The sequence below is a fragment of the Pelecanus crispus genome, chromosome 7 (genome assembly GCF_030463565.1).
Source record: "Pelecanus crispus isolate bPelCri1 chromosome 7, bPelCri1.pri, whole genome shotgun sequence".
Lineage (NCBI taxonomy): Eukaryota > Metazoa > Chordata > Aves > Pelecaniformes > Pelecanidae > Pelecanus > Pelecanus crispus.
Genome location: NC_134649.1, coordinates 10,062,358 through 10,206,536, shown reverse-complemented (window position 1 = coordinate 10,206,536; position 144,179 = coordinate 10,062,358). Strand labels below are relative to the sequence as shown.

At 41.9% G+C, this 144,179-nt stretch overlaps 1 protein-coding gene across 1 annotated transcript; it reads right to left on the bottom strand.

The window, feature by feature from the left end:
• Positions 1–26,118: 26,118 nt before the first annotated feature.
• On the bottom strand, positions 26,119–105,279 carry ARNT2 (aryl hydrocarbon receptor nuclear translocator 2). The gene is made up of 18 exons (XM_075713751.1): positions 105,170–105,279; positions 97,975–98,022; positions 91,928–92,141; positions 89,542–89,755; positions 69,291–69,393; positions 67,208–67,273; positions 66,657–66,742; positions 57,621–57,697; positions 55,408–55,542; positions 54,442–54,516; positions 50,768–50,919; positions 43,460–43,532; positions 43,183–43,306; positions 38,165–38,264; positions 35,406–35,544; positions 31,457–31,622; positions 28,668–28,804; positions 26,119–26,217 (listed from the first exon to the last, which is right to left on the bottom strand). The coding sequence occupies exons 1-18, from the start codon at positions 105,277–105,279 to the stop codon at positions 26,119–26,121; spliced, it is 2,118 nt and encodes a 705-aa protein (XP_075569866.1).
• Between the last annotated feature and the right edge of the window lie 38,900 nt (positions 105,280–144,179).

The following is a 144,179-nucleotide window of genomic DNA, read 5'->3' as shown; positions in this document are numbered from 1 at the left end:
ACCACTTTTACTGCAGGAGATTTGGGTACCAGGTAAAAAGGCACTCATTATTTATTGGTGAAGTAGCAGTAACGAAATTCAATGACACTGAGGTGGAAGCTAAACCCAGAAACGAAATAATCCAAGCTACTTTGATAGCTGATTAATGTTAAGTATGCAATTCGATATGGGAAAATGAATGAAAAAGGAAACAGATGTAAACCAGATTAATAGTTATTTTGTATCTTCCTGCCAAACATATCTTATTAAGGGTCTGTTATTGCTGCTTTTAAACCTCTGCTAACCAAAATGTATCAGATAAGGAGAGCAATGACATTTTCCTTCAGGGGCTACAACCCTGAGGTTCTGCCAACCTAAGCTCATTGCGATAACCTGCCAGGATGCTAAATAGTTAATGAGGTAAAACCAACTACATTTATAAGAAAGAAAAACAGTAAAGGGCCAGTTCCTTTTGGTTGAAGTCTTGAGGTTTTAAAAATTAATGCCAAGGTACTGATAAACTACATGGTAATTTCCTGAGGAAAGATTAGAGGTTGTGCAGAAAATAACCCCCAAAGCATACGTTTGCCTGCCTTGGCTTTCATGTATTAACTGTATATACAATGACGGAATAATTGGAACAATCCTGTGACAGTCACAACTGGCTGAGCGCCATACTACAGCTAAGCACACATTCCTTATTTTCCCATGACCACGAGAATCTAGTATCTCACTACTTTCGCTTTATTCAATAATAAAAGGGAGTTTGGTGCTCATGTTTGTCAGCAGGTAATAAAGACTGAGTACTACAAATGTTACATAGGAGGTGATGCCTTGCAACCCTGCAGTGACCAGGCTGACAGATCTCCGTGCTCTGGTTATTAGAAGACGACTCCCCCTTCCCACAGGCTCCCAGTCTGATACACATCAGCAAGGCTTTCAGTGACCACACTAAATGCCAGAGCTGCATTCTAGACCGGGGGCCACTAGCTTCATATTGACACTGAAGTTATATTCGGTCGTGAAGGCACACTTGAATAGGTGGACCAAGAATGGCACATAGCTCGATGTATCTGCTGGCCCTCTTAGCCATCCCTTTTCATTCTCAACATAGCCATTACCGGCTTGCAGTAAAAGTATTGCAGAGTTAGAAAGCAGAGGAGGAAGGTCTGACAAGTTCAGGAAGACACTGAAAAACTTCCCATGTGAAACACACCATTTTCCTCTTCCTGCACTTTGGTTACTCAGGGGGAACAGAGGAAAAAAACCTTGTGGGCTGAGTCATTCACACTATACTAAGAAAAACACTTGCAACTGTACTCTAGGGAGTAGCATTACACTAGAATATGGAGGTACTAGGGTGAAGTGGGACTCCTTTGTTTTACAGTAAATGTGACTGCCTGAATTCTGTTGTTCATTTCCAAGCATCTTTGTGATTCAGCCTGGGAGGTGTCTATTTTCACAAATGGCTATTATTCTCTATATTTCAAAAGGGAATCTGGTTAAAGTACAAGGCACTTCTTTAGTTGTACTGAGACGGGATTGATTTTTTTTCTTACAGATATTTGATTCATTTTGGCTCTGAATTGATTATATGCTTAATCTGCTGCTTAACTTGACACAGTCCAGTGCTTCCATTGAGATGAATAAATTGTCCACATCCACTAATCATAGAATCATAGAATCACAGAATCGTTTAGGTTGGAAAAGACCTTTAAGATCATCCAGTCCAACCATTAACCTAACGTTACCAAGTCCACCACTAAACCAATTAAGGGTAGACTAGACTAAACCATGTCCCAAAGTGCCATGTCTACCTGTTTTTTGAACACTTCCAGGGATGGTGACTCCACCACCTCTCTGGGCAGCCTGTTCCAATGCTTGACTACCCTTTCCGTGAAGAAATTTTTCCTACTATCCAATCTAAACCTCCCCTGGTGCAGCTTGAGCCCATTTCCTCTTGTCCTATCGCTAACTACTTGGGAGAAGAGACCAACACCCACCTCACTACAACCTCCTTTCAGGTAGTTGTAGAGAGCGATAAGGTCTCCCCTCAGCCTCCTCTTCTCCAGGCTAAACAATCCCAGTTCCCTCAGCTGCTCCTCATAAGGCCTGTGCTCCAGATCCTTCACCAGCTTCGTTGCCCGCCTCTGAACACGCTCCAACACCTCAATGTCTTCCTTGTATTGAGGGGCCCAAAACTGGACACAGTATTCCAGGTGCGGCCTCACCAGCGCCGAGTACGGGGGACAATCACCTCCCTGCTCCTGCTGGCCACACTATTCCTGACACAAGCCAGGATGCTGTTGGCCTTCTTGGCCACCTGGGCACACTGCTGGCTCGTGTTCAGCCAGCTCTCAACCAGCACCCCCAGGTCCTTTTCAGCCAGGCAGCTTTCCAGCCACTCTTCCCCAAGCCTGTAGCGTTGCATGGGGTTGTTGTGCCTGAAGTGCAGGACCTGGCACTTGGCCTTGTTGAACCTCATACAGTTGGCCTCGGCCCATCGATCCGGCCTGTCCAGGTCCCTCTGCAGGGCCATCCTACCCTCGAGCAGATCGACACTCCCACCCAGTTTGGTGTCGTCTGCAAACTTACTGAGGGCACACTCGATCCCCTCGTCCAGATCGTTGATAAAGATATTAAATAAGGCTGGCCCCAAAACTGAGCCCTGGGGAACACCACTCGTGACCAGCCGCCAACTGGACTTAACTCCATTCACCACTGCTCTCTGGGCTCGGCCACCCAAACATTTTTTTACCCAGCAAAGAGTACGCCCGTCCAAGCCATGAGCTGCCAGCTTCCCAAGAAGAATGTTACGGGAGACTGTGCCAAAGGCTTTGCTAAAGTCCAGGCAGATGACATCCACAGCCTTTCCTTCACCCACCAGGCAGGTCACCATGTCATAAAAGGAGATCTAAGTTACTTTCCTGTTTTTCTGGACTGTGTCTTTTTAAAGCTGATCATTTAGCTTAATAAATACAACTCTAAGCATAATTTTAGCCTAGTCTAAAAAGAAAGTGGGTTTAAAGGGTAGATCCTGTGGCTTCTGTTGGTTTTTTTTTTTTTTTGTTTGTTTGGTTGTTTTGTTTTTTTTTTTTAAACAGAAAGCTTTCTGCCTCCCAGTTTGGGCCAAAAGGCAGTTTTTTGAGGGATGGAAATTCCACTATGTCACAGTTCAAATTTCAGCAGTGATGGCAACATTTTCAGTTTTGTTTGCAGTAATTTTTAACAGAACAATTATTTCTCCCTCTTGGATACATTTGTTTCTTGTAAGCGCTTGATGCAGTGCATCCATTTGGCAATAACCCCCTTGCTGGGGAGTTACAATCTGCTGGTTTTGTTTTCTGTCTGAAGCTTTTAAAACAGAGTAAGTTCTGAGTTATATTTATCTGAAGCAACTTACACATGGTTTGCACAGATGTTGAGTCACCAGACCCTCTTTTTCCTCACACCACTTCCCAGGCATTCCTCCTACAGAAGCCAGTCATAGTCTGGTGAAATAGAGGTGAAAATGGAGCTTCACGTGTCAGCAGAAAGGCTCCTCACTTAAGAGAGATTCAAGGCAAACTCCCACTGAAGCCCTGGTGTAGGCGATGCATGGTGACCCACTTCTCCAGCTTGGGAGGCTTGGCCGATCTTCACAGAAATCAGTGAAACCAGGTCAATTAACCACAGTGAAAGATCTGGGCAAAGGAACAAACAGGGTGGAAAAGGGGTGTAAGTGATAAAGGAGCTAAACATGGCTTGAGCTGAAGTGTTCAGGGACTGTAATTCACGTGGCAAGAGGATAAAGGTGAAGTTCAATGACAAGGTTCCCCTTGAGCCTCTTTTTTCCCTTTACGCACACTATTTACTGTGACCCAGTTACCCTTTTGGCTGTTGGCACTGGGAAAACACACAGTCCATTCTAACTTCACTGGACTGAAAGGAGGCTCGTGATTTACACTAACAAGGAAACTTGGCCCTTGGGGTTAGACGGTGGCTTAACAGCCCCCTTCCTCTTCCCAGCAGCAGATAGCTCGGCAGGAAAATGTTAAAACAATTGGCTGGGCTGGCAGATGTTCAGTCTGACTTCAGAGGATGAATGAAACCCTGGATCTGCAAATGTTGATAGTTTTCTGACTGAAAACCCTCCACTGACATACAGACAGATAGATTAAAAAATATGTATTTCTATAAACAAATGGAGACCACAGCACAGCCTTGATTTGCATAGGCACACTCAAAAGTTGTCACCGGCTTTGATGTGCGTTTCCTTCCCCAGCATCTCACGAGATGCGCAGTGCAGAGATCCAGCCTGTCCTCTACCATAAGGGAAGTTCTTGGGATCTCATTATGGCCTCTCAGTTCGGGGGTGTGGGGCATTGCCTGTCACGTCTTATTGCTTCAGCACTATGACAGGAACTGCATTGCTGAAATACAAAGATGATTGAAATGTTAATTGCTTCTAGGAGAATGTCAGCAGCAGCACTTGCCTGGCTGAAAGAAAAGCCCCAGGGCATTTACCTGAATCATAGAATCATAGAATCATAGAATCATAGAATCATCTAGGTTGGAAAAGACCTTTAAGATCATCCAGTCCAACCATTAACCTACACTACCAAGCCCACTCTAGACTAATCAAGGGTAGACCAGACTAAGCCATATCCCGAAGTGCCACATCTACCCGTTTTTTAAACGCCTCCAGGGATGGTGACTCCACCACCTCTCTGGGCAGCCTGTTCCAATGCCTGACCACCCTTTCCGTAAAGAAATTTTTCCTAATTTCCAGTCTAAACCTCCCCTGGCGCAGCTTAAGCCCATTTCCTCTTGTCCTATCGCTAGCTACTTGGGAGAAGAGACCAACACCCACCTCACTACAACCTCCTTTCAGGTAGTTGTAGAGAGCGATAAGGTCTCCCCTCAGCCTCCTCTTTTCCAGGCTAAACAACCCCAGTTCCCTCAGCCGCTCCTCATAAGACTTGTTCTCCAGACCCTTCACCAGCTTCGTTGCCCGCCTCTGAACACGCTCCAGCACCTCAATGTCTTTCTTGTAGTGAGGGGCCCAAAACTGGACACAGTATTCCAGGTGCGGCCTCACCAGCGCCGAGTACAGGGGGACAATCACCTCCCTGCTCCTGCTGGCCACAGCATTCCTGATACAAGCCAGGATGCTGTTGGCCTTCTTGGCCACCTGGGCACACTGCTGGCTCATGTTCAGCCGGCTATCTACTAACACCCCCAGGTCCTTTTCGGCCTGTCCTGAAGGCGGACAAGGATCCTCCTTACTCCAGGGTCAAAGCAGAGCAATTCCATTGATTTCAGCCAAGCTTGTGCTGTTTTCCCCTGGAAGAGAGCGAGCTCAGAATCTGTTCTCTATTCATTAGTACAGCCTGACATGGAGAAACTTACTTAGCAAGATGGGAAGTCAGCCATGAAGTAAACTGTTAATATAAGTAAGGAAGCAGTGACAGACATCAGAATTACTGCTGCTATGCTTATGTTTTGGGAGATGACAGAATCCCAGCAGATCATTAGCAGGGGGCAAATGCAGAAGTCCTTAGGCTAAATCTTGCCATTGCTCCCAGTAATTGCCTTTTAAGCAACTGGGAGGTTGTAGGTGAAAGGTCTTGTACAAGCAGAATGAACGTTTTGTGACAATAAATTTTTCTGACCATAAGTCAGAAAGAAGCATTGAGACCCTAAATATACACGGCTTTGCTAATACTAACAGAGCAGCGCAGTCTTTTAGAGGCTGCTTTCCTTAGTTTTGTTGTAGCTCGTGCAGCCAATGAACAGACCACACTAGCTTATTGCAAAGATATATTTTCTTTGCACACAGATGGTATTAGAAAACATCTCTGTATATAAAAACTGTAAATACACAATGAATTAGTTATCTGATACACAATGAATTCGTTTTCTGTGCAATATCCCCAACAGGAAGCAAAGCATGTGTAGTCACTAAAACCAATATTATTACTTGCTTAAACAGAGCAATGCATCCTGTTGTTGTGAAGGGTAAGCTTTGACTGGAAAGGACTGTTATTGCAGCTTCAAATCATTCAAAACACTTTTTTTTTAATTTAAAAAGAAGTAAGTTTTATCATCTAAGCAACAACTATTGGCATATTTCCTTACAGAAGGCACTGTTGTGTCCGGCTATTACTCAACCAGTAACATTAGAGACATTAAAGTTGCAGGAAACACAGTTCATCTTTTGCGTAGTTAGAAAGAAGTTGGCTTCAGAATTACCCTGGAAACTGGACTTGCTGCCGGGCAGAAAACCACAATTCACAGCGGAAAATAACAGTTGATATATGAATATCTACCTAAAGACTAATCAGCAAAACAAACAACATATGAGGAAGATGACCCATATGACGTTGTTTGGAGGAAATTAGTCACCAGTATCCTCTTGCTTCCTTTTGTTTTATAACGTTAAATCACTGCCCCTCCCCAATTTAGTTGAGAATAGGTTAATAGAATTTGCTGTGAATAAGAAATCAAGCTGCTTTCAGACAAGCCATATTTTGTTGACCACATGCTTGTTGACTTCCAAGGGTTGGCACTTCAGGCTAGCACTTAATTCCAGGTGTTACTGCCCATCATGCAGTGCTAAGGGTCCTAGCAAGCATCAGCACCAAGAAAAAAAGACACGAGAAACCGTGGGTAGAGACAGGATCAAGTTTGCTTTGTGCATGGTCCCAACATACCTTTTGTGGTTTCCTGCCATATTAATTGGGTCAATGAGCACACCTCTAAAAGTTTTCTTTCTTCCCACCACTGGTTTCATGGCATATCATTTAGGGAGGTGAACAGGCTAAATACTGCAGTGAGATAAACCTCTCTGGATCTGAAGTAACTGCACTGGCTCTATTTGACTTCCAGCTTAATTACACCAATGCTCAACCAAGAGCAATGGTCCTTCTCGTGCCAGCTGCGTGACTTACGAGCAATAGCTCTGAAAGAGTATGTTTTGTTCCTTCTCCATTGAGAAGCTATGCGAAAAAACTTTCTGGACACCAAGTACTACAGGATATGCATAACAAACAAACAAAAAAGGCCACGAGATGAGTCCAGGACCCACTGAAGTCAATGGAAGTTTTTGCTGTTTGTACCACGATGGCCAATGGTTCACCTGTCCCCAACCCACAGGCAAGACAGGACAGAGTGAATTTGGTGCTTGGGAGCTTTGGGGGTGGTGTGCCTTCTCCTTCAGGGCGGTTAACTGCTGTTTATTTTCAAAAAAACAGTGCATCTCTTAGTTGTCAATGCATGCTGCTCTGTGCGTGCGCTTAGCTCTGAGGCTGGCAGCCCCTTTGCTTCTTTGGTTTTAAATAGGCTCTAATCTCTAGCAAATTAGCTTGATTGCAGATGACCACTTTTATTAGTCAAAGATCTAACAAACACATTTTACTTGTGGCTTTCTGGAAAAAAAAGATCCAGATTCACCACTATTTCACACTAGGCTTCCCTAGACCAACAGCATTTACTAACACATAAACTTTGGGGACAACAGCCAGCTTTGATCTACGTCCACTACAGTGCAAAGGCATGTGGCTTACTGAACTGGAAACCACTGCCAAAACAGTCCGTTCGATGTGTAAACCAGAAGAAAGGTCAGCAATGCTGCGGAGCAGACAGGCACCAACACCAGTGACGTGTGTAGGAGCTGGAAAAAGCATCAACCTCCGCGGGTGAGTATGATGACAAGGCAGTCTGGTGCTTGGCTGCTTTGGCAGGTCTCATCCTTCACCCTGTACGCTGCCTTGGGCTACCCGTTATGGACACCCATTTCTGTGAGCAAAGAGCAACTCTGGCAGAAGCTTAGGGGTTGTCAACCTCTGGCTTTTGTTTTCATGCTTTTTGAAACGTAGCTGTTTCATTGAAATAAAGGAAACAAACAAACAGACAAAGAATCCTCAACCCAAACCCCAAAACACTGTTTTGAAGCTTTGAGAAAAATGCTATTTTCCTCCTGCCCCCCAGGAAATGACTCAGTACTGGAAACATACAACAAAAAAATAAATAGATCAGCTTAATTGTCTGTTAGTATAAAAATCAGTTAAATAAAACCCCAAACACGCCACGAGATCTGCAGCTGGCTTGGCTGAATGAGTCTCCTAGCAGTGGTCTTCCCTCGTCTTGCCTCTTTCTCCTTTGGCCTCCTACTCCACAGCTGTGTCTGCTCCACTCCCTCTCCTTCCAACTGCTACTTCTTCAAACAAATCAGTGCTACCAAGAGTCACAAAAAGGCCAAGCTCCAGCTCTTTCACCTCATCTCCCGGTGTCAGAAGCTCCCACAGAGCCTCCTCTCTGAGCTCGTCTCCTCTTTCCTCGGCCGTGGCCCCTGGGATCAGAGCCGCAGTCATGCCGGTCTTGCAGGAGTTCAGGACAGAGCCAGGGCTGCTGCCAGCAGACCTGTGGGGAACAGGATCTTCTCCCCTCTTGCCCTGAGGCCATGATGTGATTGTCCCAGCAGCGGGCTGTCTTAAGCAACTACTTACTGGTTGAACTCAGTGGATATATCCTTCAAACCCCATGACTTTTCACGTCCTGACAAACAATGCAAATATTTTCTGTGATCACTACCCACCCAACATTTTCAGCCTTGGCCGTCCATCAGCCACGACACAAGCCCAGGAGGGATCATACTGGTCCCTACAAATCTCTGTCCTTCAACACTGCGCTATGGCTGGCTGTGCAGGGAGATTTCTGTATTACTCATTTAGCCATCACTGCTCCGCACAGGGCCCTGGGGAAAGGGCTGCCTCACGCCTGAAAGGGAGCTTTGGGAACGGGCCGGATCCTTGAGAAGTTTGGCAGCTCCCCCAGCAGCTGTAGCTGCAGATCAGGGCAGCGCATGGTCAGGGGGTAATGAGCTCGTAGCAAAGCATGAGTGTGCATCTGGTGTGGATGACAGGCCTGACTTAATTTCCTTCCTCCTGGCTCCCTTGTCATGCTCTGCACGGCCATTTCGCCCAGGCCTGGCCGTTATCCAGTCGGTACCTAGTTTCCTCAGGGCAGAGCCACAGATAGCACTGGTTTCCCAAGGTGTGAGATAGCTAGTAATCACTCCAATGAGCCTTCATGAGCATATTTTCTCTCTCAGGAGCCACCAGGTCTCCCCAGTGGCATCTGGAGAACATCCAGAGCTGATGGAGCAGTGAACAGGCACTTCCCTGTTATACCTGCCTGAACTGGAGACTGCAACCAGTAAAACAGAGAGGAAGATTTCCATTCACTTGGCCCACAAGGCTCTCTTAAAAGCTGGAGATGGGAAACATTATCTGTTAGAGACTGATCAGTATTAGTGCTGTAGCAGCTCTGGAGGCTCCCACTGACATCCTGCTCCAGTTATTCTGGGGACAGCCACCAGATTTAAAACAGTCTTGGCCACAAAGTCTTTGCAATTGAACCCACCTACAACATGACTAAATAGGGCCTGCCCCACCAGCAGACCCACAGCTAAGAGGCTTGGTTCTTCCCATTTAGCCAGGCCCAGCAGGGATCACTGTATCTGTGCAATCTGCCCAGCCTCGCCCAAGTCCAGCATACCCATCCCTGACCATGGACAATGCTACTGCATCAGTACCTGGAAGGACAGCAGCAAAGCTGGAGGAAACGCAGCCACCTTCAACTGTCCTTTCCCTCCCCAATAGCTCCTCATCTGATTTATGGTTTTGATGCTTAACCACACCATCTTTAATAACTCCCACAGATAACAAAGCCAGACAGACACCAGGGCCGGGTGAGAGAGAAAGAGAACCTTAACTCAAGGTCACAGGGTGCAGGTCCACAGCACGGCCAAGGGCTGAACCCAGGCCATCTGAAACTCAATCTTGTGTCCAGTCAGCTAAGCAACACCACTTCTCATGCTTTACCAGCCTGTGAGGTTTTTACTTATGTATTTAGGAAATGGTTCATTTGATTTTTCAATAAATACCTGCTGCTGGTAATGATGACATTGCAAAGAGTTACTTGACTGTAGCTGAGCTCCTGGCAGCTTCCTCAAACAAAGTTTTAACATAATTTCACATTAAATCCAGGCATCTCCTCCAGTGACTCTGCTGGTAAGATACAAGGCAAAGAAAGAGAGTTTTGATTTAGGATCTATCAGATCTTCTCCCTCTTACATCTTTGATACCCCTCAAACCTGTACAGTGGTATACAAAATAGCGTTTGTTTTCCAGGAGAGGTTCAGTTGCATTTCATCTCTCCATCTAAAACAACATCTTAAGTTGCTACTTCATTTATGACAAAAATGGCAAAAAACTAGCTATACAGAAAAGCTTCATCAGATATCCATCAGTATCCATCATCAATAACCAATCCCACTTTTATTTCATTTCAAAGCCATTGGTACATGCTTGGCTTGGATGATACTAGGCTTGTGTTATATTTAGGAGGGATAAGGAGGAAGAAAATGGAGGAGAGAGAAACTGACCATTTATGGAATATTCCTGAAGTCTTTTCTTTATCTTTGTGTTTAAATGACAGGAAAAATGTTTTGTCACAGTAATTTTCTGAGGTCTCCAAATTGGAGTAAGAAGCTCTCAACCTCTGCAGACCTATCTATCTGTGAATGTAGTGCTGCTTCTTCTTGTTGAATGGGAAAGACTGAGTTAATTGCCAGGAAGTGGAAACTGTGCTATAATATCTTGGCGAAAGTGAATACGATGAAACGCTGCTTGCTCTGCTGGACTTGCAACGCTAATAACATACATGTGTCTACTGGACTATGTGCCATTTAGAAGTCTGCTGTAACTGGAGGACCTGTGTGGTGTTGGTGTGGATCAATCATTAATCAAAATCTGACAGCTGAGCCCAGGACGGTGCAGCGAGGCGAGTTGACTAGGACAGGCAGAGGAATACGCAGAGGCTCTCCCCACGACAAGTGCTGCCTGTGCTTACCCTCCCCTGCAGGCAGCATTAGCATGAGCCAGATCCAGAGCACACAGAGACCTGCGGCTGCCTGGATCTGACACCCTTCTCTGGTCTGAACCAGGACACCAGAGCAGAAATATCTGACCTTGGGATCAGTCAAGCACATGCATGAAGTGGCTGTAACAAAATACTTACCGGTCTCCCATTACTAAAGTTTATTCTTCGAAGTCTGCACTACTTGCAAAACCTGGAACTGGCTGGGTTTGTTCCTCTCTCGTTCCTCCCAGAAGGTATACGTGCAGTCAGCACTATTTAGCCATTCCCAGGAAGAGATGAGCTTTCCTGACAGGAAATCAGTGTTTCATCCCCACCCAAAAAAATCAGCAGGACTGGATGAAATCCGCAGTCTGAGGCCTGTATGGGAGCCCAGGGGCATGGTTAGTGAGCGTGGCTGCATGAGCCCTTCCAGTCCAAACGAAACATTCATGAAAAAAGACTTAAGCCTCTGAATTTCCGTACTTTCAGTGTGAAACAGAGGAAGCCCAGCCTGGTTTGGCTCCCCCGATCCCTTTCTTTCCCCTTGGCTTCCTGCCATTGTCTTTGGCAGAGGTGGGGTGGCTGCAGGAGCCCAGGGAAAGGGGGGCACTCTCTTCTCTTGCCCACCATACTGATTATTTGTAGCCCTTTCAGGTATTTTCCAGCCCATATACATTTTGCTCAAGTGTCTATATATGCGCAGACACACGCGTATACACTTATAAGTGTATACATACACATGCACCTACTTTAGACATATTCTTGCATATACACGCTCTCGTATGGTGACCTTGGTCCTTCTGAAAGTGTGTCAGACTAATTTCTGCCTCGCTCATATATTTCCATCAACAAATGTACAACTCCCACCTCTTTTCCTGCAAAATGATGATGCAGAAGGGTAGGATGGACATGTCATGGGAGTGTAGCCCGGCACTGCCTTACACACGGGCACCACAACACAAAAGCAGGGGGCAATGGATGGCCAAACTGGGCTTGTCTTTGGTGGTTGCGTAACACAGCTTGGCACAACTCAGCTCCCAGTTGCTGTCTCCATCCAGGAAGGGTCCTGAACACCTGCACAGCTTTTGCAACAGCGGGCCTTCAGGCCAGGCTCTCGGGCTTGTCGGGGCTTTGTTTAGTGCACCAGAACCCTGGGCGTCCTGAAGCAGCTTTCAACATCCTCCCTCCCCTCTGGGCAAATCCTGGAAGCAGCCCAGCCCCTGGAAGCTGCTTCACTTTGCGTCAGCAGTACCAGTCCGCTCCGCTGCCTGCACGCACTGTGTTTTGGTGTCACAAACACATGCCCTTCCCGGACTCCTCTATTGCTTGGGAGACCCTGGGTCCAGGAGCAGGTTCCTGTAACTGCAGATTTTCAGGCTGCTGAGGTCAACTTTTCTTCCCTTTCCTGTTCCTAGGTCAGCCCAGGGCATCTGGCTTTCATTAGTTTTTGGTGCTCTACTGTAGGAAGCAAATTCTAGTTTGAGAAGGATTTTTTTTTGTTTTTCACATCTTGCTTTGAAGAACCTAGTGTTTAAAAAAAGATGTTTTCTCATCCAATGTCATCACCAGTAACGCTGAAAGGCTGCTTTCAGCCTGCCGGAAACTGGCCTCAGGAAGACTTCAACACTTGCTAAAATCCTGCCCTGAGCTGGGGCCTCAACAAAAAACCTCCACTGCAGTCCCGTCAGCAAAATTCAGAGCCAGTCCATTGCCTCGGACAGTTTACGAGGCAGCTGGGTGCTCTTCCTCCAGCCTCAGCGTAACAGACCAGAGGAGCCTCACGTGAGGAAGCCAAGTCTGAGAGACCCACCAGCAACGGGCACCCAGTTGGGACAGGGCTAGTGAGCCGAATGGCATCTCCCGTGAACCTGGTACAGCTTCCCCAGCCCACCCGCTGCACGGCCACACCATGCGAGGCTTCATGCCTGAGTACAGCTTGTCTGGTGTAACACACAGGAGAGGCCCAGCCCTGCCCACCTGGGCGAGCTGAACAACCCTACCGACCCACCAAGGCCCCGTAAGAGGTTACATCCACTGCACCGCTAATGCTGGGGCCCAGCACAGCCAGGGTCAGACCCAAATCGCTGTACACGGGGCATATATCACACTGAGTGCATCCAGAGAGGCATTTTCTCACCCATCGGGTGGGATTACCCTCCTGGAGACAAATCCAGACTAGAAAAGGCTGGGGTTGGGAAAAGGGAGGGCAAGGAAGAAGGGGAAAATCATGGAAGTGATGGTCCCAGCAGGAAACCCAGATAAGAAATAAGCCATGAAAACCCTCTACCCATGATTTGTCTGTGAGAAATATCTGCTCTCAGCCGTGCCAACGTGGGCATTTTCTTTAGCATCCAACACTCAGACTTTCTTCCTGCCTGTACTAGGCATTCCTGCTTAATGAACACACCTGGAATTTCTGAACCATCTTTCATTTACTTCACTGGGACAGAGACTACCTTTTTATTTTTATTATCAACTACCTAATGTGATAGCATGAGCGGGGCTCACAGGCTCCAGCACAATCCCACTGAACAAAGAATAAAATAATACATTCTCAATAACCAGAGCCATAGCCTGAGCTGAGCCGGCCTGCTGCACCTTTTTGCAGTGCTCGGCTGATTACTCACTGCTGTCATTCAGACTCCAGCCCAAGACGACCTCTGTGGACCTTGAAGACCTTGTGGGGTGAGCTCGCTGCAAGTGACACGGAAGGTGAACGTTTCTCTTTCATGTTGTCACTACGCAGTCAGCAGCACAGGAACAGCGTGCTGGATCTCCAGCCCTGCGCAGGTGGAGCTCCCCGGGGAACCCGGCTCTGCATGTAACTGCTGGAGAGAACAACAAAAAATACTACCAATAAACACTGCAGAAACAACATGATACATGCCTTAGAGCAAAGCTGAGAGCTGAAACACGCTGTCACAGTCTGCTCCTGTGGATAAAGCTTTCTGCTGCGGTAGAGCAGAGTACGGAGCGGTGGGATCAGGGAAATGCTGTCACTTAGCAACTGCATTAACACCAGAACCTGAACGAAACAGTTTGGAAGTGAGAAATTTCACTATTTTTTGATGCAGCTGTGCCCACATGCTGGAACAAAGGGAAGTGATTTGAGTCCTGGAGCGCCTGTGCCACCTACACAGCCAAGAGAAAGGCCCTTGATGGTGAACTAGGAAGCCAGTACAACAGTGGCTTTTCTTTTAAGGTGTACATGAGTCCCACTGAAGCCTGAAACATTTTGTCAGAGAGGAATCAGCTCAAGCTAGTGCTGGGGCACTCTACTTACCCAAAACTGCCACTTCTGATCCTCTCTGAGTGGTAATAAATGGCAACCCATCCTCTGTTTTTTATAACAAAACCCAGCAAAAATTCATTGTATCGGATGTTGCTACAAGTGCATTTGGGAGGATGGGTCACATTGGTGTTAAATACATCACTTGTTCTTCTGTACCCTGCGATGCTCAGGCAGAAAAGAAGGATTTTAATAAAAGAATAAAGATCTCTTGTTGGGTGGTTGAATGTGTCCTACTCCGGACAAAGTTTTATTGTGCCGTAATGTAGGCAAAATGAGAAAACATAACACTGAACATTTAGGGTGCTCAGACCTCGTTATTTTTCAGGAGTTTTGGGACTCATTAATTGATAGCTTTGATTCTTACAGCAGCATATTTTCAAGCAGGGGAGAGGTGGTTGTTCGACAGCTGAGGAAACCTTGTCAGGTGAAGAAAGAGGTGCCTTCCTCATCTGCCATATCGGCATCAGCCCTTCCTTCCCCAAAACTAGCTCTCAGAAGCCAGGTTGGACAGTAGAGTGTGATAGAGGGGAAGAGGCTCACTGTTCAACAGGAAATGAACTTTATCGTGCCACCCATAGCCCCAAACATCAAAATTATGTGGGATTATTTTGGTTTTCCTCATTTCCCTATTTTTTGTTTGCAAAAATATCATTTTGGAGGAGGGATTTAGGATTTGTGCTTACAAATAAAATAGACTATAACTTGCATAATGAGAGCAGTTCAGTTTTATACGGTTGTCTCTTGACATGTTTACACAGCTGGTCAGATACCATTAAAACATATTTTCTCAGGAGGCAGTGTGGTCTAGTGGAACGAGCACGGGCCTAAGAGTCAGGAACTCCCACGTTGTAATTTTGGGTCACCAGTGATTTGCTTTGGTGCACAGAGTCATTTAACCCCTGTGTATGTCAGTGTCCCAAAAAGACACCTTCTCATCACAGCTTGATGTTGAGGATCAATGCGTTAATCCTGGGGCAGAAGAGGACTAGGTCCTGATGTGGCACCCAGGGTCGAAAACATCCAAATGAAGACTGTGGAGGGGCACGTTGGCTCTAACTTTCTTCTCTGTCTTCACCTCTCATGGGTTTGGGTTAGCCAGCCTCTGAATCAGAAATGATGCATCTGACGTGGTCTTGTGCAAGTCTTTCTGCTGCAAATTGAGATCATCCATAAGCACACTGCAACAGTTTGTCACTATTCCTAGCAGTAAAGGAACATAAGCCTTCTTGGTAAGACCACCACATCTTTGCAGATCCTTAGTGAAGTGAAAAAGTGAACAAGTAGCAGCGCTAACTTTCAGCCCAGGAACATTAATGATTAAAAAGCATCCATTTCCAAAAAGCTGATGAACATACCAAATATTACATCTGAACAGGAGCTTGTATAGCGATGGGATTGTAAATACCATGAAATGACTGGCTCTAGTTCTAGCTCAGACAGTTAAAAATCAAATAAAACCTAAATTCATATTGAACTAGGGCCTATACTGTGACACCATTTGAAATTGCAGCCTTCCTTCTTAGATTTCTTCAATTCAGGATACTTTTGCCATAGCATCAAGATTACTGAGCAGACTTCACATTTGACCTAGAAACTGCACGCACACCAGTCCATATCGCTTCTGGGTGATGATGATGGAAATAATCCTATAGGAAGGTATTTTAGCTGGTAGCTAAATTGTGATCTTACCCAATAAATATCCTCATTGTTTACTTCTTCCACTGTTGTTACGTCTGGTAACTGCCGTATTTACGTTTCACTCTGCTGTTAATAAGGGTTTTATTTGATGGAACATTGGAGATCATCCAGCAAAAAACCGTTCCAAATCAGGCAATAGCTATTAAGTTGCTTCACTCTGGTTCCTTTCTTCCCTCTCTTGGTTTCTCAGGGCCTGTAATAAAAAGGAAAAGTTGCTTGCAAAACGCAGGGACTGGCCTTGCTGATAGACTGTATCTCTGGGGTTTTGTCAGCAGCTTGAGAGGATTTTTGTCAACAACTTGAGTCATTTTAGAGAACAAATTTCTGCAAAGGAGGATGGGTGTGGGAGCAGCTAGGCAGCATAACATCTGACAGGCAGTGTGGTACAAAGCACTTCCTCAGGGCTTCTGGATATGGGGAAAGGATGTGTCAAGCTGTGAAGAAGACAGCGCTGGAGGTGGCCGCAGCCTGAGGAAGTCTTGCGGCCGTGTATGTTCAGTCCTGCGGCTGCTCTAACTTGCTGAGGAGGCCAGCTGGACTTTTTAACTGACTCAGGGTCAGTGACCACGCAAGGGTCTTGGTGCCTTCTCTGACTCTGTGGTTGTGCTGAGGGCTGGAGCTGACCCCACCAAATCCCAGGAACACTGGAAGTACAGGACCCACGGACCCACCTCTTCCACATCCCGGGGAAGCAGGGCTCTCCCCAGCTTGACACCTGGTCAGCCAAGGCTCTCTCCAGCCATGGATGGAGACAGCAGGACCCCTTGGCAGCCTGCTCCCATGCTGCACGAGCTCTCCGAGTGAAGTTTTTCCAAATGTCCAGACTGAGCCTCCTGAGCCACAGGCTATGTCTGCAAAGCCCGGCTGCGACCTGTGATTCAGGAATCAGACCTTCTCCTCCATTACTGCTGAGGAAACAGAGCATTTAGTGCATGTTCTCTTCATGAGAAACAACTGAAAGAAATGGAAAACTTCCCTGCCCCAAGAGAGATTGTTCTCTTCCGGATAGCAGACTTTAACAGCAAAGAAATTTGAGCCTTCAGGGTATCTTTAACCCAATTTTAGAACCTCCTGGAAGTAGGAGTTATTAATGGACTTGTTGCTGGAAGCTCAGCTCCGGTGTTTTAAATGGCTGTGAAACATACTCCTGATGGGAGAACAAGAGAAAACCAGGAATCTGTTATCTGATATTCCCACCTCTGCTAATGAAGTTCTCTTTTCAATGCTGAAGTCTTGGTTGGTTTTGAAACAGTCTTGTAAAATTGTCTTGACACCTTATTAGTACCAGTACAAAAGTCCACTCACCCACCCTTTACTGACACAGCGGTACAAGGGATAAAACAGGGATTTTACAAACCTGTCAAAGGAAGTCTGTTGCCTGAGCTCGGAGTGGGTGTGCCGTCTGCGATAAAGTGTCATGCATATCTATAGTGATCTATCAAATATTACCATTTACTGAATTAGGGCTTTTGTCTTTTAGTAGCCTTATTTATATAATTGACACTTGTTTCAGTGGGTTTGCTCCAGTATTTCATTACCAGATGATATATCCAGGTCAACCTTGGTAGGTTAGTGCAGAACCCCACTCCCTCAGCAGGATCTGAAAATTTAGGTCAATTCGCATAACTTTGATGAATCTTTAGAATTAAAATGATTAAAGCGACAACTTCCATTGACTCCCTGCTGAGGTCTCTGACCTTAAATCATGGAGGTCACAAAAATATGTTAAGAATCCAAATAAACTCCAATTCAGAGCCCCTTTAGATTGAGCACCTCCATACAGTGGGGGCATAAATATGACTTAAAGGAAGTGCACAACACTTTATAAGTTTCTCAACAATTAAAACTTTTCATAGGAATTTCATGAATTTCCATGCATACCTTTTTTTTTCTCAATCTCACCAACTGCATTATTTTAAAGACAATGAAAAAGATAAGCACTGCAAGTTAACAAAGTATCAGTTCTGCAAATTCTTCATTCATAAAGCTGTAACTGTCTAGTTTCAGGCTTGCACAGAATAAAATCAAGACATTTTTCAGTTAAAGGGTTTGATATTTTTCCATGCTGTATCAGGATAGATGCAAACATTCAGTGTCTGAGCTTCACGGGTACAATGACAAAGGCCCCTTCCTACGTCACTGAATAAATCATTGGGCAAGAACTTTCCCTGACTACACAAGACGACCACGATGACACATGTGCTTAGTATTAAAGGAAGAGGCTGTGATTAGTTGCTGCTGTGTAAAATCAATGTCCAAACCCAGATTTTCTTTTACTATAGCATATTTTGTTCTGTTTTGAAGAGCGCTGCAGGAGCTCTGGGGGGTTGAGCAGTCACATACCGGCGAGCACTGGGGAACAGGGAGGTGCAGGGAGCACTGCGAGTCCGTGTCTGCAAGCTGGTGCCAAAGGGACACTGCAAGGGGGGCCAGGAGCTATTTCATATAGGTACCTCTTTTATGAAGAAAGGATGCTCCATGCGCACTCATGCTTCCCACAGCAGACCACGCCGGGCCAAGCAGACTGCATCTTTCCCTCATATCCACAGACCAGCCCAGATTACCTCAAACAACCCTAAATTTTCACAGAGAGTACTCTGCGCTCTCTTGGTGGCTGGAGAAGGCAGCAGCAGGTAACGGAGGGAGGATGTGACGTACCCATCAAGAGTTCCTTTAAAAAGAAAATTAATTTAAGTCTTCAGTCACCGGCGTTGTACAGTGTTGCCTCCTGAACTACACGAACCAGGAACAAAGTCATGACATTTGTCTGAAAGGGTGTGATTTACACAAAGGAAGGAATCCCACAGCATTTACATCTCCTCTGTGACTCATGTTTTGGTATCCCTCGTCCTGGGCCTTCACACACATTTGGCCCAGGACAAGTTGAAATTGCATGCAACAAGGGAAATCAAAGGAGAGGAGGGCTGCTTCTGAGATAAATCCCACAGTACAAATTCCTTCGTTAAGTGGAAAGTATTATGATCCAGTCTTCACCTCCCACTACAGGCGCTGAAGAGAAGACAGCGTGGGTTGGGCGTACATGTGCCAGGGCAGCATTTTCTCTTGTGTGTTTACTTAGCAAAGTAAAGGTCTCAAAACTACAAAGAGAGGAGCAACTCAGGCCTTCAAAATCTTTGCTCCTCAGTGACAATGGGTCTATCTGGCCAGTAATTCCAGCGTTAAGTGGAAAATAACTATACTGTGATTTTATTTTGCAGACCAAAGCTGCCAGCCATCAGGGCCACAAACAGAACCGCTTTGGGCTCCAAGCAACGGGTCATTACTCACAGCAACCAGGGATGGGCAGCGACTGAGGGGGGAGGCTCTGTGAGCCACCCAAAACATCTTTTGGATGACAGGGTGCACCCAAGTAGTTCAACGCTGCAGTGCTTCTGTGCTTCAAGTCCTCTTGTTTTTAAAAACATTTCAAGTATTTAAAATGTCACCTTCTTAGCTAAGAAGAGGAACTTGCTATTTATAAGAGGCAGCAGCACGCTGAAGCGTTGGGTGGTTTAGTCTTCTCTACTAGGGTGCGCGTGTTGGGGCAGGTTTCCAAGCTGCAGTCGGGGCTTTCTTCTGTCCCTCAGACTTGTGCCTGCATATTTGTAATTACAGCAATGTGTGTACAGCTGTTACATTTTTGTCTGCAAAAGCCATGGTAATTGCACTTAAGCACTGCTGCATCTTCTATGCGTGAGCCTTGCGTTGACATTTTTTTCAACTAGGTCTCAAATGGCACATTTGTATATTAGTATTTAGTGCCAGTCTATAATTAGAATATAATTTTTTCCAGAGCTAATGAAAAGATGCCCTAGCAACCTCTGGATCTGATCCCAAATCCACTAATACTGTTCAAGTGATTCCATTGTATTTTATGTGGCACAGACCAAGAAGTTTGAAGAAAGATGCTGCCAAGTATTTCCAACCAGGAATATGCTGGAACTTGGTGAAAAAGGATAGAAGAATTCATCCTGTATCTGTCCCTGTTACATCCAACTTGGAGAGAAACTGGGAAAATTAAATGAGTAATACTTCCTGAACTATGATGGTATATTGATGGAAATGTGGCTAAGAAATACCTCCCATGGAAAAATTAAGAAAAATACATTTCTATCATCGTAATGAAGACTTAAGCTGTTACTATTAGTCATTAGTGCCAGTTTACAGAGCCAAAGACGGTTAAGCGTAGGGATACAGTGAGCCTCAACTGCATTTCTTTGCTGTGCACCAGCCTTTGTGTGTGGATTTCTACCATGGTGTCCTACCATGCCGAGCTGCAGCAACTATTCATCACCAAACAATTGGCTCCATTTCACATCCAGTATCTCCAAACCTAGATTCCACACAAAAAATGAATAGCTCCCGGTCCTTCCACACCCAGTCGTCGCCCTGGTACCCAAAAGTACATTTGATTTAGCACATGAGAGCACAGATTAATGACGATCAATCTAAAAGGAGTGCTAGGAGGGATCCTATAACAGCCCAACCACACCATACTCTGCTTGGCATCGGCGCAACACCCGTTCTGTGTGTGCCTTTCTGTTTGGATAACGTTCTTCAAAAGCAACTAAGAGCCTATTAAAATGCACCGAAAAAGCACCAAACAGCTGCCATGAGGAAGGTATGCTGCGTTTCCAAATGGGGTTCGTGGTCTGGGGCATATCCATTCATCAGAGATTTTCACAAGCGACTGAGGAAATGCCAAAAGAACATCACTTTGTTGAAAACCCAATTTTCACAGCACAACAGCGCGAATGGAACGTTTTCACTGACTAACCTCTCTCTTTGGGATAAGCACTTAGCGAGCAGAGCCCAACAGAGCAGGTAGGTCTGGTGGCTGCGTCTGATCAAGCGCATTCCAGTGCTCTGCTTTGACTGCGAGTTTCCCGTCGGGTCCCAGCAGAGCCCATGTCTGCTCTCCACAGGCAGAGCCCTGAAAGTGGAGTACGAGCTGTGAAAACACCACCTACCCCGTACCAGGAATGCACGCCTTAGACCACAGAGTCTTCAGCTCCAGCTGGGGTCCAGTCATCAGCTTTTTGGATTTATTAGCAAGGTAAATCCCACTTACTGACTATCAAGTCGACAAAGAAATACAGTATAAATACAATGAAGAACCACAGTGAAAGGCAAATGCACTTTACATAAGAAAGTCTGAAAAGGTCACCAGAATGTTTGTGGGAAGGATACAAGTATTTTTTATCTTTGAACAATCAGACCAAAAGGTGGACAAAGAAGCCACTGTGTTACCATCCCAGGGAGCGAATAAAAATTGCCACAGACTATGAATTAATTCTAAACCAATTGTGCTCTAATGAAACCCTCTACAATACAGATACTGATTCACACACCTCAGCGTCATCAGCAGAACAGGGCTGTTAATGAATGTTTTTCTGGAATTTCTTTTAAAAGTTGAGATCTCAAACTACCATTCCTCTCCCGCTCCCCCTGGACAGCCTTTACACAAGACAGATAAAAGGCGAACTTCCCGTCCATGACCACACAGCATAGGAGGAGATTTCAAAGACAAAGATCAATGCCTAATCTGATTTTTGGCACGGATCTTATTGTTCGGGGTTATTTCCTACTTGATGATTCCCAATAGCGTATCTTATTTATTTACAGAAAGACAGGAATTAACAACAGCTCATGACATTTTTATTTTAATGAAATTTAAAAAGGCAGTTATTAGTTATACATACACACAACTGATTCTGTACTTGTTAGTCATAAATATAGAACATTCAGAAGTACAAAATACACTTTATCCACAGCACAATTTCACATCAATATGAAGAGTTTAAACAGATAAGTAACCAAGTGCCTAACAATGACAGAAGCCCATTTTTGGAGTTGTTTTATTTTTCTTTTTTTTTCTTTTCTTTTTTTTTTTTTTTTAAAGACCATTAATCTACACAAAGTAATCAGTGCCCACAGTCATCAGTTCCATGAAATGCACTCTGGTTTAGAGTTGGAAAAGACTGACCTTTCACAGACAATTAGATGCCATCACCTTTTCTTTGCTCCAATAATAGAAACAAACCCAAGCCCACATTCTCCTCTTCTCACAGCTAACAACTGTGAAAAATGGGACTCTGGCAAAAATCACCTGAAGCCAAACTTGAGCACTGCCAGGAAAAGTGAAAATATCTGAACTAGAAATTAGTCCACTCGATACCTTGCAAACAAAGAGCAACAGCAGTATGACACTGATAAGGCATTAATGACAAAATGGCTGTATTATTCTCGAAAAAAGAGTACACCTATGTATAAAAATATATGTCATAGCAATTGGGTAAATCCAACACTATTTAACACTGTGCCAAAAGTAATTAAGAGTTAAAAAGGCAGTACTGCAAGAAGTATTTACAGTTTCATACTGTACTTCAAAAGAAAAAAAAGGCAACAAAGCTACAAATGGAACTATCTGGTTAAAGCATCACCGTAGGTACTGCCAGTAGCACTTGTAACAAGTAATGTGATGGAGTCCCTCTTGTTGAACAGGATTGCTTGTCTGAATAAATGAATGTAAGTATTTCAATATCTAAAATCTTCTCAGTCTACACGCCCACTCATTGAAATAACTCACCCAGATCATTACTATTTGCAGTTTCTTGCTCCATCAGTTTAAAAACCAAAAGATTCTGTTTCAAGAAACACTGTGCTTGCGACACAGTTTGATCAGAAATCACAGCTTTATTTCCAGCTTAAAAACCACAAAAGAAATGAGAAATTCACCACCTGTGAAATTCTGGAAACAGGCAGCCAAAGTGCCAGCAAAGCTACACCAACGGCACATAATAAAAACGTTAGCATTCCAAATGCACTTTATAACTTCAGCTATAGATAAGTAAGTTGCTTTAGTAACCAAACACGTGACAAAAAGATACAGCACAGCCACGCTACGCAGCTTTGTTGGCCACAAGACCTGGGACAAGGCTGTTTCAGAGGAGCAAGCTGCTGACACGATGGCAGCACATGGCGAGAGCAGCGCAGGATGCCCAGCGGCGGTAGCAAATGCCGAACTCGCTCATTTGCTTGGTCAGAAGCACGAAGCTGCCAAACTTCAAGCTCATTAAGCGCTCCCTCCTTGCTGGCTCGGGAATGGCGATGCGACGCCTCCCACTTGGGCGTGGGAAAGCGCTGCAGAAACGGGATGGCCGGGAACGGGAGGGGAGGTGAGGAAGGGTGGAAACGCCAAGAAGAAAGCCCTGGCTCGGGATGGCAGAACAGAAACGAGGGATGATAACGGCTCACAGGGAAAACCCAAACCTGGCACTATCCGGACTGCCCCTTAACAGAGTAGCCATCCCCCTTCCCAACCAGAAAGGCAGGAGGGGTCTACAAGGTGAGAAGCAGTCCATGCTCTGATGCCTCAGGCATACTGGCTTCAAAAAAAGGAATACCGTATTTAAAAAACAACAACAAAAAAGAGAGATGTGCTTGAAATTCTGCTGACAGTGCACTTCTAACTGCACAACCAAATTCTGTACACAAGAAGCTTTCTACAGTAGTATAAAAACCATGACACACTGAGGAAGTTATAACCACTGATATTAGGAGAAAGAAAATTACTTTAAAAACCTTATTTTTAGATTGAATTCAGGAACAAAAGTAAATTGTAAATATACTTTGAGCAGTTTGTTGGGTAAAATAAAACAAAGGAACAGCAGTTTTTCAATTCATTTTTCACTTTACGGAGAAATGTTTTTTAAAAATTTTAGAAGAACTGACGTTTACCATGTCAAGCGTCTTCTGTGCAGAGATATAAACGGCTCATCTGCTGCTCTCTCCCTTGTGATTAGCCCCTTCTAAAAGCACGCCCCGCTGTGCAGATGCTGCCCACCTTGCTCCAGCCGGCGCAGCATTCGGGCACCTTTTACAGATATCCATGAATTTCATTCTGGGACAGCAGAGCCTTGCCTATCTAATGCAATGAGCAGCCATTCGTCTGAGCAGCATGAGCAGAAAGGGAGAAGGCTCCAAGAGAATAACCATCCACGTATTTGAAAGAATAGTGCATAAGCACATGGCTTGCTCACCTAAGAAGGTATTTTCCTGATCTCTGGGAGAGAAGAGATACGAGGTTTTTTGTTTGTTCTCAGTGTGATTTTGGTGAGGCAAGTACAGACCAGGAGATCTGAGGCCTCTCCAGTACTCTATCTAGAGATATAAAAAAATTTCCTAAAAAAAGAGTCCCTAGCCCCACTTGCACATAGGGTAAGAGATTGGTCCCAGATTTAGCGAAATAGTAGGAAAGACTCTTCCTGGATACTGAAAACTACATGCTGTTCTCGGAGAAGGCTGCAAAAGCAAAGTCAGATGGGAACACCACCGTAAGGTTAACTGTTAAAGCCACGTCTCTGGGCTGTGTTCACAGCAGCCCAGCTGCCTGCGCTATTCAGCATGAAACCTGCATGCCCAGAGCAGGCTGCAGGACAGCGGCCTGCCTCCTTTTCAAGACATTATCCTGACAAGATGGACTGTAGTGGCATGCACGGTGCCTCCCGTTGGAGGTACCCCAGAATTCAAGAGGAGGTCCGAGAAGGCAGACCTTAGTGCTGTGAGGTCTAAGAATTGCTGTGGACATTGAGATACTCAATGGGGGCTGTGCCCTGGGGTTGCTGTTTCAAGGTCTGTGATGGCCCCTGAATACGCAAAGGCTGAGGAAAGCTGCCCCCTTCCTCCTCTGCAAAGGCTGGCCACCACCATCCAACCCCAAACGTTATGAACAACCTGCACGTGGGAACTCTGGGCTCCTTGGCCTTTGTGAGCATTCCTTCTCCTCCCATCCCAGAAGAAATGATCTAGATAAAAATGCTGACCTTACAACCCAACCTCTGTAACTTGTCATGCATATGAAATACTGAATAAAAAACTTTCTACCACATTTCTGATGAAGACGTATGGCAGATGACTCACCCAAGAGGAAGGCGATTAACTTACCTCTGCGGAAAAGCATATAGCATTCAGAATAGTCAAGAGTCCTCATCATACTTGGTAAGCTGAAAATCCCGTATTTAGCAGAATAGGGTTAAAAGGGTTTAACAGAAGTGATTGCTTGGGAATCCAAGCAAAAGTTCAAGTTATCACTGTGTACACAGTGGACAACAGTCCAACTGGTATCTATTACCAACTCACTCTAAAAAAATTATACACTACAAAACCATCTCACTGCTTGCAGCAAATGAGCTTGAATGATTTCCTAGTAACAGGCCACCACCTTGCACTGTTAAAATGTGAGGTTTCACAGTATAAAAAGTACTTCACAGAAAGGAAATGCAGCTAATATAGAAAATGCAATCTTGATGTGTTTACAGTCATTTTTTACGAGGCAGTATTTTTGGGAAAGCAAGACCAACAGAAATTAAAGCAGCCAGTAAGAAATGTATAGAGTTATAGGCCTCAATTCAGTGCAAAAACAGACTAATAGCTTATGTAAGTAAATGTTTGTTCTGAACAGAGAACCACCTGAATTAAAAGTAAGAAGACCTATGTGAAGTGATGGAGACTCCCACGATATCTAAATCCTCCACATATATCGTCAACCTTTTCAGTACACTCCAGAATGGACCCTTTGTAAAGGCAAAAGAAACCAATACAGGAAATCACTTCATACAGCACAAGATATACATAAAGTACCAAAATGTACACACATTCAAGTTTAAGTTAGAAAAGGCGGAGCTGAATCTTCTGGTCAGAGAGGCCTACATTATGTTGCTTAATCTCACATTTAAAGTGACCTAAAAACTACAAGAATCAAAGAAAACAGCATATTGTGTCTGCTTCCAGAAACTTAAGCTTAAAGCAAGGCATCGAAATTGAGCGGTAGGCACTGTAACAAGACATTACCTTACCTTTTCTCTGTTAGTCTTTGTTACTTCATTATCTATTTAAAAATTACCATTCAAAGGAAATATTAGGTATCATCCACATTCAAATATTTAAGACTCAGAGATTTTTTTTTTTTTTTAAATCAAGCAAAGTTTTTCATCTCTGAGGTAGATGACAATAAAATAAAAAAAAAAAAAAGGAGCTGTCAATGAATGCTAACAAGTGCTGGAGCTCCTCTGTCGGCACTGACGCACCCCAAGGAGGAGAGAGCAAGCCCTACACCACTATCTGAAACATGAGAAATGTGTCTTCTGGTTTAGTAGCTTCTACAGAAATGCAACACAGAAAAAGCAGAGCCAAAATTACACTGAAATGGCCTTGGAGAAGAACTTCCATTTCTGCTTTGCAAGCTACTCGGAAAATGGTGGAAACATGCCCAGGTCAGCAAAATCTTCAATGTTGTAATTGCCAGTACCCTGCGTCGGATCTCCCGGCATTGGCAGCATGTCCTGCACGATAAGGAAAAATCAAAGTGAAGTGTCACTTGCTAACATGTTATCCAGACACAAACTGTTTCCTGTTCATCTTTTCAGTGTAGAACCAGAAAAGGCCAAAGGTTAGATAAATAAGGTAAAAACCAAACCTCTGAAGGGTGCTGGGCTAAGGTTTATGTGCTACTTATGTTTTGCTGGAGCATTTCTGAGCAGGAGGTGGGACTTTAGCAGGGCAGAAGTTTTGGATTGCTCCTCTGGATAAGGCACATTTGAGCTGCCCCATACTCCTCCCAGGCTGAAACAGCTCCCCTTGGAATGGGTAGCTACATATGGAGAGAAGCAAACTCTCTGGTTTCACTATATGGGAAGTATTCAACATCTCTCACACTCCTGCATCCTACAGAAAGGAGCTCCTGCTGAATAAGCATGGGTTTGGGGAAGGTCTCACCTCCTCACCAGCACTCTGTGAACATATCACTGCTCTTCGTCCTCTGAGGAACGCTAAAAACTGGACATCCACCCCAACTAACAAGATGCCCAAGCAGCAGCCTTCATGCATGTACAAAGGCAAAGGAAATAGCAGGAACTTCTCAGGAGAAATGGGATTTCAGGGTAATTGCTCCCACGTGTCTTGAACCAAGTGAGGTCCCTGCAGGAGGCTTCAGAAAATACTCAGCCTTTCCTCTCAGCCAGAGACCAAAGCCATAGGGAAAAGATATCCCTTGCTGAGAAAACCAGAGTTTACACTTGCTTTTCCTGTCAGTCCTTACAATAACAAGCTCTTACTGGAAAGCCAAATTTTGCCAGGGAAGGCTCATTATCCTTACAATAAAACAAAACCTAAAGAGCAAATAAGAAAGCTCACAGGATCTGCTCTGTGAAGGAATAACTACAGAGAGCTGCTATGTACTGAGGAGTTACCCCAAAATAAAAAAGATTAAAATCCATCTGAGGTCTCTGTAGCATCCCTGTCGATGGTGGTGAAAGAGGCTGTGAACACAACTGGCAGTTTCTCAGCTGCCAGCGTCAGCCTTCATTTTCTGACCAAAACTTATTTTGTTTTCCCAAATTTCCCCCCAGCCAAGGGGAAGTTGTAGCTGCCCCCATCTGTTTAAATTTCCACCTCTGAAGGCATTTCTGCTGCTGGGGCCTCTGTGGCAAGGTCTCCTCAGGTACAGACCCACCAGGGTAGCTCCCCTCTCGAGTCTGCCTCTCTCCTTATGTCAAGCTAACCCAGGGCTGGCTTCAGGCACAAACAGTCCAAGCAACTTCTCAGAAGCCTTTGAACGGAGCTCATCCAAGTTTCTCATCACATCCAGCTATTATCTTAATTCCCTCCAAATGCACGGTCACCTCCAAGAGCTCTGCAGGTGAGCCCAGTTCTCCCTTGGCCCTCCTTCCCACTAATTTCATAAGACATTTGCTGGGACACAGCACTTGCCTGAGACACAAGCAAGATGCTGCTTGGAGCCCCCGTGCATCTGTGGGCCATCAAACCATGCTGCTATCGGCTCCACTGGAATTACCTTGAATAAGCTCTTGGGTTAAAGTACGTGCAAAGCGATTCAACTTTGCTAACAGAGAGAGATGCAACAGATTAATCTTGCCTAGGCCATGGGGTAAGAGTATGCAGGCGGGTAGTTATTCCAGATGTAGTGATGTGATTTGCTCCTGTATGAAGCAATGGTTCATTCACACAGAAGTGTTTTCAGGCTAACATCCCTTCTGCAGCGTTCCTGTGAGCAACTGAGCACGAGTCCCGTCTTGCAGGTGAATTTACTTTCTAAAAGATAATGAGGTGCCCCGCTTCTAAGCCTTGCTTGGGGCTTGAACTGTCTTTTCTGCATTTATGTGCATTGTTTTGTTGCAAACTGTCTTCTTGATCTAATTTAAAAACAAGTTATACAAGGACAGAGACCTTATTAGTTAACTTATAAAGTCCACCCCAGCTGTCGTGAAGGCCCAAAATTATACTTAATATTACAAAATTAGGTAGTTGAAGAGGATTCTTTACCAGCTATCTAATATCTGACTGAGTTTAACCTTGCAAAATTATTGACCACTATCTTCTATGCAGTATCAGACTCCTTTCCTGTTTGAACTATCAAAGAGAATTACACTGATGTCTAATTGGACTTGACTGGGATTTTAGAGGCCAGCACCAGATAAGAAAGACACTCTATCTGGGACTATTTCATGGCTTCCCTGCAAAACACGTAAGTATAGGGTGCAAAGAGAAGGGAAAACAGCATTTTACACCAGCAAAGACGCCGTTCTTCGGCAGAAAGCAAAACCATCTCAGTTGTAGCTAATGCCAGCTAATAGCAGTGCAAACCTATGGCAGCACACAGCGAGAGGTAATTGCTCGAAGCCCTGCTAGCACCCTGGTCATCGAGGGCCACGGTTCTTCAGCTCGGCAGTGAGAATTTGTCAGAGGAACTTTGGGCTCACTGAACTCTCCTCACCTGGAACACCTCGGTCTGACTGGGCTGCGGGTGCGAATGCTGGTCGCCGCTTTGCTGGTTGTGATGTTGGCTCTGCCACTGGGACCAGACTTCGGAAGGTCTCCCCTGGAACTGGCCGCTGCTCTGGCCACCTTCAGCTGGAGGAGGGAAGAAAGGGCAGAAGTCAGAGAGCAGCTCCTTCAAAATGCCTGCCTGCTTTTGAGGCTTCATCCATCAATGCCTGCGTTTGCAAATGAGTCTTAGAAAAAAAGACCTTAAGTGACACCCAGCCCCTGCAGGGTGGAAGCCGAAGGGACTTTCAGCCCTGATTGCAGGCTGGGGGCCAACCTGAGCGCAAAGCTCATTGCCGCGGCTGCACAGACATGGCAGGTGAATTGCTCACAGAAAAACGCACAGTGATACCATAAGCCAGGCACTGGAAGACGATTTTCAAGCATCCCACCACCACTTTTTAATCACTAATAAGGAATATTTGCCATTTCCCTTAAAAATCAAACTGTATCATCTGAATGCTCTTTCTCTTTAAAAGACTTAATTCTTGCAAAGCAGTGGGTGCGCAGTTACCTACTCATCTAATAAACATGTAAGCAGATGTAAGATTTTGTAAGTATATGTAAAAACAGTAAGATCAACAGTCAGCAGCCTTGCCTTATTAAATGCAGACATTGCTGTATTAAATGCAGAGTGTTGTTTGCTGGACTATCTTGTCCTCCAATATTACAGCTGCAAAATGATTTAACATGCAGCTTATAGGAAATTATTACCCTGTTCGTATAGTGATGGTTTCTTAAAAGTCTGAGGCCATTTAAGTTTCACAGAGTAACGCAAACAGCAAGGTTTTATGGTAAATACACTTAAAATGATGATTTCAGGGAGATGAATTTCTTCTAAATAGTCTACCAGAAAAAACCACAATGCCACAAACATTAATTTGGTCATCTATTACACATACACTTTTCCTGAATACAGTCAGAGGTCACACTTAAGCTGGACTCATTTTACCCTGTATATCTACAGACTGGCCCCAAATGTATAGAATTTTGGGATAATTTTCCTTCAATTATTTACAGTGTTTCCTTCTAAGAATTAGCATTTTCGAAGCTTGCCACCAGGCTTATGCTTTTCCTCCAAATATTTTCTCTTCTTTTTTCCTTTTTTTCTATATAACCACTCCTACTATTTTTTGCCTATTTTCTCCTCACTGCAGAGAACCAAGCTGGGTAGATCTGGTTCTCCTCAATTATCAGCACCCTCTGCCAAGGGTGCCAAATTTCTTGTGCCAAAATTCCACACGTGTGCTATGTCAGGTCTCCGATAACCAAACTTGACCATGTCAAATCAAGTCACTACCCAAAATCATGGCTTCAGACAATACAGAAACACATGCTTAATCCAATCCATTTGGCTACCAGCTAAACCATGCAAAACAGATAAAGTGAACATTTTACAGGAAAGTAAACAGGCTGTAGTGATGTATTTCTATCACATCTGAAGTAGATAATTACAGCTCTTCCCTTACTGACATGACCACAACCAATAATTCAGCTGACTCAGAAATGCTGCAGCCATTTTACGGGCTAAACCAAAATTCAGCTAAGTTACCCTTTAAAAGAAAGCTGCAAGGGTTTTTTTGGTTTTTGGTCCCCCCCCCCCCCCCGAACAGTACATTGAAATTAACTCAGTGAGGCAAATGATGCTTCTTTTCAGCAAAACAGTTACTGCCAGCCGGAGGTTCAAGACATTCGTCTCTGTGAAGGCTGTGTTATTAATAGTATCCAAACTGATGTAGGTCAGGAAATGTTTCTCATTAGGTGAAAGGGTTCTTGCCAAGTAGCTTAGGCCTGAAATACAAGGCTGTCTCATAAACAAATGTACAAAGCCTGGTGGAAATGGAAATGGAGGCATGAATAAGCTCTGTGGGAAGAGCTCCGTTTCAATGCACTTTTTCTACGCAACGCAGTGCAGGTCTGCACTCAGTGAGGCTAATCTGCAACAGGTCTGCGCCAATTTTATTCTCAAGGGACAAGAGAAAAATGACACACATTAGCACACTACTACCTATGCTTTTTGGAATTGCACATTATCAGCCAGTAACATTTTTCATGGACTCCATCTGTGTTTATCACTGATGCATTCATAGTATGTTTTACTCTTGAATATTATTCTGCTGGTGGAGTGCAGAAAACTTACCAAGGGGTCACCCACAGGGTCACAGTCTGAAAGCCACTAAATTAGCATGTAATAGGAAAAGAAAACCATTTCAAAACATGGCACCTACTCTAATTAGGTTAGTAGCAGTGGGGGTACAAAAAAGTCCTGTCTCCAGCCAAACTCCAACAAGCCATCTCTGGGCAAGAGGACACCGCCATGCAGTCAGGGAAGTTGAAAAAATGAAAAGAATGCAAATTTGTGTAATTTAAGCATTCTCCTGAGAAGTAAAAAGAAACTGAACCTGCTGAACAATTTGGGAGGATGTGTACTAGTAACATAAGCAACTTCTGAATCTTTCATGACACCATTTACTGGGGGGGGGGGGGCGGGGGGGGGGAGAAGTTCCCTCATACCATAAAATGCCACAATATTTTGAAGTGTGTTGGATGTGGAGATGCAGCATGGAGGGAACAGGTCATATCTGTCCACTGGGCTCAACAGGAGAAAGCAAAACCCTTTCACCACCTGGGCTTCCCAGCTGACACACTGAAAGAACAGGTTGGAAGATTTTTAATGAAGTTAATGCTGGAGAGTTTCATTTTTATGTGCATTTCTGTGTTACATCATTTAAAACTTACCAAACCCTGCACTTCGGTTTGCTAAGCTAGAGTAGGCATTCCCACTCGGAGAAGAGGTGGCTGGGCTGGAAAGGGGGCTGTATGACGACGGATCGGCTGGGTAGGTGTGACTTGTTCCAATCCCAAAGGGAGACGACTGAGCCTTGCCAGACTGAGACGGAATTTGCTGAGGAATAAAGGGTAAAAGAAGGAATGAGTTTTATTGTGGAGGAACAGCACAGCAGACTCACTTTTTAACAATGTAGAGCAAATACTAAATAAACTCTGCAGATGCGAACAGGCATGTTATTCCGGCCTCAGCATTATTGAATTTCTGTATAGCCAACTTATTGCTGCAGAAAGAACACAACAGACTATAAACCAACACTTACAGCTCTCTTGCTGATTAACTCACACGTACTCAATATCAGGGCTATTTGGAAAAACATGATTTCCTTCACCTCTATTACAAGGATTAATCTCAAACTGAACAGGTATAAAGAATCCACCTCTATTTGCCAGGTGTTTTGATTTTGCTGTGCCACAGTAAAATCACGGTTATCTGAATATCTTGCAGAATATATGTAGTTCTCAAATGACCAGAGTCTCCAGTGCTTGGAAGTAAATGGTCAAAGAAGTTTCAAAGCTAATAGGCAGGGACAGAAAGCAGCTCAAGAAGTACAGGCAGCAGTTATTTCGCCTTGTAAAAGGCTTGGGAGGGAGTGTGAATCACCAGCCCTGGGAGGAGTGAAGAAACAGTCTAACTTTGCTTTAAGTGGGCAGCTGAGTTAATTCAAGGGTATTAAAAACCAGCTTGCTGTCATTTTCATCTACATAATGGCTTCGTCATAGGATCTCCAAGAATGTTACACAAATGATTAAACACTACAGGCTGCTTTGAGACATGTACAACATGTACACTGAGACTACAGGAGGTGAAGTATCTCATCCAAAGACGTGTGCTACAGCAACGCATAATGCTACAGACAGAATCTGCTTTATAAACCATTTCCTACATTATGAACAAATCCAACAGTTCCAAGAAAAACTCACTGCCTAACCAATTCCATAAATAGAAATTAAAGGTGAGTACATCTCTGGATACTTCCAATGATGTGCACTGTTACTGGCAATCAATGCACTCAAGTGAAGCTATTCTCCCCTGGAAGACAGGGATGGGGAGCAGAATGAAGCCCCCATAATCTAAGGAGAGATAGCAACCTGTTAGACCGCTTAGACGCACAAGCCTATGGGGCTGGATGGGATCCACCCAAGGGTACTGAGGCAGCTGGCAGAAGTGCTTACCAAGCCAGTTTCCATCACTTATCAGCAGTCCTGCTAACCAGGCTAACCAGGGAGCTCCCAATTGACTGGAAGTTAGCAGATGTGACACCCATCTACAAGAAGGGCTGGAAAGAGGATCTGTGGAACTACAGGCCTGTCAGGCTGACCTCAGTGCCGGGAAACATTATGGAGCAGATCATCTTGACTGCCATCATGCAGCAATTACAGGACAGCCTGTAATCAGGCTCAGTCAGCATGGGTTTATGAAAGGCAGGTCCTGCTTTACCAACCTGATCTCCTTCTATGACAAGGTGACCCACTTAGTGGATGAGGAAAAAGCTGTGGACGTTGTCTACCTAGACTTTAGTAAAGCCTTTGACACTGTTTCCCACAGCATTCTCCTAGGGAAGCTGGCAGCTCATGGCCTAGGCAGGTGTACTCTTCGCTGGATAAAAAACTGGCTGAGTGGCTGGGCCCAAAATGTCACAGTGAATGGGGTTAAATCCAGTTGGCAGCCAGTCACAAATGGTGTTCCCAGGGACTCAGTACTGGGGCCAATTCTGTTTAATATCTTTATCAATGATCTGGACAAGGGGATCGAGTGTGCCCTCAGTAAGTTTGCAGATGACACCAAGTTGGGTGGGAGTGTCGATCTGCTGGAGGGTAGGATGGCCCTGCAGAGGGACCTGGACAGGCTGGATCGATGGGCCGAGGCCAACTGTATGAGGTTCAACAAGGCCAAGTGCCAGGTCCTGCACTTCGGGCACAACAACCCCATGCAACGCTACAGGCTTGGGGAAGAGTGGCTGGAAAGCTGCCCAGCAGAAAAGGCCCTGGGGGTGTTGGTAGACAGCCGGCTGAACAGGAGCCAGCAGTGTGCCCAGGTGGCCAAGAAGGCCAACAGCATCCTGGCTTGTGTCAGGAATAGTGTGGCCAGCAGGAGCAGGGAGGTGATTGTCCCCCTGTACTCGGCGCTGGTGAGGCCGCACCTGGAATACTGTGTCCAGTTTTGGGCCCCTCAATACAAGGAAGACATTGAGGTGCTGGAGCGTGTTCAGAGAAGGGCAACGAAGCTGGTGAAGGGTCTGGAGCACAGGCCTTATGAGGAGCAGCTGAGGGAACTGGGGTTGTTTAGCCTGGGGAAGAGGAGGCTGAGGGGAGACCTTATCGCTCCCTACAACTACCTGAAAGGAGGTTGTAGTGAGGTGGGTGTTGGTCTCTTCTCCCAAATAGATAACAGTAGGACAAGAGGCAATGGGCTCAAGCTGCACCAGGGGAGGTTTAGATTGGATATTAGGAAAAATTTCTTCATGGAAAGGGTAGTCAAGCACTGGAACAGGCTGCCCAGGGAAGTGGTTGAGTCACCATCCCTGGAGGTATTTAAAAGATGTGTAGATGTGGTGCTTAGGGACACGGTTTAGCGGTGGACTTGGCAGTGCTAGGTTAACAGTTGGACTTTATGATCTTAAAGGTCTTTTCCAACCTAAGCAATTCCATGATTCTATGATTCTTGGACAAATGCAGGGAAGCTGGGGGAGGAAAACAGATCCCAACAGGCATATAACATGATGAAGATGCTATTAAGTCTTCAGCTCAGTTTTAAGCTAAGAAATCGTACATTTCTAAAGGTTTCCACAATGACAGTGAGAGCATGACATGTCACTTCTGCAAGGCTTAACTCTTTTACTTTATTTATAATGGATGAATGAATTCCAATTTCCCTGCACTCACATACAAACTCTGTTGCCTTGTACAGAATTTGGACAGTAAGAAGGATGAGTAATTCTTTTTTAGTCATTTTTAGCATCTTCCATATCATTTAAAAAAAAAAAATTAATGTTATGAATGGATTCCGTTAAACAGGTGTGACAGGGTAACCATGGCACACTGAGGGCTGGGAAGAATCAGTGATTAATGTGGAAACAATTCAGTTACTGAAAAATTATTTAATGCCTGCCCCAACATGCCATTGTAGCCTACCGAACAATGGAAACTCAAGAGTGATTAAGAGCAGCATTAATGATAGACCAAACATGATGATTTCATATTATTTGTCTTTAACGCAGTTTCAAAACAGTTTTTTTATTGTTACACAGGACAAGAGGTGATTTCTGGGCTAACATTGTCAAGTGTAGGGCATCTGATGGAGGGATGTGCTGTTTCCTCCTGCACGTGACAGTGTGAGCTACACTGGGCAGCGCTTACAGAGGGGCAACAGGCTAAGTAGCCTCTGCTCTTAATTGATGCCTGGATTTGAACGTGCCCCTTTCCGATAACTCTGCTAACTGTGGGTAACATTGCTGGGTGCCAGGTCTTGGTCCAAGAACAATTTAATTCACAGGCTTAATACTAAAGCATAACAGCTGTCCTCTTTTACTTCATTCAGTGCCCATATAAAAATAAGTGCAGGACTGAGACCTTCCACTGGGATTTAGGTCAGCATAGTGACTGCCGCTATTATGAACACTATTACAAACTAAATCCAGTTACGCACAGGGCAGCTGTCTCAAATTATTATAACCTGCCAAAGAACAGAAGTGGGGGAACCGATTTCTCTCCAACCACAAATGATAATGACAAAGTACATTTAATCACGTTATAAATGGGGTTTACTAATTCTCTTGTAAAAAGCACAGAGATTGCAAATCTTTAATGACCATGAAAATAAAACACCTTTAATCAATACCTGTCCTGGAAATGGTGGGCGATTTCCTGTCCAGGCAACCTGACTCTGATTCAGCTGGCGAGATATCTGTGTCAGATTCTGGCCTGTTGATGAAGAAGACTGGATGTCGTTCACACCAGGCACGTGTACCACAGATGAACTAAAGGAACAGAAACAGTGCCTCATTTGTAGCATATATTCTTGATGCACAAACAGTATTCCAGATATGGAAATTTTGATAATCACATTAAAACTTCTCAATCTGTCTTAATAAAAAATGACTTAAAACCATCACAGAACTATGAAACATATTGGTATTCTAAAATGTCAGCTCAAATAGACACAGAGGGCAAAATTAATTTGAATTAGACTTCTACAGTCTCTTTGAAAAGGTTTGTAAGAATAAAATCAGTCTAACACATGGTGCATAAACACTTAGCTCCATACTAGTTTAATATTTAATGCACTAAAAAAACCTGCTTGCAGAAAGTATTCAAGCATCTACGTAATTTTAAATTTGTGCTTAAAGTCAACAGTATTTAAGCATTTGCTTAAATGCCATCCTAAATGAAGATGCACAAAAAGATCATACTTTTAAGTACTACTTCATTTGTTTTCTGCCTCGGAAATGAAGATGTGTGTTATATATTAAAAATTTGAGCTTTTAATTCCTTTTTTCACCAACTGATGCTAAAGAAGAGCATGCAGTTACATACCCAGGCAAAAGAATAATCAAGACAGAAACTTAAACTAATGTAATAGCTTTGGAATGAAGAAAAGGAAAGTATTTCTAAAGGAACTTGTTTATGTATTAGCCATTTCCTAATTGCTGAATTTCACTACAGAGAAATTTCCCAGAAATTCCTAATTAGAAGGAAAATTTTATGAAGGACTGCTCCACTTCACCATTTTATTCTCATGGAAGTCTTGAACAACTGAATCTATATAACCACACATTGTGAATGTGCTTTTATATATTTTTAGATATAAAAATTATATATTTATTATTTTACATGTCATATATAAAAATGAATATAAATGAAGACACAACATATAGAAATGCTTTTGTGCATCAATTGAAACATCTTGCTCTTTTCTCCTATCCCTTCCCTATTGTCTATCTTCACAATCTTACAGAGAAAGAAGAGAGCAGACTGGGAAAACAAGTAAACAAGGCTGAGCAGAGAGGAAGCAGGAATCTGAATCCTCTGAGAAAGCTGACAAAATCCCTCCCAGAGTGGTAAGCAAAACGTGGCAGGCATTTGAATATGGCAGTTCTTACTCTGTCTTTCTTAAGCTGCCTAAAATCAAAGTGTGTGTTTAGAAATTCTTTGTAGAGTTTGTTTTCTAATTTTTTTATTTGTATTTTTTTACTACCACAGAGTCTCCAAAGAGAGTAATGTGTACCAGAAAGTCCATCTAAATCTGGCTGAACTCGGAAGCACACAACAGCTGCTGGGGAGGTCTGGCCCTACTGCCAACACCTTCCCAGCTGGACTGGCAAGTCCCATCGTCTAAAGGGCTTGAATGGTATCTGGAACATGTACTTTGAAACCAGGAGTCTGCAAAATAGTGCCTAAAGGCTGCCCGGGCTCAGTAACCAAACAGACCAGCCTGGAGAGCACTCAAGGAAGACAGTTCATCGAGGGTGGAAATGCTGGCAGATGTGTCATTACTTGACGTAACAGAACACCAGTAGGAAAAAAAGCTATAGTTAAGCATCAGGAATTAACAAAGGAAACGAACAAAACACATGCCAAACCCCAAGATGGCAAGTCAACCATCCCATAACATACAATATCCAATTAAAAGACGTTTTAATTTACTGTCATTTCCCCCCCAAGTTATTCTTGGTTTTAATTTGACAAAACACATGCACAAGGACTTTATTTCTCCCCACTGAGATTATTAGCAATTATAACTTTAAGAACAAATTGGTTTAAATAAAATTATCATTTGCAGATGTTTTCTAATTCCTGGAACTGACAGCCTCTGAATGGCTGTTCTTTCACTTTCACAACCTTGGTTGGTCTAAAACAGGAGAATGAAACTCCAGCATGACAGTCCCAGAACGGTGATATGAAAGGCACTAAGGTAAATATAATCACTGCTACCACACTCTCAAAAAGTGACTGGAAATGAAGGCAAACTCTTCATCTTCAGATTAGCCAAATCTGTATTACCAGCTGGTAGGTAACGACATGCACTTTGAGTAACTCCAAAATGCCTCGGAAAATGCCAGACCACCGCCTTATGCGTATTTGGAAGCTGCCTTAGAAAACTATTCACGTCTGTGTCCCAGCCCTCACCAGGGACTATGGATGAAGCATCCCTCTGTTCCCTTTAATAAGGTGTCCACACTGATGCCCTTCAAGGTAGCCTGCAGAAGTACTGACAGCTGTAAGTGCAAAACAAATCTTTGCACCTTCCTAGCTTGGCTGAATGTTCCTCAGACCCCTGAGCCTGCCCCATCACCTCTCAGATTTATTTCCCTTCATGATTTGTTGCTGCTTCTTAGCTTTTTTCCAATTACATCATCACAGCAACAAGTATCTACTTACCAGCCACTATTTTTAACAGAGATATCCAAATCATCTCAGCTTGTAAGCCTAGCCTAAGGGCTGAGACATCATGTAGGAGTGAAGTGAACACAAAGCAAAGTTCATTCATGCAAAGAAAGCCCTTGCATCTTGGGTCGGTTTTGTTTCCACTAGATCAAAGGGGAACAGTCCCCCGCTATCAGACAGAAGCTGATGTGTTCAGGATCCGGAGTACAGTACCTGAAAGTCTTTCCCGAATGTCCTGGCTGAAATGGGCTTCCCTGTGAGTAAAGCTGCTGGTTTCCTGCTGTGGATGCTGAGGCCATCATTTTTTTATCTGCTACAAAAGAAAAACAAATCACAGAAAGAGAAAAGTTTAGGGGATGAGAAAATGAAGACAAAATTATTTATGAGAATTGCAATGTATATACGCAGCAGGGATTTTTCTTTCCTTCTTAAAGCTTTATGAAGAAGCCCTGTAGAACACATTAAGAACAACACAAAAGGGCTATATGACAATTCAGTATGAAACAAGAGGCACAGCTGGTTTGTGTCTACTTCATACCCTCTTCGCAGGATGTACCTCATTAATACTATTGTTTGCATGGAACATAACACAGGTATGCGCCCTCCAGCCACGCAGCCCAGACTGTCTCTGTGCCTGCTGGAAGCTGCTCCTGAGCATGCAGGCAGAAGGGGGAACTGGAGGCTATTCCTGCTTGTATCAGGAATAGTGTGGCCAGCAGGAGCAGGGAGGTGATTGTTCCCCTGTACTCGGCGCTGGTGAGGCTGCGCCTGGAATACTGTGTCCAGTTTTGGGCCCCTCAATACAAGAAGGACATTGAGGTGCTGGAGTGTGTTCAGAGAAGGGCAACGAAGCTGGTGAAGGGTCTGGAGCACAGGCCTTATGAGGAGCGGCTGAGGGAACTGGGGTTGTTCAGCCTGGGGAAGAGGAGGCTGAGGGGAGACCTTATCGCTCTCTACAACTACCTGAAAGGAGGTTGTAGTGAGGTGGGTGTTGGTCTCTTCTCCCAAGTAACAAGCAATAGGACAAGAGGCAATGGGCTCAAGCTGCACCAGGGGAGGTTTAGATTGGATATTGGGAAAAATTTCTTCACGGAAAGGGTGGTCAAGAATTGGAACAGGCTGCCCAGAGAGGTGGTGGCGTCACTATCCCTGCAAGTGTTCAAAAACTGGGTAGACGTGGCACTTTGGGACATGGTTTAGTGGGCATGGTGGTGTTGGGTTGATGATTGGACTGATGATCTTAGAGGTCCTTTCCAATGTTAATGATTCCTAGTTTTTACTTTCATTATAAATAATCCAGCCACCAAGCCAGAAAACACAAAATTGCTACTCTGCCCTTAACTGGTTTAGTGGTAGACTTGGTAATGTTAGGTTAATGGTTGGACTGGATGATCTTAAAAGTCTTTTCCAACCTAAACGATTCTATGATTCTATGATTTTACAGAGAGCGGCTCTGGCCGAGGCAGGGAGTGATAGGTGCATTGGTCCCAGCTACAGACTGGAAAGGGGCACAAAGGTTTTCTGGAGGAAAGGTGGGAGAGTATGCCTGGGGGAATGGAGGAATGCCACATGAAACAAGCCTGGTCTGAAGAAGGTCTGATGCATGTGCACCTCTGCGGCTACCTGGGAGTGGCCTCAGGTGAGAGTACGTTTCTGGCACCAGAAGCCCTGCAGGGCCACTGCTGTTATCGCAGCCTGTTTGCACTGAGGTAGCAGCTGAGGGCCCACACCCTGCTAGGTGAAATGCCCCAAGAAACGGTGTCAAAGAGCCCCCCTCCTAACCAGCTGATAGTCTGCCTCCCTCCAGGACAGCCGGGGAGGAGTACCCAACTCTCCCCAGCAGCCTGGCGGCATGCCTGCAGATCTCAGGGTGGCCACCTGCAAACCTGGGTGATCCTGCAGCCCCTACCTGCATTTCAATCTCACAGGTGGCTGGAGGCGCTTTGCTTCTTGAGCGTCTGCAAGACTTGTGCACCTGAGCTGGGGCAAGGCAAAACACTGCTGTCTTATGGATTTTGCTGTCCTATATGTGGCTTGAGGGAGCCATGAAATAGGATACAAGCATCCCAGTGGGGTGTAATACAGACTAGTCTAGTGAATAACACACACATGGAGATGCCATTAACTTTTATAGTCTACTCTTAATGTGGCAACTGGAGATCAATCTCTAATTGAATGAAACAAGATTGGGTGAACAGTGCCATTTGGTCCCTTAATTTAATTTTCTGGCACTGGATTATTCCAAAGCCCAGGGAAACCTCACTACTACTACTTTTCTTAAAATAGTTTAAAGGCCTACCCCTTTATTCACTTTCCTCATCTTCCCTTACCACCTCCAAGTGCAAAACAGCCCGCAACTCGCTGATAGCTTTGCAACCATTTGTTGCTACACACCTCTGACAAGCCTAGAAATCAAGTCTGCCTCCTCATTTTCCCCTTTGCTCTTTTCAGATTCCCACTCATTTCACCAGATGCTTTCCTGGACAAAAGGCCCACTCAGCTCACAAGGAATAGAAGTATTTTTTAGTTTTCCCTAGCTTTTAGAGACCTTGTGAGTGTGGTTCACCAAAGGCCTCCAATACACATCAGCTCTTCTCTGTTACCTAAGTCCTTCGTACATTATGTTCCTAACAAGAATCTAAGCTCGCCTTCCCAAAGAAAAAAGTCACCCCAAATTACCTCACAGAAGCCTCAGAGAAGGGGTGCATATGCCACTGATGCAAGCTGTCATTGTTTTTCCTCTGTAATGTAGAAATTCCTCACTGGCTACATATTGCCCAGCACAGACACTGAGTCTGGGCTGCAAACCTATGCTCTCATATGAAAAAAACAAAGAGAAATGGGGACAAGGTCTAGAGAAAGTTGTGTATTTAGTAGGAAGAATTGAGAATGGGTTGGGATATCTCTGGGAAGAAGGATAGACGATTTTGCCTTTTTCTGCAGTAATGTCATTCTTGCATGAGATGTCCCATTTTTCTAAGGCCACCCTTTACAGGGATACCAAACTCTCAGGGCTGGAAGAGACTGAGCCAAAATCCTGTGGGTACTTTAGATATTTGAGAACAACTCACCAGCAAAATTGAGAGTGCCCTAAGTGAACTGGAATTCCTCAAGTGGAGCAGAGTTGCCATGGCAGCTACCAGGGTCTGTGCTGCTGGATGAGGCCAAGACAAAGGGAATGGCTAAACTAATCTCAAGCAGCTAAATTGGCTTTGAAATCTCTTTCTTAAGTTACATCGAATGCTCTTTAGCCTCTGAATCTGGCCCACATCTTTGCCAGCTGTATGCCCACTCAGGACTTAACATACTACTTCTCTGCTCTCACCTTTGGTACAGCACTGAAAACCTGTTTTGTTTTGGTGTTTTACCTGCATCCTTAGACCTGTTTCTCTCTAAACACCATCACTGTACTGGTCAATGATATGCCCTTCTCCCAGCAGGACCAGCGTTTCTGCCAGTAGAATGAAGACCTCTGTAAGAACCACATCATTCCGTGCTACAAGGCACTTGCATGAATTGGTAAAGCCAGGCTTCCTCTCCCCACTTCTGTTTTTTAATTACGTGTGGCCACTGCATGCAATTATGGCAACAATCTCCCTATGTCAAACCTGTATTTTTACAGAACATAGCAGAGAATGAGACTGGGTATCAACATAATGCAAATATCTTGCAGGCAGCATGCAGGTTTGTCAATATTGGTTTTGGACAGTGTATCTCATCTCTAACTGTGAACCATCTCTTTTTATCATTCAGAGAAGACCTTGATCACAGCTCCCATGAGAAATTCAGACAGGATGAACGTCCCAAAAAAAGCATAGCCTGTAAATTGATAAGAATGAAAAGAGAAATGGCATTTCCAAGAACATAACCTCCCAGCTACCTCACAGCTTGCTAGACCCTTAACCCTAACCCCTGCCCACAAACAGTTGAGAGCTGCCTGTAAAAAAGCCAATAAGGCAGCCAAAAAGCAAGATGTTCTTGCTTGGAAAAACATATTCTGGTGTTTAGGGTTGGAGTCTTGCTACTTTCTAATGGGACCCCTTTTATGGCCTCAGCTGTTGACTTCACTGTTAGAGTAGACAGACAAGGATGAACAGGAATCAGAGAAGTCCTAGCAACAGGAGGACAGAATATCAAGTCTATCCTGCAGTTATGATGCCTTCTCCATTTGAAAAGGCCAAGCCAGACATAAGAAACCAATGCAGTGAGGTCACCTCCCAACACCCCTGGAGTCAAACCCTGTGGGTTGTTTCCTTCATGTGCTGTGTGACACTGGCATGTTGATTTATTTAAAACAAATGTAAAAACTTCTCTTTTTCAGTGGGGACAGTTAAGAACAATAAACAATTAATGAGTTCTTCCACAAGCAGTGGAATTAATGAGCCTGGTTTCCTACAGATACGTTTCGAATGACCCCTTCGGCTGCCAGTCTTCTCAATGACTTCTGTCTGTTAGGGCAACAGGCAGCATAGGATGGGGCTAGTTTGAGTCAGCTACATCTGTCCAACTGACAAGTTGGCTGCTACCTCTTAGAACAGGGCTGGGAAATCCTTTGGTGAGGGCACTCAGTAAGGACTCTGTCTTCACTGCAATTTTCATGAAATATAGAAGAACATACTATTTCTGAGACTCCTATCACTCTTATAAGAACTTGCCAACAAGTTCAAAAGTTGTGGGAAAAAGAGCAAGGACTCACTGACAGGTAACGTGACTGGAGATGCCTCAACTGACCAGAAAACAAGCATATTATTACACTTCAAGGCAGCATATGCCTCTGAAAGCATCAATGCAAAAGCTGGTAATTTGACAAAAAACTGCAGGCCTATCTTAAGACTACATGGTAACTTTCTTAATCCATGTCTATTTAGAGAGATGAACTCACATCTGCTGTTGAAGAAAGAAAATATACACTTAGAAATGGCAAGTTCTGCTCAGTATGTTTAGTATCTACAAACACTGCTTAAGATGCCCCTGTGAAATGAAAAGAGAATCAAATATAGGTAGCTCTGGTGACATGAAAGCTCTCCTTCCCTCCTTGAATTTACTCCTCCTCATCTTCAGGGGAAATATCAACTAAAGGCAAATTCTAGGAAATGTCCTGAAGACTGACATTGCTGGGAAATTTCTCTGCCATGTTGTAGTTTCTCTTCATTCTCTTGAAGCTGTGCTCCACATCATGTGACCAAGCCTAACACAGTATTAGAAGTTAAACAGCAGAGACATTCACTTACAAGCAGTTATTCCAGCAAACATCTCAGCGAATCTTGGATCTCTCTCTTGGGAGAAGATGGCATCAGGCTTTTCCACAGACTTTCCACCCTCATGAACGTTAGCTGGTATACTTGGAACAGGCACCTGTTGAGATACAGAGGAAGGTAATTCCCTCCATCATATTTGACGAAAAGGAATTCAGGGACAGTCACAATGTATTTTTAATTTTGCTGAAATCTTCCATTGCTTTATGTTTTAAAAGATCAGAGACACAAAAAAATCCTTGAGAAATTTCACCTGAGATAAGTCATAGGATGACAGCCCATCTCTTTGATGTACTTCAAGTTCTGCTTGCTGCTGCTGAAGTTGTCTGCAAAGGAGACAAAATGACTTCATTAAAAAAACCAATTAAGATACAAAAAGGAACAGCCTTGGTCTTGTATTTTATACTCTGAATGAAACTTTTCTCAGATGATTTAGTAAATCCTTTCCTGTAAGATTCATCTGTTTTTAAAGCTTACACATTGAGAAAGCTTGCACCATGGGAATGTAACAGGGCACATGAAGAGTTTTGCTGTAATAGCACAGAAATGTAGGTGGGTAAGTAATGGAGGATGGAATACAACTTCCTTATAAAGGATTTAAGAATTCACTACGAAGACACCAAGATTGTCTTCCTCATGTTAACGATGAATATACCAGACCCCTTCACTGATCCTACTGAAGTAAACAGGAAACCTCCAGTAACACTAATGCAGAATTATGCCAGTCAATAAGAAAAAGTGATCAAAGTTCTGTCTGAAGCATGTCAGACCAAATGGAACAACCTGTTGAGCTAGAAAGAACTGCATATAAATCCTTCTTTGTAACAAAACCCATTTAACATGCTTTGGTTCTACTCTCCTCAGGATCCAAGTCCAGATTCTATTCAACTTTTGAAAGCTTTTAAGGCAGTGAATGTCCAGAAATAAATTGCTTGTGCTGCTATACAAAATCAAGACATTACATAAAATCAATTTGTGTCAACAAATGCTACGGAAAACACGTCTCCTTTTCATGTTAATCAGAACTGAACAAAAAATATCAGTTGTTTAAATGAGGTAAAAATGACTGGAAGTAATAGCCTTAATCCAATTATATGAATTTAGGAAAAATTAAATGTGCAGCAGCAATAGAAAAAACACTTCAAAAGAAACTGCCAGGGCTAATAAACGTTAGGGGCCATATGCCAGAATGAAGAACTTCAGTGCTGAAAATTCTGCAGATCCCTGAAATGCACTTGATTTGTGTTTAGTGTCAGGTGCCATTACTCAACTACCACAATTAGCCAATATCAACAGATAAAATCATCAGAACTCATGAGAATTAACTGACAGGCGACATGTAGGGACAGCATGCAAGTGGTGGTAAGTCTGGCATATTCACATTCTACATGTGCAAATATTGCCTATTAATAAAAATGTACAGATATTTTATATAGTTGCAATATATCTAACAGTGATCTTCTGAATCCATTTCTTTTTTTTTAATTCTGAAAGGACACAAATTCAAAGCTCCTAATTTAAAAAAAAGAGCCAGTTATATTAATTGTTGTTATCGGAAATTTTGAAGTTACTGTAACAAAACAACTTCTACACAGAAAGCCACTGTGCAGTACAGTTCATCAGAAATATAACCCAATCCTTTTGAAATAAAAGGCAAAAGTGCTACTGATGCATTAAGACCAGAATTTTACCATTAAAATGTGAACTTATGCTTTCTTGTTTGGACTTACACCATCCCCACGTTGGGTCATTAGGAACCTCGCTCGTCTGAGCACAGGTTTGTGTGACTGTTTGCAGACAGACAAACCCAGCTTTGTCCCAACGCCGAGCTGGGACGGCAGAGCACGAGAGCCACGTGATCTTGCCAGCACGGCGCTGGGTTTGAGCTGTGCCCAGGCTGTAGCCTGATCAAGCAACAGCCCCAAACAGCATGGCCGCAGCATCGCCTTCACTTCACAACCTCGTGTTGAAAGCAGCTTGCTGCCAACAGGCCAGCTGACACACAGGCACAAGAACTTGAGATTTCCCTGTAAAAAGGAAAGGCTCTGCCATGGCCCTTGTCTAAAGAAGCATCGCGGCCATGGAGAAGGCAGAGTCCCTTGTTCTGGCATGGGCCAATACCACGCAGGGCACTGAACCAGTCTCTAGGGTGAAGCTGGGAGCTTGCTGGCATTGCAGCATCTCAAGGACAACTGCCTGTGTAATGACAAAAAACCTCATCAGCTGCGAAATTATCTAAATGTTTTGCACCTTCCAGTAACAGTTGCCTTCTGTTGCTTGGTCACAACAGAAGCATGCTATCTCTGTAAGGCTCTTTGCTCAGTTAGCAAAGACGACATAAACACCCCCAAATTATGCTAAAGCTCAGAAATTAGGGTAAGATTCGAGTTGGACTGACAAGGAAGTAAGATTGATACTTGCAAATGATACTTGACAGTGGCCACTGTTTCTGTATGCTTCTGACCTCTTTCTGAAGGAAAAAAAAATCACCTAATGGACAGGAATTACACACCATGTGGGTTTTCCCCCCCGAGAGATGCTATAATGTGACAGGCGGCAATAGATGAGATTTTGCAAAATAGCAAGACCATGGATGTGAAACTCTGGAAAATTAGGATAAATTTTTGGCCATAGCCTTGAATTTTAGATTTTTATCCAAATTTTCTTTTAAATTTTGAACTAGATAGATTCAAACGTCAAGGGACTGAGACACAAACTTTCAGACAAAGTCAAATGACAAATTAGGCACAAACTGATGGGAATGTGAGGGACCACTCAAACAAGCTACTGAAGTAAGTAACAGATTTTTTCATCCCTTGATGCTTTTCCAGAAGACACTTTGCTCAGACACCAGTTACTAGCCTTGATGGCAAATTGGACAAAAATCTGTGACCTGTAACAAACAGAAGATCAGAGTAGATGGCCAAAACCCTTCTGCTAGCCTTACGGTGTAAGAAGACATAATACACAGAACTGCTTTTGTGCCAAGTAACATGCAAAAAAAGCCATCATCCTCCAGGTCATTAGAGAGCCATGGATTTTCCACACTATTTTAGCCAACAGAAAATTCCTAAAAATTACCTCTGGAATGCAAAGAAATTCTTTGTTCGCAAGCATAAAATGCATACTTTTCCAACAGAACTATAGGAGGTAATTTAATCATGGCAAATCTATGGGGAAGTTTTTCTAAATACCACCCTGTGGACAATAAACACCCATTAAATCCTGTTGTTAACGTGAAAGCTAATTACACTGTTTCATTTGTTTTTACTACCAACGACTTGGCGCGTGTGTCAATAAACAGCACATTAGGTCTCTTCTGTTCCGTATAAAGTATGTTTTCTTGATTCAGCCATATACATACAAATGAGCCAAACAAAACAGCATACTTACTAGTTATTTGTTTGTAGGCACTTCTAACTTAGTGCACCTTCGCCCTTCTCTATCTTTCATCTCTAACACTCGTTAAGCTGCAGTACAATATAAATACCACATTGTGTTAACAGCACTGAACTTTGGGAACAACCTCCAAATCTGCCTCCTATAAAAACCAAATACTTCAGTGCATCTTCACTGAACTCTGAAAGTTATGCTGCACTTCAGATTGAAATGTAAAGCCAGGTTAGCATTTTCTGCTGTTTGCTGCTAATGTATAATTAGTTCAAATGATGCTTGAAACCTGAAAGAAACTGTGCAGCAATTCATGGACCAGCCAAGCAGGGAGAGCTGAGCGCTGCTGTTGTGGTTGCTTCAGACCTTGCCATCTAACCAGCCCTTTTGACTGAACAATCAACACATGCAGGTCCCTTCGGTCACCCAACTGCTAGATCATTTTTGTAAAGATGATACAGAACAAGAGCTTATTACTAGTTTGGGCAAAACTCAAACTGCCTTCTGACTTTGAAACCAAAACCCAAACTATCCTTGGTTTCAATTTCAGTTTCACAGCTTCAAAGAGTGAATGGAAGAGAAATTTCCTGGCTCTACAGGATACCCGACATAGCAAGTAAGGTACTGTCTGGGTCAACGTATGGTTAAGCGAGTCTGAAGGTTTTGATAGTTCATTCAAACTTACTTCAGTAAATGTATTTGGAGGAAAAGGGAAGATTCTGTGAAAGTTCCTTTGACATTGGTTAGAGGATTTCAGCCGAATTAATCTCTCCCTATAAACACTGAAGTCACCTGTTCCTTTTCCAGGCATCAGAGTAACCAAAAAAAGGACTTGAACTTTAAAATTAACAGCCTCTGTGGTGGGAGAGAAACAATACTACTGTATCCCTACCAAGCTATTTTTATGTAATACAGGCACACGTGCTTCCTGTGTCTGGTTTGGACAAAAAGGGAGTAATAAAAGCCTTGGGGCTGCCGTTGTAAAATCCTCTTTCAGAAACCTTCAAAATCTCCCTCTTTTAGCCTACGGTTTCAAAGTCAGAGCTGTGAAAGGATCTGTCTTACACTGGCCTTGAGACATCCGATAGACCACAGATGGCACGGGGATCATGAGAAAGTAAGTCTTTAGCACCACTACCATAGACTGGAATTTTATCAGAATAGTTGATCTCTCTAGTATTTTGGCCCATGAGAATCCAAAACAGAAAGCACCTCTTCCACAAGTGTGGGCTGATTCATCTGACAGGCTGCCTCCAGCAGTGACCTGTGCCAGCTCACTCCAGGACAAGAATCTTGAGACTCAGGACAGCTGTAGGATTCATAAATGCACACAGTGCAACATAGGACTTTGGGGCTTACAAAAATGAAGCATCAAAATTTCCATAAAGGTCAGAAAAATATCTTTCTTCTATGTATACAAAGACTTTATTATAGTTTTATCTATCACCATGACAGATTATTTTATTCAAACGCTCCTCTACATGTATGTTAAATAAACACTGATCGCCATAATTATTTCTTTTTGGAAATCAAACAGTCCCAGCTACACAGGAAGATGCGGTCAAACAGGGGAACTCTTCTTTTCAGCCGAACCCAGCACAAATGCTAAACGTTAAATGCTTCATTTCTCCAGGAAGTTTCTCTTGGATGACTACACCCAAGTGAAACTGCGAGAAGTTTTCTTTTCTTTTTTTGCAAGGAACTAAGTGAACATTTGAACCTAATGTTTCGTTATCCTTCCGCACCAAAAGCAAGTTTGGAAAGTTGACTGAAGGTCCAAAGGAGTATCTTAAAAAAAAAAAAGGAAAAAAAAAGAAAAAACCCAAAACAAACAAACCAAACCAACAACAACAACAACAAAATCAATTAATCCCTCCACAACTGGAACCACCACTGCCCTCTACAGTCTTTTGGGAAAACACTGTTCACTGAGCAACGCAAAATGAGAGCTATTCTGTTAAGAGACAGACACACAGATGCGTGCCACACACACTGTGGCTTTAAACTATCCTAAGTTAAAAACTGATTTAAACCTAGAACTTTTGGCTTTTTCAACTGCCTCAAACCTGTATTTTATGAAGCAGGCTAGGTTATCACAGTGATAGACAAATCAAAATTTGTCTCTGTGCAGAACTGCCTACAACTGCGCAGTGGAAGGCACCCCTGCTTGGTCTCCACGTGAAGCACTTTGCTGGACCCAGAGCAGATACGTCCACCGACACGTAAAGATGGCCACATACACTGGGGTCAGTGCCGAACATCTAGACCCAGCAGGAGCTGAATGAGGAGGCGGAAATCAACAGTTACCATGACGTACAACTCCGCAAGGCATCTAGGAAATGAGAAGTCAAAACATGACCCTAAATGAGGGGAAAAAAAAAAAAAAATCCAGCAACAAGCAGGAACAGCAGTACATTACAGTAAGTCCTCTTTGGAAATCTGAGAAGTGGGAGAGGACGGGGGGAAAAAACCAGAAAACAGTTGGAATAATGCATTCTTTCTACTATTCAAAAGCAGACATATAATGGGTGGTATCTTGCCATAAGACTAGAACATTTTCTACATGACAGGAAAGACGGAACATCCTCTGTCAAAGTAGCAGCAGGCAACTTCCATATTAGGTCAATAATTCTGGGTTGTTATTCAAGCCTAGCAAGAGAGATGTAACAAGAGCCAGAAGCTGGCACAGTCCTATTCATCAGAGTAGGCGCTGCAATGCCAGGCGGAACAATATAGTGGAGGCTCAGAAAGAAACATTCCCAGAGTCAACACAACATAAGTCTGCAGCCCCACTTTTTGATCTGTGGACTCTTGGGAACAAAGCACAATTCAGCCAGCCTGGGACAGATTTCAGAAGTCGCTTTTTATTTTGAAGGCCTGTTTTTGCATATACAAATTATTTGGAAAAGAAATACGGGATGGCAGAAATATGGAAATATCTATTTTGATGCACAGTGCAGACAGGGAGATATTTAGCTGTCTGATTCCAAGACACATTTGCTTGTTTTCAATAAGCTTAACTATTCAGTTGTTTAAGCCCAACTTTTTGGGTATGCAGAAAAAAACTGAGCAAAATGATTGTGCTCCTGGGTTTCAAGTGAGTAAAAGCACAGCCCTTCTAGTCCAGGTACATGCCATGCCCAAAGGAGCAAGTCAAGGAACACCCAGAGACACTTACTAGCTTTCTAAGTTCAAATGCCAAAGCCCCAGGGGTTCGGTTTTGCAAGTCAAGCTCTCAGCATGCATCTCCACTAGCAGACTGCTCGTTCAGCATTTCCATTATACAGCCTAACAGGTTGAGATCTTAAAACCAATAATTTCCTCTGAACTAAAAACTTGGCAAAAAAATCTTTGGTCAGACCAGAAGCAGATTTTGTTTTAGAAATAGATTAAGTTTACAGTGGAAAGAAGAAATACTTATAAACCCCCCACACACTATAAAGCAATGGCTTTATCAAGGCCAGATTAGCTTCTGCAGTTACTGGCTCAGAACTCAGGAGGCCCCAAAAGCATCTCTGCTCAGTTACACAGTGACGAACCTCCACTATACTCCTAGGGTGACCATCTGCTAAAAGGTCCAGTGACAGATTTTTGAAAATATTAATTCAAAGACAGGATGATTTAATTTCCCTCTTAAGAGAAGGGGTTGGATCTGTCCCCATACTTGGGGGTATTCCACCAGATCTTAACTGAGTATCAGGAACCCTTCCCACTCAAGCCTACTAGGAAATAATTTTGCCAGCTTTCATAGGCCATAAGAGTAGACACAGCTCAAGGAGAAGATGCCCAGGACTATGAAATGGTACGATCACAATGAACACAGACACACAATTTTCTCTTTGGCTTAGGAATCAGGCCAACCTTCCTCCAATATCAGGGCAGCTGGTCTGGTGCTGGAAGCTCTGTGCTAGTTTAAGGCAGCCTGGACTGAGATCAATGGGCTTGTCTAATGACATAACAGATAAGTGACATTTCTTCCCCCGTGCAGCCAGGCCCTGGAAGCATCACAGGATAATGACACAGAGAAACAGCTATGCTGTGAGATCTCATGATGCAGAAAAATCCTGTTACTGTTACAGAGAAACAAATGTAGCTAGAAACAGGCTACAGCAAAAAGCAACGCTTGAATTCTTTCAAAACCATGTACGTGAGCATCTGGAAAGGCACATACTTTACATTAGTGTTGGTGCAGATGATGTATTCAATCTCATCGGAATAAGGATTCTGAAATGTGAAGCTGCTGGTTCTGATCAGCATCCATTCCCGGTTTTTGGTACGAAAACGATACATCACAGACAGGACTTGACCTTTCAGTTTCACAACCTGCAAAACCATTTGGACAGGTTAATAAAAGGATATTGTTACCTGCTGTGCAAATGAACAGTAAACAGCAGTAATTAGTGTTTTAAACTTGAATTACAGAAACCTATGAACACAACAGGGAGATTCTTAATTTGAAGAGAATAAGCAAAATCTGATTCATGTTTGCAGCTATTTCCTTCAGAATGAAACCCTCATGCTTTGTTGTATAAAATGCCATTGTCCAGCCTGCATATAAGAAGAATAGTTTCAGGACAACCAACAGGTTGTGCTGTTATCACAACAGCGAAGCTTTAAGAAGGCTTTAATGTGGAATGCATGTTGAGAGATTGACAGAAACCAAACTGAGGATCTTCTAAATGTTCGTATGTAAACCATAAACCAAACATTGCAGCCGAAACAAAAGCCCACAGGAAAAAAACATTTTGAGGTTGACTATCTGCTTTTCTGCTTGGATACCTAGCTATACAATTCATGTATGTGATATACGAAATCACACATCAGCATCAAAACTTAGGATAATACTTAAGATTATTAAGATTATTTATTTTTTATTAGCTATCTGCAGCCTGTATTCTCTAAAAGTAGAAATCCCAGTATTTACCCTCTGTCTTTATCAACAAGCAATTGGCTTAGGAAAAATGCTGCCTCCAATCCTGTCTTTTCCAAAGGTCTGTATTTGAAATCGATCAATTGGATACAGGATTAAATGGAAAGAATGGAAACAGAAGACATAAAAAGCTTTAGCAATGCCCAGGAAAGTTCAAAGTAATACTGATGTAAATGCCTTTTGGGTTTGGGGTTTTTTTTTTGTTTTTAAATGCTTTTGTAGTTTGAATTCAATGAGCCACATTCTTTTATCAGCAATTTTCTACTACCACACCCAAGGTAAAAAACACAGAGCTTGCGTAAAAGCGTCCAATCTGAACAGCATCCTACTGGATATCAAATAGCTGTATTCTGGATCCTTTGATACTAAACTCTATTTGTTGATCTTGGCCTTGAGACTATCTTATTCTGGCCTGATTTTCCCACCCTGATGAATGAATTTATCTTCCCAAGGAAGTAAAAGCTTCGAGATGGATACTGGCAATTGACCAAAAACTGCAAAACCCTCCCTCCCTCCTGTGTCATGCATCAACCTGGTTCTGATACTGTCAGCAAATTAGAAATGTCAAGTTTTCAGAGGGTTTTGGAAAAACAGAGAGTTTATTGGAAATCACAGTTACCTTTTTAATGAAAAGATTTCTAAGGCCAAACTAACAATAATACAATAAACTGCAGTGATCTATTGTCCTGAAGTCTGAATTAAGCAAACACTAATTCTGTAATAATATATAAAGCATAGAGATCACTGGTGGGAAAATCCTGAACTGTCTTAAAACAGTGCACACAAACAAGATAGCGCAAAAAATTTCAAAGCTGATGTTTAACCTTTACTTTCTTACATTCTTTGGAAATAAAAACCACCTGGTGCGTAGCTTAACTGTTTACTTCAGTCTTTTATTGCGTGATTGAAACAACAGCCCAAATCTCATTGCCACTGTACTGAACAAAAATATACTGAAAAAGGAATTGCCTATTAAAGAAACAGCAGAATATTTTCATAGATTCGACACAGGTCGAGTGAACAGGAACTTTCACTTCTACTCTGCATTTTTTCCTGCTGTCTTTTTGTATGACCTTAAGCAAACCGCGTAGGTCCCTGATCCAGTAAATCATTTATGCACATGCCTAAGAGCGAGTAGTGACAGCGAAGTCCCCAGCAACTGAGTTCAGGGATATACCAGCAGCCGCCCACGGCCTGATCTCACTCTCGGTGAACACAGTGAGGACCAAGTCATTAAGTTGAATGTTAGTCAGTCAGCCCTTCTGAGCCCCAGGCGATCACTTCAGAGATGGATGTCTGACGTGTTATTATCCAGCAGCGCTGTCATTGTGTCTTGGATAAATTAGAGGAATCAATCATTTGGGCATTAGGCAAAAACAGCATATGCATTCTTGCTGCTCTTCTTGTGCTACTGACACGATCAGGTACAAGTTCAGGGAGCTGAACGAGCTGAAAGCTAGTCCCACACAAAAGCGATTAGTCCCTTAGCTAGCCTACCTGGCAAGACCATCTGTGAAGGTACCAGGACAGTAGGAAGGGTGAGGAGGTGGTCAGGGAGACAGAAGAAGTGGGAGTAGGACCTGACTCCTGGTGACAGCTAACCATCAGGTAGGTTCAGCTGCAGCATCACACCCCCAACCAAGGTGGGGCAGAGAAGATGACTGGGTGTGGTGATCTATTTCACGCAGCTAACTCTCACAAACTCCTGCCTGTGAATCAGTATCTTGAATTTAAAAGGTGTTTAGCTGCTGTGTGAACTCAGTCCATTCAAGGGACACTGAAGTGGACGCAGAGTGCTCACACAGTCTTTTCTGCTAGCTCAGAAGTGGGGCTGGTAGCCTCTGCTTGAGGGAGGGGGTCGTGAGACATAGCTCAAGAGTACCGATATCTTACACTATCTCAGACACTTCTGTAGAGACCATAACCTCAGTTTCACAATCTATTGTATGGAAACAAACAGCATTTAGTTGTTGTTTTCCCCAGAGAGGCTTTTCAAGCTCCATTTTGGTATGCTGTGCCTGAATAAATAGTTGGCTATACAAATTATTTTAGAAGTCACTTCATATCCATATTTCACAGCTGAAAATACATCTCGGCATCCAACGCAAGATGGATCAATGAAGCTTGGTTGAGCTATAGGCTGTTGTCAGAAAATCTGGAACCACTTAGATCATCTGAGCCTCAGTAATCGGTTAAACACACTACACCATGCTTTCTAGTCCAGTAGGGAAGGTGTGCTGAAAAGACCAGCAACAAGCAGAAGGCTTGGGGAAAGCACTCCTACTGTATGTCCCAGATTAATTTGAAACAATAAGCTGTACAATGGAATAAATGCCTTTGATATAGCTGATGTAAATGTGGCCTACTATAAAAATGAATCCAGAGCAGTAACTCTTTCCATACGTTCTATTTCTTTTGTTACTTCAGTCTGCATTTCAATTCCTAATAGGGAGAAAGGCCAAATTCTCTATTGATGTAAAGTGGTGTAACTCCGTTAAAGTGTGAAGCATGTCATCTATGCTGGCAGAGAATTTAGATCGTAAACGATCCAGCATTACAGAGGAGCATAACTACTTTCAAATCAACAGTCCACATTGGAAGGTGAATACTTCTGATTATAGTGGGATCTACACAGGCGTCTCCAAATCAGCTCTAACTGAACAGTGAACACTCATTTAATTTTTTGTTAAAAGAAAACGAAATGTATAATTAGGTGACTTATTTCTGAAAACACAGCAGATGCTGCAGTTTAAACTACTGTTTATGCAGCTTAACTGATTAGTAACTGATAAACAAATTGTTTCATATCTTGCTACTCCTTCTGCACAATGTGAAAAATAAAAGCTACTTCTCTGAACAAAATAATAACAAAAATAATAAATAAATGGCAGAAGAAAAGAAGCAGGATGCAGGACCTGTTGGAAACTCTCCCTCAAATGGCTTTGATCTTCAGGATGGCAGAATTCTAAAATATCTTTCCCCAGAAGATCCTAGAATAAAACATAAAGCTGTGTAAAAAACCCAGACCACAACACAAATCCACATGCAGATCTGCAAGTACCTTGCAGACACTAGATCTACCACCCTTAATGGTACTACGCAGTTAATTGGGAATGAATCAGAAAGACAAGGTTTGTAGGCATCATGTCCCACATTATATTTGTACTGTTGCATAGATACATGTATTTACAAACAAATTTTAAGTGATTTTTTTAATATCTGTGAAATGGTGTCTTGGTAAGACTGACATCCTCTACTACAGCTCATTTTATGGTACTAATTTTTGTAAAACCAGTTAATAATAACTACACCTAATAAAGCTACCTAAAATCAAAATAAATAGGAAAAACAAACGAACAAGAAATTATGTTTGCCTCTAAATTGCAACAGCTATGAGTTATCCAAGGGAGAGTTGTGGTAGTCAGGAGTTCATTTATTATTCTACTCAGCTCTGTGACTAGCCTCCTATTCAGACGAGCAGATGTAAGCCTAAAGGAAAATAGATGCCATAAATGATGTTTGCTTACTGTTCAATAGATTGGCAGAAGTAAAGATCTACAGGACTATAACTGTCTCCAAGCACTGTTAACTTTCTATCACAGAAATGTCTTCACTGGAAAGCTGTGCAAGGTTTAAAGCATCTTGCTGTTAGAATTCTAATTGGATCTAAAAGGTATAAAAAAGATACCCCACATAACAAAAGGGGAAAACTAAATTTTACAGAGGCGTGGGCATTAAAGAAAAATGAACAGCATTTAGTGCACAACATACAACTTATCAGCTACAAATATTTCTTGCTCTCCTGCTTTTGTTTTTAATGCAGAAATAGAATTTTCTTCATTAGCTCTAACCAGTCTCCACATTTACAGCAAGTCACTGACCTGGGGCTGGTAGCCAATGACGCTGATGCACCTTGGGTCAACAAAGGTGATGACTCCATCAGAGTTGTGCCTAGACAAGAACTCAGTTGGGACCGACATGCCATTCATGTCCATGCACACCGGAGAGCTGGTTACCTATGACCAATAAAGTCCACAGTATTTAGTCCACAGAACAGTTACCTTAAGTCAAATTTGATTACGTAGCTAAAGAACAAAATCTGTTGGCCGAGTGCTAATTGCTGAAGGAAGCCATAAATAAAACACCACCACAGATACATGACACAGAATAGCCTTTAGTCTAGTTTGCAGGGCAAGTATCTCACCCCATGGCACCTACCTAGGCTTAACAGCACAGCAGAAAAACAAATACATCAGAAGTTCCCAAGGAGGATGGATATAGTAAGGATGTAAGTACAGCTGGATTCATCTCACTTTGTGGCACCACATTAAAGTTAGGCATGTTGGTTCCTACCTTTGTCAACCAAGAATTAGACTTGCAGAGGACAATTCAGTCCACCCATTTATGATAGGAAGGTCAATCTCTAGAAGAGGCCAACTCATTATCTGTAGACATATCCAATAGGACCAGCTCAGACTAAACACTCCACTTTCAGGTGAGATGAACCTCACCTGAAACACCCAGAGAACCTGAACAAAGTTCTCCAGAGGGTGAAGTAGGTGATATTAGGCCAGCAAGTGCCTGCTCATAATGAAAAAACACAGTCCTCCTATAAATGCTCCTCAAACCTCATCAGAGAGAATTATGCATTTCCAGCTCTATGCCTGAAACCTGTGCAATCAGGCCACTTCATATCCATTCATTCCTACTGGGCCTACAAATGAGACCACTGTTTTTCTTACAACTTCCAGAGCTATCTCCGTTAATAAGGTCCCAATGCAAAAAGAGAAAAATCTCATTTTTTTGTTGTTTTGGAGCAGATTAGCCAGTTAACTGTATGCAAGATTTCAATTTGCTGTTACAGAACAGAGTTTTTAATTTGTGCACCTTGACTCCTTTGCGATTAAATCCATCCACAGAGCCTCCTCTTGCCCTCCCTCACATACATCCTGCTGGCTCTTCTAATGTAACAGATGTTTTGACACTCCGTGTTACTAATGTGGTTTTCTCGGAAATCATCTTTCTTTGGCAGCTGTAACATATGAATCCCCAAAACCTCCTTCTCTCCATTAGTGGAATATATTACCCTTTATTATAAAAGCATGATTAACCTAAAAAACATCATGCAATACTGCTGTAGCTCTGCCATAGCAATGGAGACACACTCTGCAGAAGTGCTAACACTTGCAGTAACATACAGGCTGCTCACCTCAAATAAGATGGGTTTGGCACCTGTGCTCTAATGAAAGGGTCATTCTCCCTTGTAAGGAGGAGAGATGCCATCCTAGCAGATGGCAACAAGTGCAGGCCAACAGGAGATCATGCAGGAGGCTCAAACACGTTCACCCATGGCAGAATTCCCAGACTGGGAAGATAAAAATTAGCCTCCCTGCTGCGGTGAAGGAGACTCACCACAATTACTCTAGCTCCTGCTCAGAACTCTCATCAGCAATGGACAAAGGAAGAAAATGTTAAAACGTCAATTACAACTGTCTGGACAAAAAGGAAGAAAAATTTTATTCTCACAGTTCCCTTGGCTGACATCACATCTGAATGCACACTACAATACACACTGAGAATGAAGCTATTATTTGTGAAGTGCCTCTTGACTGCCTTATCTTTATCATTTTCAGAGTAACTCCTGCAATCACAGTTTCTCAAGTAGTTGATTAGTCAGAGAGAGAAAGAGAACAAATGAAAGAATAGCGGGCAGCATATCACTGGCTTTGGGAGCCACTTTAACCAGAACAGCAGGTCTGTACACGCTTGTGCTCCAGGAGCATCTTTGCCTCTGCTGTTGGGTTAAATACGTGTATGCACCAAAATCACATTTTCATTTTGCTCTGTTGACATGTTCTAAACAAGTCCTGCTCATGGCAGAGGGGTTGGAACTAGATGATCTTTAAGGTCCCTTCCAACCCAGACCATTCTATGACTCCGTAAGTTACCAGCTGCACACCGACATCAAGGCACTTTGTATTTTGTAGATGTGTTAGAAGTTATAGTCTAGTATCAGAACTTTGTGTAAATCCTTTACACCACAACACTGATTACGCTTTCAGAAGTAGTTTGTATAAGGAAAGACTGGCATTACCTGAAGCCTTCCTATTGCCACGAGGCAATATTTACTACCTTGTCCCACATCAGCATCTTCTTCTGGTATAGTCATTCCTAAAGTAAATGATAACAAATACTGTTATAATTAGTAAATTGGAATGAGCAGAGACGCTGCTGGCCTGGTTCTATACTATTCTAGATGCTCTAAAGCATACAAAATAACCTTATTGCCTTATTAATGCATTATCTCTGGGTTCAGATCAGATGATCTTTCTCAGTCATGCTCGATCCTACATACCCCACACACGTGTACGCAGTACCCACAGCAGCTATTTTGGCTGCCAAAGACGAAGCAGATACAAACATTCCGTTATACACCGAACTGGACAATAACATTTCCATGAGTATTTCTCCACAGTATGTTACTGGAACCGCGTGGTCACTTAATATGTTCAGTGAATGTGCACTATGTTCAGTTTTCTTTGTGAATAAGATATCATAATGAGCCTTAAAAACAAGGCACAGCCTAGATTTTTCATTAACTTCGTGCTCATATTTAACAGCTGGTTTTACTTTTTTCTATAATGGACTAAATCTGGGTCATTATGTTGAAAGACTGAAAAAATGCGGATGCTTTGCTAACAGTGCTTGTTTCAGTTGTGTAACAGGAGTAACTATTATAAACACAGGAATAATTTCAAAACATACATGTGTACTGATTTCCACCTCAGTGTTTCACAAATAGGACCATTCAGATTAGCTCCGTTTACTTGCTAGTTGGCTAGGCCATTAGTTAAGGCTATTTCCCAACTCCAGTGTTGAGATACCAATTTCCTGTGATGAACTTGAAAAAACACCTTCCAAGAGTGACACTGCTGACTTATTTTAAGTGATTTGTAAATTCTTTCATAAGGCTTTTCAAGGAATTCAGTCCCAACAGGCAGTGAATAATTTAAGAAGCATTTTAAAGCATTAGTGAAATTAATTGCAAAGCAGCTACCAATTATGAAACATCAGCCACTTTATTCTCAAAATTTGTAATTCCCAAGGTAAGTCAATCTTTGGACTGTGCAGAGGATGACAGCATACAACTTTCTTAAATTACGCCTCTGAAAAATAACTGTAAGTGCTGCTGAATGAACTGAAGTAGTCTCTGAAGGAAGTTATTTTGTATCAAAATAATTTAATCTTATCTGACAATCAGTTTCTAAATAGCACTCTACAGGTATTTTTCAGTTTCCATTGAGCTAGATAATAAAATAAAATACACAAAGTATGAAAGAAAAAACTCCGTATTTTTGTATAATATATTCAAACTTTATTTGCAATGGAATTACAGTTTTGGAGGCCTAACTTCATTTGCAGCCCCCGACAGATAACTAGGATTTTATCAGGGGATCTCAAGCTTTACAAGGAGGAGCATTATTGTCCCTTTTAACAAGTGGGAAATTGAGGTGCAGTACGAATTTCAATGTCACACACTGCAAGAGGTGGGCAAAACTCCCTTGTCTTCTACACAATGATCTTACTATCCAGAGATACAGATTTGGCCCTAAATAACTCCTTAGTTTCTAAACCTACATGATATCCCTCACCAAATGCTGGGAGACTCCTCTGAAATGTTTTCTTAGAAGCTGCATGAGAAGATCAAGGCGGCAGTATGTGACCTTACGAGGACATTTTAAGAAATCAATCATTAAACACATAAGTTAAAAATAACATTGGAAGGAATCGACACATGTTATCTTTCAATTAAGCATTATTTTGTGCTTCCAATAAAGGTTCCTCTGCGGGTTACTAGGGACCCAAACTTTCACTCAAGATCCTTCACCTGATTTAGAACATCCTTGGAATGAAGACAACCTGCATTTATCCTCCCTGCAGGACTGTTCTGCACTGCCTGCAGTTTATCAGTTTACGCTTCAAGCAGTTAAATTACAAAGCACTGTTTTGGTATTTCACACACCGCTGTTCCTGCCTCTTTTCTGTTATACACCAGGCAAACTACAAACAAGAGCCCAAACACAAATAAGTCCCATGCTCTCAGACACCAGCATACCATGGAGAGCATAAACCACTGACATGGAACTACAGTTAAGAGATCATATTATAGAATTATTTTGTTTTCCTTCCTTGCTGTTTTTACACACAGTTATTTCTTCAACACAAGACTTAGTAAGTAGCTAATGACAGCTCCAATAGGCAAAGGAACTGAATTTGGCTGCCTCTTGAGAAAAAGAGGGAAAATTACCCTGAAAAAGCAGCAGCAAACATATCTACTCAAAACTCTGTCCACTTTAGACAAAATTTTGGCAGACACATGGCTGCTATCTGCTCACATACATGTGGGGTACCTGGAAGGGTGAGCTCCCATAACTAAACCTAGACTCCTCTGCATGAGCAATTTTAATTTTAAATAGGTAGAAAATGGTTGAGGGAGAATTGCGTGCAGTTTGCAGGGGATGATAACTGGAATTCAGCAGTCTCACCTTATAAAGCGGTGACTCGACACGTGAACTGAGAGCAGGACAAATTAAATGATGCAGCAGTTTAGGATGAAGCATGAGGATGCTGACTCGGCTGCAGTGTACAAAAACAACCACGGGAGGAAAGAAGGCATTGGAGCAACAGAAGAGTTGACCTAACGCTTTGGCTGGAGGACGGCAGCAGGGACTGCATCCCTGCGGGAGATGGATGAGGAGTCTCTCACTCCTCAGTCCTCAACTCTGCACCAGGGCAAATCTGCAAGTTCAACCGTGAGCCGAAAGAACAAACATTTTAAAAGCTGGTGCCTGAAGCAATCGTGGTCACATTCAGACAGCTTGGTACAGGTGGTCTGATTTCAAAGATGGTGACTGATTCTAGGCCCTACCACCTTCAGAGCATTTTCTTGGTGGATGCCTGGTACTTCTGAGAATTAAGCCACTTAAACACTGGGGCCCAAGTGCTGTTTTACAGAAATAACTCTAGGTGTTCTAGTTGGATGACCTTAACCAAAAGGTCCCTTTAAAATGGAGTTTTCCATCTGAGAAGGATGAATTTAAAGCATTTTCCCTTGACTTCAAAAGCTTTTTCAATCGTTTCCTTAGCAGCGCAGTGTATTGCAAAGGACAGCAAAGATACTCAGCTGGATGGCTTCCATTTCGCATAATCTTTTTTCTGCAACACTTTCCTTTCTAGGAACTTGGTCCATGCTTGCTACAGCCCAAATAAACTCAAAGCAACATAAACAATCTCCAAAATTAAACCTAGCTAAGAAACACCATTTCTGATGTCACTCTGTTGGCAAGGGAGGCTGTTGTTCTAATTTTCACCTTTTTTTTTTTTTTTTTTTGCAAGATGCATTACATTTGGCCTGTATAACACACTGAAAAATGTATTAGTTGGGTTATCGCACAAGACAGCCTATGAAAAAAACCCAATCTACCTGGAATTAATCAATACATGACCCAGTGAATTGCTAACCCTTCCCTAAAAGTGCCTAGAGTAAAAATACGCCAAAGTGATTGTCTGCTCGTCTGCAGTGTAGGTGCTGTTACTGACAGCATTCCATAAAGGGAAATTGGTTTCTTCACTCTCTTGTTGACAGTTACAAAGTTTCAACCAGGGGTGGGCTTATATATGACATGCATTGGTAGAGAGATTTACTTTTGCTTTAGCATACTTCCTATTGAACATACTCCAATATGGACAGGTAAATAAAGATATGTGTACTGCACTTAATACCGGTTTGTCCATCTCTTAACGTAACATAATATTGCTCTTTAACATCACTAAGTACTGTCAGTATTTCCAAAAAAAGTTGCAAAAACCTCCAGGAAAGCAGCTATGAAACTGATCTTTAGGAGGCATCAACAAACTAAACATACATACATTATTCACATTCTTTACATGTAACTCTGAGAAAGGCTTTATTTCTCAAGACCAAGTATATGCTCCTCTTGAATAATAAATATAGTGCCATGCTTATTCAAGTTAATATCAACAATTTGCAAAGCTAAGCCTGCAACTGAGCATCACAAATAGAATGCTGGGCCATTACAGGTTATATTTAATTTCCAAGTGTCCTTTATGCCACCAACAGTTTCCCACAGGGTAACGGCATGCGTTTGTGTGGACATAAGGAACTTTTTAGTTTTCCCAGTGAGCTTCCAGTTGGTGCTAACAACAGAACAGCTTCATTTTCTGCCTTCTTTCTCTATCCTTCTGCCTCATATTTTCTGCAAGACACAGAACAGTGTTAGTGGATTTGTGGTTTTAGTTCACTACACTCAAAACCAAATAATTTATGATTCTTTAGAAGGATGTAATTTAAGTGTCCAGTGGTCCTAGCAATCCCCTATTAATGCCTATCTCCATCAGAACCATTTCTGATAGATGCGCTGCATGAAACTGCACTGTGTGACGTTACCTCCTATACACAACAATGGAAAAAGGCTTTCACAATAAAAGGCTGTGGATGTTTACAGCATACCAAGGAAAAATCCCATGAAAAATCCCAACAAAAACTAATTTTTTTTTTTTTAAAAAGCACTTAAAAATGACAGCACTGCAAAGAACATTCAAGCAACTATTTTGTTTTGTATTGGAAGAGGGAGTACTTTGCACAAACATCCAGATTCTGGCCAAAACTTTAAAATAACCTAACAGCTTTGGCATGCTGTGGTTAAGACATTACCGTAAGTCTGACTTGGAAGACTAAAATGTTTCTTTTTTAAGATAAAAAACTAAGGAGAAAAAAAAAGATTTCAACATTATTCGAATTTAACATTATTCTGGGACTTTTTATTTGAAGTTTTTGAAATAAGTATCTATCTAAGCCTTTTCTTCACTACGTGCTTTTCTGCAGGTCCTGGCTTTGATTTACAGAAAACTAGCAACATCCTGACAGACTGTATCTTCTCTCCACCAAATATTTTCCATCAATTGTTACGGCATGAAAAAAACTATTAGGAAAATATCATATGGACCACATAAGATTCATTTCCTTCCAGGAATGAGATGCTCAGACAGGAAAAAAAAATAGAAGAAAAGCAAATGCTTGCTTAAGTTGAAAACTGAATATCAGGAGAAGGTCAGCATTTCTCAGTTTTGTGAGTGGTTATGAACTTGAAGCACTGTCTCGGCTAAGGAGCACAAGCTGCTTCACCAGGAACAGGGGGACAAAGGCTGGAATTAGTGCTCAGCCAGTTTCAAACAAGGGGTCTTTTTACCTCATCCAAAATAATGCAACACTGCACTGTCATTATTTAATCTAGTATACACTCCACATAAGAAATGAACAACTTAACCGATTGGAACATTGATCTGGAATATCTGACTCCTTTTTGCTTTGACAAAGTTTACCCCAATTACTTGAGGCTAACATATAATTCACGGGGATGTAAGTGTGTAGGTATCATATGTGAGGTTTTGTACTTGAGCTTAGTTTTACCCTTCTCTTGCAGGCACACTGGAGGAAAATGAATGGAGCATTATCAAACGCAGCCGGAACAGACATGCTCCTCAAAGCGGCTCGGTCTTCTCTCTGTGTCCCACTCACTGAGAGGCAAACCCACGATATTAAGGGAACAGCCGAATAGCTCCTTTTCCAGGGGAACACAGAGAGAGCTCAGGCTGCAGCACTCCTGGGTCTGCGTTGTTAGGAAACATGGGAGAGGCAGGTGCTGCCTGTGGGTCCTGCACGCTCTGAGCTCAGCTCTGTGTGGAGGATGAGGCATGATGCTTCCTGTGTTTTCTCTCTCATTTCTCAGTGAAAAAGGACAGTCTGCCCACAGGTGAGCCTTCCTGCTCCATTAAGGACAAGGAGTGGGGGAAAGTCAGGCTAGATGTGCAAAGTGATTTCACCACAGATCTGAGCCATACAGAATTTGCTTTCTACTTTAGATCCGTGAAAAAAAAAACAAACCCCAAGGCCTTTAAACATGCCACCATATTGACACCAGCTGTCGTTTGTTTTCACCTGTTTAAAGTATTTGAATTACTTAAGAGATTTAGCATAGACTACTCAGAGCAGCAGCGTTGTCATACCTCATAGTTTATCACATAATAATGATCACAGAGCAGTTCTTGTCTTGATATTTCTGTATCAATACTGATTGCGTTATACTCAGTGTGGAACTGAAAAAAAATTAACAATTGGCCACAGACAATGCAATATAACCCAGAAAGAGAAAATACCAGGTGCTAAACAAACTAGATTAAGTACAGGATTAAGTGCATTTGCTAAATATTTATTTCATTTACGAAAGTGTGTTTTATGTGTTGTGTATTAGTTGTATAATGCACATGCCACATTGCATGCTCTGAAAGAAAAGGATATGGGGTTTATACTAGAATGTCCACTTGGCAATTGAAAAATAAATGAAAATGATCCTTTCCATAGCTGAATTTTTAAACAGCTGCAATGTAGCACAAATATATTTATTCCCGAGAATCCAGAGAGGATGCAAAGGCCAAGCGCTTGCTGCTCTCTAGCTGATTTGAACAAAAGTGATTTTGTTACAGGGTAGAAAAACCTTAGCAAATTCAATTACTGCTGCAGTCATTTCATTTGCTTTGCAGATTATCGTTGAATTACCATTGGAAATGAGAACAAATGCAGTGATGTTGCCACTTATTTACCCAAACGTACTGGGGACCAATTCAGCACATGGATATTTCCATTCAACTCCGAAAGTCAACGGATACGTGACAATCACCAACACAAAGTGGGGGAGACTGGGAGGGCAAATAAACACTCATGAAAGAGGCCCCGATTCAGTACTATATGCCCTGAAAAAGGCACTCAGGCATGACTATGATGAGTAACAATTTGGATGGTAACATAAAAGACCTCTGAAATTCCACATAAGGCTGTCAAAATCTAAGACATCCCTTAGGATTGTGCTATAGTCTGGAGGCATTAACATTGCGGAGGAGCGCTGGGATATCATAAGGGAGCACCATGTGATTTTGAGGAGTGGAGTAACAGAAATGGGATGAAATTCAACATTACTAAATGCATAAGCATGCACTTGGGGACTAATAACAGTCATAAATTACAGCAACAGAAAAGGGATGAAACCTTGTATTACTAATTGAAAGATCACACAATTCAAAGCTATTTTTCCTATGAACTGGAAGACCTTTAGTTGACAAGTGAGAAAAAGGCAGCCTGTTATGTATATTAGGTGATTAAGGATGCCAGCAGGATGCACCATACAAAAGAGAAGTATGCCGTATCATATACTGCCAGTCAAGATAGGCAATACCATTTTCATTATACATCACTAAATCTCATCTGGACAAGAGTGTAGCGTTCTGGTGACCCACATTTTGAAAAGTTAAGTGAAAACGTGAACAAGTGCAGAGAAAAGACACAAAGGTAAAGAAAAGAGAATGCACTGTGAGAGTGGAGATTAGAAGTGGGCTGGTTTAACTTTGCAAAGTCAAGGCTGACAGGATATGACCTGCTTCTGGAAATGCACCAAAACACTGGAGAGACATACAAAGCAGGAAAACTCCTGCTGATCTTCAGTGCAATATAGTCTAAGAATACACCGGCATAAACTTCCCATAAACTAATGAGGACTGGAAATTAGAGAGGTTGCTAAGCACGGGAGAGCAGTGAGGCTTGGAAGAGCTGGAGGCGGGGAAAAGACCTCACTAACCAAACTGGAACTTGCAGTGTGATACCTGGCAACAGGGCACTCAAAGATCCAGAAGATGCTTTTCATCCCATGCTCCTGCACTGCAGTGCCTGCTCCCCTGCAGAAATGGCAACTGGAAGTCATACACTGCTGACGTTGTAACCTAGCGCTGACGTGAGTTCATGCGTTTGCAGCTCTGCATCAGCAACGTACACCCCTGAAGTCTTAGATATCTTTGAATGCCCCATAACACGCAGCAAGCTTTTCATTCAAGCTAAGCAAGGAGCTAAAAGAAATCTCACTTGACCTGCACCTTTCTGAAGAGATGTCCCATATATCAAGACTGAATTCAATATGTTTGGAATTACCAATAGAAAAGTTAATCTCTTTGTGGAAGAAAACAAAAAGAAACCTTTCATTTTCATAGAGCAATTGACACACACTGTGCTCTCACTCTTTTGAGATAGAAATGAAATGGAAAGGTTTTGACTCCTATAGCACACTGAAATATATTAAATCCTATTAGCAACAAGAGGGGAGGTTTTCCTCTTCTTCCAAAACTGCAATTCAGCAGGAAACGACAAGAAGTTCACATCCGCATGCGGGTGTCTCACACCACCGTACAGACTTGGCGCAAACCACCTCTTAGCACTCATAACGCCCGAATAAATGTGATTTATGCTTGTGGTATACAACCGCAAAAGGGCAGGACAACTCATGGTTTGATTCATGCCAGCAGGCGCTGTCATATTGCAAACAGCCTCTTCAACTACTGCAAATGCCAAGGTCAACTAATCCAGTTCATGATGATGTCTGGATGAGCTCCACTTGAATTTTTCAAAGGTAAATATTCCCATATGTAATACTGAGTTACAGTAGGTAAATGTTTTCCTCTGTAGTTCAAAGCAATATGCCAAGACTTGTTTCCCAGAAAAAGAGCCTCAAAACAGAACTTATCACAAAGACTGAACATTCTCCACTAATACCACCACTTCGAAGTGAGGACCTATGCACCTAAATTGAAATTACATATTTTCATATATAGGTGCTTGCAACTCAGTACTTAATATAAAAACACTAGTTGGTGTTTTCTAGAGGTACAAATGCTTTGTGTCTACCTTCTCTAAAATCAGACCATTTTTATATTGGTTTATCAGATTGAAAACTTTTGGCCCCAGCTGCTGTAATCTCACATTACCAACACCTCCACTGCTCTCCGTGCCAACAAAATTGAGGAGGGTTTCACATGGAAAAAAAGGAAGGCCCTGAGTGAGTAACAACAGCTGATTCCTTGATATCAAAAGCTTCTCAATATGAGACTGAATGGGTTACCCCGCTGAAATTCAGCCTGGTTCTGTACCAGCAAAGGATCCTGAGCCAGGTTTTCAACCGTCTTGCAGGTAGCGCAGTACACACCGCCTTCAAATGAGATAGATACACACCTGCTGGTGGCCAAGCCTTGATATAGCCAGTGCAATGGACAACAGCATACTGTGCTTCACCTTCTTTTACTGGGCCAAGGCCATTCCTAAATGAAAAAGGAACACAAAAATATCATGTTGATTGACATGCAGAAAAGCTTTATGTTTTTAAACTATGACTACTAATGATTTACTGATATTTGTAAGTTATGTTAGAAACAACCAACGGTCAATCTAGACTTCAGTACAATGTCAGCTCCATTACAATGCTATTCAAGCCATACCTGTTTTCCATATTATTTCTCTGAGAAAGATACTGAAGCTTATTTCAGAGATAGAGTTGGTTAACACAAAGAAGTTGAGTGACTTGCACAAGGTTTGCAAAAAGATCCAGTGACTCTGTCACAGCTGAATTTAGTGGCGAGTTCTCCCCTCCTGAGACCCAGTGCTATTTTACACTGTGTGCTAATGCAGATGTTTGCCCAGGTAGCGCTCCTTGAGTGAGCATTAGCCCAGTGGAAAGTGAGAGTGCTTATGGCAACTAATTGTTGTGATAAATTAAGCAATAGTACCTGTATCTTTTTCTCATGGTGGTTATTCTGTTCAGAGGTAAATGATCCAGGGGAGCATTTCCACACCTAAAAGTAAATTCATATTTGAAATGGCTCAAAAATGAATATAAATACCCAAGACGAAAATGCGTTTTAAGATCTGTATTAGTATCTAGAAGTAGGCAATAGTGGATATTTATTTCTGATAGAAAGTCCCAGATTCCTGTTTTCTTAGAACTTCCTGCTTCCACAGGCTGAGCTTTTTGGGTGTGCTACAAATATTTTCTTTATTTTATAAAGAAAAATAGAAAAGACTACAAAAAGATTCCCTCCCACCCCCCAAACCTGAAGACTATTTGAAATAGATATTCCATGAGTGGCTAAAGAATAGATACACTTCAAAATACTGTAATACAAGGGTAAAAACTAGAGAAGAATATAAGTCAGGTATAAATAAGGCCCCCAAATATCCACACAAAACAATCTCAGTGTTCCAGTAGCTCCCCTGGACAGAGCATTTCAACTGCCATACACTAGCTACAATGTTAGTAGATATTAACCTCATGTTTGCAAGAACGGACTGTTTACACTGTCTAGTGACTTGATTTAATACTTGTTCATGTATATTTTGTGATATTTCTAACTATGCCTAACTGTATAATTTTAACAATCCATTTAAAGCTAAGTAAGTAAACAGTTTGAAGGGTAAAACCAGTTCATTTTCAATGGAAAAAAGAACAATAACAATGAAAGAAGTAATCACAAGGAAAATTCACATTATTTGAAGGTCATTCTTCCCACAAGGTTTTTTTAGGTTTTTTTCTTTTTTTTTTTTTTTTTTTTTTAATACCAGTCACTGCCAAGGAGAAGGAATGAACAATTAAAATAAGATTTAGAATTGCAAAAACAATGGGACTACTGGCATGTATAAAACTACTCTCATGCACTGGAGTAAACACAGAATCAGGGTGCTAGGAAATAACTGCAATCTGAAATGTTGTTTTAAAAGCTGGGGAACAAATGTAAACAGGACATTAGGCCTGGTTTTCTTTGCACAAAGAAGTTTTCCTCACATGACCACTATGTGCAGCTTGGAGGAAGAGAAAGCAATGTTCCAAGTGTCTCTCTGCCAGGCCTTACTTCTTGTCCCCTAGTTCTGGGGGGAAAAGGAGCTACAGCTTTGAAGTCTGATTTTGCAGGTATGAAGTATATAAACCCCTTACAAAGGCACCCAAGAGCCATACATTCAGCTTCCTCACATGACTGGAAGAATTCCACCATATAACTGAAGTACAGGGATCTGTTTTAATGCGTCAAATATTTTGCTTTGCGTGTTTCATTCCATAACAAATTTTGCGTCATCTGTTTTCAACACATATAGGATATAGGCTGCAGATGCAATTATGTACTTTCCCCCCCTAATCACAGAGAGAGAAATTTAGTGCAATAACAACAGGCATTTTATCCCGCTAGCACTACAACAACAGAAGTGCCCGCAAGCCCTAGTCAGAAGCACTGGGCAGGCAGATCTCTTTAAAGAAGACCAAGCAATGCAGGAGAAGTTGGAAAATTGCAAAATAAAAACCCTCTAACAATTACTCATTTATCTAGCATCAACCAACTGACATTTGGTTAATTCATACCAGGCTTAGGTTAATTCCTACATAGCTGGCAAGTTTGCAACTGAATTCCTGTTTGTCTTCAAGATTCTTTTAATATTATTGGTTTGCTCAAAAAACACACAGAGTTGGCCTTTCATTACACTTGCGAAAGCTTTGTTCCCAAAGTATTGATTTGAATAATTTGACTAGAAGAGACAATGACTTACATTCCAGGGGTGAAGTTGTCATAAAGTTCTCTGGGGAAAGCATCCTACACTCATAAAACTAACTGCAACACACAAATGAGGTGCTGTTTTGTCATTAAAGGAAGACAGGTTTCAGTTTTACTCCAGGTCTAAAAGCAAGCATTCTGGAAACACTTAATGGGAGTGTGTCGTTACACCTTTGTTTTTTAAGCAAGGTCAAATTAGTGCAACAAAATGTCTAAAGTCTAATCTGAGACAGGACTGGAACTATCACAGGAATACAAGGTAAATGCGTACCTCATCCTGCAAATGAAAGAGCGCCTTGATCCCATACACATTCTCATTGAGGACTGCTGACCCTCTTTCTTTACTGTTCCAGTCTTCAAGTCAAGGATTCGTCCTAGAAAAGCCAGGGAGAGCAACTGACGTTTAGTATACAAATTTAATTCCTTTTACTACAAAGTAAGATGACAATAAGTTCATAAGCTAATTGCCATTAGCCCATTTAGGGGGAAAAAAATCCTAAGAAAAAAAATCTTGATCCTGGTCTCACATCGGTTATGTGCTGGCTTAACTAATGATTTCCACAAAGCTGACTCTGAGTCACAACAGCGATGGTCTTTTCTCGGTTGGCCCAAGACCAGCTTCCAAGGCAGGGTCAAATGTCTGGAGGCAGAGAAGACAATGACAGCAAGCATAGCTTTTTGACTTGATCTGGTCGCTCCACTCTTTACCAGAACTGCGGATAAAGCAACTGCATCACTTCCCTAACAGCTGCTCCTCTTTCCCTGTGCTTTTGTGTCTACCCAGAATGCTCTCACTGTACCACCAACTCACATATTCAGGGCTGCAGTGACGGTGAGGAATACATACGACTAAGCTTTCCTCCTTGTGCCAAAATACAGGATATGTCACAGCAGCACTTGTGGTGGGGCCCTTTTAAGAGCTGATCAAAAACTGACATGTCAGCATATTTTTAAAGTTAATTTTCAGCCGGATCAGTGAGATGATCTCGCTCACCAAACGGCAACATGAGTCTATGCAAGGTCCATGGCTGGACCCTGCTCATCAGCATAAGCTGACTACAAACCTCAGAACCTCACCCCACAGACACAGCACTGAAAAGGGATGACAGCAACCAAGTCATCTCGAGAGAACAGAATGAAGGGAGCATTGGGCTGGTGCTCCTACAGTAAGTTGGGGGAGGTCTTTATTAAAAAACAAAGGTAGCAAGGTGATAACAGATGAATATTTCCATTCTCCTGATACAAAACAAGAGGCAGTGATTACTACAGATAGGTTCAGATCAGTGATAGCAGGGTACAGGATATCACCTAGAATCCTATTGTTTATCGCCAAACAAATAACAGAATGGACTTTTGCATCTACAGCTCAATTGCTAACAGATGACTATAAAATCTTGCACATCAGTAACACAAACTAGAAATGTATCACTGGCCCAGATCCACAATGCTTTGGGGATGGATACAGCCACAAAAGTGACAGTGGGCCACAGAAATGCAGTGGAACTGCTGCTAGACAATTAAATGGCAGCCACCAGCACTGACAACACATGGCCATGAGCAAACCTACAAGTTTAAGGTGGGTTATCTTCCAATAACTGGAACTATATAAACCTAAGTCTTTACTGTGATATAACCAGCCAAGTTTACAGCAATATAAGATACCATACCCTCTCTGGACTAAATTGAAGAAATCATGCAGAATACATTCAAAGTCTCCCTCACAGATTTACTTAAAGTCTCTGTCCAAAAAATTAAGTTCTGAAATAATCCTACCGCCAAACATTAATTTCAGAATTACTTTAACTGAAAATATTTACCTCCATCCATGAATAGGAATAAAATCACTAGAAAACAGTTTAAAGGTCAGTATTTTAGATAAGGGACTAGGCAGTAGCATTTTATTCTTAAGGTATACTAAAGATAACTACTTCTGGAGGAAAGCCATCCTTGTCGACAAAAGGTCAGACTGTGTCATTTGGCGTATCTCCAAGGTATATCTCAGATGGTTAAGAAGTTAGCAAGCCTGGGAGCAATTCCTGAAGATGCTTCAATTCAGAGCACTGGGCTATATAATAATATAAATGTATTCCAGGTGTGAGCTAGCAAAATTCATACCACCATACTTCCCAGCTCAGTCATATATATGTATTATATATATATGCATGCATATATATATATATGCAATACAAATTCTTGAAGCGACACTAATAATCAAAAAGCAGTGACAGAAAACGTAACTCTAGCTAACAGAAATGTCTCAGTTTTTATCATCCAAGAGCATCTATAAAAATAAGTACACTTCACAATCACGTGGCTGCTAAGCCTAAAACTGCCGAGACATGCTTCTTTGGCATGTCTGGAACCCACAACAAAAGCAATAGTTTTTAAATTTAGCTTTTTGTTTGGCATTGTCTTAGAAATATGTACCAGATAACAAACAGTAGTCTAAATTTTGCTCTGACTTACAAAATCACTGCAGGGTGTATGTGGGGATATGAGTCAGAGAAATGTTTCTAACATAGATATTACGACAGTGCCCTCTCAGCAACTTGTTTCAATAGTCTGTCGTCCGTGTATCAACCTTGTTGAGCTCTAACAATATAGCACAGATTTTGATAACGAACACGCAGTTTTTGTCTCATGTATTACTAGAAGTTCATGATCAAATTATATTAAAAAGAGGAAGAATTATAGTTGAATAGACTAAGGACAAAAGGTTTCAATTTAGCTCAAAGCAGCCTGTCGGTGCACTCCGTGGGAAAAGAGGGATCTCCTGAGACATGGCATACCAGGCTCATATCACTGGTGGAGCTTTTAAGTTCCTAATACTGGTGTCACCAGGTGTGTAGAGCGTACCTGGGAGAGTAAACTGGGAAACAACCCGCTGTGCGATTTGTATGCTACCAATGCAGCGATGCAGCACAGGTAAATGCTAGCTTTGGAGAAAGGAACAGGGTAATACTCCCAAGTCCTTGCAGCCTGTTTCTGCCCGCAGTATTACACACACAGCGCTAAGAGCTTTCCCTGTTTGGAGAGCTCTCCTGTTTAATGATGGCAATCTGGATACAGCACTACCCTTTTTTATTTTTGTGCTAACTCCTCAAAAATACCTTCTTCATTTCTAGACCCAGACTTACAGCACTTAGCTTTTACCAGATAATTCTAAAGAAGTGCAGGGAGACGGAAAACAGTGAAGTTGCGACAAGCTGGAGTTGTACCACACTATTTGTTGTGACTTCTTATTGCTGTGACAATCTGCAACTGCAACAATGCAATGTCACCTGGTCTCAAGACAAAAGTCACAGCCATTTCTCCCCAGGCTCTTTGTCACTCCACACCTGACTGTGAGAAGGGAATGGACTCACCCTGCTCTGCTTCTGCCAGCATGGAATTGCAAAATCATCTTCCACCTGCTTTAATAGCATCTACAGTTCGCTGCAGCTGCTCATGTGATGGACCTTGGCAGGTCCCACACTGCAGTCAAGCAAACTGGTATAAATCACAACTCAGCGTCATACAGACAGCTCAGTTCAAGGAGGTGGCATGCTCTGATGATAGCTCTGTCACAGAACCATAAAATACTCTTATCTCCATGTGTTCCTGCAGCTTTTACGCTGGTCCTGCTACCTCGGTGATAAATGCATATTTAGGTTTCTCCAGAGGAAACACGCACAAAGTACATTTGATGTAAAAGTTGGCGGTTAATATATTCTTATTAGTAAGAAATATTCTAGCATGCTCTGACAACTTCTGCTAACTGAATAGTGCACATGTGCATTTTTTTTAATTTCTTCTTCTAGTTTCTTCAGAAGAACAGTTTTAACAACCCAGTGCCATTGCCAGCTGGATCCCTTATGAGCTTCCCCATAGATCGGTAATTGCACGTAGTTCATTTTCATGTTAAACTTTTCCCCTCTCCAGCTCCAGACACAACCCTCAGATACAGCAAGTGCAGGATACGTGTCTCAATCACAGCCACTACTGTGACTGGCACTGCTGTCTTGTTACCATTTACAGCAGCTGCACAACTCACAGGAAACCAGAGTTTACTCTGCTGCAAAAGAGAAAGCAAACAAATGAGTACAATGCTTATTAAAACCAGCACATAAATCTCTCTGGTTGCTCTGGCTATAACTAATAATTTGTTGAAATCTACCCACTACATGCCCATTCAGAAGGCAGTATTGCTTAAACCTGTAATAAACCACTTGTCCTCTGAGCAGGAATCCACCACGCGACCCAGGAACCTGACGTCAGCTGTCGTTACAGGAAAGGGCTGTCAGAGGGGACCACAGACGTGAGGACAATGTGCAAGAGATTAATTATTTCGGTAAAATTAGAGAAGCCATATAAAGCTCTTCCCACTAAAAAGATTAGTTAGTAACAGATTCAGGTACTGAGGATACATGCCAGAAACATTCCCTCCGTGTTATGCTGCAGTGTGTTTTCAAAGATGCTCTAAAAACGCTCTCATAATGATCAAGGGGACAAATGTTCATATTGGCACCGATATGCCCCTTGTGTGTGCAAACAGTGCACAGATTATGCATGAACCTTCCCCTTTTGGATCTCCAATTGCTACTGTGAATGTTCAAATACCTTTTCTGTGTTTGCCATGTTTGAGATGAACCTAAGCCAAGGATTGGCCTGGGCCTACTGAAGTTCATGGGGTTTCAAATCTGGGAGTCTGGCTCAAATCCATCTTTCCACAATAGCACCAGCCTGTTAGAAAATTTGTTCCTCCATGTTTAAGCACTGCATGCTAAGGTTTATAGCCTGGTAATCAAACACAGTCTGTTCTTTGTTACTTTTTTCAGTTCTGGGTTTGGGTTTTTTTTTTTTTGGCGGATTCAAAACTGCATAAGCTTCAACACCTAATTCTACCACAAATGCTTTCTCTGCTGGATTTCCAGTTCCTAAGGATCCTACAGTCTGTAATTAGAAAGAAGGGATGTTACATGAGGGCATTCTTCTGCAAAAATTTCAGTGCAAGCTGAAATGGCTCTCTCTAAAAAAAAAAAAAAAAAAAAAAATCATACGGTAATCACATCCAGTTTGCACCATGGAAATACCCCTCTTTTGCAACAAAAGGCTACTACCTGTTTACAAAGATCAGAATAAATTTGTTTTGGCCTCATGTACACTTAAATACTGTTGGAAAAGTACATGATACAATTTTCCATTTCCCGCTCACTCATCTGTAGATGGACTGCTGTCTGGCACAGAATCTTGGACCTGATAAGGAAACAGTCTGAATTAATACATGGAGTCTCACCTTGCCCTCAATACCTTCAGCAACCCAGCAAGCTTCACGCTGTAGATGATAGTGCCTTGTCTTACAAAGAACAAGTTAGATATTTCATAACTATTCTCAGCCACCAGATTGTATACATATTTCTTTCCAGGCAAAATAAAATAAAGGATAAACTAAGTTTGGTTTGGACAAGATAACAAAAGATGACTTTGTGCTCATCAAAAATACTCCACAGGCTACTCATGGAAGACAAACAGAAAACAGGAATACTGCACTCAAAAATCCTTATGAAAACTAAAAACATCTTTATCTTACTACAAAAACGGAAAAAGCAAGACAGGGATGCAGGAAAACAAGAGGAAATAATTAAAAATAAAAGCAAAGTGATGGTCAAGGTACCAATACTTCTGGACGCAGCTCCAAATGTAAGCTGACCCTCAAACTGAAGGGTCAGAGAACGAAATACTTCTTCTACGGTGATGCTCTCTATTAGTACATTAAGTCTTTAGAAATTAGAGGCAGATATCAGCTTAAAGATGTGTGTTCTCAACTAAAACTACTAGCTGCCAGCCCGTCACACAGAAGTGCAACACTGCAAACAAACCATTCATCATTTACAGGGAGGCAGCACAGAAAAGTCTTTATCACCCATGAGTGTAGCATCAAAAAGCCAACTCTGTTACTGTACCTTGGGATACGAAAGATGTGCATGAAGACAGCATTGGTGGTTGAACACTGACTCCACAACAGTTTGTACAGATGTAAGATGCAGGTCACTGCTTGGGATAAACCATGAAGTTGTGGAAAAAGAACTGAAACTCTTCTTTTTTTTAATTTTTCATTTATCAGTTTACACATATGCACCAACTACAGCTGAACATTCAGCTTTACACCAACTGAGGTGTTCAGGTGGCACAGTTCCTCTTGGAAACAATGGATGCATTATGAACACATAAACAAAATGTCTTCAACGAGAAGATTAAACAGCCTAAATTTGATCAATTTGTATTAAATTACTCTTGATAAGCTCATGTTAGAGCAATTATTCTGCATTAATTCAACAATTAGAAGAAAATAAAAACCTTTAAAAATGTATACCCTTACAAATTGTAAGGGATATAATTTTATCTCATGATTAATGCAGCTCAGCAAGTGCTTTAAGCTCTATTAAGTTTAATAAATATACATCCACCCTGTGGATCCCAATATAAAAAAAAAATTACAGATTATCTAAGAACATATTAAGAATCAAAACTGAAATGCAAACACAGTATTTGAAGGCTCTCTTTCCAGGAACTCACGTTTACATAAACCAGAAGCAGCTCACAATATACAAATAAAACAATATACCCATTAAAATTAAAAAAAACCATGGTCACACAGCTCTTCTCTCAGCATTCTGGGTTTTATTATTTACATAAAGGTAATGTTCTACAAGCACAGACATATCTACCATGTGCATACACGTATTAGAGTACGCAGTCCCTGTCTCCCTGAAAACCCAAGTCCCTGCCCTACAAATGCCGAGGTATCTACTGTAGGGTTGGTGAGGCTGAGAGCAACTGCCATAGCACAGAAATACGCTGCTGGTCATCCAAGTATCGTCCAAAACCAGAGCATCCCTTCAGCATCACACCACCAAAGACAGGAACTATGTGGGGTGAACGCACCAAACAATACAATCGTAATAAAACTGTACCCACAAAAAATGCATCTCTCTGGCCCCTCATTGAGGGGAAAGCAAACTCATGAGCAGTAAGAATAGCCTGGACACTCAAAACATAGGTGGACTTAAGACCATGCCAACTTCAAATTACAAACTAAGGGCAGAACCACATGACTGGCACCGGTTACGCTGCGCACCCAAAACCAGCACTGATTTTACGGCACGCCCCTCGCTCACATCAGAGGTTACAGGGCAGCTCTCACAAGCAATGCCCGCTAACCTGTTGTTTATTTTAACACCACTACTTCATATTCGCCGAGTCGTTAATGATCTTTTAAATCTATGACAAAAAAAGACACCAATTCTTGATAACATTTAAAAAAACACATCGAGCGGCCATGAAGAACGCACAGTTCTAGGAAGTAAGAGCCTGATGAGGTTGTTTTTACAGAACAAATTTGCTAACTAACGATGCTTAGCTCATTCACCAAAACCCCCCACTCCTTCACAAAGCACGCCAGCGCGCCGGCACTGGCACTCCTAACGCTCGCCTCTCCCCGCAGCAGCCAGCACCGCCACGCGCGACCGCTGCCAGCGCTCGCAGGGACGCAGCGCGCACGGGCTCGTCGCAGGCGGCGGGCTTTTCTCTTTCATACTTTGGATTAACGCAAAAGGAGAATGGTAGCTGCGATGTTAGCAGTGGGCACGTAGTTTTAATTCACACGTGGAAAGGGTCGTTTCTCCAGACCTGTGGGTGCAGGAGCCCCTGGGTTCTGCCCGGAGCGCGTCTGGTAGCATAGGTCATCCCTTACTGGTATCACAGCCTTTACGGACCGTGATCACAACTTCAATCTCTGGCTTCCAGGAAGCTCAGGACATGGTGGGGCTTGGGGGGGCGCGGCTACATGTTCCTGATCATGGAGAGGTGGTTGATGCACCTAAATCTTTCCTGATATTAAAAGCATGATCCTATCAAACCTTTCAAGGAGCGGGTCGGTAGGACTTTGAGGGAGGTAGCGCTGCGGGTGGGAACAAGGTCTCCCCATGCACGCTTCCCACCCTTGCTTCTCAGCTGGTCTGACTCCACAGAGAGGATGGGGTCTCCCCACGGCAGACTGCACAGCAAGCCAACACTTCTACCTCTGTCCTCTGCCATATAGGATTTTGTCGTGGTTTAGCCCCAGCCAGCAACTCAGCACCACGCAGCCGCTCGCTCACGCCCCCTGCCCCGATGGGATGGGGGAGAGAATTGGAGGAGTAAGAGTGAGAAACACTCCTGGGTTGAGATAAGAACAGTTTAATAACTGAAATAAAGTAAAATAGTAATGCTAATAGTAACAGTATAATAATGATAATAATAATAATAATGATACACGAAGCAAGTGATGCACAATGCAATTGCTCACCACCCGCTGACCGATACCCACACAGTTCCCGAGCAGCGATCGCTGCTCCCCGGCCACCCCCCCCAGTTTCTATACTGAGCATGACGCCATATGGTATGGAATAGCCCTTTGGGCAGTTTGGATCAACTATTCTGGCTGTGTCCCCTCCCAATTTCTTGTGCACCTGGAAGAGCATGGGAAGCTGAAAAAGTCCTTGACTAGCATAAGCAGTACTCAGCAACAACTAAAAACATCAGCGTGTTATCAACATTCTTCTCCTACTAAATCCAAAACACAGCACTATGCCTGCTGCTAGGAAGAAAATTAACTCTATCCCAGCCGAAAAAAGGACAGATTTTGTGCGCTGGCCCAACTTCTCCAGAAGAGCGAAGCCATGGAGACACTGGTATACCAATATCCTTTGAGAATACAGTACAACTGGAAAATCAGTCAGCCTCCCACAGCTTGGAATAAAATCAGGGACCACACAGGACTTCCCAGCTGCCATTATACTGTACACATATCAACCAAGAAGCTTGTGGGATGGCAGGGATAAAACACAGTCGCTCTTGCTCCAAGGCTGGCAGTGCCTTCCGCCCAAATGTTATGAGACTGCTTTAGCTCTCACAGGCTGGGGCTTCACTGCTCTCGCCTGCTTGTTTTATCATGCAGCAGGAAGCAACGCCGTATCCCTACCCCACCGCACACACCACCACATTACAAAGCATCGCTAATACACTGATAAACAAATATATCAGTATACAAAATAAATACCTGGCTCCAAGCATGTATTTGTTGTTGGCAGACATTAAAGCAATTTTCAGAGGAGATCCTTTATTCCTATTTTAAAGATGAGGACATGAAGCCCAAAGGAACGACTTCCCTTGCCTGTGGTCAGCCAGCAACAGAGGTGCAGCTAGGAACAGGGTCCAAGCTCATATAAGCAACAGGAGTTCTCAACACACTGTAGCTGTAGATAAAAATTCTCAATAATATAATTCACAGTGATTTTCAAAAAGTCCACAAAAATCTCATGATGACTGTATGCTTATCTAGGCATGATCAGCTTAAATGAGAAATAAAGATGATTATGCTTCCAAAAGAAGACTATAGGCTGGACGGCTGATTTATCTTTCTTTATATCCAGTGATAACCTCTTGATGTATCTGAAACAAATTTGCCCAAATAAGGAAAAAACATTTCACTTGAGTCGAATATTCCACTTTCGTGATGCTACTTAGAACTAGGACATGCTCTCTGTTGCTCATGTTTCCCTTCACACTCATGAAAAAATTCCTGAACTACCTACACCGTAACGATGGCTAACGTTCCACTTATAAATATAAACCGTCAAAGCTCACTCTCCTCGCTAGCCTAGCTTCTCAGGGGGAGTATTTGAACCTCTCTAAATATGTTAACGTTTACATCATGTAATTGCAAAAGGCGTTTTATAAGCATTAGAGTCAAGTTATGACATTCTTACAATAGAATGAAGAGTCGATCCAATCAACAGCAAAGTTAAAAAAATAAAAAAAGTAGTAATGCAATTGAAATGTAGCTATTTTTAAATATCTGTCTGTCTCCTCCTTACCAACTGGAGACACTGACCCACAAAGGGAGAACTGAAAAGCTTTCTCACCCCCTCTTGTTTTTCAATAAGAAACCCCTCATGTTACACAGCTGTTTGCTTAATACAACTTGTTCTTATAAAAGCTCATGAGGCCAAAAGGTCTCTGCTGTGCCTGCCTTCATGTTTGACTAACTAGTCTGCATCATGTAATTCTCCACAGTGTTGGGCAAATATGCATCATTTTAATTTAATTAAAAAGGAAGCTATGTGGGCTTTTGAGCCTTGCTATTGAATTAATTTTAAGGGGCTACATGAAGGGATAGTGTTACAGATCACATGAAGTTTCTCTGCTGATGGACCTGGAAAAACTGGACGAAAACCCCCAAGCAAATAATTCAAGGCACATGTTGAAAGTGAAGTTATAACATTAAACCCCGCCCCTAAACATTTTAAGGACTAAATATATTTTGAACTCTCAACAAGTGTTATCTTACATATGGGAAATATTCAGCACACTAAATAAAATAGCTTGTAGAAGGCCGTACAGATGTGTAAGGTCTTCCTAGACATAAATACAATAGCATCTATCTCCATTTCCAGTTTCCCATCTGTAAAGTGGGACGATGATCCTCTCTCCTTTCATCCTTGTATTGTTCATTTAAACTTCAGCAGCAGAAGCTTTATCTTGCTATAGTTTTGTATAAGTCCTGACACAGCCACATTCTGATCTCTGCAGGTACTTCCAGGCTCAGTCACTAAATAAATAAATACCACTAAGTTCATGGTTCCATGAGCTGGGAAGTTGTGGTATCACTTCTGTTACAACTACTAGATGTATCTGAAGGAAAGCCTGAGCTGGAGGAAACTATACTATGGCCTGCCAATGATCCAAGACACAAAGAGCTCCTCAAAAGACACAGCAGACTTTCTACACCTAGAAAAAGGATGGAATACCCCAAAACAGTTACTCCAAAGTACCATCAGCAGAGACTCCCATGACAGGACAGCTATCCAAAATAACTCGGTAAAATGTAATTTATTCTTTTACCATTCACAGCTGCATAATAAATCAATACATAAAGGTTTTAAGTAGCTTTTAAATTAACCTATTTGTTTCACTTGAATGCTCAGCAGGAAGCTTTACTAAAAAACACTTCTGCCAAAAAAGCTTCAGCTCCTGGCATTCTGTATTACTTGTACTTCATTATCAAACTCCAATAACTGGAATAAATGCTTTATTAGTAAATACTAGTATCATCTGGTTATGAAATTTGGCTGTGGTCTGTTCCACATGAGCTGGTGACACACCATGGAATAGTCCATTAGAGGAAATAAATAATGACTGCAAGATGACTTTGTGAGATATTTTGCTGGGGACATAATTAAATTTAAACAGAGGGTGGAGGGGAGAGAGGGAGGAGAACAAAAGGCCCAAGGACGCTGTCTGGTTGTTTTTATAGGCTACTCCTTTAGTTCAATTAAAATAAGGTGTGTGGGGCAAAACATCATTATAGGTTTTAATTCTCTTTTTGAAGACCCAAAACACTTACAAATTACATGCAAAAGTCTCCATACTATGAAAATATAAAGACAACTGTCTGATAGCGTAAGGTCAGATCTAAGGCACTACAATATAACAGATGAAACTACAGAAAACTGACAGTGGGCCACGTTTACCACTCTGGTTATGTGCTGCTGTATGGGAGGCATTTCCCTCCACGCAGCTTTGTGGAGGATACCAGTGAGGAGCAAGCGGATACTGTAGTCTCAGCAAGCTAGCGCGGGGCCAGGGAAGGGACAAAGACTGTGGAAGTCCTGCCTCTGAAGTCCCAGTGTTATGATAGGAGAGCTTCAGCTAAGGAGAGAGAGCTGACAGCAGCGTGGGATAAGTCAGTTATTCCCCTTTTGAAGGAAGCAGGCACTGGGGGTGGATGACTGCCACGCCAAGGCACTACTCCTCCCTCTGCCTCCCTAGTCTGTTGCTACAACTCATCACATAATAATAAAATATTTTAGTGCTTTGTATTAACTTCATTGAGACAACATAACATTCAAGTTAGGCTAAAGGAAAAGCTAGTTCTCCACAGGGCAGATGTTAAGGCTAACACTGCACGCTCCCAGCATCTGTGGAATTCCCATCAAAGCAGTGAAGCATCTGAGATTTACAGAGGTGAGTGCCAAAAGGTTCTGAAAGGTACACTCAGATTGCTTTATTGGCAATGTGTTAACCAAAGAAGTTGGTTAGGTATTTATGAAACACTGCTATTTTTTAAAAGGGGGGAAGAAAAAAAAAAAAAAATCACTAACTCCATATATTCCATCATGTTTAACAAAGCAGAGCAGGCTGAATAAATAGGGAACATTAAAAAAAACCCACCACCCTTGAAACCCAGCAACTGAAAATGATCCAGTCAAAACAAACATCTGTGATAACAGACCTAAGTATGCGGCAGTTTCCATGCGAGAAAATCATGGTGAAGACTGAAGAGAAATAACAACCGCAAAACCCACTTGCACATGCATGCCCAAACACCTGAAATCCACCCTAAAAGCATTCCCTAATGCTAATCAGGTGTAATAAGTCTGTCTCACAGTACTAGGCTAAAGCTGCTTCCTTATTTTGGCAAAAACACATACTGACCTCTTTAAACCACCATGATAATTACCAAAGTAATTTCAAAAAATGCAACTCATTATCACTAGTTTTCCTTCCAGTACTATCCACCCAGAGTGTCTCAGCAGCAGGGAGACCACTGGGTCACTGTGTTTGTGTAGGAGTTGCTTTATGAACTGTTTTATACATAGCTGGCTTCTCCCAATATTTGGGAATTTCCCCCCCCCCAGAAACAGCCCTAGAGACCAAAGCAAAACAAAATTCTCTTGGAATAAGTTAGAGAGATTAAATGTACCATATGTTTAAAATATGATCATTTGAAAGTACCTATTTTTTGAGAGCAGACTAAGTTTTTCTTATATCTCTGGTATTGTCTAGTGTGTCAAAGGGCAGGAATGGCCCTCTAAGGCCATAAAGTCCTCTTTCTCATAAACAACACAAAAAGCCAAATACCACCCTCCGTGTTACCCTTGTAAGATCATGGGACCACAGCCACTGGTCACATAGCCACAACTGAATGAAGGATTTGTTTCATTCACTTCAACTGAAAAACAGGGCAATCCACTTGCAAACAAAACTTTAAGTCCCATGCGTGTAATTTAATGCACAGCATATTCAAAACTTTCCTTGTCTGCCTTCTGGAGCCCAGCACATTCACAGACTTGGATGGCCCTCACTCACCCACTAAGCTTTTTTATTTTATCACGTAGAGCTGGCAAACTGTGCTTGATCGAACCATATGACGACAGAAGAGAAGCTGAAGACATGGAGGCTTTGAGCATCACTTCTAAGCACACGCTAGCAGGACAGCCAAGATACAGATGCCATACAGGCACAGCTTCCTTGTTTCCTGCTCCTAAGTACCCACTGCACTAATCCATTTGCTTGCCAACAGAACGGGGATGTGGGAAGCAGAACATTCATTTTCTCCATCCTACATCTAAAAAAACCTGCCAGCTGAACAGACTGAAGCTGAAAAAACACTAATTCCATGCTTGGCACTGCCCGAGTTCAAAGGCCATCTCTGGCTGGCACTGTGACCTTCCTGCTATGAGAACAAACAGTCCACAAAAGGGTGGGCAGATTTTTTCTTTGGAACAATGGCACAGCAATGGACTGGTGTGTATGGAAAGTCTGACATGGACACATCCTCTTCACTCTCTGCAATGCCGGTGGGACCACATAACTTTGCTGAAAAACAGGTATCACATGGTGATTTGGTAGTGGTCAGCAATGAGCCAAATCTCTTCCAAGATTTCACCCTTAAGACAGAAAAAGATGCCTTGCCAAAATTGGCTTTTTCTACTGTAAAACCAGACTGAAACCTGAAATACTCTGTTCACATGAATCACTCACATATACGTGGCAGTATGTTTCAAGAATTCATGTCCTGAAAAAGAGGGGACAACCTCAGTGTTGAAGCTTCTATTTTCAAAAGTCTCTCTGCTCCCTTCCATTGCAGGTGCAATAATCCTGGCACAGCTGCCTCCAGCCTCCACCCTTCTAAGGAATAAAGTGGGAGGGTGTGGGTATGTGTGTGTGGGTGGGTGGAAAATCCCATAAAATATTAAGAGTCAAGTTTCAGACAGTCCTGTAGAGACATAAAAGATTTCAGGACATCTCATATCATGTACATGGAAATTTGCTCTGCTCCCGTCCTGCCTGCTTTGCTGTATGTTGTTTACCAGCTGCCTGCTTGACTTCACCCTATAGGTAGTTACGTTTCATGGACATTCAGTGAAAACAGCTGATGATGAACCACTCCTTTACTCTGGGATAAAAAGCACAAGTAGCTATTAACTCTGTCTATACACAAAAAATTATACAACCCATTCCCTACCTGTCCAGAGGCTAATGGTCTTACTAGGTCAGTCATCCTCTGCTAAGATGTTAAAATCTAAAATACTGAGATTGGGTTTTAACTCTCTGACTTCCTAAGCTGCTGGGCTGGGCAGATAGATAGATAGATAGTTCTTTAGGGTTCAGGTACTTAAAAGAGTTCACAGACAGAAGTAAAAAAAAAATTAAAGAAATCAAGTGCTGTCAGTTCAAACAGCCCTTTACACGCAGAGTACCCCGTTGCATAAACCTCTGATAAATGTGCTCTTCAGAACCAAAGGCTAGCGAATAAAGTCTCAAAGGAACTTTAATACAGCTCCTTGTTTTGTTGACTATTTCAGCAAGGACACACTTCTCTGAACAAAAGGGATTTTTTTTTTCTTCCTCAAGGAAAGGTAAGAGCTCTGGATAGAGCAAGTATCTTAATTTCTACAAAAGACACAAGGAAGACAGAGCATCTGATAATATATTTTCGGTATAAAATTTTTGGCACCAATACCTAAATTTTTTTTTTAAAAAAAACAAAAGTGAAAAAAAAAAATCTAATAGGCTCATCCAATTTTCAACTGGATGAAGAGAAGCTCCCTGGTTTGCTACTGTAGTGCAGAAGTCATCCAATTAAATGTTTTGATAATATATTACTTTTTCATTAGACTTGAGTTTTACTGTTACTGATGATTACATTTAAGGCATAACAGAATTATATTTGCCAAGGCTGAGTTTTTGGTCATGCCTCAAATTATTCTTTGAATTTCTTTGGAGAATTCTGCACATGAAGCCAAATAGGAGTCTCATCCAGCTCTTCTCCATATCAGTTGGAGTCTCTCCTAAATCATTCACTGAAGTCAGAGATCATAAGAACCACATTTGCATTCACTGGCTGGCTGTGTGTATGAGAAGAATCTCCTTTCTTCCAAGAAAGACTGCGCAGAAATCAGTGTTGAAAAACTGACATGGGAGTGTAAGACAGCTCACAGCACAAAAAATCCTGCACTGATTTTCAGGAAGAGTATCTGTTGTAGAGAGAAGTTATTCCTAATCTTCTCTTTCACATGGTTATTTACTGTTTGTTAAACACTTCCCATCTGTTTAGTGCTGTGGAAAGCTTTACTTTGCTTCTCCACTGGTCTCTGGCATTGCCCTCTTTTGAGTTGAACACTATTTTTCTCATTTTTACAGACAATTTGACTCTGTCTACAGCATCTGGATTTGTGGCTGTGTCTACAAACTGTGCTCGGTAACAGAAAACTTTGCAGTTGGACAGAAAACTGCATATGCTGAAACCATCATTGTAAGACAACATATTATTTCAAGGTTCCACAAGATAGGCTTCCCAATTCAAATCTCTCCTTGTACAACATGGAGTGATGTTTCCATAATATTCATGAACCACAGTGAATTGTCACACAACGGTCTTTTCTTCTAAAAAGGTGCCCATCAGCTCAACTTTTGCTGTGGTCAGTCACCATTTCCATCATACAGTTCTACTTTTTTAAACTTATAAAATATGGCAATAAAATATCATGCCAAGACTAAACTTGGCATACAAGTTCTGTCCAGAAGTAACCTCAATTAATCTTTTTCAGCTAGCAAGTAAATTGACTCAATCATTTTTAAATCACTTGAAAATTAAAGCTGTAAAGGTTCTGGTTCTCATTATTTTCTTGCAATGACAGGTCCACAGTTTCAGCACCCCTTAACTGCTCAGCTAAAACAGTTTGCAAGGACTCCTGCTGAACCTGAATGTCCTGAGGAGGCTTTGTGCCACAGATGACATTATATATGCTGCTCCCTGCCTTGCCTTAGCTATAGAGAGTGAGGCTGAAGGAAGACATTATAGCTGGATTACTATATGCTGTGCTGTTTGGAGCTCAGAATTGAATATAATAAACTTGGGTGTTTCCCATTTGCACCACTGAAGATGCTGGCTGCAGGAACAGGGACCTCACAGCCTTGACAAGCATATCTCAGACACATCATGGAATCACTTGGAGTATTTCCAGGCAACCATACAGAGGTACCTATATTCCTTATTCTACTCTTTCATGAACTGCTTACGGAGAATTAGACTGGTAGAAATCAGTCTGGCAAAGTATTCTGGAACACTATATTTTAATGGAAAGACAGTCTACTACAATACTTGCTCAGTCACTTTTTGGAGAGTAAACGTAGCAGAGGTATTCTTCAAAAGCTGCTGCTCTTTGCACTTAAATCTAAGTTCTGTCTGTTCTCTGCACCATCAGAGATTTGTGGTCTGCATCTGTTTGGAGGCTCTCGCTTGCATTAGGATTCCACCGTGCTGTGTGTTAGTCAGCCCTTCACAACTTCCAACTCTGAACGTACATCTGAACCCAACATCCATCAAGTTTCATCAGTGCATGCTAAGGGCAAAGAGGTCTTTGCTAATGGGTCCTACTGTGGGATCTGATCTTCATCCATATTTGATTTGTTTTCCCATCTGCAGATTTCCAAGAACAAAGAGGGAAAATAATTTATTACTTTGAATATCTGCCCCATTCTGATTAATCACGCCCATGACGCATGTAAAGACTTCTTGGGAGCACTATTTGTTGCTATCACTAAATCTTAGCTGCGGTCTTTTCTAGAGCATTTCAAACTGTATATACACTTCACAGTTCGGCTTTCCTGTTGCTACCATGTGTTAGCAATTAATGCACAATAAACAAGCAGACGGTTGTTCCATTTCCAGGGAATAAAATCTCCAAGGATATAAAATGGAATAGAAACTATCCATCCTTCCCCATAACCTCAGAGTTAAAAATAGAGCAAGCAATTAACTCCCCAAACGCACTACGTGATTTAGGCCATAGTTAAAACAGCCACTTCGATTTGGCATATGCTTTTACTGCTCCTGAAGTCCTGTCCTCTCCTTACCCTTAACTATTCATTCCCCACTTCTCCTTGGTGTTAGCACAAGAGTCCAAGCAGTGCTATGATAAGGTGGGCCAAAGAGAAGTCTCTACCAAAACCAAGTGTTTTTTTGCTTAGCTTAGCTTTCGGCTGGGTCAGCCCCCTTGATGTGACTCATTGTAGTACCACATAAATGCCAAAGGAGGAGAGGGTAAGATGAGGTGAGGATTGCATAAGCTGGTGTGACTGCCAAAGAAACACTCATGCAACCACAGCCCCAGTCCTAGTCTTATTGCTGGGGGCAGAAGTGTGAGAGGGAGCCTGCTTTCTCCGCTGACTTGTTCTCTGTCGCTCCCTTTGGCAGTGGCAGCCTCCCAAGTCCTCGGGGTCTGGAACAGCTTCTCTGCGTAGCAGGATTGCTAAGAGGCGCTGGGAAAATCCCAGCAATGCAGCGCTAACAATCAGTGCTTGTAACAGGACACATACAATCAAAGGACATTTCTCTGATCCGATGCGAGGCAAGTCAAGTTTCTGCTTTGTCAAGATGCTGTCGTTGCTTCCCCAATTCAAGGGCTGAAGGAAGAGGTTATAGGGTTGAGAAAATGGACCCTGAGAAGATGAGGAAGAGGGCAAAATTAAAAATCGTAACATTTCATTACACTCTCACCTGCAAATCTTTTCCCTAAGCAGATCCTGTGCTCAACAGCCAGAGGTCACTAAAAGATGAGGATTTTCCTGTTGCCTGCAGTGAACTTCACTTTGAGCAGGAAAAATGTCAAACGGAGCTGGCTGGCTTGTGGTTTGCGTCTCTTTCAAGCTCTGTATTGCCCTTTGTTCTGCAGGAAACGTAACTTTGGAAAGCCAAGAGAGACCTGGGGGCTGCCCAAATGGTTTGATAAACACTGACTTAAAGGAAGTGCATTTGCCTACTTGACTTCTTTTGAAATGTCACTAAGGCACCCATTATTTCTGCTCACTGCAGTATTTCATTTTATCCCTACCTGTTACAAAGCCGCTACTCTCAATATGGCTTGTGTTACAGGAAGGAAAGTGTAACTGGTTGAACAGACTCGAGAATCACCTTGCTCCCAGGAAGGTATCTCAAATGAGCGAAAGTGATGCTGCTGAAAGTCCTGCTGCATGCTGTTTATAAGCAAACTGATGCTGGACTGACAGTCCTTATACAAGACTGCTTCTCTTATTTAATGGTACCTTACAGAGTCAAGGAAAAGCAAGTTTAATATAACCAATCTAGAGCTTTCTGTTTATCTATACACTCCTCAGACTGACAAAACTACTAGTATACTACCTAAATGTACTTCACCAGTCACATCTTTAAAACAAAACTACTCCAAAAGCAGGACTGTATTATCATGTCACTTGCTTTACACTAATTTTATTAAAAAGCTAGAAAACTGCAGCAGACACCTTAAAAATCTGTTCTGTGATGATCTTATGAGAGCTGATGTATGTACAACTGTATGTCTATGCTTGATTCAGAAGCAGACTGATGACTGTGTGTTTATGCCTTGTGAGATGTTCAGCTGGCCAAAAAAATTGCACTGTACATGTAAACCACAATAACTTTGTAAAGGAAAACTCGCACAATGTGCCCCATATAGTTAAGACCAATTTTGCACTGTTCTTACTTGCACTTGCTTGGAACAGTTTTAACTACACACGCTCTCCATTCCCTAAAAACCACCTTTCTACATCCAGCCTGCCTCTGCACCTTAAGGAGTGTAGCTAACAGGCTACCCTGGCTCTAAACAAGCTGATGCTTTCCTCACACTGGGAGAATGTTCAGCTGTCCATGTCCAGCAGATTTACAAGCCTTCTGTGTCAATCTGACAACTCCAAAAGACTTAGGCAGGGAAAAGATTTAGCCCTATAAATACTATTATCTGAACTTCTCTTTCCACTGGCTACAGATGAATTCAGTGTAAAAGAAAAGCACAAAGCGCATAGTTAAAACTGGAAAAAATACAGAGTTGGGTTTTCAGAAGTGCTCTGCGTTTGTCTAGTCCTGCTCTAGTGTGAGCAGGTTAAGCCCTGTAACTGAGCACTTTTGGAAGTCGAAACATGAGTGTTCGCTGAGGCTCCGGAGTAATTGCTTCTTGGAGGAAGATGGTACGTACGTTAAAATGTATTACATGCCACATAATAAAAACCGAGGTTGTGCTTTTTTGCAGGTCTCATGGTATGACACTCAGCTGTTTTGTTCTGCACAGGTCCCCCTAACTGTTCACTTGGTTTTGATCCATCTGGATTTTCACCACAGAATTTTGCTTTGAGTTTCCAGTTTGAATACAGGAAAGCTCTGCCAAAACCACATCACATTCAAACCACAGGAAATCATGAACTTGGCACTGTTTTGACATGGAAGCTGTAAACAGTGTGCAGGTTCACTCAAAACTGGATCACTGTCCTTTGAGTTATGAAACACAACAAAACTTCCAGCAAACCAGGTCAGAATTCTGAATTACTAAAGCAAGGAGAAATTACGTGACTTCTGCATGGATCATGATTTTGTTATAAATATTTTCCCCTAGTTTCTTTTCCTTTAGCTATAAACATACTATGTGAAAGAATAAAAAGAGAAGTTGGGTTTCCTCCTTTCCAAGTTTATGTTAAAACAGCATTTAGCTAATTCTTATAGCTCTTAACATACACGTATCCTATTAAAGACAAGGGTAATTTCCTATTGGCAGTCTTGAGCATGAATAACTGTCAAAACCAGAGTTATACTGAAGGTATGAATAGGGTTTAGTTTTATGTGCAAAATGATACGTAGTCAACTTACAGCTAACTTACACCACTGTTACGGGTGCAAGCCTCCCATTTAAAATCCGCTAGATTTTCAGCTGCCAAACACTGGATTTTTTTCCCCCAGAATTCCCGTTAGCAAACCACAAGAAACTTTTATGAAAACGGAAAAGTCTAAAGTATGATTTTTGCCTTCAAAATAAACACTGCCCTAAAGAAACACATATTTGTAAAGAAGTCACAAGTTCATTGACGATGAAAGGAAAACAACCTAGATTTCCAGACCAAGACTGAAAACAATCCAGATTCCAAACCTACCCAAGCCAGAAGTTTGAATGCAGAGCTATGTGAAGGTGGTTTGACTGAAGTCAAGCAAATAGGAAGCAAAATGTAGTCATGCAAAAGAAGATCTATATTACAGCACTGCCTGCAAGTAAAAGGCAGTTTAATCTTGCTGAATTTCATTTTTACCAGATTTCTAAACCGGGCATTTGGAATGTCAGAAAAACTCTGCAGGGATCCATAACACACAGAACCATACATCAGACATATCTGACCTGTCATAGAGTTTTCGGATGTACATAGTTGCTCTCTCAGCTTTTCCACATCGTCTGGATGAACCTGTTCATACAAAGTGCTGCCAAACCATTCAGACTGTGGCTGGTTCAGCACAGGAGTCACAGAATCCGACACGTAGATCACTCTTCCCGTCTCAGCTGCAACTACAAACAGGAACCCATCTGCAGCCTCCAGGATAAGATGTTTCAGTTCCTTCCAAAGAAAGGATTTGATTAGAATGCCAGCAGAAAAGGGAATTACACATCTGTCACTGCCAAAGAATATTGTTTTCTTGTGATCTTAGTAGCTGATCACAACCTAGGCAGAAATTTTCACTGTAATATTGATACAACACCACAACCAAACTTGCAGCAAGCCATAAATTGCTAATCTTAATAACAAACAACACTTTGTTTTCCTTTATTGCCTTCATCTGGTGATCTCAGTGCACTTTAGGAAAATTAAGTAACATACTCACTGCATATTGTGTGATAGGCATCTAACATTAAAAAATAAAAAGTTATTTCAGAGTACAAGCAGAGGAAATGAACAGCTATAACTCATATGGCAAACTCATCCCTTAATTAAACGTCCTGAATAATTTAATTGGAGAGAAACCAACAAGTCTTTCTGGTTTTTGGGGTCTTTTTTCCCCTCAGGATGAGCTCTGTTTGTAAACTAAACAGCCACTGATAAAAGGCAGAACATGTAATGGGAACAAGGACAGGAATCCCCTGCCTCCCCTCCCATTAGGGTGCCCAAGCCACTACACAAGAAGGTTGTATCACTTCTTGCTTTCTTTTTCCAGACTGTGAATATGAAGCCTCAGAGATCCAAAGGGTGTGGAACACCCCTGTCTTTGGCGTTTTCTTTACACAGTGCCCTGCTCATCATCCTGGGTACTTCTGTCCTGAGACACCCACACATCCACCTGAGATGCAGCACCCAGAGCCCTGACCCCACCTGGGGACTGGAAGGGGGACCGTAGGCCTATAAAGCAGGGTATTTCTGTCCCTCACTTTCAGCCACTGGGTCCAGACACCCAATACCTTGAATCACACATGCAAACAGCTGCTTGCATGCATGACAGAAACGGTACCTTTGCTTAACAGAGCTTGAAAACCTCTCACAGGAAAGGATGACAACTACCACTCCAGTTCCTGGGAAACAAGCTCAGACAGCCTTGGCTTGGTGGCTCCAGTGACCACCAGAGCTTGTTAAGGTAATGCATCTGGAACTCAGAGCGTTTTGGACAATCTGAGTCCCATTCCATGTTAGACAGCTCAGCACGGCTAGTGTGCAAGTGGCAGATATTAGCTGATAAGGTGAGGATCACAACCCGGTAAATTCTGCCTAAGAAATGGATAACTCATCTCAAGAAACACTTAACAGACCATCAACTTCTGCCTCTTTATTGTAGACAAAGCATATCAATTCTGAAACACTTACTATATAAAAAACCTCACTGCATAGCTGGCTGCACTATGCAGAGGATAATGAGACCTGGTCTGCATACATTATTAACAAAGATGAAGATAAACTCTGTCACACTGCAAGGTTCAAAAAAAACCCCAAAAAGTTGCAATGGGAAGTGACCAGAGTCCCCTACCAACAACCAGCTGAATGGCACAGTCCCTCCAGAAACACACTTCAGGAAAGCCAGAATAAGTAGATGTGAACACTGAGAGGTCAGCAGCAGCTGCTGTTTCTCTAATAGAAAGAAGTATTGCCTCTAGCTATAACTTACATGTGTAAGTGCTTAAATCGTTCAGACCACAAAAATGCACACTACACCCATAGGACTTCAAAAACAATGAAGGTGGTAGGAATTTCCAGTGCACTCAGTTAAACACGGTTTTTCTTTGAACACTGGGTGCATCTTCCTTCTCCCATCAAAAACATAACCAAAGAAGTACCTCAGCCAGTACAGATGGGATTCATCTCTGCCCAGTTCAGCTGCCGGGAACTTAGGCATTGAGACTAAACAATGTTTTAACCTTCCTCTAAACCCAGGAGGGAGAGGCAGGTCTTTGAGATTCATTTCTCCCTATTTTAGAGAATCTTTGTTAGGATGGGAAGAACCCAGTTCTGGAGGTGAAAATTCCTTTCCAGTGACGAGACAGCAAGTGACTTGCTTTTCAGATGGACAGACCTCAATGATAAGAATGCCCATTTTGCTGCTTCAGAGAGAAAGATTTGTCATATAGTTAAGATCAAGTCCAAACAGTCACAAAAAAATTGTCTGTATTCAAATCTTGGATATGTAAGTTGTACCAGTTACTACACAACAGTGAAGGATCAAGCTGAGACTCCACTCCTCTCAGCATTTCCTCACATCTTTTAAGACCACAAACCAGAGAAAACAGACATTTGCGAAAAATCTACCTGTTCTGTAAGAAACGAAGGCTTGTAAGCTCCATCAGTAGATTTGTTTCCAGTGCCCCTCATTGACTTCATGTGTGAAACAGCCATCCGAAGAATGGTCAGCTTGTCAGGCTTACGAGCCAATGCACTACAGGTGGGTACCATATCAGACAGTTCAGTGATGTACTGTGTCATCTTATTTCTCCTGCGTCTCTCAATTTCACTATGATTCTCCCTGAACGTTTAAAGAAACACCAAACCAACAGAAAAGCAGATATGATCAGTGTAAGTATTTCAACTGGAGGTAACGAATCATACTACGTTGCACTTGTTTTGCTGTTTTCACCCCAGGAGAGCTAAGTGCTTTACCAAGCTAAGCACTATTATCCCTCAGTTTATAGACAGAAAATCCAGGCAACAGAAGGATAAATATGATTCGCCCATAGCTGTGAAAAGAACCCACATTTTTCTAGCTATTGGCTTCTGGCCTTAATATCTTAACCAGTTTAACCTCCTTTGGTTTAAGGACAAAAAATGAAGTAGAAAGATGTAAGGAACTGACAACCGCCAACTCCAGCCAAACTCCCAAAGTTGCTGTGATGCATCTCACAGCTTCCAGTCCTTGCTCAAGGTGTGTTGGATCGACTTATAAAAGGTCCCTTTTTAGAGGAAACCTCTCACTAACAGCTGGATCAGGTCAGCATAAGTGTCAGTGCTGACTTACAAAAAAAACCCCCACTCAATGATAGCACAGATCTCCAGTCCTATAATGCTGTGTGGAAGGTCCCACATCCCTGTAGGGAGACACTACATGCCTACAAGATCAGACTGCAGGACTAGGACAGTATAACAGTACATACAAAAAAAAACCCAGTAAATAAATAAAATGAGTATGAAAGACAGCAAGTAAACATCTGGCTTGTCAGACATAGATCAGGATTAATATTTGAGAACAGGGAAATAACAATGACAGTACTTGATGCTGCCCCACTTTGGGCTGAGCTCCAATGTTCTCATTCTTTATAGAAAATACATGACTGAGGTAGTGACTCAAATTTGAGAATTCTCAAAATGGACAGTCACCAAAATCTTTCATAACTGAGGATCTGGGAGTTCAGTTTTCCCATACTTTAAATCACCATTGCTTGATCACTACTGAGGGATTACACCAATATATCCATCTGAGATGGTCCAAATGAACCTAGAATACTTCAGTGCCTAGCGCTTATTTTTCCCATACTGTACCTGTCAGGTGGCAGCTAAATACAAGTACACGACAGGTACATGATGCTTCAGATGTCAAAGCAGCATCTTCCATTGATTTCAATGAGCCGTGCATGGCATTTTCTTGGGGGATCGCTGGCTGATCCAACAACATGTGAAAGGTGATCATTTGGAGAGTCCACCAGCATTGACCGTCATGATAACACAACATTAAAAGAAACCGCAACATTCTTTGGAGCTGACTGTTATGAAGACTGATCATGAAAGTAGAAGCTAGGCTTGGCACACTTTCTGGCTACTGTTAATAATGGACCCTTTTCTTAAAATGCAGGAAAGAATCCAAGTTGCAGTATGCTGCTTCCTGAAATAGAGGAATGCATGGGCTTGCCCTGCTTTACAATGTGTTTCCCAGCCCTGCACACTTAGGTGTCATATGCATGAGGCACTGTCTCCAGAAATATCACTTGGTAGGGTTACATGCACAGTTATTATTCCTCCTGATGCCTATGCTTACTGCACTGATATTCAGGAAATCCAGCTATAGGTCCCTGCAATGATAGCCCATGGTGGTTTGGTAAATTAGACAGTTTCTTGGTTAAGGTCACTATCTACTTACCTACGTATTACACCTTAATAGTGAACCTTTCCATTTCAAATGGCCGATAAACAGCCTTTGTGCAGGTCTGCACAGGTGCAGGAGGTAACAGCGCCTTCAGGAGTCGGACCATATACGCAGGCACAAGCAGAACGGCTTGTGTGAGAGTGCACATGTACATTAAGAGCACACGTGTGTACATGTCAGCATATACATGCAGATAAACATGGACAAGGGGAAGAATAATGCATTTTTACATGATGAAACCTTGCTCTAAATTCAGCATTTTCAGAGAAATGGTGATCAAGAAAAGAGAGACAAAGAACACAAACATCCATCACATTTTACATTTATAAATACATATTCCATTGCCTGCCACTAAAGTATTTTAATACTCCTCAACACTAAAAACAACCATTATAAAGAGTAAACAAAGAGACTGCAAAATTTCCTGAGAAGAAAGAGAAGAATAGCCAACAGTCCATTTTATTTATGATCATAAAAGCTAAAAAGTAATAGTATGTTAATCAATTGGCCACGAAAACATTCAAGCAAACAGAATCCTGAAACTTTCCTGACACTAGTTCAAATTTAAACCCTTAGAAACAAAAAGAGGGGCCTTGCTCCTCTTCCAGAAGTGTCTGCCCTAGGAACCCTGGCATTCATAAACATGTATACAGAATGATGTCCTAATTCTGTCTTTTCTAACTTTGTTTTTATATGGAAATTTTGGAGGGACGTTAAATTTTGGGAGACTGCAGGAGCTGATCCAAACCCACTTAGATTTAGAGTTAGTATGTCTGATTTCAAGCATTTCTGGATCAGCCAGCCCTCCTGACTTGTGACCAGTCAGAACGGCATCATATAAAATAAAAATGGGGGCAAACCATATTTGATTTTCCTTTTTCCTACCTGGCCATCCTTTCTGTGTCAGCAGTACTTTGATCATCGTCCCACCTAGAAACAAAATAACCAGCTCTCTAAGCTAAGGTACACGTACTGAGATTTTTTGGACACGACCATCCCCCTCTTTTCTCTCAGCAGAAGAGCTCTACAGAACACGCCTACCTTGCAAACTTTTCCTTATCACCAGAGATTTGATCACCATCATACCTAGAAACAAAGGACAGTAAGTAAATTCACAAGGGTTATACATCGCATGATAGTCAACACACAGCAGAAAGCAGAGAGGTTCACAACTGCAAACTATTACAAATAACAGCAAGAAAAATGAGGGCATGAGAACGACAAAGCAAAGAAAACGCAGAGTCTGACAAAACTTCCAAGCCATGCTGATTCAAAAGCTCCATTTGTATATTAAAAAAGTTGGAGACACATTTCAGTGGATTTATGCAAACACTTTCACATACACTCATTGCTTGGAAAACTTAACAACCAGCACCATTACAGAAAACACCACTGAGCTTTTATCGACAGCAGCCCATGAAATATTCATTGCTGTGTTGGAAGTGAAAGAGCTGTATCTTTTCCAGATTGCAACCCGCTCCATTCAGCAGAGGGCACTGATGGTCTACAGATAACATGGGAGGGCAGAGACACACGCTTAAGTGCAATGCCTTATTTAAAGATGGCTTCAGAAAAAAGCTCTAGTAGGTGCAGACACTGTGCTGTCTGTTGGTCAGACTGGCAAAAGTCAGTCAGGCAGATAAAACTGCTGGGTAAATAGAAGTGAAATTAAAACTGGCTTAAATCCCTAGAAATAAACAGGTACCTCATTCCTACTCAAATCAACAGAAGTTAGATGCCCTCCCAGGTACATACAGTGTATCGGCAGCAACTTTACGGAGGAAATCCTGATGAGTGGGACTTTTGCCCATGGGGTTAAAGCTTCACTGTGTCTGAAGCGTGGTCCCAGAGACAGGCAGCAACACAACATTTTGCTAAAAAATGACATGCTGCTCCTCCCTTCCCTTTCCTAAAAACATACTAATCCTTTGAAATTAGTTTTTGCTAGAATAATTAAAAAAGACACATTTTTTGAAAACAATCTTACTTTTGGAGAAACCAAAATGCTTGCTCCAAAACAGAAAATGTAGGTTTTCAAAAATACAAAAATAAGGCTAATGGCTTTTCTAGATTTGAAGATTATTACTGCTCAAGAACAGTCAAGTGATATTTTGTATTAGAATTAGCTTTTCCAAAATGATGTAATTTATTACAAAAGAGCCTATGAAGCTATGAAGCTTCTATGTATTAGCTAACAAGGTAATGCAGCATAATTAAGCATCTTTTTTCTTCTAAAAAGCTAACAATTAACTTCTTCCTTTTTTTCTTCTCAAATGAATTAAAACTAATTTTAAGTACCGCAACCGTGCAAGTTCCTCTATAAGGCTTCATATTTTCCTTCCCCAGTAAGACTCATTCAAACTCTGAAGAGAAAGCTTAAGTGAGACTTGAGCTGTATTTCTTTCTACGTTGTGTTTAACACCAACACCCTCAAAACAATTAAATGAAAATGCCACTTTCTTCCACTTGACCCTGCCCAGAGAACAGACTGAGCCCAAAAAATTTTAAACAAAAAGACAGATTCAATGAGGAATGGCAACATGCCGTCATGTGAGAAGTACATGCATACGCCTCCATGTGACAATGAGATGCCATGCAGAGATACCTGAGCTGGCTTGGAAGTCCCTGAGAAGCAAGGTATGTTAACTCACGTGGAGTACCACACTAACACCACTATCTCCTGTGCTCCCACTACCTTGGGGCTTGTCTACTCATCCTTGTCTGGTTGGCTGGGCTGAAGATGTTATTGCCTCCAACTACTGGTTTCTCCCTTCCAGTCTCCTAGCCGACCTCTCTGCGCACATGGTTCTTCAGGCACTTCAGTCAAAGCCAGCTGGGTTAGCTTAAACATTTAAACAGCAGTTCTTTCTAACCGAGTAATTTTGACTGAGAGAAGCTAGGAATCAGCCACATGAGCAATTTGGAGAAGGGAAAAGTCCTACAAGGAGGGCATAACTAGAAGAGGATGTCTGACCATGGCCCTGGGTGTCTCTGCACTGTCTTTCTGTACTCTCTAAAAGCACAGCAATCTGGGGTTTTTACAGCATTTAAGATTTAAATACCAAATTTTGATCTGACATCTAAAATCAACTGAGTCTAAGCACAGCACAGCATGCCTCTCCAATAAAAATAATGGAACTATTGGCTGTCCCCACCATCAAACTTTGAAAGGCTGAAGGCAGGATGGAGATAGACCAATGCACGTGCACCACTGTGCCTAGAAACCCTGACGCTTATGCAGGCACAAATCAGGTCACATTCATGATAAATCTTGTTCCCTTAACATGTATCTGCTCGCAAACATCTGATTAGCCCTCAGATCACCAGTTTTAACACCAGAGACTGGAATATCCTTTCTGTAAATGACATCAGCTAAACAGGGGTGCTGCTGGTCTTGTCCAGTAGGTTATGATACGCTGTTACAGCCCATCTTCAGCATACTTATCTTTCAGACTGACTAGGAAAATCTTGTTAAAACCCTACGGTGACAGCTGTGTTTGAACATGGCTGCTGCTATAGAGCTGCAGTTACAATCTGGATAATCAACAGTTATCTGTAGGCCTCAAAGTATCTACCCCTCACTGCAGCTGCTTGGTTTCTAATGAAAAAAATGCAAACTGTGACCAGAAAAAAAGGAAAAGTGGAAAAAATGGCAATGATGCTTCAATGTTTGTTTTTATTTCTAGCTTAGAATATTCCACATTAATTAACATTTATTTTGGCAATTTTTACTATTCAGTCACACCTAATGGTACATAATGGGCTTTAATCTTAAAAAAACAACCCACACCTCTAGGATCTGTCATATTGTCTTAACAAGCAGTTAACATCTGAAATAAATTCAAAATAAAATTAATTTTCAGTGGCAGAAAGACAACTTCAGCAATGCCAAATAACCGAAGTTCATCTACAGCAGTTGAAACAATAAGCTAAAAATCACAAATAAGCTAAAAATCACAAATTTTCTCATTCAACATAGCTGCAGAGCGAAATTATGACACACACACTGTCAGCTTTGTAAGCCAATAACTACATTAGGCAGATTTCTGCCAGGATGCTTAATTTGCAGAGGAAGCTGATAAAAACAGTAACTAGAATTTAGGTCAAGTTGTTGGCAAGTTCTTCAGCCCATATTCATATTGACTTTAAACACCGGTAGTGAGACAGCTGTCTTTCTCCACTGAAAGAAGTCAGAGGTTTGGCCAACTTTGTAAATGCTCACCTTGAAAATTTGCTGGGCCCCTCCCCATCTTCATCATCGAAGTCCATTCTGTAAAAGCAAGATTTCCAAATCAGTAATCATGATGCTGGCAATGGTAACATGAACATTCAAGCCAGCGGTTCTCAACCTTGTTTGATTTATATTTTGACTGGCGGTGTTATCAACTGTAGATTCCAGTCTTGCTCATATTCTCCAGACCCCCTAAAAGCAGCTCATCAGCTGCCAGGAACACAAAGAATATAAGTTTTAAAAAAAACAAAACAAAACAAAACAAAACGAAAGGTAATAAATCAGTGTTCTGCTCCACAGAAACCTGCACTATTAAAATTAACAAAAGGAAATATTAAACAAATGCTGTTCTTGTGAGACGGTCAGAAGTAATACTTCTTAGGCCTGATAGAAGTTTACAGAAATCAGTGGGGACTCTATGTTACAGGACTGAAATTAAGGCTAAAGAAAACAAAGTTCTAAAGCTGTACACATAACAAACACGGGGCCACTATTTTTGCCCCAGTCTAAAGAAAGCACGTTAGAGGTAGAGCAGAATAAAATCCCAGCCTCCCTGCTACGTCACCATTATTGATTGTAACTGCGGTACATTCTTTAGACTTGCTCTACATTGCCAATCATTTGACACAAATTACCAGCCAGCCTGCAGATGGCAACTGCTTTGTGGTATTCCTGCGGTCATTACTAAAATGACCTATGGGTCTACTGTGCACCTAACTTACCTGGTTTTTGTCCCAGACCTTCTTCTTAAGTCAGTGGAAGAGACGAGCTCTTCCTTGGGCCAAATCCCAGCCCTCCAGTTAGGCTCCTCCAGGGAGCCAGAAAAAGCAGGAACCTCTTTCTTCACTTCTTACACAGAGAGAGACTAGGAAGATTAACTTCCTAAATTAGCCACCTAAATTAGTTTCCTATGTTAGGCAGTGTGATTGTCTCCTTCCCATTGATATTAAGTCACTACAAGTTATGCAACAGTGTAATTTCCAAAGCATTTTATAAATTTTTACACCTTTAAAAAGAGGTGGACAAATACATATCCCAATTATAAGGCGGTGACTCTGCCATTAAGGCAGACTAAGAACCAAGCTGATATAAAATTATAATATACAATTATTGTATTAGTGTATTTATTTTAATAAGAAAATACATTAGTATGATACACAGACCTTGATCAGTCATTAAATGTAATTTGTGTAGATAGGAAATCATAGTTTTGTTTTGCAAACAATTTTGTCGGGTTTCTTTAACGCCCTAAGCTTTCTAACATTTCAGTGTAATAAAACTTCATACAATTACAGATTCCATCTCTCTAACACTCTTCATATTAACAACAGATATAAGTCATGTTAAAGGCAAAAACCCTGCAAAGTGACAACAATATTTATCTCAGTATTAAAAGAAACTCCTACCAATTAAAAATTAAGATTTGTATGTTCAGAGTGTGGGAACAGTGACTTAAAAATGCTTGCTAAAACTACATCGGCATAGAGAAGTACGAGTGCCCGTCAGGCAATACCGCCTTGCTTCCTGACTCTGATAACCAAGACAGACTGGTCTATAGGAGACGCGTCCGAGTTACAGCAATCTACGTACAATCAGGACAAGGGCAACAAATAAGCAAAGGAACTGGAAACGGTATTAGAAAAGTCACAAGAATATTTTCCAGACGGTAACGGTGATTGCTCATTTCTGGAGGAAGCAGAAGGAAAACCATTCTACCCGGAGTCTTAAGAAAAGAGGTGTATTTCATTTGGTTAAGTTTGATGCAATCATCTTTTTCACTATAAATTCCATTTTTGCTCACCTAATTAGCATCAATCTGGTTTCAGAGTCAGCGGCCTCCCAGCTGCCTTGCGCAGAACAACACGGACCTCCAGTGGCCAGCGCCCTCGCTCCTGCCGCGGGCCGGCTGCTCAGCCAGGACCCAGCCACACGCTGCTGCTACCTGCCACCCCAAATGCAGCCTGCAGCGCTGGCACCAGCAGCCTCAATTTCCCCGGACCGGCTGCATAAGCCATGCTCCCAGCAATTCAACATTTACGCATTACCATCTAGCCGAAGGTCTCCTCTTACCTACCTGCTTCTTCCCCACGTATAATAATGTGCCTGTAGGTGACATCCCAGAACAAACCTCCGAGTTATTTCAATTGCAGTGTTTCTACGTACGCCAAAAAAGTGAAAGTCCATGTTACAGGGGAGCTGTTTCTTTACAAGCGGAGGGCACGCTCGGGCCAGCACTGGGCAGGCTCCGCCTGAAACCACGTGCAAAAGCATCACGTCAGGCACATCCTTCACTGGTTTCACTGGCAACTGAAACACAACTGAGAGAACCCCCCGGTTTCAAAGTTGGGGGATGAGGGCAGCAGAAAATACATATGCCTGCGGTGGGGAAAAGCCTCTTCTTCAGGGATTCAATAAGATACTGCTTTAATGTGGGGCGGGTTAATTTTGTAATTCTTTTTCTTCTTCTCCAATATACTGAGATCCTGTGCCTTGGTAGATTTTCTTAGCTTCCAGCCAAATACTCCAGCTGAGTGCTAAGAGAAAGATTTTTCCCCCCAAATACTAGCTCTACTGCATTTAGTCTAGTTTATTATTACTGGAATATAATGCAGAGAATTACAGAAAACCTGATGACAGTTTAAGGCTCGATCCTGCTGCCCACACTGTATACCTACCTCCAAAGGACTAAGTGGGACTAGCACACCTATTTATCTAGATGGCTGGATATCAGCTTCTTATCTTGTAAGATCTTGACAGGTTAATAACCATAGGTAATACTTACCACATTTATAGTGGGCTCATCACAGCAGAATCTGAGTGCCTAGGGTGCAATACCGGACTGTAGCAGACTAAATCTTTAAATAATGCCTTTGCATTATTAAAAACCTTGATTTCATTCCAAATGCAAGATTATTAAAAAAAACCCAAGAAATTGAAGATAAAGTCCATTAAAAATATCAATACTTGTAAAAGTGCAACAGCAAATGTATCTCTGTCCCATCTTTGTCAATAAACACATTTCCTAACTTCACATTTCACTGTGCAAAATACCCTTCAAAACCTGAAAAAAAATCCTCAGGTATGAAGTCATTGATTCCAATGTCCCGCCTGAACCACCGTGTCTGCTTTACAGCAAGGCAGAGTGAAAGATACAGAATCAGTTGTAACCTTTAGCAGAACACAGTAGAATACATTAAAATAACATTCCAACAAACTCCTCATACCCTGACAGATAAGATCTTCTGCTCAGATAGAATATATTGCACATTAGCAAAACAGTAGAAGCAGCCTCCAAGAAGACAAACGACATCATTTCAGAAGTTTCAGAAAGAGTATCTTTTATCTTCATTTAAAATTCCCATTAAAAAGAGACTTTAAAAAAGAGTTGCACTATGCTCTTTTGTTTTGAAGAGACGGCATAAATCTTGTTTTCCTCTTTCATGCTGTTCATGTCAATCGTGAAAAGGCCTTATATATGAGGTACTTATTAGAATATATTTTCCTCAAAATACATGTGGGTACCATAAATACCGTGACAAAAATATTTTTTAAAAAATCATGTATTTTTAATTAGAAACATTTTCATACAAAAAAACCTCTCCAACAAGGTGGTCCTGCACAGGTTAAAAAGTTGAGATGGGAGAGGATTGGAACATTGCAACAAAATGATTATGTAAAATTCCCAAGAAATGTCAAAAGATGGCTTGCCACGATTATACAGCATAGGAAGGAATGATCTGGAGCAGATGCAGCTGAAAGGCAGATGGGGATCTGTGCTCCAGCCCTCTGTTCAGTGCAATATAGGGGGGTACACCTGGGTGGGAGGCTGGTGGGCTGTGGTCTCTTCCTCCCCATAACTTACAGTTCTGGGTCAGAGCAAAGACAAGACCATAGGCTGAACTGAAACAAAACCAATGCATCTATAAACCAACCAAAAAACCCCACCAACCCTCCCTCTCCAAGTACAGATTACCTAGGAAGGTAAAAAAGCCCCATATCCTCTAATACAGCAGAACCTCAAGAAAAACCATGTTAAATAAAGAACTGACCTTACAGATATTGACGGTAGTCACTGACCACTGCAATGCATTATCTTATGTGCTACTAGGCTGTCACTTTTTTCTATAAAGTACTTGGTATAATTTATAGAAAGGAAAAATATTTTTCCGAGCTGTCAATGAAGCTGAATGCCTACATGGCAGAAACACCTTCTGGACAGCCAATGAGTTTAAACTGATCTACATTCAAGTCCATACAGCAATTACTCTGCCAGCTTGCCTCAGCAATTATGAGAAAAGAAACAATTTTCAGAGATAACCGAAGCTGGAAAAGATGACTGTGTTCACTAGCTGCATTCCTTTATGTTTGACACAAAGCATTTATTTCTAAAATGCCCAAGGATTTAGGTGTACAAAGATGTATCACCAGGACAGTAATGAAAGGACCAAGTGTTAGCTGCAACTTTGTTCAAAGAGAAGCTAGGAGGTATTAGATACAGCAGGCATTCTGTCCCTCAAGGTCTGAATACATACACATTGAACAAAAAAAAAAAAAGCACCCTCAGCTCAGGCTTGGAGAAGGGCTATTAGTTCAGAGCTATGGTGCTCTGAACCATACCTCTGATAAAATACCACTCTCTGGGTATAACAGCAAATCTATACTAATTTACTCACTGAGTCTGCATGTTAAATACATTTAAAATAATTTGATTTTGTGTTCCTCCCACCCTCCCCCCACACCACCTTCTCACAAATAGATAATGATACTTAAAATGCAATGGTTAAAGCATAGCTTTTAATTAATATCAAGTCAGTATTTAATATAATCAGAAGATTTCACAGACAGCAGCACCAACCCTTGTTAACAGTAATTTGCAAACTGGTATTCGCAGCTGACATGGTTTATGATCAAAACAAAAAGATCAACTACCCTGCAGCTCAAAAGGGCAAAAGTTTATATAGAATCATAGAATTCTTTAGGTTAGAAAAGACTTTTAAGATCATCCAGTCCAACCATTAACCTAACACGACCATGTCCACCACTAAACCAATTAAGGGCAGAGTAATAATTGATTTCATGTTTCCTGGCTTGGTGGTTGGATTATTTTTTAATGAAAGTAGAAAACTAGAAATTATTAAGGTTGGAAAGGACCTCTAAGATCACCAGTTCAACCATCAACCCAACACTACCATGCCCACTAAACCATGTCCCAGAGTGCCACGTCTACCTGTTTTTTGAACGCCTCCAGGGATGGTGGCCCGACCACCTCTCTGGGCAGCCTGTTCCAATGCTTGACTACTCTTTCCATGAAGAAATTTTTCCTAATATCCAATCTAAACCTCCCCTGGTGCAGCTTGAGCCCATTTCCTCTTGTCCTATCGCTAGCTACATGGGAGAAGAGACCAACACCCACCTCACTACAACCTCCTTTCAGGTAGTTGTAGGGAGCGATAAGGTCTCCCCTCAGCCTCCTCTTCCCCAGGCTGAACAACCCCAGTTCCCTCAGCCGCTCCTCATAAGACCTGTGCTCCAGACCCTTCACCAGCCTTGCTGTCCTTCTCTGGACACGCTCCAGCACCTCAATGTCTTTCTTGTAGTGAGGGGCCCAAAACTGGACACAGTATTCCAGGTGCGGCCTCACCAGCGCTGAGTACAGGGGAACAATCACCTCCCTGCTCCTGCTGGCCACACTATTCCTGATACAAGCCAGGATGCTGTTGGCCCTCTTGGCCACCTGGGCACACTGCTGGCTCATGTTCAGCTGGCTGTCAACCAGCACCCCCAGGGCCTTTTCGGCCAGGCAGCTTTCCAGCCACTCTTCCCCAAGCATATATGGTATGTAGCAATGAAAAGATCTTAATACTTTGTTTTCCCTTTTGAGTGCAAGTCTGAAAAGGCTTTTTCATTGAACAGTTTCAAAATAAAAAGGTGATGCCTGTCAAAGACAGATTCCGGGAGTTTCTCAGACCAATTTCCTACAGTCAGCTCAGCATATGAAGCACACTCAGTAGGGGTATATCTCCACACTGTCCTGTCTGAAGGAACCCTCTTTGGAACAACCATCCTGAGTGTTCATGTCACACTAGCTTAGCTCCACATCCAAGGCAAGGTCCACCTTTTCCCTTGTTAATTCATTTCAGGACTGAGACTCCAGCACTGTTACCTGAGCAGACACCTAAAACTGGCCAACGCACCTTGGCAAACAATCCCTAGAGTAGCTCTCACAAGGAATAATGCCTTCTCCTTAGGTGTCCATCAGTGAAGATTTTACTCACACTGTCAATCCCGTTAAGCCCTACCATTGTCATATTTAGGGCTAAATATAAGACTAATCAATCTCTTTTGCAAGCACTCCCTGATCAGATATCTCTGAGAAAGCATCACCTAAAGACCGTTATTTGTGACCAGTCTTTGATAAAACCAGGGTTTTTTGTTAATACTAGAGGGTAGTTTTCTGCCCTTCTGCAGTTCTTGCTACACTTCTAACACAGAGGATTAGTATGAGTTGCCACAGAGCAGTATGATGTGGAAAAACTATCCTACACCCCACCAACCTCTGAAGTTGCACAAAACAAATTGTCATCTTTAGCAGAGCCCTCAAGCTAGTGCAAGGGCTGAACTTGATTCAGGCCCTTTCTCCCAGAAGCAGACTATGCTGCATTTCCAGCGAGACCTAGAATATCGTAGACCACAATCTCTGAAGAGTGACTGCTTGTGCTGTTTTTGTACCTGGGACTATAAAGGAAACATTTTTAACAGAAGGCCTTTATTTCAGATTCCAAGTCCAAACTTCAGATGAAGTTGGATAAGTCTGCATGTGCAAGTAAGAACACATCTTGCTGCCTTTATTCACATGATAAACCCTTTTGAGATTAAACAGATGTAGGCAATACACGTTCATTACATGTACAACAGCCACAGGATCCAAACTCCATTTCTGGATGCTTTGCCAAACCTGAAAGCCTTTTGAAGCATGCAAAACAACAAACAATACACTTATCAGCAAGTCTGATCTTGCAGGAAGAGCAGATACATTGAAAGGAAAGACAAAACATCAATGACTAATGCCATAACACAGTCTACATACATAAACATTACATAATAAACATACACATATAGGTACATTTTCAGTTTTTCAATACTAGTCATTTCAGTTTCAGACCTGAAAATAAAAGAAATGGCTTACCCAGAGCGGCGCTTTCCTCCTCTGGAAGGCATGGATCCTGCCATTCTCACTTGTCCACTTGCCATTGGTGCCACCGGCAAGGCCACCGAGCCAGGAATATCTGATGCCATTTCTGTAATGCAGAGGTAGGGGAAGGGGGGGGAGAAAATCCTTTAATCCATTACCTTCAAGGAGAAACCTGTGATGACAACATTAGAGAAAGGCCCTTTCAAAAAAAAGCAGAGAAAGCTTTCCTTTTTATTTCTAAGGAAAAGCAAAGCTCTCCTATGAAAGACCAGCAGATTCACAGCTCCCTTAAAAGAAGCCCAGTTCTCTCAATATCCATTGCGAGTGCCTCAGGAGACAATCGCAGGTAGGTACCTCTGTATTTCAATTTACCTAATGGTTCTCATTTTACTTTTCAGAGGGGCTGTTAGATGAAGGCCAACAACCTTTTACAGTAGTTAAACTGCCCTGTAGAGAAATGCAGAGCTGAATTCCCAAGACAAATGATCATGGTACCAGCGTACCAAGAAAAATAGAACTTCAAAAACTTCTCAGTTTGCCAGTGAGGTCAAGAGTTTAGAGCAGGGTTGAATTATGAGGTGACATTGCTTTTTATTATTTATATTCTGATGGCATTCAGAGGACCAGACTGAACTTAGCAGAGCTCCAAGGCATCCTGTATTTCTGCGTGGTGCCTTGCAGGATGGAACCGAGCCCAAAATCCAGGCTGATATTCACCCCTCTGCCAGCTCTCTAGATACAGCCCTGTACAGGTTAATGAGATCTTCAAATCTCAAAACTTTGACCTGAGGAACAGCAAGAGCACACCCTACGCAACGTTTTTCAGACCGCTAATGACAACTACTTTTACAACCTATTAGTAGCAGCTCATTACACTTCAAAAAAAAAAAGTGGAATATAATGTATTTATACCCTTTTCTCCTATCCCATGGATTAACCATGTTTTGCCTCTGTGCAACTCTTGTAAACTATGTAAGCAATTAGAACTTCTTTAATGCAGATATACTTTACTCACTCTGGAAGCAAAATCTACAGTCACAACATTTAATTATCTTGAAAGAAAATGCATCTTCCTTCCAACTTTTTTTTTTTTTAAACTTGGTGGAGTATCTGGAGCTACAGATAAATATATTTACTCATGGAAAGCAAATCTGTTAAAAAATCCTGCTATTTTTTCCCAACAGATAAGTACAAAAGAACTTCACTTATGGAAACGGGAATCCATGTTCTTTCATTATGTCTGGAGAGCACTTCATCACTGCCACACTTTATATGAATCCATTATGCAACATTATGCATTGCAAATAATAACATTTTATCTGTTCACTGATTTCATTAATTTATTCTAGTACATTTACTTTTATTAACTCCTTTTCAACTAAAAAGCAGCAGAGCAAAGTACTCATCCAATATTTTTCAAAGTGTGCAAGGACAAACAATGAGACCTCTGCCTACACCACCACACCACAGAAAGTCCCACTGTGTCTAAAGCTGCTGCTATGTGGAAACACTACATTACTGTATATTAGCATATCTCCATACAAATAAAAGCATGAGCATCCAAACAACTGGTAAATCCCTACTTCCAGAATAAGTACCCTTAGCAGTCTAATGCCAATAATTCACTTGGAACATTCAAACTCACATTTCATGGATAGAACCGAAGGTAATTTTGAAATGCTCTGCTCACTCATTTATTAAAGCAGATGGTAAAAACCACAATAAATCTACCTGAAAAGTGTCCCTGTCACTCAGAAACACATTTCGGTATACATCATATACATCATAGATTTTTTTAAAAATAGTAATTGGAAAATAATTTCAGATCAACTCTGAGCAGTATTTTAAGAGAGTAAAAACAATACTGTATTTGTAATTGTGATGAGAAATTCTTGTAACCTCATTTTCCTCAATCTAAAACAAAGATGATGAAAACCAGACCAAGGGTTGGATTCATCCACTCTTAAACGCCTAAAAGCCAAAGCTAAATATTTAAGGTAACTTTATAGATCTCTAAAAGGGAAACAAAGCACCATTCTTGCACTACCATGCACCCCATGCTTAGAGGTGCATCCAAAACAGATTGAGTAAACCTCTTCCTATAGGTCCCTTGCTCTCACCACTGACAACTCGGGGAGACCCAGACATAGTTTTGATCAGATGCCCAATTTAGCTGGTTGTGGCTAGGCAGAATGAGCTGGTTTTCTACTTCTATGTTCAGCCTTTAATGTATGAAGACATGAGAGGCAAGGGTGGTTAGCAACTGTCAAGTAGTAATGAAAAACAGAAAATGTATTTTTTATAAGAAAAAAGATTAAAAAAAAAAAAGACTAGAGGAATAGCCAAACCTGACCTGAATCAACTGCTGAAAAGAATTCATGACAAAACCAGAGGCTCAGTTATATCAGCGCCAAAAAACACCTGAAAGAAAACTTTCTGCAACAAACAGATCATCTGTCTATCAGGGTCCAAGCTGCAGAGTTACTGTGTAGGTATCCTGAAACTCTAGAATGGCACATCAAAAACAGTGCAATGAGGAAAGTAACTGCTTTCACAAAACAGCCTTCAAATATGTCTTCACAGTCCTGGGAGAAGAAAACCAAGCTCACTGAGCTGACCACTCTAAAAGGATGGCTTTAAAAATTTCCATTTCCAAGATATAAGCGCAAGAAGGGGGCATGGGAGAGTGGGGGAATCGGGGGATCCACACGCATTAATCCATGTGAAAGCTCAACTAAGAGGGAGAAAAACTTCAGGCCCTTCAAATCAGAAAACCTTCCATTATGCAACAGTCTGAAGGTATGACAGACCTGCACATACATCAATGTCTAAGACACCCAATTTACCTTTCCATTTCAGAGTTTCCCATGTCAAAGAGACACCAGCCACTGTGTGACCTCTTGCAGCTTTCGTAAGACCCTCGAGGGTGGACACACACCGCTAACAAAAGCAGTCGGCTTTCCAAGATTTCTTTCCTGACACAACAGAATTACGAGTTCTGCAGATGGAGAAACCAGGAGGGTTGAGTCTCTTTCGAGCCACATAGCAAACACAGCGAAGAAAGCAACTCAAGGGCAACACCACCATGGAGCACCCAGCACCTGACCGGCCGCAGCGAGAGCAGCCAGAGCAGCAGCGGAGCACCCGACAGAGTCTGGGCGTACAAACAGTGACACCAGAGCACTGCAGGGGGACTTCAGGGACAGAGCTGACAAAGTCACCCTGGCCAGCTGCAGCCAGCTGCGTGCTGGAAGCTGTTCCAAAGTTGGACAGTTGCACAGAAATATAAGCACTAGATCGTGGCTGTAAAAACTCTACTCACAAACGGAGCAGCTCCCTGCCGCAGGCTGCAAGAACTTCTGGGGAGACGATGGAATGGATCTGAGCTGCTTCCCAAATTACTTCCATCTCTGCTCATCCGCAAGCATCTAAAAGGACCAGATCTTTGATGATAATTTTACATGTATAAAAAAGGGCCGGTCAGAAAAGTAGAAACATGTTATCTCAAAAAATGAGGTCTAATCTGGGAAGGCAGAGCCGGAAGAAAAATCTGATGGAACAGTCAGCTGCTTCTCTGACTAAGCCCTGAGACGTTACCTGTCTGTGCATGCTACAGGAAGAAAACAAGAGAGACAGAGGAAAAAAGACACCCATAGACTGGAATCTCAGATAGAAATATTGTGGTACAGAGGTACTCTGGGGAGCCTATTACCAGTTTAAAAAAAAAAAAAAAAAGAGAAAAAAAAAAAAAGAGGAGTGTGCATCAGACACAGACCTAAAGAAAAAAAATACATAAAAAATCAGAAGGGTGACCTGCAATTGTGTGAAGTTCCACCAACATAAATTTAGGGCAGCCCCCTGAAAAGTAAATGAAGCTATTCTGTTGTAGCATAAACTACCACGAAAGCCCAGCACTGCAGAAGCAGCTGTCAAGCTGGTTATATATATTTTAAAAAAAAAAAAAAAAAGGACATGCTGGGTCAACAATCATAAAGATCATGTTTCCAGGCTCATCTACACCCACGTCCAGACACATGGTAACACTGATGTTCACAGAAGTGTTTTAGCAGCAATAAACATTAGGAAACAAACTGTTCTCTTTCTGAGATTGAACCTTCTGAGAGTGGACTTTCCTTCTGCCAACAGAAAAAAAACAAGTGTTGCTTACTTTACCCAAAATTAAATCATGAACATAAGGGTATAATGCTCAGAAAGTAAAGCAAGGTCAGGCTGAATGTTCATGATAATCATCTATAACCATCAAGGGAATGTTCCGAAAAAAAAAAAAAAATTATTTAAATGAAGTTCCTTAGTGTCAAGTAGAAATCACTTTTGGGCTACAAAAATGCACATAAGTATTTAATTTCAAAGTTAGAAAGTTACCTAGAGATGTGCCAAAGAACGCAGACATGCTATTAAAACAAAACCCAGCACAACACTCACAATCTTCAGTGGACATTCTTCCAGTTAGACGACACCTAACAGCTCTTGTCTCACTGCTGTCACGCCTGGGCACAGGTCTGATCCTGCCACTAATACCCATGTTCATCTTGGGGATCCCTGAGGAGCCACATTAATCCAGGGACAATGTCAGTGCTCAATGTAAAAGCAGCAGAATTAGTCACTCCATTTCTGTCCAGAATTAATTTCTCTGCTGAATGCTCCAAGCTTGGATATTACACTTTCCTCCAGCACCACATGTAGGTCACCCCCAAAATATTCAGGAATCTTTTTGAAACAAAAGACAATCCGCAAAGGTACATTAAAAATATAGGGATAAAATACAGGGATTTATTCCCAATAAATTCCACGTTCATCTCAAACTTTGTTACAGAGTTCCGTACAGAAAACAGCTACCGTGCACTTCACAAAGCAAAACGCAAAAACCAAGCTAACGGCTACACAAGGATACCTTGAAAGTGCACCTGAACCACAATCACAGCAAGAATTACTGGACAGTGCAATATGCCAGGATGAACTTGGACTTCTCTTTTTAGGCAGAGAATTATGAAACCATGGCTCTTAAACCCAAACTTTAAATCTCAAGCCCCACCCCAGATCCAGCGCCTGAAATGCAGCTCTGACTCGTCTCTGACACAAATTTCTGACTTGCTGAGACTCCCCCCCGAGAAGCGCAGCTCTTCGGCCAGGTATCTTCACAGCCCGCATCACATCGTGCCGCAGATGGTGTTTCCTGCTCTACAGAAACCACAGCTGTACATCTTGCTGTGAAGCTTTCAAATACAACCCGACGTTGTGCATGACAGGACTCTGCAAGTCCACCTTAGAAAAGGTCCTATTAACCAACACTATTTTCAGCCACTCAAGCCTCCCAGGCTATACTCCTCTCGCCTACGTGTGCCCGACACGGACAGCGCCAGGTTTACGCCTGAAACCTGCTGGAGAAATGCTTTCACCGACTTCAACAGACTTTGAATCCCCAAAATTAACTTTAATGACCAGTTCAAGGTTTGCTATTACATGGCAGGTACCACTGAGCATGCTCTCCACAGGGCTCTTTTATCCTTCCGTATCTACTGTAATAAACGGGATTAAAGTCAGGTATCAGCATCTGATTAAACGAATGAGATTCTTCTACTTTTATCAATACAAATGCGACAGATTTCCAGCCACTAATCCACAGAATGACTGAGATGTCAATCACCTCCAAGTAAACGTGGATCTGAGGCTAGACGCAGAATTACGAACGTGCCCTCTCCCATGAAAAGCACCGTACACAGAGATTTTAAATGTTCTAAGAGAGCAGATTTCAAAAACTTCTTTGGAAACTGGATTTTTCCATACCCTGAAGTCATATGAGAGTTAGATGTGTCTCAGCAAAAAGGTTTTGATTGCAGGCAATTGCAAACGGGATTTTCTGCCCAGCACAGAGATATTTAAGAATAAACTAAATTGTATCTCGTACTTTAGAGTATGCCAATGAAAATATGAAGCCATCATGTAGCCAAAAATATTTCACAGAAACTCCTGTGCTAAAATCGAGCTGTATATTCAGTCATTGCTTTTACATGTTAACTACAGAGATTATAAAACAGAGCTCACTCTCAGAGAATATCAAAAATAAAACATTTTCATTGTTCCCGATAACTCTGTTAATACTGTTTTACTTGCATTCCATTGCCAGATACTTTAAATAGACTACACATCAGAAAGATCTACTGTACAGAGAGGATATGCAGAAAAGCAAAAACATTTCTTTCCATGCTCTTAACACAATTACGATAACAAATAAATCGGGAAAGAGAATAAATCCCACCTTTAAAGAAGAGTCTTACAAAGGTGCTATTTCTTTCCTGTGAACAAAACCTTCTTGGAGAGAAATTTTATCCGCATATAAGAAGTGTCAGAAACCTCTGGGAAGAAATGTAGCAGCATTGGTATTCTGCTCAGAAAATGTCATCACAGATCTGTTTACCTTAACTGTGGACCATGATTCAGCCGGTGACAACCGTCTTGCATACTGATCAATTTATTTGCAGCAAAATTACTAACATTTTCTACTTTAACCATTTAGGTTCTGGAAACAGCTCCTAAGATAGGGAGGGCTTTTACGAATAATATATAAATCCTACTTAATTTAAAAATTTCCCCCCCACCAAGATGTCCTGTACTTTGGGGGTGGGGGGGCGTTCCCCCACAATCTTGATGAAAAATTAGGGCATACTGTAAATAGTTGCTAGAGAAACGTTTCCTTTTTAAAAATTAAAATCAAAGCTTTATCATCCATCTGCATCACAGGTGAATGTTCCGTACACATGAAGGGGGAGAGATGATGCGATTAAGCTGATCATTTTGGAGGGACTGACTGTTCAGCAGAGATAGTGATCAACCATTTAAGACAGTGGCCTAACTGGTGGTCTAGAGGCGAGACCCAATTATCTTGCCCACTGCCTTTTCTGCTGTGACTCTGGAGGAGATGCCAAAGTTAGGGCAATGTAACTAATTAAGAAATATCTACCATATGTCCCATCAGTAGACTGGGAGAGCAGGTTTTGAAGCCAAAGAGCTGAAAACCTCTACGGTGCCTCCACACTTCACTGCTGTGTCCACACAACCCATCTGTGGAGTCCTGGAATCTCAATACAAACCACACTTTTTTGCATGCCCTGCAGTTCAACAACGCCATGGGGATGTGCAAAAAAAGGTGGGATGCACACACAGAATTAGAAGTAGACCTTGACAAAGAGAGTTTTGTCTACTTCAGGGCAACTCTTGCTCTAAGTGCTCAGCTTGAGGGACAATGCAAGACAGATCCCTGCAGGATGAGCAGCCAACACTGAAAATCAGGGTCCTCTGAAGCACCCAAAACTGGGCATGCAGAAAGCATGGCACCCAAAAACCCAGTTGTGGAAATGTCAATCTTATGATTTGTAACACCAAAAATGATTTCACAGAGTACCCCTAAGTGATTCGGAATGCTACTTTGACAATACTTATTTTTAATTCCAATTTTCATGCTAATCACCTTGTTCATTCCAGTCATGTCTGGTAATTCCATTCATCCACATCTACCCTGTGGTTGAGGCACAACAATTTCCACAGACATCAGGGCATAAGAAAAGGATGCGGACCACATTCATGCTCGCTGCCTATGCCTTCTCAGCCTGAATGACCAACAACCCATATACAACTGAATAAACTCAGAATGGCCTTTAGCATGATCCAGAAGAAGACCTGGAGTCACACAATTGTTACAGACTAAAAATTCAACTTGAAGCACAGACAGAAGACGCACATTACTACCTTAGGTTAGGTTGGGAAGAAGGGAAAGGGTGGCTGCTGCTTCATTCCTCCTATTTTTCTGACAAATGGCATGGCATGAATTCACCTTCTCATGTATGCCCATGCATTTTTCCCTGGCTATTTTTCCACTTCTCATTCATAATTCCTTGTTATCTCTTCTCGACCTATTCAGCCTTTGGCTTAGATGAACTATTTCTTGTAGTCCCTCTAATAAACCAATACATCCGACTGCTGACAAGTCCTGCCACACCACGACCATTCCCCTCAAGAAAAAGAGGTTGCTGGAATTCAAAATGAGGAGGAAAGATTAAAAAAAGAGGCCTTAATGGCTCTTGTTCTGAAAGCGTGTCTCTAGTCTTGGAAAATATTAAAACCACTCAGAACTAAAACAAGGCTTCTACCTTCACTGTAGAATGAACTTGAAGACCGTCACCTGAACATAAGCACCTGGCCTGCCTGTAAAATTTGAAAAAAATCTTTCTCACTGCACAAGTGGGGGATTTAACTCAAGCAGAACGGCGCCTAGGTCTTCACAATGATTACGATGGACAGATGCGTTAGAAGAAAAGCACTTCTTGCATCCAAAGTCTGAAAGTGCACCAAAAAGCGGGCTAGAAGCAAATCCAAGAACCTGGACTAGCCTTGCATTGGAAACACAACCTGAACCTCCTACACTTGGCAAGTCTCTCAGGTATAAACAGTCACAGGTGAGAAAGTGCACATGCAAATCATGCAGGGAAGTAGGGCAGCCACTGCAAAAGGCCAGTTTGCAGAGAGGATGAAAATCTGGCTTTGAAAGGCTGTTTCAGGAGTGACGGAACCTTTATTAAAAGAAGAGAGGCAGATCCTTAGCTTACATGAAGGGTCACAGTGAAACTGCAGTCAACAGCAGCAATCATTTATGCGGTCTCAATGTGACTCTATCTGGTTTTAGGCCATTGTATACACGATCATGCACTGATACAACATATTCTTCACTTAACTGTCTTCTGCCTTAATTTGCCCTGGTTTTATTGATATTGTTAGTGACACGTGGTAAAAGTACTAAGTAAATTACAAAAAATTAGGCTCCCCAAACTATGCATCATTTCCATTTGAAACGAATGGTGATCCTCCCTCCTCTGACATTTTGTATTTGCCAAAAATAACTGCATAATTGTAAGTTGTGTGCAAGAAACAGAAGGTAACATTCAAAGTTATTTTCCATAATTTTTACTTAGCGTTAGAACTAGCAAATACTGTATATGGCTGTTCTGTTATGCAGAAGCAGCCAAAGCTAACCCATTAATGAACTCACAAAAACTGTAGAAGCACACGCCCAGCCTGAGCAAACAAACACGATGAAAAAATAATAAAGTGTAATGACTTTCCTTCAAGTTTCTCAGAGACAGATCATGCTCAGTCCATTAACTCTTCATTTAACAAGTCTGTTTCATTTAGCTTGTTTTGTTTGGCATTCAATTAGAAATTCATGTACAGGACATTTTTTCCCCTTTTTAAAACAGAATACTTGCTGTATTTCATCCAGTAAAACACCAGGAGGTAAAGTGGAAGCTACAAGACAAGCTAAAGCTACACTAAAGCCTGGCACAATAATACTGAATTAGGCAAAACACCTGTACATGGCCCTGCCCCACAAGATTATCACTAATTGTTTGTTAAAAGGGCTTGGTAAGATTTCTTGCTCCGTAGAAGAGCAAAGAGCCAACTGGGTATCTCTCAATTTGTTTCAGTGCAAGTTAAACAACCCACACCACCGCACCATGTACTCGGCACTGGTGAGGCCGCACCTGGAATACTGTGTCCAGTTTTGGGCCCCTCAATACAAGAAAGACATTGAGGTGCTGGAGCGTGTTCAGAGAAGGGCAACAAGGCTGGTGAAGGGTCTGGAGCACAGGCCTTATGAGGAGCAGCTGAGGGAACTGGGGTTGTTCAGCCTGGGGAAGAGGAGGCTGAGGGGAGACCTTATTGCTCTCTACAACTACCTGAAAGGAGGTTGTAGTGAGGTGGGTGTTGGTCTCTTCTCCCATGTAGTTAGTGATAGGACGAGAGGAAATGGGCTCAAGCTGCACCAGGGGAGGTTTAGGTTGGAAATTAGGAAAAATTTCTTCACCAAAAGGGTTGTCAAGCACTGGAACAGGCTGCCCAGGGAAGTGGTTGAGTCACCATCCCTGGAGGTATTTAAAAGATGTGTAGATGTGGTGCTTAGGGACATGATGTAGTGGTGGACTTGGCAGTGCTAGGTTAATGGTTAGACTCGATGATCTTAAAGGTCCTTTCCAATCTAAATGATTCTATGATTAGCTTTATTATGATTCCAGTTATGTCCAAGTTCTGTTGCATCTGCCTCCACATTGCTAAGACTTGCCGAGATTGGACTTCTGTCTACACAAAAAGAAAAACCCCTCTCATCCAACCATTCCTCATTTCCTGGCTTGCTCAATGTCCTGTCCCTTGCTGGCTGTCCTCATGACTACATGTATAAAACAGAACAGCTAAACCTAGATTCCTTCTCCCATTGCATTGCTTGTCACCTCTTGGGTGCCACCCCAAGCCCAACCACACCTCAAGGGCAAATGTGAAGCTGTTTCAGCTACCATCAAACTGTCCCACAACTTGCCCCTTTTCACCTTTTTCATCTTCCCGCACCCTTACTACTTTTGCCAAGTCTTCCTGACCAGTCACAACTATCTCTGGATGCCCCAAACTCCCTGCAATGGGAAGCTGTGGATACAGGTTTTAGTAGAGCCTGTCCAAAAATTGTGGAAAAGAAATCCACTGAGTGCTACAAAATACAAATGTCATGCCTGGCTCAAGAAGCCTCTGAGTCACACATGCCTGGAGGGTGGGAAAGTACCCAGGGGAAGCACCGTACATACTTGCTCTGATTTTATACGCCTTCAAGCACCTGCTTTTGGCCAGTGCTGGAAAAGGCATGCTGTGCTTGAAAAATCTTTCTTTTGGGACAAGACAGACAGTTTTTATATCATGAGCAGGGTACACAACATTTCTCAAGTGTGCTGCTTCTACAAATGTAAGAAATTAGCCAACTACCACTATTAATTTATTTCACTAGCAATCAAATCAAACATTTTCCATAGTATGCCCTTGCTCTAGATCACCGATTACTAGTTTTTTATCATCACTGCTATTTGCCCTTCCCCAAACTCCTCATCTTGTTTCATTTCCCCATTATACGAGGTAATTGTCCAAAGATGTTTACAAGCTAATGTCCTTTTATAAACTCCTATGCAACTGTTTTATGATAAATAATAACAATGAGCACAGATAAACTATTTGAGCACTTACTATGTCATCTTTTGAGACTTCATTTTTATTCACTCATCTTCAAATTATTTATTTTAAAATAATACTTCTATTATCTTCCATCAAAAAGTCTGGCTTTTTACTATCTATCTAGCAATTTTTTTCCAGCAATAGAAGCTGGTTTAGATTTCAACCAAGTATCATGCTTGATCGCAAATCTATTTTATTAATTTACAAGCTCAACTGTCAGTTTGCAGAAATTGTTTTGAAACTGCTGTTAAAATACTTACAATAGTATACACTAGAAAAACCCCACCGAGATCAATACTGTGGTTCTCCAGAGTTTACATCATAACAAGATGACAGTGCTCTAAACTCCTATCAGCTACATAAAACATACTGAATAGCTGTAAATATGCAACGAAATAAAGGTAATGGGTAATAAATCTGCCTACAACATTGACCAAAATTGATCTTAACCAAATGCAGATCAGGCGTAGCCTAGCCTTCCTAGGAATCCAAAGCCTTCTCTCGACTATTTTACTTTTCCTCTCTACCCAGAAATGCACAGAATTCACACGAAAAGTCATTTCATGTGACCTGAGAGCCAAGATCACTTGATTCTTGTCCATGTTTTCTGTTAACTACAACAGAAGTCAGCTATCAGATTTCATAGGCATGCAAGGCAGTATTTATGACTATAACTTTTGGTTCAAGTTGGAAGAACTTTGACAAGATATTTATTAAATAATGAGCAGAGATGTTTTTGTGAGTGAATTCATTCCTGGTCCCCTCTTATAATTGTTATAATCCGTTTTCACTGAGGCGGACAAGCACAGTAAGCGTTGACTAAGTTCACAGCTGCAAGTATTTATAAAATTTATCCTAAATTTAAAAATTTTAAAATCCAAGGAGCCAGACCAAGACAGAAGTGGTAACTTGCACCTGATCTGCCTACTGCAACAAAGCATGGGTCATTCACCAGGAGAAATCATCTCTGGTAGTCATCTTATTGAGCCAAGTCATGGAGGGGCTGGTAAAGAAGACCATGAAAGATCTGCGCAAAGTGTTTCTGAGGAAGTGGTGACTGTCAAACTACATCAGACTAGACCAATGACTGTGCTGTGGTGGTGGCCCATGAGCTGCCCTGCAAGCCACTGACCACGCTGGGGTCAAAGACGTGAGGCCCCTGTGATGCACGCTCACACACGGAGCCATCCACTCCTCACCAGCTGCAGAAAGCTCAGGAACAACACAGTCCAACTTCAAAGATGTAGAATTTAGACCACTCTGATTACAATTATTCATTGAAAACTACTTACTCATGTCCTTCAAATGTCTTTATTATTTATTACAAAGATTTTTTTTAAGCGTGCCTCAGAAGGGTATGTTAATTCTGAATTTCATTCAGAACAGCAAGTTGCATTACCAAATACTTAATTATCAGTATATTTGCAGTGTCCTTGGGCACTGTTGGGTAATCAGAATGCTATTGTTTTCATTAAACAGTATTTTATTGATAGCACTAATGACTTCAGTTCTGCTTGATCAACAAGCAAATGATGCTTATTTGATGTTACGATAATTAACTGGCCTTTCAGGTGTTTCCACATCCCAATTTATTACCAAGAATAGAAATATTTATGTGAAACATCCTAAAAGAATATCACTATGCATCACAAAACCTGTTCTAAAAACAGGTGTGGTTTCGTACTTCTCTCTTTCCTCACAATTTCTAATGCAACGTCCTCTGTCTAAAAATTGGGGGGTGGGGGTGATATGTGAAACCACATTTAACTCCATTTTGAAAACCCAGCCTGTGCCTTACATATCAAATATGCAGTTCATTTTATCCCTTACTGAACTTCCAGTAAGTCAAAGGAGATTTTCTGATTAACATTTCTTTTCTTATTTTTTCCTCTAGAGATGGCACAAAACAGCTAGCCTCATAGAAGCGACAAGGACCAAAAACGTCAAGTGACTCAAACGAGATGTACAAGTGAATAGACTGCTTGTGTAATCTATTACTCCAAACCATTATTTTTCCAAACTCCAGGCCCAGTTTATGAAGCACTACAGACCAGCCTTCAGGCCATGGAAAAGGGCTGTGGATAAGAAAATTCCAGATTCAAATCAAATTGGACCTTGAAAAGCCAGCTGAAAAGAGTATACCAGTCTTCCCACAACATTCAGCTGGCACCTATCAAGCCATATTAGCAGCTACCCTCATCTTTGGAGATAAGTTTCCCAAACCCTGAATTTTTCTGCAAGCAAAAAAAAGTTACAAATAAAGGTCTTAGTGGTTTTTCTACCTTTCACTGCCCCAGGATCATTAATTATGCTGCTTAGAACATTCTGCCTTTTAGGTAATTTCACGTATTATATCTTTCATGTCTGCAAATAACAACAAAAAAAAAAAAAAAAAAAAGCCCACAGGCTTTTGGAAGTTCAAAGGTAGCTGCATTTGCATTTTTTGCATTACTTTCTAGAATTTTTCATTCCTACAAATGCTCTGAATAGAACACTCCAACATTATGGTATAAGGGAAACCTTCACAGGCATGTAGTAAATACAAAATACTGCTATGCTCTGCTGCAGAAGATTGCTTAGTGTTACTTTAGGTTTACTACACACCCAAGAATTTGTCATGAATTTTGGAACACTTTTTTCCACTTAACTTCTTCACAGAGCTATTTCCTGAACAGCTTTTATAATACTGAATCTCATATGTTGTTTTTTAAAATTACCAATTTTAAAATAAGAGAGAAAATTCTGTTTCCAGGTAAGCTCTGCTAGGCTTTCAAGAAGTGATCAACTGTAATGGCCATGCTCTTACTGCTTTTTCAGAATTACAAAATACAAGAATTCACTGGATGTTCTACCAGTGAACTACCAAACAAATGAAAACATATAACACCACCACATTATTTTTCCATGTCCCCATATTAATTTTAAACAATTCGACATCCATTACAAGCCACTTGTTCCCAAAAGTATACAGACAGTGCTGTGGATACATCAAATACAGAAGTGAAGAATGATACTGAAAAAACCCTCACTATAAACAAACTGGATGTTTGTAAAAAAACAAGCTGAGTATTTGTCTGTAAATATTGACCAAACTAAGTTTTTTGCTTTGCTATTTGCTGACTGAAGAGCAGCACAGACAAGTACAAAGGACATATAAAATTACTCTGAATGCCAAACAAGTTCCAGCTACTACAGGGACTCTACACAACAAAGCAAACAACTGGTGGCAGCCCAGTGCACTTACCAATAAATCACCACATATCATTACATTTCAACATTAGAAAGAATCATGATTTCATTTCTGAAAATGTATTTACTTCCAGTGACAGCTCACTGACTTGATTAAAAGAGCAGTTTGAGTTAACATACTAACCAAATCCCCCCATAGAATGCATTTTCCTACTTTTTAAATTCAACTCTCAAAACACAACAAACACTTGAAAACTATCTCATAATTTTCACTCTGTGTATTTTTCATATAGTTTGATAATTTCTTTTGTGTATGAAGCAATGAATATTTTGCTCTCAATCTTAATTCAAACTCTAACTGGTTGAGAACAAACTGATGTGTTTTTAAAGGCAAATGAAATGACAAAAGCAACATAAGTCAAGACAGCAAGAAGTAAGTTGTAAAGCCTATATTAAGACTTTAAAGCTAGGTGGATCGTTGGTAGTTTAGCACTGGAATAGTTATCCACCTATGCTCATGTGTATATTTTGTCAAGACACTTAAAAAGCACATTATCCCAACATCATACCTACTCTATAAAGGAAATACAAATTAACGGTTATTCGTGTGCCTGGAAAAAATAATATCTGCTGTTTCCAAGGAGAAAGAAGCTGTATATTCTGCTCTTTTATCTCCTCTCCTTCCCAGAGGGAGAAAAAAAAAATCTTTGCTAACCCAACATAAATGTGGTTGCAATAAAAGTCTGTTATTAAAACATTATCAATTAGCACATCACAATGAAAAAAAAAAATATTCTCTGCTTGCTCCAGGCAGTCCACACTCTCCTACAAATGTAATTTTATAACAGACCCACATGTAAAAAGAATCCCAGAATACAGTCTTATAAACAGGACATGCAAACCAGAGGTAAAAGAAATGGAAACAAAAATTGGATGACTTAACTGTGGCAGTAGGATATTACTTGTCAGAGATTAAGTAGGAAGTCTGTAGTAAATCTGAACCCTGTCCAGTGCCTGTACCACAAGGCAAGTCTTCTTTCCCTGGTCAGGTCTCAGACATGAGATAGCCAGCCAGCAATAAAAGTGAAAAAATACAGGCAGCTTGTAAGAGCCAAGAATTTTCCTGCACAGTGAGAATTTATTAGTCTCCGAAATTCTTACTCACAGTCATTTTAAATTTAGCAATCATGAAAGAACATTTTGTCCTTAAGACCATCTTGAAAAACCAACACCAACAAAGGGGTTTAGGTGGAGACACAATGAGGTCTGGAGCTGAACTCGGAGACAACACTGTTAACCTCCGCACGTAACACTCTAAGAGATGGAGCCACGACTCTGCGTACCCTGAACCGTTTACCACACATATGCCCTTCCTAGAGCAAAGGGAGGACTGGCATGCTGCCTATGTCTTAATTCCGTTCTGCCAAGGGCAGAAAGGCTTTTGCACATCATCAGTAGATGAGGCAGAACCAATTCCCTAATGTCATATCAACCTTTTCATCAAAGTAGTCAGATACTACTTTAGAGAGGGAATAAAAAGGCATGTGCCAACTATGAGACTAATGAATAGTTTTCCTCAAGCAAAACGTAATTCGGCATGAACTTCATGTTAATGTTCTTTCCACCCACTCACACATCTCCAACTGATTCTACTCAACCAAAATGCCAACAAGTAAAACCACCCATCTTTTAATTAAGGTATTGTACCCCAGCACTAAGGTTTTGTTTTACAGTGCCATCCTACAGCTGCCTAACCTCAGACATCACTTACATATTTACATGGTCTCCTTTTCTAAAAAATGCCTTCAACCTGGAAGGAGAAACACAAGTAACAAAAGGGAAAACTTTGGAAAGCAAAAGATATTTAAACTGGCAGCTTTCACTAAAATGTTAGAAACGATCATAAGCCTCAGTCCCATTTACAGTTCAGAATTAAAGGGCTTAAGAAGCAGAAGGACGACACCATTAAAAAAAAAAAAAAGATTAAGTCTTGAGTCAGAAAACAATTTGGAAATGTATGATGTTAGCCTGTTTGTAGAGTGAAAGAGTATCAAGATATATTTAACCAGAAGACTACTACATCTCGGAAAGGTGCAGGCTCATTTGTTGTATCAGGAAGACATCACAGAGTACAGCAAGTACAGAAATACTCAGTTTAATTCAGAAGAAATAAAACCAACATCATTCAAGAACCAAGTCTCAAGCTTGAATAAACCACAAGGAGCCCCAAAGACTCACATAAACCTATGTACTTCACAATGCCCATCAACAACAAAAAAGGAAGAAAATTCTCTATTGCTATCTCATTCTGTAAGTATCCATAATGGAAATTTTATTCTTTACTCCAAAATGTCTGTGACGGGCTATTTTTGGATAGGGGTTCCATGTAACACAAGTCTGATCGACCACGTTTTGTTCTTAGTGAGAATCCAGCCCAGTACGTAACAAGAGAAACAGTTTCACTTAGAGCAACCTTAACTCATAGATGCAGAGAGCTTCTGGCAGAAAATTGACAGAGACTTCACACATTTTTTAAGAACTTGTGTAGGAACTGCGAAATTTGGATTCTGCAGGCCTCAACACGTGGCATTTGTGGAAGATTGTTACGTTCATTTAAGACATTCTTAATTCCAGCAGTCTACTGTCCTCTTTGTTGGAGATCACCACCATGATGGGAGACCCAGGAGAACAGAAGTCCTCAACACCTCAACTGCTAATGGTCATCACTCAGAGGTGTAGCTCAAACATACTCCATTAGCCTTAATCTACACCAGGGCTGTGGTGCAGAGGAAGTGGAGCACAGACCCTCATGCTCTTTCAGCACCATGGATGGTAACCTCCAAGAACCCGGCAGGCAGGCGGTCCTGGCCACCGCAGGAGGCATCCATCCTCCTGCAGTGCAGGTAGACACCTCTTCCATCTAAACTATGCTTCACAGTCAATGAAGGTCTGAATACCCCCAAAGTCATTTTCCCAGAAACTTTGGTCTGATAAGATGCCTATAAGAAAGGAGCTTATGAATAATTATTAGGACTTTAGTCCACCTTTGAAACGTGCCCATGCCTTCAGAAAGTGTTCTTATTTTCCAGTTCTCACAAGAGAGCTTGAAAATGCTCCTGTATTTTTCCTAGTGATGGCTCATTTACTTTAATTTCAACAATGAAAATGCATACTTCAAACCTTCACTGGTAAGCAAAAACACAGTGCAGCTAAGATGCAACTGCTGCTCCCACAAAACTGACTACACAGCAAATTAAACTTTTTTTCTTTTTAAATAAACCAGAAAAAATTTCTAGTTTACATTAAAACATCAACAAACAAATTAGTAGAGGAACATTTATCTCAGAAACACTGAGACCTTTACATAGATCAAATAATTTGCCATTGTATTCCTAAGGCCACTGAAAAATCTCATAAAAATAAAGGGAAGTTTTCATTATACAGCCTTGTTTTCTACTGGTCAAACCACTTACTACAGAAAGTGTAGAGCATTTTCAGGGTGACAGAAGTATATGCAGAAGGCCAGGTGATCTCTTAAGGATGCTTTGGAAAAAAAAAAAAAAAACCTGAGGAAACCACTGGTGTCTCCATATACTATGACATGAACATGACTCACATGAGTAGTCACCAGACTGACCTGTTTTCCCAAGCTCTCTCACAGGGCCAGCCTCCACAGACTGCTGGAAAACGAGCTGCCTCTCAGTGGCTGGGAGCATAAGAATTTAGCATTTCAAAACCAAGCTCTTCTAGCGAACAGTACTTTTAAGTCTTTAAAGTTGGACTCAAAACTGAGCTAGCAGCTTTGCCTGTTGGACACGAAACAATGGAAATCTGTCCATGGCCGTACTGGCTCTGCAGTACCAACAGCAATAAAATCTTTGGTCGATAAACAGATCAAACATGACTCAGAGGGCAGTGGCACACAGTAGCTAGTACCATTTTATAGCTAATTTTATGACTATAATCCACTTCCCACAGCTACTGTTACAATCGGCACCTAATTTCAGGGGTTGACTGCTGTCACATGTTGAGGGTCACTGTGCGTTGGGCAGTTTAACCACTTTCCATGTGACAGAAGCTTAGAAAATTAAAATACTAGCCTCATACTCACATGCTGATCAGCCACATAACTTTACCAGCCTGCCCCTGTTCAGGGCATTACTGAATAACTTAGAGAGTCATGCCAGATGCAGTCTGGTTTTACTTATTGCAGTGGTATACGGAGACTGGGGATACACTCTGCAAAGCACCATCCAAATACCAGAAGACAATCTGCATTCTTAAAAGAATTAAACTGTAAGTTAAGTAAGACCTAAAACTACTGACGTGATCTATTCATAAGAAGTTACTTTCAACTCTCCTTGCACTCAAAATAATCAGTTTTATCCTGAGTTTTAGAAGCATTTCCAGTTCAGTTTGATTCTCCATGCAGATATTACAAGCAATACAGTTTTAAAAATACATGCATTGGAAGGGCATTTAACAGTACCCAGGTGTCCACCTACTTTTACTAACAGAAAGAGTCAGCAGCAACAAGTCCCTAAAATTATCTACCTGCATGAAACTGTGTTCTTGATTATTACTGGGAAAGTACTGGAGACCGTTTTCCAAAATCAGGCCTGTATATGCCATAGAAACAGGTTTTGCTTTTACCTCTGAGGAATACAAATATGCAGTGTTTTTGTTCTTTGCAGCTCAGTGATTTACTGGCATGCCTCTTCCCATAAAATATTTGCATATATCTGAGAGTCAAACTGTTCTGATACATTCTGTGTTTGCCAGGAAGTGAACGCTTCAGTTCAGTGTAACTGAACATTTAAACAAGGACAGGCACCAGGACAAATGGCAGTGTAATTAACATACCAATGAAGAGCCAGTTGTTAATTACTATCCATTTCAGGCATTTTGTACAAGCAACTTACCTGAAAAGCCTTCCCATCTGCATGCTGGCAAAGCCAGTAATTAAACAATTCAAAACCCCTTTTGCTTGATTAGAGAAAAAAATTATAATTATTTTATATTATTCCATTTGTCACATGCAGTTGACATTTAGATGAGAAAAACTGCAGCAGCCCAAATCTAAACATTTGAAATGAATGTTATGAGCTGTCCTTGAACAAAACAGCAATATGTATACATCTAGGGCAGATGTAAGCTAATAGAGGCTCCTAATTGGAGCCAACTGATTATACCTTACAGTACCTGCTGGGTTACACAGAATGCAGCACAGTTGCTACTTATAATAGAAAAAGTAACACTTCTCTTTAAGGGGGACTTCAGATGCTACCTATAGAATGAAGTCTGAATTTATAAGCCGTTTGAAAGACTTGGGAGTAGCACCAGTACAATGCCAGGATTAATTTACATTTAAACCACAGCAGCTGAGAAGTAGTCAACACATAGCTCAGCATAGCACCACAGTTAAAATACAGTAGTTAACAGGAGTTGTAAGAAAGGTAGAGGCACGTTAAGTGGAAAGCAGGATTGAAACCGTCGCACAGAAATACAAAAGATAGGCAAAATGGAAATAAAAGCTGACAAAGAAGAGAGGAAGCGGAAAGTTTAGAAACATTCATCAATATGTAGAGTATCCAAAACAAAGGATTTCTCTTTCTCTGTGTGCAGATGGCTTTGCCCAAGGAACACTAGCGTGCTTCGGGTACAAAAAAGGAAATTACATCTATCTTGAAAACAGCTTCTAATTCATTACCCATTGCGTGACTACAGCCATTAATCCATGTAAACAATAAAACCAAGATCCATTTGAAATTTTGACTATCCAAATTAAAGTTTGGAATCACCTCTTGTTAAAAAATTGGCATCCCATGTTCAGTACTGAAGTTTCATACCATGTAACTTATGCATTTTAAAGTCCAGATTTTACTGAAATCCTGAAACATTCTGTGACAAAGTAATTCCTTCTGGAGTAGCCAAAAAGTGGGTATTTGGTCCATGTGGGCTTATTCAATCAATTAATTTCCATTTGGATTTTTATTTTAAACAATGGAAGATAAGGAACGATTAATTTTTTGAAGTTTTTTCTTTGCTAACAATGTGCATCTATCTTATCTGGATTATCATCAGAAGCTAAGTAAAATGTACAAATGCAGCCTTGTAAAGTTTTTCTTTTCCTCATTTGACAGAATGATTGATACAGATGGGGTGACAGGAAATGCTTTACATCCGAACAAAGGAAATACTGTTAGCAAGAAGTAAACTGCACCAATTGTTTATACAGCAAGCACCCACTCAAGATTTCTGAAATTCCCAATTTTTTGCCTGTATCATCCAGCAAACCTAATTTTTTCGCACAAATTATCTTACCAAATGGGTGAAGGAGCACTTCTGTCTTTGCAGATTTCCTTCCCGCATAACCTTTATTGAGCACACTCTTACAGTCAAGACAAGAATGTAGCTTGGGTTGGTACCTGCACACTTGTGCACGCAAGGCAGCGTCTCTGCACTCCACAGCACTGGCTAGACAGAACAGCTCATCCAGAGCCGATTCATCTGTCTCTTCATACTGCTGACCGCCCAAAGACACTTTGCTATAGATAGACTGGAAAATCTGCCAGAGACCTACGACGAGACCGGAGATCTAAATTCCCATGTCTTAAACTCAAGACGTCTCTTTCCCTTTTCTACTGTAAATGTTAATAATATTGTACTTTCTGCAGGTAGCACTGAATTAAGACATTTTCCATTCTTACTTGTCCGTTATGAAGCAGTAAGCCCCCCCAAATTACCCTAAACAACACACATATCTGATGCTCGCAAGCCATTTAAGAATAATCTCCGAATACATCTTCATAATGACAGCCCCATTTTTGTCCTCTTAATAACAATAATCACTACTTCAACAGGGTTATTTTGCCTTGACTGTTTTGAAAAGGCTATTTTTTTTCCTTTGCTACCTAATAGCTACAACAGTTTTTCTTACTGGGAAGAAAAAATCAGCAATACCATCTGGTATTACAGAAATCAGCAATATCTGTTTTGTTTTGCATTTTTATTAAGAGGCACGGGGAAACATTATTCTATTTAAAAAAATATTTGGAACTAACAACAAGCTACATACGCAAATTTTAAATAAATATTCTGTGACAGAAGACATATCCTGAAATGAAATCTTTCGTATGCCCTATATATTAGAAATACCAAAAAATGGCATTTCTTCAGTGCAAGTTACTGTTCAGTACACAGTCCTGAGGGGCAAAACATTATTACGGAACAATTCAAGAGGCACTATCATCTCATACCACAATTTGACTGAAATAAGGACCAATTCTGCAGTAAGAAAGATATGAAAATATGAGAAGAAAAAGATCTGCAATTTAGACCTCCCATTAGCTAATGAGTGTTCCATTTTTGAGACCTTTGTTTTAACATTATCTTAGAAAGAAGACTACTTTTTTGCATGCCAGAAACATCAGAGCCCATTACAACCTCCATCACTAGAACACGCCATTTACTCCCCAGGATGCTGCTAAATTGATTTTGGAGTTTACTGGATAGTCTATATTTTAATGAAGGGCAAAGCTGTTACTATTGTAGCAATAAAACACAACAACTTTTGGCTCTGAGCTGAACAGACAATTTTGAAATCTAAAACACCAAATTATTATTTTTTTTTTTTTAATCATCAATTTAAAAGCTGCATGAAAGCTAAAGAAAACAATGGCCAGATTGTCAACTTCAGAAAGCCAATTCCTTTGGGGAATATGGAACGGGCAGCATCAAGAAAGTTCATCTACAGCACTTAATATCTTAGTAACCTGAGTGCAAACGTATGATTGGCTAACAGACGATTTGGTTCTCAGAATGTCCAGCTGAAATGGGAGAATGATTTACCTCCACTTGACTCCCAAGTCAAACAAACACGTACAAACAAAACCAGCTCCCTGAACCCAGTGCACTTGCCTAAAACAAGAGCCCGGACGCAGGGCTGAGTTACACGTTTTCGCTGATATGACATAAAATTTGCTGTTAACTCATTACAAACTGAAAGTAAAGAGAGCTTATTTAATCACCTTTCTTCGAGGTTCAACCCCAATTTTTTTATATTTTGGATTAGCCATAGGCTAAAAGTACCCCCCCCCCCAATCCGCTACTGTGGTTGTAATAGTAATTAATGTCCTAGCCACAGCAACTCCTTCCTCTCATGGCCCACCACCTCTCTCTGCCTCCAGCAGATGCCCTTCTGGGGACATGTTCTCCACACCTTTAGACTTTGGGCGCTCTGCTTAAAAAGAAATCATTAAAGGAACTTTAGTGATCATGTGAACCACCCAGTTACTATTTTTTTTTTTCATTAAACATAAGAATACAATCCTAAGGATTCACAAAATCTTAAAATGTAGCCAAAAATGCATCCTAAAGGATCTGCCCTCTAGTGTAACTCTAGATCAACTCTGAAATCTCATGATTTCTTCTGACTTGACTTATGAGTTTGTGGCATTTGGCAATACATCCATGGGTACTACCCAGGGTGGCCCTTCCACCTAGGGACACCTCACCAGGACGAGCTGAAAGGATACAGTCAGTTCCTGTCACATCATCTGACCACGGCAGAAAGTTGCTGCCCTGGGACCATGCACTGGACTAAGCCAGAGTAGAACGCGTCACCCAAGACCAAGTAATGTCTCAGGAAAAAGAAAAGGCTGAATTCATTAAAGAGATTTATGTTTTCATCCCAACTTGGCTAATACAAGAATCACCACATCATGTACTGCACCACAAGTTAAGCAAAATTTGACCCCAAAGTAGCAACAGTTATGGACAAGTTTGCCTTCCAAAAATATACACATTTAAAACAGACGTGGCACTAAGTTACTTTGCTGCAAGCAGTAATTTATGAAATGCTTGTTACACCTCCACAATCTTTTTGTTCTTAAATCCCATTTAATATGCCAATCTTATTTCAGGAGGAAATAAATTAACTCTGATGCTTTGTGCCAATGCAGATGAGCTTCCCACACACCTGTATTGTGTTTCACACTTCAGTTAGTCATCCAGATTACGACAAACGAACAAAGTACTTCTAACCAGATCCCATTCCCAAGGTTAAGCATGCGGGAAGAGAAAGAAAGAAGACTATCTCACAGAGCACCCCGGTTTTGTCAGTGCGATGTATACTTGCAGCTATGGACAAACACCTTCACCAAAAAGAACTACCGGCTTAGATCTAACAGCCCAGAAACCCCACAGAGGTGGCCTTACCCCCACCACAATTTGGTCCCTGATCCTGCAATTCCCATGAGCCCTAGCCAGGACAAGCTGCAAACCGCTTCCACTCCCATGAACTTTCATAACTCAAACTCTCCATTCTCCAGCAGGAAAATGGATAAATCTGCACCCAACGTGAGAGATGATGCTGCAGAGCAGTGCATGGTTCTGTACCAGGAGATCCCACACTGAAAGACCTTCACATCCAGAATTATAGAACACCCAAGCTTTTCTGCCTCCGCTAATCCCCATTTCACTATCTAGAATATGACTAAAATCACATGTATTTGTATTGTGGTAGCTGCAAGTTAATGTCCTGCCTAAATTATCAACTGTTATTAGAACCCCAGACAATTGCTTAATAAAAATTTAATCATATTGTAATTTCTAATCATCATTAAAGATGCTTAACAAGTTAATCTCTTTATTGTGCTCCCCTAACATCGTGGATCAGAAAGTCAACCGGCATAAAGCGGCACAGCTTCACCAACGCTAATAGGGCTACTTTCATGTTACTCCAGCTGAGGATCCGGCCCCAAGAGAAAATAGCAGTATTAAAATCCTCTCGCTACAGCTTTCGATTGTTTCTCTGCACTGCTGTGCAGTAAATCCAAAAAAACAACAGAAGCAACAGATTATGACTTTAAAAAAACACAGCATAAATCAAGGTACTTCATGCAGCTCTATGTTCTGCTGTCCGTGGTAGAGCAAACACAGCACTACACTACAGATCGAAGGTCTCCTCTCCTCACCTCTTCACAGCCCAAAACCTCCTCATTTTGACTTCGTCCATGCATAGCTACATTTGTCTAACAGCAACGCTCATGCACAGAAAACGCGGGAGGATCATCAACAGCCAGTGAGTTTGTCTTTCAGCTCAGGTCTGTTCCAACTGCCTAGACAAGGAGTGAAACGACGCTCCGTAACCTCAGCCTTGCAGAAGCAGGCATTGGTTCACTTCAGGAAACCAACGTGTTTCCTCATCCTTCCGGAGGACCGGCAATCTGTGCTTAAGAGAGTTTGAGGACCACACTGCAAGTCAACTCGAACTGTGCCAGATCGTTGTACAGAGATGCATACAGCCAACACACTTCCCTCATATTTGTTTACGTTTCTTCAGTAATCCCATAACGCTCTCTAAATTCAGAAAGCGGTCACGGGAGAAAAAACCGTGAAGCCCTACTCAGGGTGCTCTGCGGTGCGTGCATACCATACCTCCTGCAACCACATCTTTCTGTGGCTTCAGCTGCAGGCAGGTGAGAACAGAAATGCTTGGTGCAAAAGGGCCGCCTGACTCTACTATAGTTCAGCGGTTTCAGCGCAGACCTCTAAGTGGTCAGGGCTGTTCCTTCAGAGCATAGCTTGGAGGAGCAGATAGGAGAAGAGCAAACCAAACCCGAGTCAAAAAAGGCTGTTCATAGCCTACTTTGTCTGCAGAACAGTTCACCGATTCAAGCTATGTGTGCATGCAATGAAAGTCTCCGCTATCATGCACGACATGGTATCCTGGAAGCTAAATAATATTAATTTAATAACCTTCCATTAAATATTGATTTTCATTTAATATGTAGAATTTTGATATTAAAACTTAATCTGATTGGCAAAGATCTGTTCCTGCTTACTTTATTGACACTTACTGAACCAAATTAATTGTTTATATCATAATATTTACTCTCAGTATGACAACTACACGACAACTACAACTACAGCAGGGTTTAATCTAAAGAACAACCTTTAAACATTAGTTGGCATTTACTCAAGCAAGCCCTCAACTGTCAGAACTGAACGTGACTCTACCAAAAAAATGACGAAATGCGTTCACGTTTCAACAAGTAAAACTGGAATCCACCCTTGATAAAAACATTCTTCATTAGTATTGAGCCTAGTGCAAGATCCGTCGTCCCGCTTATTTTTCGTGTCAGATACTTGTTGATCCAACACTGTTGATCCAAGTACAGCTCCAAAATATGTACTATGGCATTTCATCCAAACCCATTTTTGTCCATCATGCACTCACCAAAACTGACATGTAACGCGAAGTCAGGGAACGTCTTCCCTCGTGAAAAATACAAAGAGAAGATCTTAGCAAGTTTTTTCTCTTAATAAACGTAGCCTTAAGAGAAAGTATTTATTGCATCCTTTGGCAAGAAAATAAACACATGGCAAAGACCCCGCACACTCCGAGGTGCCCTCGATCAGTGTCGACACCCTGTTTTGCTTCCAAGCAAGGCTTCGCAAGCCAGTTTTGCTTCCCGACAGCAAACCTGGCCAACGTACGGGCAGGAAAAGCACACACTCCCACCAATTCCCAGGGCAGACAGAGGGCTGGCCGGCGCAGCCGAAACCCGCTGCCCACTGCCACCCTTCCCGCCCATCCTCTCCCTTCTCCCTGCCACCCGGCCGCGTATGCTTATGCACAACTCTTCGTTTCTGCAGCGCCTACAGCCAGCGGCGCCAAGCCGGAGCGAGAGGGGGCGGCCGGACCCCCGCAGCCCGCGGAACCCGCCAAGGGCTCCCGGCTCGACGCGCTCCTCCTCGCCCGGGGCGGCCCCGCTCTCCCCGCCGCCGGCGTCGCGCCCCCGCCGGCCCGCAGCCAGCGGCCCCCGCCGGCCGGGAACGAGCCCGGGGGCGGCGGGGAGAGCGGCGGGGGCTGCCCGCCCTCCCGGCTGCGGGGGCCGCGCCGTCCCCGGGGGCGGATGTGTGCCTGCGGCGGGGGCGGGGGGGGCGTGTTGTGCGGCGGGGCCACTTGGGGCGAGACGGACTCCCTGCGGCGCAGGGGGCGACGGCAGCAGCAGCTACTCACCGGGAGGGTTTACCGCCGCCGGCGTTGCCATCTTGTCTCTGAGAAGAATTAAGACAAATGGAAGAGGGGAGGAGGGATGCTCTGGGCGGCCCGGGGGAGGCGGGGGAGGGGAAGGCAGCCGGCGTCGGGGCGGGCGGGCTGGGCCGGGAGGCGCGGGGGCGGCGGGGCTGCTCCCGCCCCGGGGCCCGGCGGCGGCGCTCCCCGCTCCGTGCGGGGCGGCCCAAGATGTCCGATGGCCCCCGCGCCGCGTCTGCTCATGCGCCGCGCGCAGTGAGCATGTGCCGGGCGGCCGCACATGTGCGCTGGGCCCGCGGCCGCCGGCGCGCGGGCGGGACCCCCGCGCCTCTCGCCCCGCGGGGCCCGTGCCCTTCGCCCCGGCCGCAAGCCAGCCGCCCCCCGCGGGGCTCGAACCCGCGGCCCCGCTGCGCGCCGCTCCTCACGGGGCGCCGGCTCCCCTGAGGGAGAGGCGTCTGGTGGAGGCCCGGGCGAGAGGGGCGCGGGGTGGGGCTTGGGGTGCTGCCCGCCGCCCCCGAAACGGAGGGGTGGGGCTTGGGGTGCTGCCCGCCGCCCCCAAAACTGGGTGTGGTGGTTGGGGTGCTGCCCGCCGCCCCCGAAACTGAGGGCTGGTGGTTGGGGTGCTGCCCGCCGCCCCCAAAACTGGGTGTGGTGGTTGGGGTGCTGCCTGCCACCCCCAAAACTGGGGTGTGGTGGTTGGGGTGCTGCCCGCTGCCCCCAAAACAGAGAGGGGGAGGTTGGGGCGCAGCTTACCGCCACCCAAAATTGAAGGCTCCGCTGAGAGGGTGCAGGAGGGGAACGGTTAGACAACATTATCGCCATCCCTGTCACCCCAGGCAATGCCGTCCCTTCCCCCCGGAGGTGGGGATGTCCTCTGGGAGGTGGAAGTGGGACGGAGCCCCCCGAGTCCGTACGCCTCCAAGGCTTCCTGCGCTTGGGGTTCAGGAGTGCCATTTCTGTGGGTCCCCGGGACCAACACGCACGCTGACACGGGGCTGGCGTGCAGCTCGGGCAAGCGGGAAGCGGGCTCTAGAGCTTCTGGGGAGAAAAGAGGAGCCGTGGTGTCATCTTTGAGTTACAAATGCCCTACGTGTACGTCTGTAAGATGGGGGACTCGGTGCTTCAATGGATAGCGCTATACAGAAACATCTTAGTCCTTTGTTAACAATACTAAGTTCCTGGAATGACAAGGAAAATGTACTAACTGTGGGAGTTGTTAAAAAAAAATATTGAGGAATTCAGAGATGGGTCATTCTGTGCTCCTGCGGGTGGAGTATAAGGATTGTATCGTATCGTTCTGAAAACTGGTTTACCTCACGCTACGGCTAAGTAGTGCAACTGAACAACTGAGCCTTTGTAACTCACTCAGCTCACATTTTAAGGCTTTCCATTACAAACACAAGGACTAAAAACACACTTTCAATGAAATCTGAGATTTTTCTCATAATCTCATAACTCAGGTCTTTAAGGGGAAAAAACCCAGTGCCACAGAATTAACAAACTGCAAGATTTGTGAAAAGCCACCAGTGGAATACCTGCAGCAGAGACAAGTAGTATGTATGTGATACTGAAAAAAAATATATTTTGATGGCTTTTTCACACCCCTGGAATGCTGCGAAGGCCTGTTAATCTTTAAACGCCTCCTCATGGCTGTGCTCAGTTGCCCTGAACAGCCCTGCAGAAGTTAATGGAAGCACTCAAAATAAAAAGTTGCAAATCAATCCCTTGCTTTTCTGAATAAGTAACCTGAAACGGTTTAGCCATTAAGATGTAAATTGGCAGAAAGATGGAGAAAGCACGGAGGCTGTATTTACTCATTTCCTGTAGATGAGTTTAATCAGAGTAGTATTAAATGCTCCTGCTTATCTAGAAAGTTTACTTTATCTTTGATTTATTGTGCTTTTGCCTATCAGATGTTGAGCTGTTTTTCTAAGCTTCTTACTGCTTTAGTGCCTCCTGATGCTGCGGAGTTCTGGATGCTCAGCAGGCATTCTTAATTCTTATCTTAAGGCATTTACCCTGCTAATACTATCAGATTGTGTTAATATCAGCAATTTTGTAAATATGGCTTATTTTTTCACATAAAACTTTTATTCAGATGTGTGTGTGTGATGTGTGTGCTTGTGTGATTTTAGAAAACCTTGGTCACAGTATTTCTAGATTCTTACGATTAATGAGGAAAGCAACATTCAGAGTAGCTTACCCTGCTGCAGGAAACGGCATACCTCAATTCCTTTAGGTTTCTGTAAAGTCTTGTGTTCAAATTGCACAGGTAATACTGTCCAGGAAAGCTTTTCCATGAGCCTCCAAGTTACATACATGCATAAAGGTTAGAGCGCCAAACCCCTAATACTATAATGTCAGTAAAATACCTTGTAAAACCAAAATTTATAGCATTAGGCACTTCTGACGTGTCTTCTGAAGGCATTTACAAGTATTCATGGGTTAAGCCTTATCTCTTTCTTGTCAGAAAAGCATTAATATTTTTTATTTCATTTCTATTTTAGAGATAAGGAAGCCACCCTGGAAGAAACGAACCCAGGGAGATCTGACAGTGCGCTATCATAGCTTTTGACAGACGTATGGAATAAGCCAAATAACTGAATATAAACCAATGAAACCATTCAACTGTGTGTGCTGTCCCCTTGCGTAATATCCCATGGGACATTAGATTAGCTCAGAAAGAGCACATTACAGCCAGTATATTTGATACTGTGCCCCACCTAAATAAGACCTTAGGGCTTTGAATGGAACACGTTCTGTCAAATGTACTGTGATTCAGACATAATTATGCAAATAAGGCTTCTTTTCTTTTTTGTTTGGTGTGAGCTTTGTTGACTCGCTCTGTTCAGTTCCACACGCAGTTCTTTGTTCACTCAAATAGATTGAGAAATGAGATGGATTTTCTCTCTTCCCCATCTTCTCTATCTTAATAGGCAGTATTAGCAGGGTGTCGTGGTTTAACCCCAGTCAGCAACGAAGCACCACAGAGCCGCTCGCTAACTCCCCCCTGTCGGGATGGGGGAGCGAATCAGAAGAGTAAAAGTGAGAAAACTCATGGGTTGAGATAAAGGCAGTTTAACAGGTAAAGCAAAAGCCAGGCATGCAAGCAAAGCAAAACAAGGAATTCACTCACTGCTTCCCGTTGGCAGACAGGTGTTCAGCCATCTCCAGGGAAGCAGGGCTCCATCATGTGTAACGGTTACTTGGGAAGACTCCAAACATCCCCCCCCTTCTTCTTTCCCCAGCTTTATACGCTGAGCATGACGTCTATCCTGATTTCAGCTGGAAGAGAGTTAATTTTCTTCCTAGTAGCTGGTATAGTGCTGTGTTTTGGATTTAGGATGAGAATAATGTTGATAACACATTGATGTTTGAGTTGTTCCTAAGTAGTGCTGACACTAGCCAAGGACTTTTTCAGCTTCCCATGCTCTGCCAGGTGCACAAGAAGTTGGGAGGGAGCACAGCCAGGACAGCTGACCCAAACTGGCCAAAGGGCTATTCCATACCATGTGGCATCATGCCCAGTATATAAACTGGGGGGGGGGAGGGGGTGTTTGGCCAGGTGTGGAGAACCGTTGCTTGGGAACTGGTTGGGCATCAGTCAGTAGGTGGTGAGAAATTATATTGTGGTATGGAATATCCATACCCTTATAATATGGAATATGCCTTTGGTCAGTTGGGATCAGCTGTCCCAGCTGTGTCCCCTCCCAAGTTCTTGTGCACCCCCAGCCTGCTCGCTGGTGGGGTGGGGTGAGGAGCAGACAAGGCCTTGACTCTGTGTAAGCACTGCTCAGCAGTGACTAAAACATCCCTGAATTATCAACACTGCTTCCAGCACAAATCCAAAACATAGCCCCATACTAGCTACTATGAAGAGAGTTAACTCTGTCCCAGCCAAAACCAGCACACAGGGTCTTTGAGAATCCTTGAAACAATCCATAAATGAATGGAACTATTCTCTGTTGATCTGTAATAAACTACTTCCTGGCTAAATCATTCTGAGCCTTCCCGTATCTGTGGTGAGATCTGTAACACTGGTAACTCAAGAGAGAAACCATCACTGCTCTTAAAATTACGTTCTAGTGATGGTGGAAATGCATGCTCTGTGTTTTACTTTCGCTGTAATACAGAGAACACAAACACAGTAAAGCATGAAATCAATCTAGGTACTGAATTCGTGTTTCTCCAAGTTCATGCCAAGCTGTGTACCTTGAAAGCCTAATTCCTATGGAATGGGGTTCCTCACAACAAAAGCAGGGATAGCGCTGGACTCTACCCTTGCACTTGCTGAGAGATTAAACAGCACTATATCAATACCAAGCACAAAATATCATGCACGTGCAAGATAGCAATATGCAAAATTTTTACTGTTCATGTGGCACAACAGGGGGTGCTTCACTTACCATATTAATATAATTACAAACAAGTGTTGACATGATGTGCAGCAACAGGAAAGTAAACGAATTAAGAAAAGTGACTTTTATCTCAATCTTGTTATTATGTACCAGAGCATGTCTGTTAGATGTCTTTACAATGATTGTTTCAAATTTAGAGGGCTATTAACACTGATACTAGCGCTCAGCACACGTGTGTATTCTGCATCTTGGCACTAGAAGTCAAAATAGATCAGTTGAGCGCTGCAGCATACGGTAACTGCTTTTCGTTAATGCCTTTCCTTTGAAATTTCAGCACTGGCTTGCAAATTGGAAAACCTGAACTTGTACCTCTCTTTGTGTTTTCATCCTATGCTGCACACTAATAATTTCTAAAAGATTTTTTTTTTTTCAAATGGGGAAAAGTTGGGGGTTTTTTTATTATTTCCTTTGAAAAAACTGAAATCTCTGCAAAATGGTTTACTCCATATGAGTGAATAAAGTCCAGAAACAAAAATCACAAAATAAAAAGGTAATAAATTGAAGCAAATGAGAATATGTGTTCAGTGTCAAAAATAGATAAAAAAGGTCTTTGGCTTTTCTTACCAATTTATGACAATTCCATTTTAACAGAACTGAAAATCAAGGTCTGAAACCTTGAACCTACACGTCCCCAGTAGAATTTTCTTTTCTGGGGACATGAAGAAGCCAAGTGAAGTTTCAGACATTTTAATCCTGTATAATCAAAACCAGGGACATTTTAATAAAGTCTCATACTTTAAGATGACCTACCAGCTACATTGTTTGACCTGTGTTTCCATTGTAATTGAATTAATATATTGCACCCAATTCATCCAAAAGTCTTGGATAGTTTGGAACGAGTATGATAAATGTATATTAAGCAACCCCGTCCACCCAGGAGCTTGCACTGGAACGTTACATGCCCTTTTTAAATTTGTTTCGTCACGTATGGATGACTACACTTGCCTAAATAATCTATGGAGAAAACGATGAAATTTAAAACATGAACTATCATAGGAAGGTCTTAAAAGCATTTGTTAAGGAAATTACAGCCTTGTTCTTTAAACTGTCCCATTTAATTTAAGAGAAAATTGTATTCTTCCTATAAAATGCAATAAAATACCTTGATAAGAATTGGAAGTTATACTAATCTCCATTCAGTCCTGGAGGTATAGAAATGTAATTTCTATGATGTTCTCTACAGTTATGGCTGTGAAATTCTGCAGTGCTTCTCCTTTAGGGAAAATGACATTGAGTATTAGAGAAAGCCTCCTAAAGGTGAAATGTCTGTGGGAGAAGTCCTCTTACCTAAGAAATGTAACCGAGATCAGACAAGTATTCCTATGCTAGTAAAAATATGGACTAGGAACCAAACACACGGGCATCTCTTATCTCTTAACTTCAGTGCTAACATTTCAAGCTTCTTCTAAGTTTGTATAAATTTAACCTCATATTAACAACCGAAATTTAAACTATGAAACTCGATTATCAAGCCTAAGAAAGGAATAGCTGGTTAACACATAACTTGTTTTCTCTATGATGTTTTCTAAGCAGATTTTATGTTATTTCCTGATATTAACATCACTCACTGGAAGAAGCAGTGCTGGCAAATGACATCATTAAGCTGACAGAGGCTGTTGGTGGTTACCTCAGGCAGAACTGACCACATAGCATATGGGAATGTAGTTTTCACAGTGCATACTTAATTATATCCCTGAAACAATTCTCTGAAGCAACCGGGTAAAAACCATAAAGCTATAAACGATACTGGTCTACTTCCCAAAACCCTAAGACATGAAAAAAAAGATAGATCCCAGAAATAGCACTGGCACTTGAATCAGCAAACTGACACGTTGATCAGAACTTTGTGAGTAAAGCCTTTTTTCCCCTAAATGCCATATTTCTCACTTTGAAATAAAATAAAAACTTATTCTTTTGAAGGGATGTATTTCTGGTATATTATAATCAGCATATTATGATTTAAAGCATGAGGTGAGTGAAACCTGTTGGGCTGGAGACATAGAAATGGAGTTCCAAGTCACTAGACAGTCCTGAACATCTTTATCCCTTTCCACCTTCAGAAATAGGGGCCTGAGCTAAATTCTGCAGAAACAAATATGCACATTGCTACCCCTCCAGTAAGGTGAAGGCTTTCTTTAACCATTCTGCCACTGTGTGACATCCCTCCAACTCGTTAGCCGTATAATACTAGCTGGAGTAAAAAATTAGTCAATTTAATAAAAACCGGAGATGGTCTTTTGTGTGGAAAAAGGGCCTTTTTTCACTCATTGCTCAGGGTGGGACCAAGCTGCCAGTATCCCAGATTCCTGCTGCTCTATCTGCTCTATTACAAAGCCTATGAATGCAATGAAACGTAAAGATTCAGGTATTGTAACATCCACACATCTTGACAAAAGTATTTTACTTCTTGGTTCATGATTTCTAGGTTTACAACAATATGTCTAGAATTGTTCTGTCTGTAATCCACAAAAGATTGATGTGTTCTGGCATACAGTAAAACTAATGGTAGGACTAGGACACGTTTACATTTATGGCAATGCAGTTTGGAAAGGATACTTTAAGAACATTGTGTATTAGAAAAATACCGCTGCCGATTTGGTGGAGTTTTAAATGGTCTTGTTTAAAATGACAATTTATGAAGAATATTTTGGTAAGTTTTATAAACAACATTTTATCCTCTTTACAGAGTTTTCTTTATCTCATCAGAGAGATTTACTGAGGATCATAAGCTGCAAAAAGACTAAAATGGCAGAAAATCTCTCACAGTTAATTGCAACAAAACCATCTGAGTCCCATGAGACATAGAAGGCAATCTGTATCCTAAGGAAAATAAGAAATTATGAGGAATCTGAAACATGCTGTGCTATTTCAGTTGAGCACAGGACAGCTGGAAAAAACAAATACGTGAAGGAAGTGGCTGTCTTGATATTTGCCCTCTATGGTAACGTGCTCCTTCTCTGCTTTCTTTAGCCCCTCTTTCTCCAGCTACACAAGATAACAATTTCCAAGAACCATAAAAGAGAAACAGAAACACATGCATTTAATTGTCTTATAAATTGAATTATGATTTATGACAGGTTTTACATTTTGCAAGTAAGATATTATGCAAATTCTCAGCAGACCCTTTCATTTAAAAGCTTGCACAAAGTATTTTTGGTAGCTTCCCACTTGATTTCATTTCTGAAATAGACAAACTGAACACGTGTACCTGTGTCTCAAAGACCAGACAGTGCATCCTTAATTATGTTCAAAAATCTAATTCCTGAATTACGGTATGCAGCATAATTCATTTCTACATTAGCAAAAGTGTGCTTTAAAAGTGATGGAGCATCCCTTACCATATGCTTTATGGTTCTTGCATTTGCATTTACAAAGAAGGAACAACCATCCTGAATATTTTAATAGCTGGATATATAGCCACAGATAATTTTTCTTTCTTATCCATCCTATCAGATTACCTCAAATATCTAATTCTTTTACTGTATCTGCTAGCATATAAAAATAAAAGTGTATTAGCATACTTAGTTAAAAACAGTTGCCAATATATAAGAACTAATCAGAAGATCCATCTGGCCAAACATTTTGTTTCTGACAATGTCCACTAACTCTGCAATGCTTGAGAGAAGAGGGTAAAGACAAGGCAAACACTGAGTTATACTTCCCTCTGCTGTACTCTTGCAGCTTCCAGCAAGCTGCGACTAAGGGAATTCATGAAGTAGGAGGTTTCATCAGCATAATTAAAACCCCTCTTAGCATTAGCCCAGTGTTCTGAATTAATTGTAAAATGTCACATCAATTAATTTCTATCCAGCTGGGCTGGATCGTGTATTGATCCCCTCAAATACAAGGCTCAGTGTCAGGATTTTAAACAGTGGAGTGATAGAGTTGGCACACAGATTCTTGTTTCGTAGCTGCACCTTTTGGGGTAAGAGATAATGATACAGTGCAAATAGCACTGAAAGGCACACTGAGATGAATGTTTATAAGAAAAAGACTGGGGAATAGCAATGCCTAAGGTGTGTGCTTTGAACTGGACAAAATAGTAGGGAAATCTATCACAAAATATCCTGGGTACCTAGAGGCTGAAATACATTTTACTGTGTTCATCTCATCTGAATTCACTGTGCCAGAGTGTTTCACATTCACAAAGTTTTGTTGAAGATAAGGCTCCTGGACAGTATTAGGCAAATGCATTTTGGGTATTTAGAAGCAGGAAAATAAGCATCTTCCTTTCCCCACTCATCTTTGTTTAAGAAAAAAAGAAGAAAAGTAGTTGGCTGTTTCACAATTCAATTGCCACATTGCAAAGCACAACGTGATGAGGGCTAGGATGATGGTTTGGGCTTTTCCTGTTTGGCAATCAGACCAATTCACACTTCTGGAAGAGCCATTTACTACCACTCCAGACCAAGGTTTTTCCCTAAGTGTGCATGAAATTCACTCCAGGGCAGCATGCTTGCAACAGACTTGGAAAGGAAATACCTTTAAAGCTTTGTCGGTGGGATGTAAGCAGGACACTGGTTTTTCATACTGCCTGTTTCATGACGTATTTTATCCTTTCCATTGGTGTGAGGCAGAAGGACAGGTAAAGACAGAGACACCAGAAGAAGAATGGTGGAGTGGTGACTGATTCTTCACAGCCTGAGCTATCATTTTGTAATGTGATGTTTACAGCTTTTGTCAGGCATTTCCCATTCTAAGCGCATCGTGCTTCACCTCAAAGTTACAAACTATCAATGAGAGTATTGAACGGTGATGGAAGGCAAAATCAGACAACAGGATCTTCAGGAAATGCCCTTGGTGCATCGGAGCTGTAGATGACCACAGAGATTATGCTAATTCCCAAACCCCAGTAGGGAGGATATTAAGGCTATGCAGCTGTATCTGTCTGGAAAGGGCTACACGTTTTCCCCCATGCTGCAACCACATTGCCAGCAGCATTGTGGCAGTGACTGTGCGTGATGGAGACAGAGCAGAGCACTGAGCCAGTGCAGGAGGGAGCTGTGTGAAATGTGGTTAGCCAGAGCCTCAGTAATAATACAGGATCACAGGAAAGTACTGCCACCAATGCTTCCTGGAAGGGTGCTGGACACAGCTGATGCTTGTCTAAATTTGCCTTTAATCATACTCAGTATCAGTCTAGTGTTTTCTCTGCTGCTCTTGTTGTCTGAAACAGAGGAATTCCACAGAGAACAGTAAGACTTCCTAATCGTGACCAGGCTGCCCAAAAGCTGCTGAATGTTACAGAGGCACATGGGTGGATTCACCTCTTGAATGGTTGTCCTGGTTTTGGTTGGGATAGAGTTCATTTTCTTCCTAGTAGCAGGCATAGTGCTGTGTTTTGGATTTAGGATGAGAATAATGCTGATAACACACTGATGTTTGAGTTGCTGCTAAGTACTGCTTATGCTAGTCAAGGACTTTTCAGCTTCCCATGCTCTGCCAGGTGCACAAGAAACTGGGAGGGGGCACAGCCAGAATAGTTGATCCAAACTGACCAAAGGGCTATTCCATATCATATGACGTCATGCTCAGTATAGAAACTGGGGGGAGTTGGCCGGGGGGCAGTGATCGCTGTGTGGGAACTGTCTGGGTATCAGTCACCAGGTGGTGAGCAATTGCATTGTGCATCATTTGCTTCATACATTAATATTACTATTATTATTATAGTGTTATTATTATTATTACTATTTTACTTTATTTCAATTATTAAACTGTTCTTATCTCAACCCAGGAGTGTTTCTCACTCTTACTCCTCTGATTCTCTCCCCCATCCCATTGGGGCAGGGGGAGTGAGCGAGCGGCTGTGTGGTGCTGAGTTGCTGGCTGGGGCTAAACCACGACAGTGGACGAGGCCTGGTAATGAGAAATGTGTACACAGTTTTGACATTGTCCAATGCCAAAATGAGGATTGGGTAAGTTCTGCATCCCCCCCATTTACCCTCAGCTACCTCACTGAATTTAGGATCTTCAAGGAAATGAAAGGTGGTTATTAAAAATAGGATTGAGTACTCTGCATTTTCCCAATGAAGAACATTCTCTTCTCATTCCCAATGAACACATTCTTCTGTATATGTTTGGGGTATTTGCTGTACTGCTAACTGCCTTACCCCAGAAGCACAGGTGACCGAATAGTAGCAATGTATCCTGAAGACTAGCATCTGCAAAATACATCTTTCCTTGCAATATTTTTCCTGGACAAAATATTGACACAATATTTTCATCCTATCATGACTGCTATCAAATGCTGTTCTCAGACATTATTCGAATTGTTTAAAAAAAAAAAAAAGTGAACTTCTAGTAATACCATATGGAATCAGATTAGCCCTGCTGCTAAAATATTCATGAAGAAGGCAAATCCTTCCATCTTCTCCTGCTCAAAGCAACAGCAAAATAGGCATAAGCTGTGTGATTACCAGTTTGCAGGTGATAGGATTCAAGGTCATGTTGAATTACTAATCATTTAACCATCACTTGGCAACACACAGCCATGCATGCAAAGCCCACTCCACTGGGTTGTGTTACAATAGAATAGAGGTAACTGGGAAGAAAGGTAATTTCTTAAAATACCAATGATTTTTCTGGAGTTCACACTATATTTGCCCCATAATTTTAAGTACAGGTTAACTCTACATTTTCAGGTTTTCTGTATTGTGTCTTCAGAATCAAAACTCTGCCACAGTCAAACGAAGGTTTAAATACCCACAATTAAATGGTGTGATTCAATGTTTTCAAATTCTTAAGCGTGATCCCGCGGGGCATGTCTCAGGATTAAAATAGAGGAGAACTCAGCGGTAACTGCTCATTTATTCCTGTCTTCACTGCCAGGCAGAAGAAATAATATTCGGTAAGTTCATGGCTTTCCCTCACCATGGGATCACATGGGGTTGGAGCTTCACTCCCAAATCATCTGACATCCATTGCGTAGTTCATCAGCATCATCTTTGTGTGCAGAGGAGCATGGGAACGTGTTCCCTAGCCAGCTGGGCTTTCTGTTAATTCTTGGGATTGTTAAAGTCTAAGCTAAATGAACTCTAAGTTTCTGTTCTACCAGGGTTTGGAAGTCAGACACACACTTCTTGCTAGCGAGGCATGACCATTTACAGGAATGGTTTTAAGGGACATCTGTAGCACACAGTCCTGCATAGAACTGCCCTGGTTTTATCACTTTTCAGGCATACATACCTGCAAAAGGGACTAAGAATTTGAGTTCCAATTAATGGCTAACATCAAGTACTTGGCCTGATGCCAGACACATCCTACAGTTCTAGTGCTTTCAAAAAGTATTTTCCCTTTAAAAAATGTATCTCTAGTCCTTCTTGATTACTGGGGTGGGGTGGTGGGGGGGGAAGCCTTAGCTTTTGTGCTCATTAAATTGCCTGAATGAGCCCCAAGATAGAGGTCACTGACATTTCTTGAATGGAACAGTTTTTTTCCAGAATCTCAGTTTCAACAAAGTGTTCCTTTGGAACATGCTTTTTTTGCCAAAAAAGATTTGGAAAAAAGCTGAAAGCTAATTTTATTTCAGTCATATCAAAATTGTTAATTTCAACCAGAGAAAAGCATTGAGTTTTATCTACCATCCTTATGTATCTGGCTTAGCCTTTTGTAATATATTCTAATAATACTTTAGTATAAAAGTCAGAATAGGATAAATTGCAAAAGTCAGCATCAAATACTCTCTATCCTATTAAATGAAGCAAGTCATCACAGCGTTCTGGACTTGAATGCATTTTTGCCATATCAGTCCCCGCTAAAAGTTAGGGTTTTTAAACTGATAATGAAGAAAGTCCTTGAGATGCTAGAATTCCCTAAGAAATTGCAATTTTATTTTATGACCAGCTTTTTAAAAATAATATTCTGGCTCTATTTCCAAGTACCTGTGCTTAGCATTGATAATGTTACTGGATTGTTGACAACATTGACATTTTTAATTAGTGCCATTAGGTTTCAGAGTAAACAATTAAATTGCTGTTATTTTCACAAGTCTGCCTGGCTGCTCTGCTTATCCTATGGTCCCAAGGGCCTCCAAACTCTGTCTAATTACAAAAAAACGGACATACCTAAGACAACAGCCAAATGGTCTGCAGAAGTTCTCAATATAAAAACCTGCAAGATAATAAAATACTGAGAGTGTGGCTATAGCATAAAAAAATAAAATAAAATTAAATACAAGTGGAATATACATACTACATCATTCATCTACATTCAGTAAGAGTCTCAGTTTTAAATATATATTAAGCTGCTACACAATTTCCTTTCTACCAGACCAGATTGCGAAAGAACATCTAAA

What these genes read in the sequence shown, in the direction of transcription:
- ARNT2 (XM_075713751.1), bottom strand. Translation starts at nt 105,279, where the DNA reads ATGGCATCAGATATTCCTGGCTCGGTGGCCTTGCCGGTGGCACCAATG. An exon ending in TGCACCAACACTAATGTAAA is followed by an intron (nt 43,533 to 50,767) that starts GTATGTGCCTTT and finishes TCTCCTTTGCAG; the next exon opens with ACAACTTCAGCAGCAGCAAG. An exon ending in GCCCACCATTTCCAGGACAG is followed by an intron (nt 31,623 to 35,405) that starts GTATTGATTAAA and finishes TTTATTCCTCAG; the next exon opens with CAAATTCCGTCTCAGTCTGG.